This window comes from Salmo trutta, chromosome 11 (assembly GCF_901001165.1).
Source record: "Salmo trutta chromosome 11, fSalTru1.1, whole genome shotgun sequence".
Classification (NCBI taxonomy): Eukaryota; Metazoa; Chordata; class Actinopteri; order Salmoniformes; family Salmonidae; genus Salmo; species Salmo trutta.
Genome location: NC_042967.1, coordinates 1,766,367 through 1,910,545, shown reverse-complemented (window position 1 = coordinate 1,910,545; position 144,179 = coordinate 1,766,367). Strand labels below are relative to the sequence as shown.

The 144,179-nt window shown below is 42.5% G+C and overlaps 3 protein-coding genes and 1 long non-coding RNA gene across 5 annotated transcripts; 1 reads left to right on the top strand and 3 right to left on the bottom strand.

The window, feature by feature from the left end:
* Positions 1–54,762: 54,762 nt before the first annotated feature.
* LOC115202081 (succinate--CoA ligase [ADP/GDP-forming] subunit alpha, mitochondrial) lies at positions 54,763–79,481 on the bottom strand. Its single transcript, XM_029765965.1, has 9 exons — positions 79,275–79,481; positions 76,002–76,102; positions 73,951–74,067; positions 73,598–73,810; positions 73,377–73,434; positions 72,491–72,574; positions 68,387–68,538; positions 61,034–61,222; positions 54,763–55,201 (listed from the first exon to the last, which is right to left on the bottom strand). Exons 1-9 carry the CDS (start codon positions 79,306–79,308, stop codon positions 55,175–55,177), a joined length of 975 nt encoding a protein of 324 aa, XP_029621825.1. The 5' UTR covers positions 79,309–79,481; the 3' UTR covers positions 54,763–55,174.
* On the bottom strand, positions 62,361–68,380 carry LOC115202083 (uncharacterized). Its single transcript, XR_003879896.1, has 2 exons — positions 67,373–68,380; positions 62,361–63,432 (listed from the first exon to the last, which is right to left on the bottom strand). It is a non-coding gene; the product is annotated as an uncharacterized LOC115202083 (long non-coding RNA).
* Positions 79,482–81,968: 2,487 nt separating the features above from the next.
* On the top strand, positions 81,969–86,943 carry LOC115202080 (CDGSH iron-sulfur domain-containing protein 2B). The gene is made up of 3 exons (XM_029765964.1): positions 81,969–82,177; positions 85,573–85,787; positions 86,288–86,943. The coding sequence occupies exons 1-3, from the start codon at positions 82,075–82,077 to the stop codon at positions 86,375–86,377; spliced, it is 408 nt and encodes a 135-aa protein (XP_029621824.1). The 5' UTR covers positions 81,969–82,074; the 3' UTR covers positions 86,378–86,943.
* A 1,802-nt stretch (positions 86,944–88,745) lies between these two features.
* Positions 88,746–113,334, bottom strand: LOC115202079 (sodium/hydrogen exchanger 9B2). Of its 2 annotated transcripts, XM_029765963.1 has the most exons (14): positions 112,595–113,334; positions 112,295–112,496; positions 103,030–103,297; positions 101,053–101,251; positions 100,292–100,462; positions 98,337–98,479; positions 97,381–97,508; positions 95,094–95,269; positions 94,468–94,574; positions 92,859–93,008; positions 92,243–92,351; positions 91,931–92,067; positions 91,391–91,574; positions 88,746–89,432 (listed from the first exon to the last, which is right to left on the bottom strand). In XM_029765963.1, the coding sequence occupies exons 3-14, from the start codon at positions 103,129–103,131 to the stop codon at positions 89,374–89,376; spliced, it is 1,665 nt and encodes a 554-aa protein (XP_029621823.1). In that variant the 5' UTR covers positions 103,132–103,297; positions 112,295–112,496; positions 112,595–113,334; the 3' UTR covers positions 88,746–89,373. The 2 variants fall into 2 exon arrangements, with proteins under 2 accessions (XP_029621823.1, XP_029621822.1); XM_029765962.1 differs by having other exon boundaries at positions 112,295–113,334.
* Between the last annotated feature and the right edge of the window lie 30,845 nt (positions 113,335–144,179).

The following is a 144,179-nucleotide window of genomic DNA, read 5'->3' as shown; positions in this document are numbered from 1 at the left end:
AACAGTTAATGTAGCGTTCATTGAGTGGGGAGCGTCATCCGACAAAGGGGGCGCTTTAAATCACGGCCGGCGTCCACATGCAGATTCAATTAGCCAGATTTACATTAGTAATCCCACTTTGATGGGAGGCCGGCGCTGACGCTACCAGCAAGTTGAGCAACAAGGTGGTTGTCTTTCCTCTGATCTGATCCACCTCCAGTCAACCTTTTATGAGTGTGTACCAACAAAACACATAAAGTTAACTTCTAGCAGCGCCGTTAAAGATGAGCAGAGGACGTGTAATCACCCCACACACTGTCTCATTCACAGACAGCAAAGTCACCGCCTCATCAAGCATTTGCTCAAGCCTGCGTGCCTGAAGTGCCAGAATGGGGGGGGGGCATGCACAGTGACAGGTCACTAGCAGCCCCGGGGCTACAGGCTGTAAGTGGTGGATCAACCAGACAGACAGTCAGTGAGATAACACGTCTATCTGCCTGCCGCCTGCCGCCTGCTCCTGACAGACAAAGAATAGGGACACAAAAGAAAACTCTAATCTAAGTAACTCTTCCTGCTGCTGCTTGTCCCTCTCTCAACACTCCAGAACGTTGATTTGAAATATGATGGTGACTTCAGCAAAGCTCTGTCTGATATTATAAAAGACTCCATTCCCATGGACAATGATAAGTGTAGCGTATGTCGTTAATGGATCACACGTCAAGATGGATGGCGGGGTCAACGGTGATGGGCTCTCAAGGAACAGTCGGTAATCACGTTCAGAGAAAGAGAGAGCAAAGTCAACACAAAGGCAAAGGAGTTAAAACAACATGGCATGAAGAAACAAGTACTTTAAAACAATGGCTGGAATTCTGATATTGATATGAAGTCAAGACAAAGGTGTCGGACCCCCACAAAAAAATGTGGCCTCTTGGTTTCAATGGCACAGTCACAGACTCGCAGCAAAATGTACTGCTGTTCTGACAGCTGAGCACTCTTGAATGGCACAACTCATCTCCGACAAAGTGACACAAGAAACACATTAGCCACATCGGCCGTCTGTGAAGTGGAGCAACATCTCCCAATGTATCCCTCCTCACCACCACCCATCTGCATTTCCCCATCTCCCTCTCCGTGTACTTAGCCACTGCCGCACCTAGCCTGTTGATGCAGACACCCTCCTCATTTGGGCAAAAGTCCGTCCTCCCCCTCTCTCCTCTATGACCCGGAAACCAATAAGTAGCCGAGGAGAGTGTCAATTAGTTTGTAGGCAAAGGGAAACGGTCCTCCCCTCCTTGATAGCCTCCTTTTGGCGAAGAAGCCCAAGTGTATCCTACCTGAGTCCTTCAAGGAAATCAGTTTTGAAATCTGCCACACCCCCTTTGAATCACCTATTGTTTTCTCGAAGGAGAAAAGCATTCAAACATTGTATAGATAAAAGGATAAGTAACATATCGCTGTTCAATGTCTTGCACATCTTACTAAAATTAGTTTATCACTTTATACAATTATTTTGGTATACCACCCAATACCACCCAATTACCTTTGACCTTATATTGCCTGATGACGTGCGACTGGAGAAGTCTAATTTCATACAGTGCATTTTTGTCCACTTTTCCTCTCCTCGCCGCCTCTCCTCAATTACCTTTGACCTTTTTCAAAAGGAGAGGGGACGCAGGAATTGAGCAAATCCGACTGAGAAAAGGCCTATGATAAAAGACGAGAGAATGGAGAAAAAAACAATGATCCCATGATTTGCAAGCTGATTTCAAGTGTAATCAAGAAGCAGCTCTCTGGGTGTTGTGGAGCTCTGACACCCATCTCTAATCTTCCCACAGGCGCGCTTACGCCCGTCAATAGTAAAATCCCATTTTTTCCACCCTGGCCCCACACTGCCACCGATTGTGCGGTAAAGCACACCTGAGGGGTGTCAATCAACAATAACTGGGGCGCATTCACTTAGATCTAACCGCGCGTCAATCAACGGGCAGGCGCCGTGGCAACAGCAACTGTATTCTCTGTAGGATTAAGCTGGCTGTTAATTTGGCTTCTAGCAGCTGAACAGAATGAATTGTGGAGCGAGGAAATAAAGTGAAAAAGAGGGAGGAAGAGAAGGGTGGAGAAGTGGAGCGGGGAGGAGGGAGGAGGGAGAAAAAAATGAACGTGTGATTCCTGTGTTTAAGATTGGAAATTACATCCCCTTGGTTGTGTGGGGGGGAAATGGGTGGAGAAACTTAAAGGAATTATTCACTGAGACATAATTAAATGCACTGTGAAACTTTAAATCATCTAAATAAATAGCTTTTCAATTACGCTGCCTTTCCTCCTCTCCTCCCATTTCCTCGTCAAATAAATTTAATAAATTGCATCACCGTCTTTCAAACCATAGGTTTTACATGAATGAAAATGTTTAGGGCGGTCCATAAATAGATATTTATTGAAATTGTCATATGAAAAAAGTAATAATTACGATTTGCCTTCCTCATTACTTGGGTAGAGAGAGAAAAATGAAGTCAATTTGTTTGATAGAGAAATAAGAGAGTGCGAGAAGAACACCAGTCATCCACTTAACTGTAACGGCATATTATATTTCAGTTATAGCTAAATGGGCATTTCCCATTTTTAGAGTGCGAGTGTCCCTCCCAATATCATCATTGCAAGCGCTAACCAACCATACTTAATTTCATTGGCTTAGAGTTAAAAAGAACCACTAATATACTGTGGTGGGCGGCAGGTTGTCTCGGCTTGAGCTTTTGGAAATGCAAATGTTGTGTGGAGAGACACTGGCTTGACTACTGAAATCTAGTTTGACTAATACTTACTTAAACTGCTTGCTTTGTGTTTTGTTAAAAAAATATATGCAGTACACGCAAATATCAACATACTTGGCTCATCCACATTGCAAAGGCATCATCGAATGCGCAATTGTGTTGAATCTCGCCATTCGTTCATTTTGGTAGAGCGTGTTCCCTTATCTGATTATCAGCTGTTGTCAAAAACACGTGGGTCTCAAAAGACAATCCTCTTCCTCAATAGTGTGTAGCGATTTCTACTAGATGAAAAGCCAAAATGAGTATGACATCCTGGCATTTAAAGCATACGAAATTCATGACATTTTGCATACTATCATAATTTATATTTTTGCATACCCTAATGGCTACTAATTTAGAATGCCAGTATGTACTCGGACACATCCACAGTTTGACAAGAACACGTGGTAGCTAACTACAAACAAATTAGTGAGTGTGCTTGCAAGCTAAAAAGCTAGCTAGTTTGTTGACTGTTATGGGTAGCCAAAAATAACTTGTTTTGAAAAGTTGGATCATCTTATTATCCTTTGGGGCTTTTAAAAGTGTACTTACACTATGATTTCGAACTAACTGGAAAACATCCATGACAGGCATTGTTGTCACCTTATGGCGCTTTTTCACTGCAGGGCCGTGTTGTGCCGTGAATATCACAGATCCTATTTCATTTCCATTTGCCCATGGCCCGTTTGATTCCTGGAACCAAGTGGGATATTCAGCCTCGCTTGAAATCTGGCACTAACCTCGAACCAAGTAGACCGGCGAGTGGGGCTACAAATGGCCATACTCAATGATTGGTCTCACGCATGTTAATACTCATGAGTCACTAGCACCATTTTTATAAGAGAAGGTTAATCTGACCACGAACAGTAAAGCAACAAATAGACCTTGGGTCTTTACCGTTTAACTGTAAAGCCAAAAAACAAATAATGTCCAAGCGCTTTTGAATATCTGGGCAGACTCCAGCATCCAGAGGCAACTGGATTCTTTCACCAGGAATGAAAATTTGATACATTACCCGAAATTGGAATCCATTGGTCAGTAAAATGGTGCAGGGAAAGAACTAAGAAACTCAAAGAATATAAGAAGATAAGACCACAACAACAAAAGTGGTTCGGACAGCGATATTTGAAGCCATAATGACACCGAGCAGCGATGATTAGAACGGTAATACATTGTTTTTAGCCAAATTACTATCTAGCTAGCTACCAATGTCTTCAGCGCAGCTAGCTGTAGCGTGTGAGAGTGAGCACTGTGCGAGACATGAACTAGGTTCGACAACTTGTCATAAACATCCATGGAAGGTCAACACCATTTAAAAAAAATGTGTACCTTAATTTAACTAGGCAAGTCAGTTAAGAACAAATTCTTATTTACAATGACGGCCTACCAGAATTAAAAATATAGGACAAAACGCATATCACAACAAGAGACACCACAACACTACATAAAGAGAGACCTAAGACGACAACATAGCATGGTAGCAACACAACAACAACATGACAAAAGCAGAACATGGTAGCAGCACAAAACACGGTACAAACATTATTGGGTACAAACATTATTGGGCACAAACAACAGCACAAAGGGCAAGAGGGTAGAGACAAAAATACACCATGCGAAGCAGCCACAACTGTCAGTAAGCGTCCATGATTGAGTCTTTGAATGGAGACTTGACGTTATCCAGAGGTTCTGACTTCAGATCAGATTGTTTAATAGTCACATGTTTTTATTGCCAACACTGTACAATATAAATAGCACTATATACAGTACCAGTCAAAAGTACCACTCATTCCAGGCTTTCTTTATTTTTAATATTTTCTACATTCTAGAATAATAGTGAAGACATCAAAACTATGAAAGAACACATATGTAATCATGTAGTAACCAAAAAAAAGTGTTAAACAAATCAAAATATATTTTACATTTGAGAATCTTCAAATAGACACCCTTTGCCTTGATGACAGCTTTGCGCACACTTGGCATTCTCTCAACCAGTTTCATGAGGTAGTCATCTGGAATGTATTTCAATTAAAGAGGTAGGTAGATTGGGTGGGCTATTTACAGATGGGCTATGTACAGCTGCAGTGATCGGTTAGCTGCTCAGATAGCTGATGTTTAAAGTTAGTGAGGGAAATAAGTCTCCAGCTTCAGTGATTTTTGCAATTTGTTCCAGTCATTGGCAGCAGAGAACTGGAAGGAAAGGCGGCCAAAGGAGGTGTTGGCTTTGGGGATGACCAGTAAGATATACCTGCTGGAGCGCGTGCTACGGATGGGTGTTGTTATTGTGATCAGTGAGCTGAGATAAGGCGGAGCTTTACCTAGCATAGACTTATAGATGCCCTGGAGCCAGTGGGTCTGGAGACGAATATGTGGCGAGGGCCAGCCGACGAGAGCATACAGGTCGCAGTGGTGGGTAGTATATGGGGTAACAAAACAGATGGCACTGTGATAGACCGCATCCAGTTTGCTGAGGAGAGTGTTGGAGGCTATTTTGTAAATGACATCGCCGAAGTCGAGGATCGGTAGGATAATCAGTTTTACGAGAGTATGTTTGGCGGCGTGAGTGAAGGAGGCTTTGTTGCAAAATAGGGAGCTGATTCTAGATTTTATTTTGGATTGGAGATGTTTAATATGAGTCTGGAAGGAGAGTTTACAGTCTAGCCAGACACCTAGGTATTTGTAGTTGTCCATATATTCTAAGTCAGAACCATCCAGAGTAGTGATGCTAGTCGGGCGGGCGGGTGCGGGCAGCGAACGGTTGAAAAGCATGCATTTAGTTTTACTAGCGTTTAAGAGCAGTTGGAGGCCACGGAAGGAGTGTTGTATGGCATTGAAGCTCATTTGGAGCTCGTTTGTTAACCTGTTATGGATGGGGGCAGTATTTTCACGGCCGGATAAAAAACGTACCCGATTTAATCTGATTATTACTCCTGCCCAGAAACTAGAATATGCATATAATTATTAGCTTTGGATAGAAACCACTCCAAAGTTTCTAAAACTGTTTGAATGGTGTCTGTGAGTATAACAGAACTCATTTGGCAGGCCAAAACCTGAGAAGATTCCAAACAGGAAGCGCCCTCTCTGACCATTTTTTGCCCTCCTTGATTATCTCTATCCAATACAGGGGATCTCTGCTGTTACGTGACACTTCCTACGGCTCCCATGGGCTCTCAGAAGGCGGCAAAAAGCTGAATGACGTAATTCCAAGCCCTGGCTGAAAAGCTTTAGCGCATTTGCTAAGTGGTCTATCAGCGGACAATGGGACTCATGCTCGTGCACGAGACGACCCCATGTTTTTATTCTATCGTCTTTGAACGGATACAACGACTCCCGGTCGAGAAAATTGATTTTAAACAGTGGTTGACATGCTTCGAAGTACGGTAATGGAATATTTAGAAATGTTTTGTCACGAAATGCGTCGTGCTCGTAACCCTTCTTTACCTTTCGGATAGTGTCTTGAACGCACAAACAAAATGCCGCTGTTTGGATATAACAATGGATTATTTGGGACCAAACCAACATTTGTTATTGAAGTAGAAGTCCTGGGAGTGCATTCTGACGAAGAACACCAAAGGTAATCAAACTTTTCTAATAGTAAATCGGAGTTTGGTGAAGGCTAAACTTGCTGGGTGTCTAAATAGCTAGCCCTGTGATGCCAGGCTATCTACTAAGAATATTGCAAAATGTGCTTTCACCGAAAAGCTATTTTAAAATCGGACATATCGAGTGCATAGAGAAGTTCTGTATCTATAATTCTTAAAATAATTGTTATGTTTTTTGTGAACGTTTATCGTGAGTAATTTAGTAAATTCACCGTAAGTTTGCGGGGGGTATGCTAGTTCTGAACGTCACATGCTAATGTAAAAAAGCTGGTTTTTGATATAAATATGAACTTGATTGAACAAAACATGCATGCATTGTATAACATAATGTCCTAGGGTTGTCATCTGATGAAGATCATCAAAGGTTAGTGCTGCATTTAGCTGTGGTTTTGTTTTTTGTGACATTATATGCTAGCTTGAAAAATGGGTGTCTGATTATTTCTGGCTGGGTACTCTGCTGACATAATCTAATGTTTTGCTTTCGCTGTAAAGCCTTTTTGAAATCGGACAGTGTGGTTAGATAAAGGGTTTGTATTTCGCGCCACGCCCATCATTGGATATTGGAGCAGGTGTTCCGCTAGCGGAACGTCTAGATGTAAGAGGTTTTAACACAGTGTCCAAAGAAGGGCCAGAAGTATACAGAATGGTGTTGTCTGCGTAGAGGTGGATCAGGGAATCACCTGCAGCAAGAGCGACATCGTTGATATATAAAAGAGTCGGCCCGAGAATTGAACCCTGTGGTACCCCCATAGAGACTGCCAGAGGTCCGGACAACAGGCCCTCCGATTTGACACACTGAACTCTGTCTGAGAAGTAGTTGGTGAACCAGGCGAGGCAGTCATTTGAGAAACCAAGGCTGTTGAGTCTGCCGATAAGAATACAGTGATTGACATAGTCGAAAGCCTTGGCCAGGTCGATGAAGACGGCTGCACAGTACTGTCTTTTATCGATGGCGGTTATGATATTGTTTAGTACCTTAAGCATGGCTGAGGTGCACCAGTGACCAGCTCGGAACCCGGATTGCACAGCGGAGAAGACACGGTGGGATTCGAAATGGTCAGTGATCTGTTTATTAACTTAGCTTTCAAAGACTTTAGAAAGGCAGGGCAGGATGGATATAGGTCTATAACAGTTTGGGTCTAGAGTGTCACCCCCTTTGAAGAGGGGGATGACCGAGGCAGCTTTCCAATCTTTAGGGATCTCGGACGATACGAAAGAGAGGTTGAACAGACTGGTAATAGGGGTTTCAACAATGGCAGCGGATAATTTTAGAAAGAGAGGTTCCAGATTGTCTAGCCCAGCTGATTTGTACGGGTCCAGGTTTAGCAGATGTTCTGAAAGAGCTGCAATCTGGATTTGGGTGAAGGAGAAGCTGGGGAGGCTTGGGCAAGTAGCTGCGGGGGGTGCGGAACTGTTGGGGTAGCCAGGAGGAAAGCATGGCCAGTCATAGAGAAATGCTTCTTGAAATTCTCGATTATCGTGGATTTATCGGTGGTAACAGTGTTTCCTAGCTTCAGTGCAGTGGGCATCTGGGAGGAGGTGCTCTTATTCTCCATGGACTTTACAGTGTCCCAAAACTTTTTGGAGTTAGAGCTACAGGATGCAAATTTCTGTTTGAAAAAGCTAGCCTTTGCTTTCCTGACTGCGTGTATTGGTTCCTGACTTCCCTGAAAAGTTGCATATCACGGTGACTATTTGATGCTAGTGCAGTCCGCCACAGTATGTTTTTGTGCTGGTCAAGGGCAGTCGGGTCTGGAGTGAACCAAGGGCTACATCTGTTCTTAGTTCTATATATTTTGAAAGGGGCATGCTTATTTAAGATGGTGAGGAAATCACTTTTAAAGAACATCCAGGCATCCTCGACTGACGGGATGAGGTCAATATCCTTCCAGGATACCTGGGCCAGGTTGATTAAAAAGGCCTGCTCGCAAAAGTGTTTTAGGGAGCATTTGACAGTGATGAGGGGTGGTCGTTTGCAGGCAATGATGCAGGCAATGAGGCAGGCAATGAGGCACTGATTGCTGAGATCCTGATTGAAAACAGCAGAGGTGTATTTGGAGGGCAATATTTATTGGGCTGCCCATGTTTACAGATTTCGGGTTGTACCTGGTGTGTTCCTTGATAATTTGTGTGAGATTGAAGGCATCTAGCTTAGATTGTAGGACTGCCGGGGTGTTAAGCATATCCCAGTTTAGGTCACCTAACAGAACGAACTCTGAAGATAGATGGGGGGCAATCAATTCACATATGGTGTCCAGAGCACAGCTGGGAGCTGGGGGGGGGGGTCTCTAACTGGCGGCAACAGTGAGCGACTTATTTCTGGAGAGATTAATTTTTTTAATTAGAAGCTTGAACTGTTTGGGCATAGACCTGGAAAGTATGACAGAACTTTGCAGGCTATCCCTGCGGTAGATTGCAACTCCTCCCCGTTTGGCAGTTCTATCTTGACGGATAATATTGAGTTGGGGATGAAAATCTTAGAGTTTTTGGTGGCCTTCCTAAACCAGGATTCAGACACGGCAAGGACATCAGGGTTGGCGGAGTGTCCTAAAGCAGTGAGTAAAACAAACTTAGGGAGGAGGCTTCTGATGTTAACATGCATGAAACCAAGGCTTTTTCGGTTACAGAAGTCAACAAATGAGAATGCCTGGGGACACGCAGGGCCTGGGTTAACCTCCACGTCACCCGAGGAACAGAGGAGGAGTAGGATGAGGGTACGGCTAAAGGCTATCAAAACTGATCGTCTAGTGCGTTGGGGACAGAGAATAAAAAGAGCAGATTTCTGGGCGTGGTAGAATAGATTCAGGGCATAATGTATAGATGGGTATGGTGGGGTGCGGGTACAGTGGAGATAAACCCAGGCATTGAGTGATGATAAGAGAGGTTGTATCTCTGGACACGCTAGTTATGCTGGGTGAGGTCACCACCTGTGTGGGAGGTGGGACAAAAGAGGTATCTGATGCATGTTGAGTGGGACTAAGAGCTCTGCAGTAAACTAAAACAATGATAACTATCCTAAACAACAGTATACAAGGCATATTGACATTTGAGAGCGACAAAGCGAGGCATAAAGCAATCACAGGTGTTGATTGGGAGAGCTAGCTAAGACACAACGGGTAAGAAAACAACAGCTAATCAGCTAAGACAACAACAGGTAAAATGGTGATGAATGGGCAGAGAGGGTCGGTTAACTACACAGAGTTCGAGGCTGGAGATGACAGATAAACCCCCAAAAAATAACAAAATGGAGTACCGTGATTAAAGAACAGTTCAGCAGGCATGTAGCCAAGTGATCATAGGGTCCAGTGAACAGCAATAGATGAAAACAAGGAAGCTGCGGGGTAGTCGTTACTACGCTAGCAAGCGGGAGACACGGCGTTTAAAGTTAGCAGGCTGGGGCTAGTAGAAGCGTCTGCTCCGACGTCCGGGAAAGGCCAGTTGAGGGCACAGCGGATGGAGTTACGTCGGCAGACCCGTCGTGGTGGTACGGCGGGGTGCCGTGTCGACAAAGGGTCCAGGCCAGTTGGCGAAAGATGTATTGTAGTTGTAGTAATTTCGTTTGCTGGCCGGGAGATGCGCCTGGCTCGCGGCTAACTGGTGCTAGCTTCGGGACAGGGGCATTAGTCACTATAGCCACTTGGTAGCAGCGATGATCCGATGCAAAGGTCCAAAGCTTACAGCAGGAATCCGGCGTTGTAGTGAGAGAAAATGGCGTTGTAGTCAGGGAAAATGTATGGAGTAAGAAGTACATTATTTTCTTTAGGAATGTAGTGAAGTAAAAGTAGGCAAAAATATAAATAGTAAAGTACAGACACCCCAAAAAAATACTTAAGTAGTTCTTTAAAGTATTTTCACACCACTTGTTGCACACCTCATGTAGCCTAGCCCACAGGTTAATATGTTTTGATAAGATTTGTATCACATCTAAAGTGGCCAAATAACTTCTTCAAATTAAACACATTAATCCATTTTACAAGGGGTATGTAGAGCCTAACTGGCATACGTAAGCAGAGTATCAAGTTTGGCATAAAAATGCACCTTTATAATAAAAGCATTACATTCATAATCATATATGCAGTCACTTTTGATAATGGTGTTTTCCCGCTAATGGAACATTCGAGCTTATAGCCTAGTGCCATGTGCTCATTGCTGCGCTTATAATGTGAAGAAATAGCCTATCAACATTTTAAACTGAACTGTTCTGATCTGTTGCGTCAGACACATTGCATAAAAAAAGCTTTTGGGATGCTAGTGGTTGTATTAATTAGGGATCTATCGCATCCCACAACTGTGCCAGACTATGTTTGGAATATTTATATCGCGCACAGAATAGGTGAACTTTTGTTTCACTGAATCTCCGTCTGTATATTTGGTTAATTGATCTCTGGCTGGGCAAATAAGTGGAGGTGATCGATGTGCAAACGAAGATGAGCCATCGCTGATCAGAAAAACTTAGCAGGCTATAATGTTGCTTAAATCAAGAGTATTATTTTGCTAATGACTTGCACACTCCAAAAGCCTGCAGAGGTTGATTCATTTTCTATCAGTATGATCAAGATTAATTGGGACCAACGCCCTACACCTGTTCCCGACCAGGCGCAGAATCTACGCCTAGGCGTGGCTCGTTGAAGGCTTACACCCACGTTGTGCAAGAGGTATAATCCATAGGTCCGCCGTAGAGCGCATTTCACGTGGGATGTAGAGTTACGACCCACAGGTACAACCGGCCCCAGGACTTAAATGTTCTAAGGACTATATCCAGATATCTAACATTGGAAAAGGGAGCCATTTCCTCTGAATCTGTCTTGACTGAGCCCCCTCACAGTACAGCAGTAATGATCACTCAGTAACCAAACTTCACCCCAAGGTCCAAAAAGCCATTATGCCATAATGCGATACAGCTCACACAAGTCAGTGTAATGCAATATTGCCTCATAACAAATAAGGATTTCATAGAAGGAGAGGAAGATGTGTACAATATGCAATAAGCAGATAACAATAGTAAAGAACTTGTTAGTACATCGGTGTTTGGAGCTGCTGTTTATTCTAGAAACTCGGGGGGGAGGGGGCTCCTTTTATAATTGTATTCCCATTAGCAGTAATAGTATCCTGACGACTCACACCAAATTATTTGGATTCTTTGTCATTTGCTACATACTTTAGTCTGAGGCCACCACAAATGACTACAATGATGGCAATGTGGGGCACGAGAGGCTTTGTACAAAACAAAGTAATCGTCGATTGGATCATCTCTAACCAATCAAAGTATCAAAAGACAATGACACACCCACGTGTGTTCTGGCTCTGGCCCAACCCATTGGTTTCTGGACCAATTAGATGACCGCAGTCGGTGAAGAGTCGAGCTTTGTACTCCGATCCAGGCTCATTGAGGAGAAGAAACTAACGTCCGTGGGTGTGGCGTAGCGTTTGACTGGTGCAAGGAGTCTGGGTAGCCAGGCAACAGTAATGAACCAAAAACATAAATATTTTTGGTGATGAGTTAAACTCTACAAAATACCCAGTTTATAATGAGTAAGAAAGGTGGCACCTACGCTCCGATGCAATTCTAGACCCTTATGTAAATTGGGACTTAATCTGCACAGGAAAGAGAGGAAAAAGCTATTATTGTCATTTGTATATTGGGATAGCAACAAAACAGCTGTTGGATAAACAGAGCCAGAGCCTTGGGAGAGAAAAATAACAGGCTTGAAAAAGGATTGGATTGATAAAGAGCACAAGATAGATGGTCTCTGATCATTCTTCTTAGCAGATAATTGCAATTTCATACCGTTGATTATTTCAGACCTGGCTGCAACAACTGCTGCATGTACTGTACTCAATGGTCCCAATTCTTAGACACAATTACCTGTTTGGGGGTTTGTGGAAAGTGTTGTCTGGATGAAAAGGGAAATGCTGATTCTTTTCTATGGGGAGATTCAGAGTGATATTTGGTTTGATCCCAAATTACACACTATTCCCTACATTGTGCACTACTTTTGACTAGGGCCCATAGGGTTCCATTAGGTATGCAGACTTGGTTTTCAAAGGCGAGAGATCCTATACCTTGAAAAGGGATCCAATCAAATGCTAAAGCTTTATGGTCACCTCAAATGTAGTTACTTTGAGTGGCTATGAAACACTGGATCTCCACAAAAAACGTCAATATGTGACATACAACAGATGGCAGTGGCAAATGACCCCTTTGGGCCCTGGTCAAAAGTGGTGCACTATATAGGGAACAGGGTGGCATTTGGGACACACACAGTACGTAGAGATTGGGTTACATGGAGAAATATTACCATAAGACTCCCATATGTACATCTAATTGTGACATTGTGCTTTTCTGTTTTAAAAGATTGCCATTTTCTCTGACTATAGTTTTACTTTTGTCTCTCCGCTGTCAAACTATCGAGGGTATAGTTAGAAGTAAACCCCACCGCGCCGTCCCACTTCGTTCTCTTCTTTCAGATCGTGACGAACCTCAGATCTCCATTTTCTATGTCTCTGCTGTCCTTGTCTTTGAAAAAGAACACTGCTGTTGTGTCCCCTTGCTCGCTCTTCTCTTTTTTCCACTCTCTCTCTTTTCAGATTCCTAATTATTTCAAAGGGCGCGAGCGGCATCAAAGGACTCCTCGTCGGAAGGAGTTGTCTCTTCAAAGTGCCACGTCTCCCGTCTCTCTCCAGTCTCTCGCCACAACCCTCATTCCAAACAAATATAATTAAATGACTTGCCAGGGAGAGGTGGAACAGGCAGGACATCACAATCATTAATATTAATTCCTATTTCCCCCTCCTCTAGATTTTCTAATAGACATAAAATGTCAGGTTATTTAATGTAAAGGCGATGAGTGTGTGTTTGTGTGTGTGTGAGGGGGGGGGGGGACATTCTTCTAGGGGATTTGATGCTGTACAACACAGCATCTAATTTCCTGGTACTAGCCAATGAACAGATTTACCTTTAACCTCACCCATATGCTATCAATAAGGAAGGTCCTTATTTCACAAATACAGTATATCCATGTCCAAAAATAGAAACAACTTCTTGTTATCCTACTAGTGCTGAGCAATTAACCGGAATGTTTGTTATTTTTCTTTTTTTAAACAACTAATTGACCGAGGTAGGTTCAATTATTTGAATTCCATTTAGTTTGTTTTTTTCTTCCTGTGAGGTCGATGTTCAGTTTCTCTCTAGAGATAAATCAGATGAAACCTGACCGGTGTGATGTATTAGGGAGTTGTAGTTTCCAACAGGCCAATATTCTTGTTTAGCTCAGAAACTGTGGTAATTAACTACAATAACCTTAATCCATTGCGCGTCCGCTTAAACTTTGAGTCTGTGCTGAGCAGACATGGAGACAGAAGAGAACACATGATCAAGAGGGATAGAAAGCAGTTGCTTCGCGAGCCTGAAAATTCGCCAGCTACGGTATGTTAGGTTAGTGTGGGGGAGAGAAAGAAAAGAAGAACACATGATCGAGAGGGATAGAGAACAGTTGCTTTGCGAGATATCTAGCTGAAAATACATGATCTTAGTGATTGGTAGTTGGCATTCAGCAGTCATAAAAGTATGCCTTATTTACTTGAAGAACGAGTAAAAGCGATGTTGTTAGACAACATGGGAAGCAGCTCTATAGAGATGAGATGGTGATTTGGAATGAAATAAAGTCCTCAAATAAAACAAATATTTTATTAATGTGAATAAATGGTTAATAAATGGTTAATAAATGATAAGCAGGAAAGGGTAACTAAATATTAGGAAGGTGTTCTTAATGTTTTGTACACTCAGTGGACAGTTCATTCGGAAAGTATTCAGACCCTTTGACTTTTTTTACGTTACAGCCTTATTCTAAAGGGAATTAAATTGTCCCCCCCCCCCTCAATCTACACACAATACCCCATAATGACAAAGCAAATATCAGTTGAGACATTTTTGCAAATGTATTACAAATAAAAAAATGAAATATCAAATTTACATCAGTATTCAGACCCTTTACTCAGAACTTTGTTGAAGAACCTTTAGCAGCGATTACAACCTCAAGTCTTCTTGGGTGTGACGCTATAAGCTTGGCACACCTGTATTTGAAGAGTTTCTCCCATTCTCCTCTGCAGATCCTCTCAAGCTCTGTCAGTTTGGATGGGGAGCGTCACTGCACAGCTATCAGGTCTCTCCAGAGATGTACGATCTGGTTCAAGGTGAGCTCTGGCTTGGCCTTGTTCCAAAGCCACACTGCGTTGTACTGGCTGTGTGCTTAGGGTCGTTGTCCTGATGGAAGTTGAACCTTCACCCCAGTCAGGTCCCGAGTGCTCTGGAGCAGGTTTTTATCAAGGATCTCTGTACTTTGCTCCGTTCATCTTTCCCTCGATCCTGACTAGTCTCCCAGTCCATGCCACTGAAAAACAACCCCATAGCATGATGCTGCCACCACCATGCTTCACCGTAGGGATTGTGCCAGGTTTCCTCCAGACGTGACGCTTGGCATTCAGGCCAGAGTTGGGTCTTGTTTCTCATGGTCTGAGAGTCCTTTAGGTGCCTTTTTGGTTGGTGGTGTGCTGCAGAGATGGTTGTCCTTCTGGTAGGTTCTCCCATCTCTACAGAGGAACTCTGGAGCTCTGTCCGAGTGACCATCAGGTTCTTGGTCACCTCCCTGACCAAGGCCCTTCTCCCCTGATTGCTCAGTTTAGCCGGGTGGCCAGCTCTAGGAGTCGTCTTGGTGGTTCCAAACTTCTTCCATTTAAGAATGGAGGCCACCGTGTTCTTGGGGACCTTCAATGCAGCAGAAATATTTTGGTACCCTTCCCCAGATCTGTGCCTCGACACAATCCTGTCTCGGAGCTGAACAGACAAGTCCTTCGACCTCATGGCTTGGTTTTTGCTCTGACATGCACTGTCAACCTTGGAACCTTATTTAGACAGGTGTGTGCTTTTCCAAATCATGTTCAATCAATTGAATTTACCACAAGTGCACTCCAATCAAGTTGTAGAAACATCTCAAGGATGATCAATGGAAACAGGATTTACCTGAGCTCAATTTCGAGTCTCATAGCAAAAGGGTCTAAACACTTACAGTTGAAGTCAGAAGTTTACATACACCTTAGCCAAATACATTTAAACTCAGTTTCACAATTCCTGACATTTAATCCTAGTAAAAATTCCCTGTCTTCGGTCAGTTAGGATCACCACTTTATTTTAAGAATGTGAAATGTCAGAATAATAGTACAGAGAATGATTTATTTCAGCTTTTATTTCTTTCATCACATTCCCAGTGGGTAAGAAGTTTACATACACTCAATTAGTATTTGGTAGCATTGCCTTTAAATTGTTTAACTTGGGTCAAACGTTTCAGGTAGCGTTCCACAATAAGTTGGGTGAATGTTGGCCAATTCTTCCTGACAAAGCTGGTGTAACTGAGTCAGGTTTGTAGGCCTCCTTGCTCGCACATACTTTTTCAATTCTGCCCACAAATTTTCTATAGGATTGAGGTCAGGTCTTTGTGACGGTCACTCCAATACCTTGACATTGTTGTCCTTAAGCCATTTTGCCACAACTTCAGAAGTATGCTTGCCCAGAGGGGGTGGGACGAGGTGATAAATCTACACACACGGTGGGAAAGAGAAGAGGACAGGTGGTGACGAAGGGTCACACACATCCCTGGGACCCTGGGTCGCCTATGGGGCCAGGGATGACAGGGGAACTCAGAACTGAGTGGACAAAAGCAGTGTTCAAATAGTATTTGGTTTTCGAGGGCACAGAGAAGGTGAGAGCCGGGGCGCCCAAAAAAGAATCACCTTAGTGAGCCCTGCCATCCGTAGAGGCGGAAATGTGGCCCAGCTATAGATTTCAGATCGGGCTCAGAGAGGGGGAGGAAGAGAGAGAGAGAGAGAGAGAGAGAGCAGCCATCATTACTGTCAGGCAAAAGTTCAAGCTGATCAATCTCACAACTAAATAAAACTCACCCTAATCTTCTGCGGGGGTCCTTCCTAGGAGCTCTCCATCGCTCGCACCGCAAGGGTGCATCAAGGTTGCCTTAATGGGCTTATACTGTATGTCTTCCAGAAAGAACTGAAGGCTTAAACTATCCTCCATTATGCTGTGATATTAGAAATGTGCTTCTCATCGTATTAAAAGGTTCTGCTGTAAAAATGGGGTGGCCGGGAGTCTGAGGTTTTGCAAATAAAGTCTTTGAGGATGTTGTGAGCTTATCCCCATATGCACCAACCTGTAGGGCTAGGCTATAGGAGCCATGGACTGCATCCCAAATGGCACCCTATTCCCGATACAGTGCAATACTTTTGACCAGGACACAATTAGCCCGATTGGCCATTGTAGGCCAGGTGGTGTATTGTGTGTGTGTGATATAACAGGAGTATACTGCACCCTCAGGCTTGAACTAGTGTGTGTCTCATATATATATATATATATATATATATATATATATATATATATATATATATATATATATATATATATATATATATATATATATATATATATGGGCCCTGGTCAAAAGTAGTGCATTATATAGGGAATAGGATGCCATTTGGGACGTATCCTAGGTCTGGAAGAGAGCTTGTGAGATGTATTTAACATGAATGCTTTAATCTGCCAGTACTTAGAATAGCAGCGTGGCGTGCCGTGCCACAGTGCCTTCGAGCACCAGAGTTTAATACACAAACATCTGCTCCAGCATCTCAAATTAGTCCAGGGCCTGCTTAATCAATGCATGCAGCTAACCACACACAGACACCCCAAAACACACTCAATGCTCTCAACAACAAAAAAACACAAGCACAATTGCGCACTCACACGTTAAAGAGCCCAATTGGTCAGACCAGGGTTGAATAGTCCTTAGCACGGGTACATCCTATTTGAGTTTCTGCCAATAGGAAGGGAGGAGCAAAATGGAGTCTTGGTCAGATTTGCCCGAAAATAGGGCGGGGGAGGGCCTTGTTTGCATCGCGGAAGTTAGAGTAGCAGTGATCCAGAGTTTTGCCAGCACGCGTACTACAGTCAATATGCTGATATAATTTAGTTAGCCTTGTTCTCAAATTTGCTTTGTTACAATCCCCAGCTAAAATAATTGCAGCCTCAGGATATATGGTTTCCAGTATGCATAAAGTCCAGTGAAGTTCCCTGAGGGCCGTCGTGGTATCGGCTTGAGGGGGGATACCCAGCTAACACAGTGGATCTGGGCCGATTCCGGCTGAGAGTCGGGGCACTCAGCTGAGAGTCAGACTCGGCAGACATCATGTAGCCCGAGTCTGGGCCGCTTTCGGTAGTATTACGTATGGCTAGGATGCAGGGATTGAGCTCGTCCTGATTCCGGTGTGAGTTATCTGGCCCAAATGTATGATTGGCTCGGGCCAATTGTGGCTACTCTCTGGCAGATGATTACACGGGCTGCTTTATATAATTAACATTTTATTATTTATTTTTCCATATTTTCTCATTGCTTCTGTGATCAAAAATATAAAATGAACATTTAAATTAAACTCTTTAAGAGTTCTGTTTAAGTAGTATTTTGATACTTGGTGCAAGGCAATTGATAAGCATTAAAATAAATGAATGGGGCCTCCCGAGTGGCGCAGCGGTGTAAGACACTGCATCGAAGTGCAAACTGTGTTGGTTCGATACCAGTGCCGGCCGAGACCGGGAGACCCACGAGGCAATGCACATTTGGCCCAGCGTTGTCCAGGTTAGGGGAGGGTTTGGCCAGCCGGGATGTCCTTGTCCCATCGCGCTGTAGCAACTCCTGTGGCAGACCAGGCGCATGTATGGTGTTTTGGAGGACGCACAGCTCTTTGCCTCTCCTGAGGCCGTACCGGAGTAGCAGTTATGGGACAAGACAATTGGATATGACAAAAAGGGGGGAATTCTTTAAAATAATTGTATGTATAATAGTAATATTTAAAATAAAAAAATAATACGGGTAACTTTGTATACATTTATTTACATTGGGCCACTTCTGGGGGGAGATTCTGTTAAGATGTCGGCAAAGTCGGCTGTGTTCCGGTAGACGGAATCGGACGATTCTGGGCAGTCATTCATTTTGATTCCGGGCCGAGTCCAACACCCGATTCAATCAGTTCCGGCCCCCCGGAAGAGGGCCGCTTCTGGGCCGATTCCACATTGCAAGCTGGGTATACATGGCTGTGACAATAACCAAGGAGAATTCTCTTGGGAGATAATACGGTCGGCATTTTATTTTGATAAATTCTAGGTCAGGTGAACAGAAGGACATGAGTTCCTGTACGTTGTTACAATTACACCTCCTGGTACGGCAATTGCACCACCCACAACCACAAGGTTTTCCAGAGGGTGGTGCGGTCTGCACAACGCATCACCAGGGGTAAACTACCTGCCCTCCAGGACACCTACAGCACCCAATGACACTGGAAGGCCAAAAAGATCAACGACAACAACCACCTGAGCCACTGCCTGTTCACCCCACTACCATCCAGAAGGCGAGGTCAGTACAGGTGCATCAACGCTGGGACCGAGACTGAAAAACAGCTTCTCTCTCAAGGCCATCAGACTGTTAAACAGCCATCACTAACAGAGGCGATGCTGCCTACATACAGACTTGAAATCATTGGTCACTTTAATAATGCCACTTTAATAATGTTCACATATCTTGCATTACTCATCTCATATGTATATACTGTATTTTATACCATCAATTGCATCTTGCCTATGCCGCTCTGTCATTGCTCATACATCCATCTAAATATCTACAGTTGAAGTCGGAAGTTTACATACACACACACCTTAGCCAAATACATTTAAACTCAGTTTCACAATTCCTGACATTTAATCCTTGTAAAAAATTCCCTGTCTTAGGTCATTTAGGATCCCCACTTTATTTTAAGAATGTGAATTGTCAGAATAATAGTACAGAGAATTATTTATTTCAGCATTTATTACTTTCATCACATTCCCAGTGGGTCAGAAGTTTACATACACTCCATTAGTATTTGGTAGCATTGCCTTTAAATTATACAACTTGGGTCAAACATTTTGGGTAGCCTTCCACAAGCTTCCCACAATAAGTTGGGTGAATTTTGTCCCATTCCTCCTGACAGAGCTGGTGTAACCGAGTCAGGTTTGTAGGCCTCCTCACTCACACGCTTTTTCAGTTCTGCCCACACATTTTCTATAGGATTGAGGTCAGGGCTTTGTGATGGCCACTCCAATACCTTGACTGTGTTGTCCTTAAGCCATTTTGCCACAACTTTGGAAGTATGCTCGGGGTCATTGTCCATTTGGAAGACCCATTTGCGACCAAGCTTTAACTTCCTGACTGATGTCTTGAGATGTTGCTTCAATATATCCACATCATTTTCCTGCCTCATGATGCCATCTATTTTGTGAAGTGCACCAGTCCCTCCTGCAGCAAAACACCCCCACAGCATGATGCTGCCACCCCGTGCTTCACGATTGGGATGGTGTTCTTTGGCTTGCAAGCCTCCCCCTTTTTCCTCCAAAGATAACGATGGTCATTATGGCCAAACAATTCTATTTTTGTTTCATCAGACCAGAGGACGTTTCTCCAAAAAGTACGATCTTTGTCCCCATATGCAGATGCAAACCGTATGTAAGGGCTGTCTTTAGAGGAAGTGGACCAAAACGCAGCGGAGTTAGTGTTCGTCATGTTTAATCAAACGGAACACTATACAATTTAACAAACAAGAATAACTGACAGCCAACACAAGGAAAAACACACACTACTATATAGGACTCCCAATCAAAAGCAACTCAACACACCTGCCTTCAATTGGGAGTCCAACATCCAACTCACACGTAACATAAAAATCTCTGCCACGTCCTGACCAAAACTACTACAATTGCTCCCTCTGCTGGTCAGGACGTGACACCGTAGTCTTTTTTAATGGCGGTTTTGGAGCAGTGGCTTCTTCCTTGCTGAGCGGCCTTTCAGGTTATGTCGATATAGGACTCGTTTTACTGTGGACATAGATACTTTTCTACCCGTTTCCTCCAGTATCTTCACAATGTCCTTTGCTGTTGTTCTGGGATTGATTTGCACTTTACGCACCAAAATACGTTCATCTCTAGGAGACAGAACACGTCTCCTTCCTGAGGGTATGATGGCTGTGTGGTCCCATGGTGTTTATACTTGCGTACTGTTGTTTGTATAGATGAACATGGTACCTTCAGGCGTTTGGAAACTGCTCCCAAGGATGAACCAGACTTGGCTGATTTCTTTGGATTTTCCCATGATGTCAAGCAAAGAGGCACTGAGTGTGAAGGTAGGCCTTGAAATACATCCACAGGTATACCACCAATTGACTCAAATTATGTAAATTAGCATATCAGAAACTTCTAAAGCCAGGACATCATTTTCTGGAATTTTCCAAGCCGTTTAAAAGGCACAGTCAACTTCGTGTATATAAACTTCTGACCCACTGGAATTGTGATAGTTAATTATAAGTGAAATAATCTGTCTGTAAACAATTGTTGGAAAATTCTGTGTCATGCACCAAGTAGATGTCCTAACCGACTTGCCAAAACTATAGGTTGTTAACAATAAATTTGTGGAGTGGTTGAAAAACGAGTTTTAATGACTCCAACCTAAGTGTGTATATATATATATATATACACACACTGCTCAAAAAAATAAGGGATCACTTAAACAACACAATGTAACTCCAAGTCAAATCAAACTTCTGTGAAATCAAACTGTCCACTTAGGAAGCAACACTAATTGACAATAAATTTCACATGGTATTGTGCAAATGGAATAGACAACAGGTGGAAATTATAGGCAATAAGCAAGACACCCCCAATAAATGAGTGGTTCTGCAGGTGGAGACCACAGACCACTTCTCAGTTCCTATGCTTCCTGGCTGATGTTTTTGTCACTTTTGAATGCTGGCGGTGCTTTCACTCTAGTGGTAGCATGAGACGGAGTCTACAACCCACACAAGTGGCTCAGGTAGCGCAGCTCATCCAGGATGGCACATCAATGCGAGCTGTGGCAAGAAGGTTTGCTGTGTCTGTCAGCGTAATTTGTAAGTCGCTCTGGATAATAGCGTCTGCTAAATGACTTAAATGTAAATGTAAATGTAGTGTCCAGAGCATGGAGGCACTACCAGGAGACAGGCCAGTACATCAGGAGACGTGGAGGAGGCCGTAGGATGGCAACAACCCAGCAGCAGGACCGCTACCTCCGCCTTTGTGCAAGGAGGAGCAGCAGGAGCACTGCCAGAGCCCTGCAAAATGACCTCCAGCAGGCCACAAATGTGCATGTGTCTGCTCAAATGGTTAGAAACAGACTCCATGAGGGTGGTATGAGGGCCCGACGTCCACAGGTGGGGGTTGTGCTTACAGCCCAACACCGTGCAGGACGTTTGGCATTTGCCAGAGAACACCAAGATTGGCAAATTCGCCACTGGCGCCCTGTGCTCTTCACAGATGAAAGCAGGTTCACACTGAGCACATGTGACAGACGTGACAGTCTGGAGACGCCGTGGAGAACGTTCTGCTGCCTGCAACATCCTCCAGCATGACCGGTTTGGCGGTGGGTCAGTCATGGTGTGGGGTGGCATTTCTTTGGGGGGCCGCACAGCCCTCCATGTGCTCGCCAGAGGTAGCCTGACTGCCATTAGGTACCGAGATGAGATCCTCAGACCCCTTGTGAGACCATATGCTGGTGCGGTTGGCCCTGGGTTCCTCCTAATGCAAGACAATGCTAGACCTCATGTGGCTGGAGTGTGTCAGCAGTTCCTGCAAGAGGAAGGCATTGATGCTATGGACTGGCCCGCCCGTTCCCCAGACCTGAATCCAATTGAGCACATCTGGGACATCATGTCTCGCTCCATCCACCAACGCCACGTTGCACCACAGACTGTCCAGGAGTTGGCGGATGCTTTAGTCCAGGTCTGGGAGGAGATCCCTCAGGAGACCATCCGCCACCTCATCAGGAGCATGCCCAGGCATTGTAGGGAGGTCATACAGGCATGTGGAGGCCACACACACACACACACACACACACACACTACTGAGCCACATTTTGACTTGTTTTAAGGACATTACATCAAAGTTGGATCAGCCTGTAGTGTGGTTTTCCACTTTAATTTTGAGTGTGGCTCCAAATCCAGACCTCCATGGGTTGATAAATTGGATTTCCATTGATTATTTTTGTGTGATTTTGTTGTCAGCACATTCAACTATGTAAAGAAAAAAGTAGTTAATAAGATTATTTCTTTCATTCAGATCTAGGATGTGTTGTTTAAGTGTTCCCTTTATTTTTTTGAGCAGTGTATATTCTTATTCCATTCCTTTACTTAGATGTGTGTATTAGGTAGTTGTTGTGGAATTGTTAGATTATACTGATTGCTGCACTGTCGGAACTATAAGCACAAGCATTTCACTACACTCGCAATAACATTGGCTAACCATGTGTATGTGACCAATAACATTTGATTTGAAAGAGCAGCTATAGAACTGCCAATCACCTCACAGAAAATGTACAGAAGCCTGAGTGGAGGAGTAGGAGGTGGGTCTTTAAAGACAGTCTGAATAGGCAGGACCACACGCAACTTGTCACCTCAAGGACACTATCATTCATTGGCGTTGTCACAGTATAATTCAATGTCAGAGCGTTCGCTTTTACGGGAGAAATATGACTGGAATATGTTATTATGGCTTTGAATGGAGGGTGATTGAGGGAGAGATGAGAAACATTTTGAATACATGTAAAGCCACTTTTTAGATTGCCATTATATACAGTAATTCAAAACATCAAAGAAATGCAAAGTTTTTTTTGTGGTGTTTAATGGCGATGTAGAGAGGTGGCGTTACGGCGTGGATGACCCAATAATTACATAGTTTAGGGGGGCTGCAATACTGGAGGTACACATTTCAAGGGTGTGTGTGTGTGTGTGGGGGGGGGGGGGCTGACCGATGACCATTAGGATGACACGGACAAAATTAAGACTAAAACGACGTGGCGAACCCCTCAATTAATTACGTGGAAGGAGGGGAGGATGATTCATGACTCAATCATAACCCCGTCCCCATCCCAGCCATTGATTAAAACACGCTTTTTAATATTCCTCTTTTTAAAGCGCTGCCAATATCGTTTCAGGCAAACGACAGTGTAACTTCTATTTCTGGCAAGATTGAGGGCGGACGAGCCCGGACCCAGCGAGTGTGGTCATAAAACAAGCTGAGGATATGAATGTGATATTACTCATTTCACAGCAGTCTGTTTATATTTTGATAGAAATCCATTGATTAGTTGTCTGCCCGCGTGAAAGAGCGGGGGACTATGTGGAGGGATATAAGCTTAACTAGCCAAGAAAGGCCCTGTCGGCGAAGTGGCATAGGTCTCTAAATAAAAGGGATCAGGGTTTATGAGTTAGGGCTAATATAATCTATTTGGGATAAAGCTATTAGAGGCTACATAGACATGTAAATTACATTTTCTGCATCCGATAGTACTAATCAGAGTCGTGAGTACAGTAGGTCAATATAAAGTCTCTGGTCTCAACATCCACACAAAGAAAATGCCAGGCCTACATCATGACAATGCATGCAGTCAATAACTCCGACAATATTGTGCAAACAACCACACTGTGTAATTTATGAAGATGACTTGGAATGTTAACACTCAAGAGTCCCATTGTATAGTAAAATATGTATTTATAGGGTAGTTACATCAAGTCAGGTATGAATATTTTGTACTACAGCATAGGTACAAATTATTACACATGCATAGAGCTGTGATACCTACTGGCGGCTTATGCAATTTCAAATATTTCCACCAAAAAAAAATCTATGGAATGCTACTGTGTAACGCTAAGCAATCATTCTAGAGTGGAGGGGAGTGTCAATTAATTAATTTGAGTTTTGTTGCAAATTCTGGGGCGGCGTAATTACTCTTAATGAGGTCGATGGGGACAACAACAAAAAAAGCCCTCTTTAAATATTATCCTTATTATGACATGAAACGTCTTTACACCAATAGACTGACAGCCCTTGCCAATTTGCGATGAAGGCTCTCGAGCAGTCTGTAGGACTCTCCCTTTGCAGGATATGCCAATAGCCTCGCTTGGAACACCCACAGGATGTTATCTTGTAATGCTGGAGACAAAGCTCTGTGATTGAACAGAGAGCAGCATGAACGCAGATGTATTTACTGAGGTGGTTAGCCTGCCCTGGAAAGAAGCATCAATCCAATAGGCACCGAGCTCCATCCTTCCAAAGTTGGGAGTTATTGATCCGAAAAAACGCAGCAAAATTATTATTTCAGATCCAAGCAGTTCCTCAACGGCACTTAGTAGTCCTTGTAGATATACAGTACAGTGAGGCCCCGTCTTGAACTGCGTTTGCTTTTTGATTGCTCAGGAGCAGCAATTAACTGATATAAATTCAGCATTCTTCAGATTAATAGCTCCCAAAATGTTGCCAGGGTAGTTTAACCCACCATATTTATGTAGCCGCCAGTCTTCGCTCGGGAACAGACCAGAGATTTAATATAGTTCTCATTTGCAGTTCCCGAATCCAACTTTGTGTGATCTGCATATAAATAAGTAAGGCTCAACGCAGTCAAATAGACTGCACAATAAAAATGTAGCAAGATGCTCACGTCTACGTGTTTGAAAGCGATAACACCCGAAACTAAGGGTGCTGTGTATGGAAAACTGAAAGCTACAAAGCTAATATGGTGAGAGACGACTTGGCAGCATAATACGTACTGTAGGTTTGAAATTCAATTCACTACCTTCTCACCATCCCTCTCACACTCTAAGGTAATGTAATGGTTTATTTGACAGGCACAATGCACATTGATCAGCAATTTTGCATAAAATGTGCCAGATGCCTGAATTTCATGGGCAGTCCCAGTCACAGCACTATTCAACAAGTTATAGTATGTTGGTATAGCCTAAGTTTCAGAATAATTCCACTGAGGAACAGTCAGCCTTACAGTACATGCAAGTTTTGTTCTGGCAAGTTGTCTTCATAACATCCCTCGCTGCGTACTCCCCAACCTGACTATGGAGGAATATTGCGGTCAAAAAAAAGTTGCTACGCAAGACTTTTCTTCTCTGCCAAATCTCTCATTCACAATTCATGTCCTTGCCCCCCTTTTCTATCCTTTAGGTTACGAGCCAATGCCTCGCAGAGAGTCGGAAGTAAAAACATTTTTAAATAAACAACTGTCTTCATGCCGATTCGCACTGCTTTGCCCCAGCACTAAGGGTTATGCCTCCTGGCAAGTTTGAAGCGTCGCAGTAGCAGCCACTTCCAGGGAAGGCCTATTCTTTATTCATCAGAGGAAAGGCTGTACTGCCACTGTCTTACCCTCGTCTCCATACTGTGTGTGTGTAATGTAGCCAACTCTAGTCTTCTATCGCTGCCATGTCATACATAGAAGACTAGAATTCTCTGCAGCACATACAGTATGGATACAAGCTTAAGTAACTCATCCTTACCTAAGAGGCAAGCGACCGGTTCAAATACTCTCAAAATGCATCCTTCCTTGCACTCCCTTCCTTGAACTGACCATCTGACGTTTTAAGAGGTGAAAGCAAATACAATAGGAAGCTTTCTTACACCAATCCAGTCACAACAGATGATCAGTCAGTGATAAGGCTACTTCAAGAAGGGGAAAAGGATACACTAAGAGTATTCAAACAGGGCACTGTGGCTGTATCCACAAAGCACCTAAGAGTAGAAAATTGGTGCTGAGAAGATACATTTTACTCCTACTCTTATGGGTAAAAATAAAAGCTATGCATGAAGCCTCTTTAGTCCTAAGAGTCCCACCTAGTCGGCAGATTTAGGAGACCTCATGAGTTGTCCTAACCAGTTAAGAGTTAGCAGCAGGTATCTTGATAATAGAATAATGCAGCGAGTCAAAATTGGGTATGCCTATATGTTGGGCAATAGAAAGCATCTAGGGCTTACGTTAACTTTGATTGTGTTCGATAAAAATGATAGAGCTTTCAAACGCTGTACGCAACATTATCGGCATGTTACTTGATGCCTACTGTGCCAAAGTGATTTAGAGTTGTTAAACAACTGTGGGAAGTGCCGAGTGTGTTGATATAACGGTAATATTGTCAAAATTCCACTTTTAACCATCAGAATTGGTTGAAAACAAAAAAGTTTAAGCATGCCAAAATTTCAGGCAATAATTGAGAGTAGGAAAAGTGATTTTCAGAAACTATATAAAACATTTGACCATTGCAACATTTGATGTACAGTCACATTCACCATGGTTGTCTGAAGTGTCCTATAGAGTTCAAAACTGGCGATGCCTCATCGCGATTGTTGCACATGATGAGGAATAACCAATGTCAATGAGCGTCATCACCAGCTTTCCTTTGCAGTACCTCAAACTGTACCAGTTGAGATTTTATAAGTTGATTTTACTCCTGGCTCAGTTTTTCTGGGCAGTGTTTATCATCCATAAATCTACTCTGAGCTGGGAGTTTTTAAGTCTTAAAAACAAGTTAACAGGTTTCCTAGCACCATTTCTGAGATGCTTTGTGGATATTGAATGACAGCCGTTCCTAGTAGTAAACACTCCCTCTGGCAGACCAATGGCGAAGGTACATAAAGATGTTGGAATTCAGATATGACGTCATTGTTTTACCACTAGCCACTGCATTTTTAAACTGCGGTGTGCAACATATTGGTTCAACATGCCAATGAATCAGTACAACCTTCATTTTTGCTTTTTCAAATTGTTGGCGTCTTGGAGCTAGAATTGGGATCATGTATACTGTGCTAATGATGAAAGTAAAAAAAGAGTAAAAGGAGAGCAACATACAATACAGAGAACTTAGCAAACAAGTACATGGGGGCCACCATCTTTATGCAGCTCCGATAATGATAGTCGTCTTCCATTCTACACTGAAACCATGTCAGTCAATGAGTGGGCAGAAGGCAGTTAATTAGCTGACGACACGAAATGCTCGGCTGGCGTACTAATCCATTTCTAGCTGATTTTTACAGTACCAGTCAAAAGGTTTGGACACCTACTCATTCCAGGGTTTCTTTATTTTTACTATTTTCTACATTGTAGAATAATAGTGAAGACATCAAAACTATGAAATAACACATATGGAATCATGTAGTAACCAAAAAGAAAAAAAGTGTTAAGCAAAATCTAAATATATTTTATATTTGAGATTCTTCAAAAGTAGCCACCCTTTGCCTTGATGAAAGCTTTGCACACTCTTGGCATTCTCTCAACCAGCTTCATGAGATAGGCACCTGGAATGCATTTCAATTAACTGGTGTGCCTTGTTAAAAGTTAATTTGTGTCACGTCCTGGCCAGTATAAGGATTAATTGTTATTGTAGTTTGGTCAGGACGTGGCAGAGGGTACTTGGTTTATGTGGTTCGGGGTGGTGTTTTTTCAAAAAGGGCATTTGATTTAAGTATTCCGGGGTGTTTGGGCACTGTTCCTTGTTTACGTATTTCTATGTTGATCTAGTTAGTTGTATGTCTATGTTTGGTTAATTGGGGTGGACTTCCAATTGAAGGCAGCTGCGTGGTGTTGCCTTTGATTGGAAGTCCTATATTAGTTGGGTGTGTTTGTCTGTGTAATTGTGGGAGATTGTTTCTTGTTTAGCGTGTGTGAGCCTAACAGGACTGTCTAGTAATCGTGAGTTCGTTTTGTATGTTCATTTTTGAGTTTATTAAATGTTCAAAATGAACTCTCTCAACTCTGCTGCATTTTGGTCCTCTTTTTCCGACGATGATTTCGCTATATCGTCTGACGACGAAGAAATCCCTGACAGAATCTCCCACCAAACCAGGACCAAGCAGCAGAGGAAGGAGCAGAGGAATTTTGAATTGGACAAACGGGAAAGATGGACATGGGAGCAAGTTATGGCCGGAGAGGGCCCATGGAGAATGGCTGGTAAGGACCGGGAACGTTTCCGAGGATCACGACTGGCGTTGAAGCACGAGAGGCACCCCCAATAAATTTGTTGTTGGGGGGGGCACACGGGTAGTTTGGCTAGGCCTAGGAAGAGCCGGAAGCCAGCTACCCGTGGTTATATGGAGAAGCGTATGAGGTGGAGAGCGCCATAGTGCGCTCCTCACCGAAACATCTCACCCATACGCACGCACAGTCCGGTGCGTGTTATTCCAGCCCCTCGCAGGTGCCGTGCTAGAGCGGGCATCCAGCCTGGTAGGAGGATGCCTGCGCAGCGCATCTGGTCGCCGGTACGCCTCCGAGGACCAGGCTACCCAACTCCCGCTCTACGCACGGCTACCATCAGGCCCCTGCACAGCCCAGTCCGCCCTGTACAAGCACCCCGCTCGTACAGGGCTACTAGTTCCATCCAGCCAGGATGGGTTGTGCAGGAGGTAAGATCAAGACCGCCTGTGCGCCTCCATAGCCCTGGGCTTCCAGCTCCTGTCTCTCGTGCGGACCCGGTAGTGCGTCAGCCCAGTCCGACTCGTCCTGTTCCCGCTCCCCGCACTAGCCTGGAGGTGCGTGTTCCCAGTCTGGTACGTCCAGTACCAGCACCACGCACCAGGCTTCAAGTGCGTCATCCCAGTCTGACGTCGCCAGAGCTGTCCGTCAGTCAAGAGTCGCCAGAACTGCCCGTCAGTCAAGAGTCGCCAGAACTGCCCGTCAGTCAAGAGTCGCCAGAGTGGCCCGACTGTCTTCCGGGTCTGCCAGAGTGGCCCGACTGTCTTCCGGGTCTGCCAGAGTGGCCCGACTGTCTTCCGGGTCTGCCAGAGTGGCCCGACTGTCTTCCGGGTCTGCCAGAGTGGCCCGACTGTCTTCCGGGTCTGCCAGAGTGGCCCGACTGTCTTCCGGGTCTGCCAGAGTGGCCCGACTGTCTTCCGGGTCTGCCAGAGTGGCCCGACTGTCTTCCGGGTCTGCCAGAGTGGCCCGACTGTCTTCCGGGTCTGCCAGAGTGGCCCGTCTACCCGGAGCTGCCGGGGTGGGTCGTCTGCCCGGAACTGCCAGAACCAGAGCCACCTCCAGATATAGGTGGGTTGGGGAGGGGGGGTGTAGCACAGTGCCGTCGTTGACGGCAGCCACCCTCCCTTCCCTCCCTTTAGTTAGGGGGATTTTTTGTTGTTTTTGTTATTTTTGAGGTGCTTCCGGGGTTAACACCTTTAGGGGGGGGGGGGGGGTACTGTCACGTCCTGGCCAGTATAAGGATTAATTGTTATTGTAGTTTGGTCAGGACGTGGCAGAGGGTATTTGGTTTATGTGGTTCGGGGTGGTGTTTTTTCAAAAAGGGCATTTGATTTAAGTATTCCGGGGTTTTTGGGCACTGTTCCTTGTTTACGTATTTCTGTTGATCTAGTTAGTTGTATGTCTATGTTTGGTTAATTGGGGTGGACTTACAATTGAAGGCAGCTGCGTGGTGTTGCCTTTGATTGGAAGTCCTATATTAGTTGGGTGTGTTTGTCTGTGTAATTCTGGGAGATGTTTCTTGTTTAGCGTGTGTGAGCCTAACAGGACTGTCTAGTAATCGTGAATTCGTTTTGTATGTTCATTTTTGAGTTCATTTTGAACATTTAATAAACTCTCAACTCTGCTGCATTTTGGTCCTCTTTTTCCGACAATGATTTCGCTATATCGTCTGACGACGAAGAAATCCCTGACAATTTGTGGAATTTCTTTCCTTCTTATTGCATTTGAGCCAATCAGTTGTGTTGTGACAAGGTAGGGGTGGTATACAGAAGATAGCCCTATTTGGTAAAAGTCCATATTATGGCAAGAACAGCTCAAATAAGCAAAGAGAAACAGTCCATTACTTTAAGACAAGAACTTTGCAAGTTTCTTCAAGTGCAGTTGCAAAAGCCATCAATGAAACTGGCTCTCATGAGGACAGCCACAGGAAGGGAAGACCCAGAATTACCTCTGCTGTAGTTCATTAGTTACCAGCCTCAGAAATAGCAGCCCAAGTAAATGCTTCAGAGTTCGAGTAATAGACACATTATAAACATCAACTGTTCAGAGGAGACTGTGTGAATCAGGCCTTTGTGGTCGAATTGCTGCAAAGAAACCACTACTAAAGGACACCAATAAGAAGAGAATTGCTTGGGCCAAGAAACACAAGCAATGGACATTAGACTGGTGGAAATCTGTCCTTTAAACTGATGAGTCCAAATTTGAGATTTTTGGTTCCAACTGCCGTGTCTTTGTGAGACGCAGAGTAGGTGAACTGATGATCGCCGCATGTATGGTTCCCACCGTGAAGCATGGAGGAGGTGTGATGTGTGCGGGTGCTTTGCTGGCGACACTGTATGTGATTCATTTAGAATTCAAGGCACACTTAACCAGCATGGCTACCACAGCATTCTGCCACAGCATTCTGCAGCGATACGCCATCTCATCTGGTTTGCGCTTAGTGGGACTATCATTTGTTTTCAACAGGACAATGACCCAACACACCTGCTGGCTATGTAAGGGCTATTTGACAAAGGAGAGTGATGCAGTGCTGCATCAGATGACCTGGCCTCCACAATCACCTGACCTCAACCCAATTGAGATGGTTTGGGATGAGTTGGACCACAGAGTGAAAGAAAAGCCGCTAACAAGTGCTCAGCATATGTGGGAATCCTTCAAGACTGTTGGAAAAGCATTACAGGTGAAGCTGGTTGAGAGAATGCCAAAAGTGTGCAAAGCTGTAATAAAGGCAAAGGGTGGCTACTATGAAGAATCCAAACTTTTGACTGGTACTGTATATATAGCTAGATGATTGATACACGTTTGTCAGTAGTTTGGCTGTATAGCTTACAAGCACCTTACCACAAGCTGCATTTACACAGGCAGCCCAATTCTGATATTTTTTCCACTAATTGGTCTTATGACCAATCAGATATTGTCACACCAGATCTTCAGAGTTGCCAAATTGGACAATTGATTTTTTTTAATATATATATTTTTTTAAATACAGATTTGGGCTGCTTGTGTCAACGCCGCCAAAGAGACTCAAATCAGCAAATACTAAGATTCTGCGAGGAAGACAAGACTCAAAACAGCATGACGGCTAACAAACAGCAATCAAAAGGCACAAAGACGTTGGGCTTTCAGAATAATGATTTCTTTGCACAAGCAAGTACTTCTGTAACCTTGCCTCGAAATGATAACCATCTCTTCTGTTTTTAATTTCGACAAGCTCACAGGGGGATACCGGTGGAATTCTATTTAAACGATAGACTCATCATGCTGCTGGGTCAGCGCTGTTAAGCAGGACGAATATTAGACATCTCAGAGGAGAGACTAAAAACAAAACAGGTAAATAGTAGGTAAAGGCACCATCCATAACAGAAATGCAACGGGAATCCAAGTTGGTCTTTTGAAGTCAATGTTCAGAAATAAAGAAAACTAATCATCCATTGTGGGAGTCTAGATAGGAACCATTTAACAATGAGCTAAAACATTGAACTAAAGTACAAACTATACTGAACATAAATATAAATGCAAAGTGTTGGATCCATGTTTCATGAGCTGTAATAAAGTTTCATACGCACAAAAATATTTTTTGTCAAATGTTGTGCACAAATTAGTTTACATCCATGTTAGTGAGCATTTCTCCTTTGCCAAGATAATCCATCCCCCTGAAAGGTGTGGCATATCAAGAAGCTGATTAAACAGCATGATCATTACTCAGGTGCACCTTGTGCTGGGGACAATAAAAGGCCAGTTTAAAATGTGCGTTTTGACACACATCACAATGCCACAGATGTCTCAAGTTTTGAGGAATTAAGGAATTGGCATGCTGACTGCAGGAATGTCCATCCGGAGCTGTTTCCAGATAATTGAATGTTCATTTCTCATCCATAAGCCACCTCCAACGTCATTTTAGAGAAATTGGCAGTACGTCCAACTGGCCTCACAACCGCAGACAACGTGTAACTACACCAGCCCAGGAACTCCACATCCGGCTTCTTCACCTGCGGGACCAGCCACCCGGACAGCTGATGAAACTGTGGGTTTGCACAACTGCCCAAATTTTGGCACAAACTCTCAGAGAAGCTCATTTGCGTGCTCGTCATCCTCACCAGGGTCTTGACCTGACTGCAGTTCGGCGTCGTAGGCAAATTCCTCAGTAGGCAAATTCTCACCTTCGATGGCCACCGGCACGCAGGAGAAGTGTGCTCTCCGCAGATGAATCCAGTTTCAACTGTACCAGGCAGTGGGTGTGCAAAATGCCCAATGGTGGCAGTGGGGTTGTGGTATGGGCAGACATAAACAGAATAAAATTTTATCAATGGCAATTTGAATAAACAGAGATACCGTGACGAGATCCTGAGGCCCATTGTCGTGCCATTCATTCGCCGCCATCATCAGCATGATTGAGACATGGAGCCATGCATTAAGGATCTGCACACAATTCCTGGAAGCTGAAAATGTCCCAGTTCGTCTATGGCCTGCATACTCACTAGACATGTCAACACCTATTGAGCATGTTTGGGATGCTCTGGATCGACGTACGACAGCGCGTTCCAGTTCCCGCCAATATCCAGCAACTTCACACAGCCATTAAAGAGCAGTGGGACAACATTCCACAGGTCACAATCAACAGCCTGGTCAACTCTATGCGAAGGAGATGTGCCACGCTGCATGAGGTAAATGGTGGGCACACCAGATACTTACTGGTTTTCTGATCACTACCCCTACCTTTTTTTAAAGGTATCTGTGACCAATAGATCTGTATTCTCAGTCATGTGAAATCCATAGATTAGGGCTTACTGAATTTATTTCAATTGACTGATTTCCTTATGTGAACTGTTACTCAGTCTTTAAAATTGTTGCATGTTCTGTTAATATTTTTGTTCTGTGTAATATATATATATATATATATATATATATATATTCTTAATATATGTATATACATACACACATATATTAAGAATATCATATATATATATATATATATATATATATACATATATATACACACATACATACACACACACACACACACACACACACACATACATGGGATCCACATTGAGTATAACTAATAAAAACTAACTTGTATTTATTTTGGGGTAAAAAATATTTTACAGTTAAAAGCAATTTAAAAGTACAAAGAACCCCAGAGGATGACACACTTATTTTCAATATCGTCCTCGGTATTAGCACACAATTTGATATTCTTAAAACTGGGATGAATGCTAGCTTTCTTCCTTACCAACTCATCAACTAGTGAGACATAATGGCATATCAATATGGACCTTATTTTAGAGTGAACTTTGTTATTCTTGTAAACTCACCATGGCATTTGAAAAAAAATACAAAATGTAAGCCTGTAGATAGTAGAGGTTATTCTCACCTGACGCTCTGTCTTCTCTACCCTTATACTCTTGTCAATTTGAAAGCGGTGAAAATTCACAGTGGCAGCCTTCATATTTCGATTAATTCCAAAGTAACCCATCAGGGACAGACTCAAATAAAGTTTCAATTTCTCAGAGAATTGTGGGCAGAGTTGTCATGCTCCCGTGGCTAAGGAATTCCATGCATCAAGGTGGGCACTGGGCCCACACTGCAGAATGACTGATTAGAGGAGAGCGAGAGTTGGTAGAAAGAGAGTGCAGGTATAGACAAAATAAAGCCAAGTCTGACGAGAAAGATCACAAGAGATGAGAAAGATCGGACAATCGATGACTCTGATGAGAATCTAAAGAACAATAATACCAAAGTTGTTCGGTCATTCCATTTTTGCACAAGGGACAACCAAGAATTTTGTTGGGCCTTTAAAGATAGCCAGTTACCCAAATAAACCAAACTGCACTAAAAGTTCACTCTTTAACTGCCACACCCAAAGAGTATTTTAATGAATCCCACAATGACAATTTAGATGCCAAACCAACAAGCATCACAACTCTGTGTACTGTAGGAACAGATCAGTATCAAACACTGGAAGCAAACCAGAATGCCTTTCATATGCAAGCGGTGCCAATACATTCTGAGAAGCAACAAAAAAACAAAAAAGTTGAGGGATGTAAAAAGAAAACATTTGAAAGAAAGCCTTGAGGGTAAACAACCTCTGAGGAAGAAGTTTGAGGGAAAGAATTGGAAGACACCTCAATGAGCACCACTGGTGTATTAATAAATGGCTTTTCACCTGAGAGGACAAAATGCATTGAACGGATGCTTGGGTTATTCAAAGAAGAGCTGTGACTATACACCAATGCGACTACAGTGTACCAACGATCACTGCACAACTATAAAGTTGTGACTCAATCACTATACAGCAATACGACTACAGTGTACCAATTACCCTTACACAACCATACAATTATGACCCCTTCACTATATAAACCAATACAACTACCGTGTAACAACTACAGCCATAAAGATGAATACAGAGTTTATTATTTCTCCAGGGACCACAATCTTTATACTGGTAAGAACATAACCGAAGCACATCCAAAACATTCTTACGACTTTAGTATCCTTGGCAAACAAGTGTTTCGATTTAATTGTAATATGTGGTGTTTCTCCCTTTGTCCACACCAAAGAGAGACAGTGTTGGAATAAATACATTTTGACAGTGGGTATTTGATTATTATGAGCAGAAAAACGTGTCCATCTCTATTCCATTTCTGATGCGATCGGGAGATCACCGAGTGAGAATGAGTGATGGGCTCATAACATGGATGAATGACTGATAGAGAGTAAACAGTTTATAATAAAAAGGCTCAGAGACTCCCAGACTCTCTCCCCCCCCCCCCACTCCCCTCCCTTCGCTCTCCCCTCTTTTCCCTCCCTCTCCTGCTCTCAAAGCTCTCACGAGTTGCCACGGCACTGATAAATGAAGCTGCTTTAAATCAACAACTGTGCTGGCTCAAAACTCTGGTTAGAGCTGCCAGACAATGGGGAGGAGAGGAGACAGAGGTGGAGGAGTAAAGATGGACGCTCTCCTTGAGGGGAGTTGAGGTTTACTGGCTTGTCTCATGGTGTTTATGCTGTTGCTGGTCCGACATCACTCCACCTTGTAACACATTTAACAGTGCCTGAGCCACTTACTTTCTCTAATGGGAAAGTCAGACGTACTTACGAGGGGAGACGGAAATGTAATTTGCAGGCGATTGCGTCAGCCAGAGATTCGCCAGTGCTGAATTTCATCTGCTCCTTCGCTCTGCTGGTGAAAAAAGTCAAGACCATAAGCTGTTTTCACAAGGCATGGTAACATGAAATAAACCATTTGATCTCTGTGGATCTATGATCATTGCAAAACCATCACAAAAGTCCAGTTTAGAAAATGTTCTCAACCATCACAAACTGCAGTGAAAACTAAAACACAGAGGCACAGAAGTGGTTCTTACAGGCCTGTGAAAGCTACTCATTAGACTACATGCACTGGAAGGTGAATCCATGTTTAGAGGGATCCAACGGCTGAGATCATTGGTCTTCTGATGAGATATACCAAACTGCAGGGGAGCCAGGAAGGGCCTACGAGGGGAATCGCAGATGTTCCTCCCCCTTTCTCACCATCAAAGAGCAGGTGAGTCACATAACGTTCATCCAAAATGGACTTCCTATTCCCTATATAGTGCACTACTTTTGACCAGAGCCCTGATCATCATTAAACATCCTCATATTGGAATAGGTGCCATTTGGGACAGAGCCGATGTGAATCACCTAGTCTCCACAGGGGGGTATAGTATGAATCACAGGTTGGATCAAGCTACAGACAGCAGGTGCAGTTCCTTGTTCTATGAACCCTTTAACAAGTTGGGCAGATCAGGCATCTTCTCAGAAGATGATCCTCCATGAACTCTCAAAGGATCCTTATCTTTCCTTGGTCACTTTTGAGTAGAGTAGCAGACCCACTGAGTTTGAGTGGTGGGAACAAAGTGAGAGCTAGGCACCTGCTGCGAAGAGGAGCTTCATGGCAAATCTAAAGTCTTTGACAGCACTAGGCCTTAGTGAACAAAATATGGATTATGGCACTTCCTGTATGAGCCTCAGCTTTGCCAAAAAGACCATCTACTAGAACAATGAAGACCAATATGTCAACATACTCTAGGTTAAAGGCCTACTAATGAATTAGAAAAACAGATTGCCCTGCCACTTGGTTTGATATTAAGATGGAAATGTTATTTTTGGGAGAGGGGCTTAGTTCCGCCAGTAGTGAGACAGTACCACTTTGCTGAGGTGAAAAGGTATGTTTTTGTCTAACCTTAGGAAAATATATACATGTAAAAAGTTATTCAACCTTGAGCTGAATAAATATTTACAAATGATTGCATTAAATTGTACCCTTAGTTGCATTCTAATACCTATTTGTGCAGTATCAACTGCTAAAAATGAATTTCTATGGCAACCCATTCCTGAGAATGTCAGTGTCAGAATCCTCACAATTTCACACACACAACAGAATGATGCACACGCATATACACTCCACACTGGGAGACGTTCCAAGGAGTGCACTCATCACCAGGTGGTTGGGACATCATTGCACAGCGGGAGAGCCATTCCCCAGCCATCATTAAACATTCTACAATGGAGAAGTGTTGGAAAACATCTCCCTAGGTCCCCATGCACCGTTTAGAAAGAAGGGTCTAATGATTAGACGATAATGAGACATGGCACGTACATAACATTCATGTAACTTTCCTTTCCTTTTTGTAATGGCATGGGAATAGCATCTCGTGTACTTGTACATCAAGCTGCCTCATGCTACAGAAACACATTTATTGTAATGTTACATAATGTTAAAAAAGATATATATAAATAAAAAAAGTAGAATGTGGGGGACGAAGTCATCGATGCGCTTATTGATGAAGCCGATGACTGAGGTGGTGTAATAAACTAAACTAAATATTATCCCGTCCCCAAATAAGTGATTAAGAACACACTATTTTGCAAAGGTCCACAGTAGCCTCAGCAGCACTCTGTAGGGTAGCACCATGGTGTAGCTGGAGGACAGCTAGCTTTGGTCTTCCTCTGAGTACATTAACTTCAATACAAATCCTAGGAGGCTCATGATTCTCACAATAATTATGAGAACTTCCGGAGGATGTCCTCCAACCTACCAGAGCTCTTGCAGCATGAACTGACATGTTGTCCAACCAATCAAAGGATCAGAGAATGAATCTAGTACTGAAAGCGTAAGCTACAGCTAGCTAGCACTGCAGTGCATATGTGGTGAGTAGTTGACTCAAGGAGAAAGAAAATAGTTGAACAGTTTTGAACAAATTACATTTCTTCCTAAATGAAGGAGAAGAGAGAAAGTATTTTTTCCACTTTCCGTTTAATTTACTTAGCTAGTAAATGCAGCTAGCTAGTTTAGCCTACTGAAACACCCTGCTCAAACAAATCAAATCAAATGTATTTATATAGCCCTTCTTACATCAGCTGATTTCTCAAAGTGCTGTACAGAAACCCAGCCTAAAACCCCAAACAGCAAGCAATGCAGGTGTAGAAGTACGCTAGGAAAAACTCCCTAGAAAGGCCAAAACCTAGGAAGAAACCTAGAGAGGAACCAGGCTATGAGGGGTGGCCAGTCCTCTTCTGGCTGTGCCGGGTGGAGATTATAACAGCACATGGCCAAGATGTTCAAATGTTCATAAATGACCAGCATGGTCAAATAATAATATTCACAGTTGTCGAGGGTATAACAAGTCAGCACCTCAAGAGTAAATGTCAGTTGGCTTTTCATAGCCGATCATTGAGAGTATCTCTACCACTCCTGCTGTCTCTAGAGAGTTGAAAACAGCAGGTCTGGGACAGGTAGCACGTCCGGTGAACAGGTCAGGGTTCCATAGCCGCAGGCAGAACAGTTGAAACTGGAGCAGCAGCACGGCCAGGTGGACTGGGGACAGCAAGGAGTCATCATGTCAGGTAGTCCTGAGGCATGGTCCTAGGGCTCAGGTCCTCCGAGAGAGAGAGACACAGAGACACAGAGAGAGAGACACAGAGAGAGAGACACAGAGACACAGAGAGAGACACAGAGACACAGAGAGAGAGAGAGACACAGAGAGAGAGAGAGAGAGAGACACAGAGAGAGAGAGAGACAGAGAGAGACACAGAGACACAGAGAGAGAGAGAGAGAGAGAGAGAGAGAGACACAGAGACACAGAGAGAGAGAGAGAGAGACAGAGAGAGAGAGAGACACAGAGAGAGAGAGACAGAGAGAGAGAGAGAGAGAGAGAGAGAGAGAGAGACACAGAGAGAGAGAGAGAGAGAGAGAGAGAGAGACAGAGACAGAGACAGACACAGAGAGAGACACAGAGACAGAGACAGAGACAGAGACAGAGAGAATTAGAGAGAGAATTAGAGAGAGAATTAGAGAGAGAGAGCATACTTAAATTCACACAGGACACCGGATAAGACAGGAGAAATACTCCAGATATAACAGACTGACCCTAGCCCCCCGACACATAAACTACTGCAGCATAAATACTGGAGGCTGAGACAGGAGGGGTGGATGCCATGTTAGCTAACTGGCTATGACTATCTAACAGAACACTGAAACTCTTCCAAGTCAAGGTAAGCTTTTGATTTAACTAATTTATTGCCACCGTGGCCTGCCAGTGTAACTGCTTACTGACTGTACACTAACGTTACTGCATGATTGTAGCAGGTTGACTAACACATTAGTTCTATTAGCTATGTTGACTAGGACGTTACTTTAGCTAATGTGGAGACAATGATGTAGGCTGTGCATAGCGGTTTGGCTTGTTTTTTTTTCACCTGGTCACATACAGCTGATGTGTTGTGCATTGAAGTCCACAAGCAAATGGAAGAGGTGAAAGGAGGAGAGAGCATAACATAATTGTGAAAAGGAATACAATGTGGCTGCTACTGTTTACGCGGGAGCAGGGGTGTATTCATTACGCCGATGCTGTTAAAAAAAAAAAAGTTCTTAAATCAGAAGCAAACGGAAGAAAACATACCTGAATTTGTCCAACAGAAACTCTCATTTGCAACTGTTGGACTAATGATTACACCCACTATAAGCTAGATGCAGGCAAGAGTATGCAAGGTGGTATTTGCTGTAATAGAAATAAGGCCATGTTCATTAAAAAAAAGAAAAACATTGTCCACCCTCATCTGAAAAGGCACTGACCGCCACTGGACTGCACTTACGGTTGTCAGTGTCCAAATACACCATAGGCCTACAAGCTTTTACTAGTGTAGGAAAAGGAGACAAATGCGTTTCAAACCACCAATTATAGGTGCACAAGTGCTAGATTATTCTCTTTTAAACGGTGCTGAACATTTGTTCCAGCAAGGTGTCACAGACAAGAAAAACAATAGCTTGTTCTCTGAGGAAGTCTTGCTCTGTAGTCAACACCAACACCCGAGCAAGGGTGAAAATCTTTTCCCCATCGCAACAAGAAATAATCTTAAACTGACTTGAAAAATGATAGCCGAGCTTCCCTAGTTTTTTCCATAGCCCTCTTTTTCCCCATTCCCAGAGCCAGCGGTTCAATTAAAACAATACCAGCTCATGCAAATTGCATATTGTCAAGGCCTCTGTTTTATCTTGCATTCTTTTGGGGCGGCAGGGTAGCCTAGTGGTTAGAGCATTGGGTCAGTAACTGAAAGGTTGCAAGATCAAATCCCTGAGCTGACAAGGTAAAAATCTGTTGTTCTGCCCTGAACAAGTCAGTTAACCCACTGTTCCTAGGCTGTCATTGTAAATAAGAATTTGTTCCTAACTGACTTACCTAGTTCAATCAAAAAAATACACCTCCCTTGCATTACCCTTCTCAACCTCCCTTGGTCTCTCTCTACCTCTCTCATATGTATTCATGGAGTGTGTGACAATCATACCTTGTTGTAGAGTCAATAAAGCAATTTAGAGTAATCTCTGCCAATTTGGGTCATACATACAGAGGGAACATAGAGCAATCAGATAAACATAGTCTGGTAATTGCATGGATTATTTTACATCCAGGTAATTACCATCTAGGGCTCAGGGATGACGCTTAACTAAAACACCACCTGTATGTGTCCAGGAAGACCCAAATGAAGGTCTTGTATCACTGATTGGCATGGCACCTCTGTGCTATTGTTACTGTTATGTTTGAGTGGCAAACCGTCAGAGTTAACCACCCACCTTGTATCCCGTCAACATTCTCCTCATTTTACAAGATGCCCTGGAATACACTCCGGGAATTTAGCTAAATACCGCCAGCCTGCGGCTCTCGGAACAGTAGGAGAGAAAGCGAATCAGACCGGTTTTAATAGCTGAGGCATTTAATGAACGAGCTGGGACCTCATTGGAATGCAAGGCACTTTCTGGCACATTCCGACTGCGTATTCCTTGCATACATTACTCATTAGGTGTAGTATTGTGTGTGGAGAGCACTTGCGAGGGCAATCCACCGAGTTCATTAGGGGTCGTCTGCCTGAAGGATTTTTTTTTGGGGGGGGTATACATTTTCCTAAATACTGCCGCTCAGTGCGTGTCTCTCCGATGGAGTCGAAGACGTGCACTCGACAGGTAATGAGGTCCTTGCCTCGGGGTTGGTCCGTGGGTGGGTCTCAATCACGATGACTGTATTCATAAAGACGGACAGGCCCCTGTGGCTTAAAGAGGGGCCTTGGTCATTCGCCTGGCGAGTATACTGCTGCCCCTGTTGCCATAGAGATGGCACAACTTTCAGGAATTCACCTGGATGCATTGAATGGAACACATTCTGCTGCTCTGACTGGCTGCAGAACCTTCAAACAGTAGAACATCTGAAAAGTCTCAACAGTACCTAGGTAGTGCTCCCAACTCACTCTGAACATATATTATTTTGCTATCAGGTTTGTTTGAAAGAATAATTTCAGACTATAATTCATCACTAAAATGTTCAAAATACAATTGATGACTCCTTTTTGAAACAGCATCCATTTGAATAAAATAACTTCCATGCTGCACTTAATTCAACTGCACTTAACAACCTAAATGTAATTTAATTAATTTATGGTTCAAAATTCACGTTGGAAGTGATTTCTCGCCATACTCAAAGCGCCCTGCATGCAGACAGCAGCTGTAAGAAGACTGAAAAGACCACCTTCAAATTATTGAGCACGTTGAGATTACAACTGACAAAGTGGTTGCCTGAGTGCAGTCCATTTAAAATTGGAACAAAAGAGAAACATGTAATGGAAGAAAAATCCCCAGGTGTGAAACCTAGGCCTAACTGTTGGTGAACTGTATCTTGCAGCCTTCTTGCATCATAATATACAGCACATAAGTATTTTTGTTCATCCACATTGTGTTTAATACAAAAATACCCATGAAGCACCAAACAAATACTTTGCCTAGACTACAAATGACTGTTCTCCATATTCCTTCATCTTATCCATAACATCAGCAAGACATTAGCACTGATACTTTTAAGTAATAAAAACAGCAATTGCCATAGATAAATGGCTGAAGTAACTTAAGGCACATTTTTAGACTGCAATTTAAAATGTTCTTATTTGCCTAGGTTAGAACTATATGGTAAAAAAGATCAGTTGTTTAACTCTCCAATTGCATTCATATGACAGAGGAGGCAATCCTAATTAAAAGATGTTCAATGTTCACATCAGTTGCAACTTACCCCCCAAAAATATACAATTGCAATAAACTATGTTTATGTTATCCAAGAAAAGTAAAGTAGGCATAGTTGTTTTTACTTTCAGTTTGTTTTCAGAATTATTCAATGATATCATGGCAGTCCGCAAACAATTGTTTAAGTGCATGCACCTACTGTGCTGGAATATACGATCAATCATGATCTGGCCAATTCTGTACTGCCATGAAAATAAAATTCTTAACCAAATAAATCCCTAAACTTCTACCACACCCTCCCCTAAAACCTCCTCCCCAACCCCATTAAACTTGATCCTATATTATTCTGAAACACTTCACCCTTAGGATTGCTCAGCATGTCAACAACCATTTCAACAGTAACATCTGTTACCCCCAATATCTCTTTTGCCGTCTATACAATAACCTTCAACCTGGCATTTCTGCTTTCCACAACCCGAGTCTTATTGATAACCTTACCAATAAAAGTTATGAAGCCAACTTTATTCATTATCAAAGTGTACTTTGACACTGCACATTCATGAGCACAAGATTTCTGAACGGGCCTCGAAACCATACCAGGACCATCACAAGCACTAGACCAGACAGTAGGTCCTCTAACTAGAGGTACATCCATGTAAGCTCCATCAGTCTGACAGTAGGTCCACTAACTACAGGTACATCCATGTCAGATCCTTCAGTCTGACAGTAGGTCCACTTACTACAGGTACATCCATGTAAGATTCATCAGTCTGACAGTAGGTCCACTTACTACAGGTACATCCATGTCAGATCCTTCAGTCTGACAGTAGGTCCACTTACTACAGGTACATCCATGTAAGATCCATCAGTCTGACAGTAGGTCCACTAAGTACAGGTACATCCATGTAAACTCCATCAGTCTGACAGTAGGTCCACTTACTACAGGTACATCCATGTCAGATCCTTCACTCTGACAGTAGGTCCACTTACTACAGGTACATCCATGTAAGATCCATCAGTCTGACAGTAGGTCCACTAACTACAGGTACATTCATGTCAGATCCATCAGTCTGACAGCAGGTCCACTGACTACAGGTACATCCATGTCAGATCCATCAGTCTGACAGTAGGTCCACTTACTACAGGTACATCCATGTCAGATCCTTCAGTCTGACAGTAGGTCCACTTACTACAGGTACATCCATGTCAGATCCATCAGTCTGACAGCAGGTCCACTGACTACAGGTACATCCATGTCAGATCCATCAGTCTGACAGTAGGTCCACTTACTACAGGTACATCCATGTAAGATTCATCAGTCTGACAGTAGGTCCACTTACTACAGGTACATCCATGTCAGATCCTTCAGTCTGACAGTAGGTCCACTTACTACAGGTACATCCATGTAAGATCCATCAGTCTGACAGTAGGTCCACTAAGTACAGGTACATCCATGTAAACTCCATCAGTCTGACAGTAGGTCCACTTACTACAGGTACATCCATGTCAGATCCTTCACTCTGACAGTAGGTCCACTTACTACAGGTACATCCATGTAAGATCCATCAGTCTGACAGTAGGTCCACTAACTACAGGTACATCCATGTCAGATCCATCAGTCTGACAGTAGGTCCACTTACTACAGGTACATCCATGTCAGATCCATCAGTCTGACAGTAGGTCCACTTACTACAGGTACATCCATATCAGATCCATCAGTCACACAGTAGGTCCACTTACTACAGGTACATCCATGTCAGATCCATCAGTCTAACAGTAGGTCCACTAACTACAGGTACATCCATGTCAGATCCATCAGTCTGCACTGTAGTTCTACCAATCTGTTTTATGGCCTCTGCATACGATACATCATGACTGCTCCTATATCTCTGAGCCTCTCTCTGTACCTGGCATCCATCAAATGCTGCACTGTGTTCTCCCCCACAATTACAGCACTTAACCTTCACATTGCTTCCACATTCACCATAATCATGTGCCCCTCCACACTTGGCACATCTTTTCTTTCCTTTACACTGAGCAGCTACATGTACCATTCTTTGGCATTTAAAACACTGCAGTGCATATGGGACAAAATCTCCAACATTGAAACTAAGGAATCCAAGCTGTACTTTTTCCCAGCAAGACTTTCTCAAACCTCAGTATCACTGATAAGCTTTCACTTCTTTCACCCTTTCCTACTGATCAATATTTTGGCTTCAAATCACTGCCTCCCTTCACATTTTCTTTAATATTATATGGGGGCATAGATATTGGGACCCCAGTGATGAATCCCCTTAACCTAGCATAAGCACCAGGTACATGGCTTTTAATCTTCATCCCATTAAGTTTCTACACTTTCAAAATCTTCCCTTGCTGAGCCTGGAAAACACACAATATTAACAATTTACCATTTCCAATGAACCATGCTAACTTCACTTCACCTGCCTCTTTCTCTACCGCATTAGTTAGTCAGATAGGGTGTAAATGAGGCCCTGTGGTCTCATCAAACAACATCAGCACTTTCCACTCCAACACATCACTACTCTTGCTTCCTACCTTGGCCCTCTTTATGTGTTTTTTACTAGACGATCCACTGCTTTCTGTATCATGATCTCTTCTTCCTATGTCTTTCCACTACCGACCATTCCAGCCCTTGACCCTCATCCGATCGCTCCATTCTATCAAAACTGACACCCATATTGTTCTCATTCCAGCACAGCTGTTGCTTCACCAATTTTTTCTCCATTTCATCCTCACTACTCACCACCATTTCCCATTAACCTCTTACCACACTTCTACAACAGCAAAACAAGATTCAACGATATCAAACAACTCTCACTTGCGGTCAAACAATCGGTCTCATTAGTTTCTAGTCACCTCGTTAAACAGTTCAACCAAGAACGTGTCTCTCCTCCTCCAATCCACCATTTTCAAAATTCTAAGAATTTGTTTGCAGTTTAGCAGGTCCTTTCAAACAAACAGGTGTGTGCAATTAGCTTGAGTGCAGGATCCAGTGATGGCTGGGGCATGGTGAAATCAGGGAGGAAAGGCTCATAACGGCTGGAATTAAATAATCTAGTTTAGATGTTGTGTGCAGGGCCAGCGCCAGAATGAATCAGTTGGATGGGTATTTGATTTGGCATGTTTTTTTTCACGGGACCACCTATTTTTTAAATGCAAAGACCATAGGTGGCTCGTGAGTTTTTAGTTTGGGGAAGCTTACAATTTATCCTACCATTTCTACCGAACTGCGTGCCAGTTGTGATTATTTTTATCTGCGCATTTGAATAATAACGTTTTCGTTTCTCAAAACCATTGTCACGTGGTTAATCATAATCTAAATTAAAATGATAAAAATATAAATAAAATTCAACTAATGTGAGAGAACCAGCCTCTGCGATATGGACACATTGATACAGTGAACAATTGGCGGTTAAAGAAACGAGCGCCTATAGGCCAACCCAGCAGTAGGCCTTTAACTTCCATCCTCAACTAAATAGAATACATAGGCATAAAGCTGACAAAAAAAAAAAAAAGTAGAAAATATCCTGATGAAAATGCAGATTCTTTCAATCGCATTCATCTCTCTACCACTAGTGAGGTGTAACATTGTATCAAATCAGTCAACTGGGTCAGGCCTGAAGCTGTCGCTAGTGAACTTGCAACAACTACTTTATTCAGGCCCTCACGCTTCGATCACACCAACAGCATCATTGCATTTTTGGTACACCAGAATGACATTCATTTCCAATGAAACGCTGCATTTGCCTTGAAGCATTGCGTTGCAGATGCAGTTGCAGTGTGTTCGGTGTGGTTCATACGTTGGATTTATCGAACGTATGCTTCAGACTGTATGCGTCGGTGGCTTGACAAAAAATGGTAGCAGAAGGTGAAGGTTGAACTTTTGTTGCATACATACCCAGACTATTTTGCGCATTGACGCTGTTGGTGTGTTCGAAGTGTCAGACTGTCAGTGTGAGACCAGTGAGCTCGGGACAGACAGCTGTTTATTTCGGACGTTTCCACTGGATATATGGGATCATCAGGTCATGATATTTTGCTCTTTCACATCGAGGCTTGGTGATTAGCGAGGCCAGGAGAGTGTTGAACATATTTTTCTAACACTGTGAAGAACTTTTATCATTCACAACGTTGACTTACTGAGAAGCTCAGCTTATTAGTTGTGAGTTCAAATAATCAGAAATCAAATATCCCCAAATGAGCACTTTCCTTCATTTGCACACAGCAGGCCAGGTAGGCCTACTTCTATGCGAGCTCAGGTGGACAGGAGCATTCACGCTCCCACAACGTTATCAGGAGAGAGAAACCAGACACATGCTCATTGCTTACAAAGAGCACTCCAAATACAATTAATACATTCGCAAATGCTGGTTATGAAATGAACCAAAATGTATTTCTCACAAGTGAAGCAGGTTGTGAACTCTGCAAACAATGTTTCCACTCCGAGAATGAGAATGGCAAATGACTGTAGCCTAATTAATACATGCATTAACAGAATTTATGTAACCAAATGATGTAACATTTACTAGGCCTACTGGTGACATGTAATGGGGAATTCATACAAATAAAAGGGCAAACAATTCACACAATGAAAGCCAAGAATTGGCCGGAGACAGCTGAGTGCATTCTGGAGAGCTGAGTGCATGCATTCTGGAGCGCTGAGTGCATGCATTCTGGAGAGCTGAGTGCATGCATTCTGGAGAGCTGAGTGCATGCATTCTGGAGAGCTGAGTGCATGCATTCTGGAGAGCTGAGAGCATTCTGGAGAGCTGAGTGCATGCATTCTGGAGAGCTGAGTGCATTCATTCTGGAGAGCTGAGTGCATTCATTCTGGAGAGCTGAGTGCATTCATTCTGGAGAGCTGAGTGCATTCATTCTGGAGAGCTGAGTGCATGCATTCTGGAGAGCTGAGTGCATGCATTCTGGAGAGCTGAGTGCATGCATTCTGGAGAGCTGAGTGCATGCATTCTGGAGAGCTGAGTGCATGCATTCTGGAGAGCTGAGTGCATTCATTCTGGAGAGCTGAGTGCATTCATTCTGGAGAGCTGAGTGCATGCATTCTGGAGAGCTGAGTGCATGCATTCTGGAGAGCTGAGTGCATGCATTCTGAGCTGAGTGCATGCATTCTGGAGCGTTGATGCAACATATCTTTTCCACACACCCCTCCCCTTCTTGTCTCAACATTTTAAAGTATTTTGAATTATTTTATTAAGACAGGAGTAATGATATAATTTTGGCAAAACATACATTTACTTTAGGGGAAGGCAACATGCGAACACTGCACTGTGCACTTGACAACTTTCCTTTCCAAAGTGGCTGAAACCAGAGATCTGGTTCCCCCAACAACCACCTCCCCCCAACTGTTTTATTTTTAAAAGGAACTTCTCTTTTCCCACTAGCACTGATTTTGCTGATACATAGTTTGTTGGGGGAAAATATACTTGATACAATTGTAATGTGTTGTCTCACCTAGCTATCTTAAGATGAATGCAATAATTGTAAGTCGCTATGGATAAGAGCATCTGCTAAATGACTTAAATTTAATTACGAGATGCTCATGTCTCTGCCCTAACAATGGGAGTCGTTGTCCTAAAGGCGGGAAGAAACCTATTCAGTTTATTCTGTACTGAAAATATCTCACCGGAAAAACCATCGGAGCGACTAAAACAGACCAAAACAGAGCCCCTCTGTGTTACTACATGTAGGCCATGTATCCGATGCTGTCTGGACATAAATAGTATGACAAACCATGCTATTTTTATCCATACAGCATAATATACATGGTCTGCATATACTGAGACAGAGGGGCGCTGTTTCACTGGCTCAGATGCTTTATCTGAGCATGACGCCTCTTTCTGTCGACGTGCCTCTCAATCAAATAAATGATCAATATTTCAATCATTTGTTTTATTTGGACAGGCAAGGAGGTACAGCAGGGCAGGCCAGGACCCCTATAATGCCGTCCCTGGGTGTAAGTGTGCATGCATGCAGGGAATGTACAATTTATTTCTTTAAAGTTGGCAATTTCAAAAGAGAAGAGAGAATACTTCAAAATAGGAAAGGGTCAGTGAGGAAGAAACCTCGGCTTATTTTTGCCACATCGCCTGTCACTCCGTCATAAAGTTTGGGAAAGTTTCTTTTTCATCGCCTCCCACGCCACCTTCGCACAGCCCAAAGTTCCCCCGCCTTCTCTGCTTCCCATTCCATTGAAAATGAATGGGAAGCGGTGTTTCACCGCCCAGCACCATGTGCTAGTGAACATGGGGCGTTAGTCCTTTTGATCTCCGCGATCGAAGCTGTCGCTCGGAGGGTGACCGCCAGGACTCACGCAGCGAGTTCCTCTCGCCCGTCTCATTAGGTATGCGCAGCTAAGATAAGATAAAAAGCTTGCCGTTGGCTGTGTGCTCACTTGGCAACAGTTAGTTGAAGGAGAATAACAGGTAGAAACGCCTGAGCCCCAAAACAAATAAGATTCAAATTCCACTGGTAGTATGGTAATTTCGCTAATGCAGATTAAAAAGTAATTGCTAACAATGTGTACACATAATAATACATCTTGGCCACCGACCGGTTGAAGATAAAGACTACAGAGATGTCCGGTATAGGGGGGCATTTTAAAGCTTCATCACCGACTCCAATCCCCGCATATTTAGAGAATATATTCCAGAGGAGTTGTCCATCTGTAACGTTGTTCTTTAATTTCCAACGGCAGACTTACATTTTCTAGTCAATATTTGTAGGCCTAGGCTTAAGTGGCCTAATCTTCAAGTCTTTCTATACTGTATGTCTTTGTTACCTATTGTGCCACTTCTTTCCAAGGTTAATATGCCTAAATGCGAGAGGAATGAATCTCGGGCTGAAAGAATCAACCAGTGATCACACTATCTTCACTAAAATATACAGTGACTTCAGAAAGTATTCATACCCTTTGACTTACTCCACATTTTGTTGTGTTGCAGTCTGAATTCAAAATGGATTAAACTGCATTTTTTTCCTAAACCATCTACACACAATACCCTATAATAACAAATAAAGTGAACACATGTTTATACATTTTAGCACATTTCTTGAAAATTAAATACAGAAATATCAAATGTACATAGTAAGACACTTTACTCAGTACACTGTGAAGCGTCTTTGGCAGCGATTACAGCCTCGAGTCTTCTTGGGTGTGACGCTACAAACTTGGCATACCTGTATTTGGAGTTTCTCCCATTCTTCTCTGACCAAGGCCCAGAGAAGACCCGGAGGCCAGCTCTAGGAAGAGTCTTGGTGGTTCCAAACTTCTTCCATTTAAGAATGATGGAGGCCCACTGTATTCTTGGGGACCTTCAATGCTGCAGACATTTTTTGGTACCCTTCCCCAGATCTGTGTCTCGACAGAATCCTGTCTCGGCGCTCTAGGGACAATTCCTTCAACCTCATGGCTTGGTCTTTGCTCTGACATGCACTGTCAACTGTGGAACCTTATATAGACAGGTTTGTGCCTTTACAAATCATGTCCAATCAATAGAATTTTCCACAGGTGACCAATCAAGTTGTAGAAACGTCTCAAGGATGATCAGTGGAAACAAGATGCACCTGAGCTCAATTTCGAGTCTCATATCAAAGGGTCAGAATACTTATGTAAATAATGTATTTCTGTTTTAAAAATTTTTGAAAATGTGACAAAAATATCTAAAAACCTGTTTTTGCTTTGTCATTATGGGGTATTGTGTGTAGATTGATGGGGAAAACAATTCGCCCATTTTAGAATACGCCTTCCCTGTGGCTCAGTTGGTAGAGCATGGTGTGTGCAACACCAGGGTTGTGGGTTTGATTCCCATGGGGGGCCAGTACAAAAAAAATTAAAATGCATGAAATGAAAATGAAATGTATGTATTCACTACTGTAAGTTGCTCTGGATAAGAGTGTCTGCTAAATGACTAAAATGTAAATAAGGATGTAATGGTCCTGTGTGGCTCAGTTGGTAGAGCATGGTGTTTGCAATGCCAGGGTTGTGGATTTGATTCCCATGGGGGGCCAGTACGGAGAAGAAGAAAAAAAGTATGAAATGTATGCATTCACTACTGTAAGTTGCTCTGGATAAGAGTGTCTGCTAAATGACTGAGAAGTGGAGGGGTCTTAATACCTTCCAAATGCACTGTACTTCCATTATTGTTTTTAACCCGGTACTGGTTACCTTCAGATGAATCCTGTGGCATTTGTAGAGCAAACAATCGTGTTCATGAGAATCTCCCCTATTCACAATGGGGTCGCATACAATCAGAAGTTGGCATATAGACAGTACCGACTTCAGACGAGTCCCCTGACACGTGGTGGTCGTAAAGCAAAACGGACATCATCATCATCATGTTCCTGAGTCTCCCCTTTCCACAGAGAGGAGACCGTTCTGCCACTACAGATGTTTTCGTGAGAAGACCGATTTTCGGGATGTCTCATTGTCTGACAAACACCGCTCTGGCTCTGCCACCTTTCACCGCAGATGCGAAAGTGCAGCATCAGCTGATGCGGTGGATTAAGTATATCTTATTAAGTATTATGGATTTTGATGGGTATTTTTTTTATTATGTTACTTAGATTGATAACTCTAGGGGGTTTTAAACACTTATTGCACACAGAGTGAATCCATTAAACGTATTGTGACTTAAGCAGATCTTTACTCCTGAATTTATTTAGGCTTCCCACAACAAAGGGGTTGAATATCTATTGACTCAAAACATTTCAGCTTTTCATTTATAATTCATTTGTAAAAACAAATTTACATTATGCGGTAGTGTGTAGGCCAGTGACACAAAATGTGGAATAAGTCAAAGGGTGTTTATACTTTCTGAAGGCCTCATTACAAATCTATTTCGGAGTTCTACGGACATTTCCTTGGACTTCATGGAATAGTGTCTGCTCTGTCATGCATTTCTTCGGTGAGGTTTAATGGTGGTTGGCATCCAATATGTTGCATTACCGCCCCCAACTGAACTATAGTATAGATCCATTACACTTTATGATACATAATGGGAAAGGGGAACCAGGGAAAAAAATATATACTGTATATATAAACACACATCTATGTTTAATTACCCTACCAACTAACCCTATACTCATTAAAACGCATCATTAAAACCCATCACCTTATTCCACTACTTTAACCCTATCTGTTCCTACCTCAGGCCAACGGCCTGAGAGGACGGGACACTACCACTTAACACACGCTGTAACTCTGAAGTCAAATCTCGTACCCCCTAAGTACTTCTCTGCAGTTGCCACCACATCTATTTTCTGTGACTGTACATTCCATCCCTGCGGTACAGTTGATTGCTATGAATGCTAAGAGGCCAACCTTACTAAAACACACACACATATATACATATATATATATATATATATATTACTCATTGACCTGTCCCTCTGTTCTGGCACAGATCTACTATTCACAGGGATCCTCTCAGAATCCTTCACCCTTGATCCACCCTCCTCTACTTTCTTCAAAGCCTCAGGATACGAAACCTTCGTGACCTACTCTGACCCTGGCCGCCACAACATGCCTCTCTCGCACCGGACATGTTTGGTCCACAGCAACATGAGCAACCCTACAGTTGACACAGCTTTCTCCACTGAAACAAACACATTCCTCTGTCCCATATTCTCCGGCACACTTCCCACATCTTGGAATCTCCCTCCTATACACTGCTGTGATATGCCAATGAAGGTGATACCTATAACACCGCAGTGGATTCAGCACAAAAGCTCTAACAGCATAACTCATATCCTCACAACACCTTCTATCCCTTCCATTTCACCTCCAGAACTCAAACGGTTGTCCGGCTCACTCCGTTTGAACTTGACAGCAATCTTCCTCGACATACCCTCTCCCTTGTTATGGCTAGCTTCAACAGATTCAAACCCATCCTCTGCCTCCCTCAGTCTTTTCAACTTCTCTTTCCCTCCAATCCTCCTCCCTTAACCAATTACCCGACTGCTTCTGAAAATATTCAACTTTTCCAAGCCAAAATCTCTTTCTAGCCTCCGAGAAAGACATGCTAAGCCTTGTACTTCCTCCACTTCAATTTCGGTCAGCCAATCTACCCCGGTGCCCGGTCAAGACCAGTCTGACATGCATTTAACAGCAGTTGGCATCCAAATGTTACATTACCGCCCCCAACTATAGTATAAATCCAATACACTTTGTTATACAAAATGGGAAAAATAAAACAATTTTTTTTTTATTACCCTACCAACTAACCCTACACATTAAACACCCAATACACCATTTGACCCTATCTGTTCCTGCACCATGCAGTCGGCCTGGGAGGATGGGACACCACCACTCAACACACCCTGTAACTCTTCAAACCTCATATACCCAAAAACCTCTCCCAAACTTACTGAAGCATATATCATTTGTTGGCCTATCCCGCCGTGCTGGCACAGATCTACTACACACAGGTGTCCTCTCAGGATCCCTCACCCTTGACCCATCCTCCTCTACTTTCTTTACTGCCTCAGCATATGAAACCTGCACTACTCTGACTCTGGTCACTTCAACCTGTCTCTCTCACACCAGACACTTCCTATCCCCAGCAACATATGCACCCCTACAGTTGACACACACAACTTTATCCACAGAAACTATACAATCCTCTATCCCATGTCCTCCTGCACACTTTCCACTTCTTGGAATCTCTCTCCTACAATGCTGTGACATGACCATAAATGTTGCACATGAAACAGCACAGTGGATGTGGCACAAAAGCTCTAACCGGATAACCGATATATCCTGACATGACTTGTCGGGTAAAGACTGACTCAAAAAGGACTGGCAGTGACTGTTTCACCACCAGATCTGCGACGCACCAAACAGCAGGCATCACAAACACCAGGAATCTTCAACTTCAATTGCTCCAGCTCCACACACAACGCTACCCCAGAAAACACACCTTTCAATGGTGCCCTCTTCCTAAGAGCAAAGCAAGAAACAGAGGTCCCTGCTCCCTCTGGTCAGAAGAAACACAAACAAATATCACAAGTCCACTACAGGTTACCTTCACTGACTCAAGTGCACCCAACTCCTTTCTCACCCACCCTGAAACCATAAACGGATCCGCCAAAAAGGTAAGGATCCACTTTCTCCCAAAAGTGTCACTCTTACAGGACCAGATTCTTCTTTATGTCCATTGAAGCCAAGCTCGGACTCCGAGTTCTTCACCACACCTTCCTCCTCACTTAACTCACTCCTTCACTTCCATTTCACCTCCAGAACCTGGTCTGGCACACGGCTCACTCGGTTTGCACTCAACACCAATCTGCTTCAACACCCCAACTCCATGTTTCTCACCATCTTTCTCAAATTCAACCTCTGCTTTCCTCATGTCTTCTTCCCCCATTCCTCCTCAGAAATCCACCTTTCTGTGTCCCTGTCCCAATATTACTCTTCTCCGGACTTTACTCGCAGCCCGGTGGAACTCCATCTCATAATCATCCTGCCCACCTCCGAAACATGTATTCTCCAGGTGCCAACATTTTGAGAGCATCTTCCCAATATAGCACAGTCCTCTTCATTAGCCTTCCTTCTCATGCAATGGATTTGGGCTGAATTGGACACAGGTGGACGCCAATCAAGTTGTAGTGACATCTTAGGGATAATCAAAAGAAATTGGTTACACCTGAGCTCAATTTGAAGTGTCATAGCAAAGGGGTGGAAATACTTATGTAAATTAGATATTTCTGCATTTAACTTCCAATAAATTTGCTAAAGTTTCTAAACATGTGTTTTCACTATGTCATTATGGGATATTGTATGTAGATGGGTGAAAATAAAATGATTTAATCCATTTTAAACTCAGGCTGTAACACAAATTGGAGAAAATAAGTCAAGGGGTATGAATACTTTCTGAAGGCACTGTATGCTATCTACTAGCCTGGACAAGGTAAACAATGAATTAATTGAATGTAACCTACAAGTGGGCCAATTGACTGAGGCTGTGATGATCAAAATGTAATGCCTGATTCACACTATGCTACTATGGTGAATGCTTAACTAGGCCAGCTCAGTACCATACAACTGTTTGGGCCTATATTGTGAGTAAATGGTGACCGACTGTCTGATCTTCGAATAATAATTAGTAGTTATGATGCAAGGGGATTTGTAGGTCGGTTGCCACCTGCACTGCCGAACAAGCCAATAAACCCCTCCACTGATTAGTCTTTTAACCAATCATATCAGATCTTTTTTCAGAGATGATCTGATTAGTCAAAAGACCAGTTAGTGGGGGAAGAAAATATCACAATTGGGCTGCTTCCGTTAACACAACCTTAGTATTAATCCCTTAAACCACAGCTTCAAGAGCAGTTATGAAAAGAAGTGTGAATTGAGAAGGAATTAGCATTTTCATCTGGTATACAGTTTCATGTCATTATGTAAATGAAGCAATGCAATTATACTGTAGGACCAAGAAAAGGCCTCCTACACACCTTCTCTTCCAATGAGGCAAAGAGAAAATGTATGCACGTGCAAATGCAAATCCCTTAATGGGTGACATGTTAGCTCGATTATAGCAAATTAAATCCCTGGATTGTATATCCTGCCTCCTAATTGGCCTCGCCAGGGAGTGACACTGCATGACGGGGGAGTGTGATTGGATGAATTTAGTTCAGTGGAGACCTTTTCAAATTGGAACAAAAGAAAAACGCATCTTCCAAATAAAGTCTAGTATTACATACCATTTCCAAACAGATTGTTTTTAATGCTATTACACTGTAAAACTTAACAGAACCATACCTCATATGCACCCAATAATACCACCACGTGATAACGCTTTCACACCGTCATGCCAACCTGTGTGTGTGTGTGCAAAAGAGAGCGAGACAAACATAAAAATGAGCCCACAACCAAAAGTGTTTGAGATATTTTCTTATTCAGGTGTATAGCCAGTGAGAACAGACATTTTGATAGAATACCTGGTTACAGTAGGAGAGTGAAGTAGTAGAAAGACAACACAGGAACCAGATCACCTCGGTTACCTTGGCATCCCTCTGTAGTCAAACTAAACACATCAGAATATACCATAATGGATGCCAATAACTGTCTTCTAAAAGACACTTTTACTTAAGTCTATAACAAGCATGGTATCACATATTTAAAAGACGCCATCAAGATATACTGATATATTTACTCTCTCGTGTAAAGGTATGAATTCATAGCTGAAAAACATCTTAAAAACACTGCGTAGTGAGTGTGTGTATGGTAGTAGGGGCTTCGGTCGGGGAGATGGGGGGGGGGGGGGGGGGGGTGTTGCCTTTCCCCGTTTACAACATCTTCCTCTTCTCAAACTCCTGCGGAGAGGGGGACAGAACAAACAGGAGGGGGAAACGGGGAAGGAGAGGAAATAATTATTTATTCATGTGGACTCACAGTTTGTTTACATCTGGAAGCTACAGGGGGTGGGGGATGGAGGGGTGCTAGTAGACCCTGACAAGGCACTTTCTTCCTGGGGAGGTGGGGGAAGGAATTTCTTTGTCCCAAATGGCACCCCCAATCCCTACACAGGACTCTGGTCAAAAGTTGTGCACTATGGGTGCCATTTGGGATGTAGACAATATATTTATCTAATCAGGGATTAATGAAGGAGACAGACGAATAACATTCAAAATCGTTATTTTGGATGCAAAGATAAATACTTTACAAACCGAATAAGGCTATGCAAGGCTCATGTTCAGTGTCGAATAGTCCAAAACACAGAAAACATGTATATTTACACCAAAGCATCAAAATCCATAGTCATATTATACGACAGTGAAAATAATAAGATGTAAAAGCACACAAACAAAAGGACGGAGAACATTACGGATGGGATGTCGCCATTTACATACACCATTTATTAAATATCAGCAGAGGAAGGATGATAAAACAAATACTCTCCTTCCCTTCCTCCTACAATTTCCCCATGCCACAGAGGAAAAAGCTTCCTTTATGCATATGTCATTTATCAGGTCTGCAACACACATGCATGATGTCGCCCACTGGAAAATGCCTTACTTACAAAATACCTGAATGTCTACTGCCACCAAGTGGTTGAAAATGTCTACTTCGGCTCAACGCCTCAACTTTGACAAAGTGCTAGAGCAACTCGGCAGGGTGTGCTTGTGTAATCTAATGTAATACTCAGGAGTGTTAAGGGAAGACGCCCTTCAGTCTCAAGCGGGGTGGATTAAGTGTATCTGTACGCGCCGATCAAGGCCGGGCCCTTGACTTTCTGAGAAAGGGAAATATAGAGGAGAGGGAAGAGGGGGAAGGAGAAAGAGACCGGGGGATGAGCGGGGCTGTGTTAGGGCTTCAGGCACTCTGATGGATGAAAGGAGGGAGAAGGGTGGAAGGCGACACAAGGTCCACTCATAGTCCAGAGGGATGATCGAGACTATTCTCTCTGCTACCGCACGGCAATGTGTACCGATGCACCAGGTCTGGAACCAATAGGACCCTGACCAGCTTCTACCCCCAAGCCATAAGACCGCTAAATAGTTTACCAATAGCTACCCGGACTATCTGTATTGACCCTTTTTGCACTAAATGCTTTTGACTCATCACATACACTGCTGCCGTTTATTACCTATCCTGTTGCCGAGTCAATTCATCCGTACCTATATGTACATATCTACCTCATTCCTCAACTCGGTACCCCGTGTATATAGCCAAGTTATCATTACTCATTGTGTATTTATTCCTTGTGTTATTATTTTCCTATTATATATATTTTAATGCATTGTCGGGAAGGACGTGTAAGTAAGCGTTTGAATGTTCGTCTAAACCAGATGTTTACGAAGCATGTGACAATTTGATTTGAAGAGGGCAAGGACAGAGGGAGAAATAGTGCTTGCTTGAGATATGTATTTAGGCAGAGGGGAAACTACTTAAAAATGGTTTTATATTGAACCTTTATTTAACGAGGCAAGTCAGTTAAGAACAAATTCTTATTTACAAGATGACGCTGGGCCAATTATGTGCCGCCCTATGGGACTCCCAATTACAGCCGGTTGTGATACAGCCTGTAAACGAAAGGTGTTGTAGAGTAAGAGGAACAGGAGAGAGAAAGATGCGATCGTCCTTGTGTGTGACAAACAGTCAGGAGGGGAGTGTCAAAGGTGCTCAAGACCGAAAGAAGGGGAGAGGTGGAGCAAGATGAAGAGAGATGAGGTCAGGTGGAAGGAGAGAGGGAGGGATGAAGAGTGCTGGTGTGCGACAGGGACATTTTGTCAAAGGAGGCCATGAGAAAGAGTGGAAAAACAGAGAGAGCAGCACACATGGGTGACTAGAGGTTTATGTGGGCATGACACAGTCTGCCTGGAATGCTAGGTGGGTGGAGTTGGGACTATTCTATCGGTGACATGCAAGTTTAATCTAGCGCATTTACAGTATTTGAAAGAAAACAAATACTTGAATCTAGGTGTGGAGCTTGTAGAGCTTCACTGACAAGCACAAACAAAACACAAGAGAGTTGGGCAATGTACTGTACTGAGAGCTGAGCATGTTAAACCAAATCAAATTAATACCCCCATCGGGCACTACTTTGTTTGTTTGCTCTGTTGTGTCGTGTGTATCATCACGCCGATTACAGCAGCGCCAATGAGATTAACAGAGATGTATGAACACAAAATAGCTGGGAAATTAATAGGCCGGGAAATAGTTCATCATTACGCGCAATGATTATGAATTAAACAAAAACAGTGCCACCACCGCGCAAATCAATAACTGGGTGTTTGGGTTTGCCACCCTGCGCTCGTAATGAAAGAGTAAGATGAATGGGTGTAATACACGCTTGAACTTTATATACGTCTTGTTAAAACCGGCTTCCTCCGGTGATAAATTGAAATATAGGCAGCAGCAGCATAGCAAAGTTGCCCGCCCCGGCATCAACAGCCACGGTTATTAATTTCCCCTCACTGTTGCCTTTTGTTTATTACGTATTAAAAAAAAGTTCATTCCCAAGTCCCACAACCTTTTTAACAAACCCAAAACACTAAAAACTTCAACATACACTCAAGTAGAAAAAACTAAAATGTACTCAACTTAAGGTTTACTCTAAATTCATTGGGTTTTTTTCTACTTTTGTATGTCGAGATTAGGGTTGCACATTTTGGGGTATATTCAGAGGAAACTTTGTAGGAATTAAAAATATATGCAAGTTAATATTAATACCATTTAAATGCAGATTTCTTTTTGCATTTGAGAGATATATATACACACACATACACACCATATCACATGGAAACATAAACCTTTTACCTTATCATGAGTAGACATCATTGCAAATGATTAAATCCTTCCAATAGAAATAAAAACTAATTTAGTTATGAACTTAAACCCCAATGATCCATCGCATCTCCCAAAAATGTTTTCAACATACATCTGTAAAATGATAGTCTAGAAACTAAAGCTCTGGTTGTCTTCCTCTCAGGCTTCCATGTCTTCTCCCTGGACCTCCTCAATGTCCACCTCTGAACATCAGACTCTGAGGCCTCATCTTCACTGTCACTTTCCAACCTTGTTGAGAATGGCTCATTGTCAGGCTCAAAAAGCCTCAAATTTGCCCGGATGGCCACCAATATTTCAACCATTGTATTGGTCAGCCTGTTGTGTGCTTTGGTGTGTGTGTTCCCAAACAAGGACCAGCTGCGCTCTGAGGCAGCTGATGTTGGTGGGATTTGGAGGATGATGGAAGCAACAGGGGAAAGAGCCTCAGATCCACAAAGTCCCTTCCACCAGGTGGCTGATGAGATATGTTTGCACGACTGCCATATTGCATCTCCATCCCAAAGCCCTTGCTTGGAAGTGTACTTCGCCAGACTGCCAAGAACCTTGCCCTCATCCAGGCCAAGGTGGCGAGACACGGTAGTGATGACACCATAGGCCTTGTTGATCTCTGCACCAGACAGGATGCTCTTGCCAGCATACTTGGGGTCCAATATGTACGCTGCGAAGTGTATGGGCTTCAGGCAGAAGTCTTCACGCTTTTTGATGCATTTCAGAACTGCAGTTTCCTCTGTTTGGAGCAACAGTGAAGTGGGCAGTACGGATTTCTTCTCTTCCATCTGCAAGCAGAGTCTGAACATCAGACAGGATGGCATTGTCCCCCTCAATCCATGCAATGGCTACTGCTATAGGTTTCAGGAGTTTCAGCTGCTTACCAATCTCCCCAAAATACATCATCCAGGAGGATCCTCTTGATGGGGCTGTCCATATTGGCAGACTGTGATATGGCCATTTCTTGGAAAGACTCCTTCCCCTCCAGGAGACTGACAAACATGATGACAACACCACCCCAACGGATGTTGCTGGGCAGCTTCAATGTGGTGCTCTTATTCTTCTCACTTTGCTTGGTGAGGTAGATTGCTGCTATAACTTGATGACTCTTCACATACCTAACCATTTCCGTGGCTCTCTTGTAGAGTGTATCCATTGTTTTCAGTGACATGATGTCCTTGAGGAGCAGATTCAATGCATGAGCAGCACAGCCAATGTGTGTGATGTGAGGGTAGGACTCCTCCACTTTAGACCAAGCAGCCTTCATGTTCGCAGCATTGTCTGTCACCAGTGCAAATACCTTCTGTGGTCCAAGGTCATTGATGACTGCCTTCATCTCATCTGCAATGTAGAGACCGGTGTGTCTGTTGTCCCTCGTGTCTGTGCTCTTGTAGAATAGGGGGGGTGGAGATTATGTAGTTAATTATTCCTTGCCCACGAATATTCGACTACTCATCAGAGATGATTGCAATACAGCCTGCTTTCTCTATGGTTTGCTTGACCTTCACTTGAACTCTGTTGAACTCCAGCAAATGAGTAGATAAAGCATGTCTGGTTGGAGGGGTGTATGCTGGGCGAAGAACATTCAGAAATCTCTTCCAATACACATTGCCTGTGAGCATCATAGGTGAACCGGTTGCATACACAGCTCGAGTAAGACATTCATCAGCATTTCTCTGACTATGTTCCTGAATTGAGTCAAATAAAAACTTCTGATTCCAGCAGGACCATGAGTTGTTGCTATTGAGGTGTCTGATTCATCATTTTCACCTCGAATAGAAGTAGAGGGACTTTTGTCAGAGGTTGCTTGTTGTGAGAGCTGAGGGAACTTCATGCACTTGGCCAGTGAATCTTTGTTGCATTCTTCACATCTGATTTGGCACAGTATTTGCAAATGTACACAGCTTTTCCTTCTACATTAGCTGCAGTGAAATGTCTCCACACATCAGATAGTGCCTGTGGCATTTCCAAATAAAGATTAGAAAACAAATTGTAAAAATAAAAACAAATACAATTCCATGTACAGATAAGTCTTATCTAACTGCTTAACTATTTATCTTACAAAGGAGTTGTTTAAAAATGAAACATGTATGGAAACAGGTGAATTAACACTCCTCAGTTAGCAGGCTCAAGCAAGCTAAAACCTACATGGTAGCAAAAACGAACTAGCAGAAATTGTTAACAAGTTAGAAATTATTTAAACACTTGTCTAGGCTACTATTTACTAGTTAACAAAAAATGTGTCATAAAATATATTCACCCCACGCATTATTGTAATCAAAACTTACCAGAAAGCATGTAGTCCTTGGCTGAGACAGTGTCGTAGTGTGGGCTCAATAGCATCTCAGTGTGCAAGATCAGATCAAGAATCAGCTGTACATGTGATGGAAGAGTCCACTGTGCATGCAGAGGGTTGCAATTCCATTGAATTGGGGATAGTTTAACCAAAATATGCCACAAGACCTAGAATTGCCTTGTGTATCACACAATTACAAAGGTTCACTGTTATAAGCTAACTTTTTTGAAGAATTTAAGAAAAATCTCCCAAATTCCCAGGCTTAACTTCACATGGAAAATTTCATGAAGAATTCCAGAAATGTACAGGAAAGTTTCCGACCCTTTGCAACCCTAGTCGAGATTGTTTTTAGTATATTTGAGGGAAGAGGCAAAGTTGGGATGTGGGACTAAAGCGACTAAAGTAACCGTTATGCCATCCCCCCCCAGCTATGGGAGAATGGTAGTCCGTCGCGCCACTGAATGACATAGATAAATGTTCTATCGCTACGGGTCTCACCCATAGAGTTGGCTAGAGGGCTTGAACCATGGTAAATATAGATTAGCTCTTTAATACATCTCTCTAGTCTCACCTTGAACATGGTGCTGCCCAGTTGGGCCGGGGACATGCTGACCACAACGCCCGCCTGCTGTAGGGCAGCAATCTTCTCTTTGGCTCCACCCTTGCCCCCTGCGATGATGGCACCGGCGTGACCCATCCTTCGGCCCGGCGGGGCAGTGAGCCCAGCGATGAAAGACACCACGGGCTTGGCATTCGCTCCCTGGGGGCGAGGGGGAAAGGATGGAGGGGGAGATTGAGACAGCCTCAGTCATACTTGTATTTTCAGACAAATAACAGACGTTCCAAAACAAAGACAACGTCTTCCTATTAACAGCCCCTCTTAAATAGGTATTCTTAGAACCATCTTATTTAATTATTAAAACAAAGGATGGTAGTGTATAGAAAATGTTATTCATACATTTTACATTTACATTTTAGTCATTTAGCAGATGCTCTTATCCAGAGCAACTTACAGTAGTGAATACATACATTTCATTTATTTCATGCATTTTTCTTTGTACTGGCCCCCCTGTGGGAATCAAACCCACAACCCTGGCGTTGCACACACCATGCTCTACCAACTGAGCCACAGGAAAGGCTGTACTATATTACATGCTCTGTCCAGATGTCTGTGAAAGAGTCAATGAGACCATTTAATTGAATGGGCAGATACACACCCTCCACCACCCCTCCCTGCCATTTCATATGATCTCATTCTCGCAGAAGCAGGTAATTAGTCACGCGGACACTGATTAGCTCTGGCCCTGTCCGCTCAGCTCGTGCTGATGGATGGCTAAATTCAACAGTTGAGATAGTCTTCCAGCGCTGGCGAGAGGGGAGAGAGAGCTAATATTTCACACTCAGGAATAAAATTGTATTGGGGATGAAAGACGGGCTTGTTCATTAGGGCATGCTTAGGAAAACTTTTCGAATTGGGTAGCGAAAATGTGTGTTTCCTATTAGACCAGGTACTGTAGTAGCTACCCATTTCAGTCATTCTTTTGCCAAATGAACACAATCCAGGCCCCTCTTCAGACACTCCTTCTCAGGTACTTGCCTTGTGATAAGGCTCTCCCTCTATCTTTCTCTCCCTCATAGCCTCTCCTTCAGTTGAGAGTTAACACGGCGTGTAGAACAAACTGGCCGACAAGCCAGGAAAGGTGGTCCTCCTGCTTAAGTCTTTACTTCCCTTCTACCATTTCAGCACATGCTTTCTAAACGGAACCCTACTGAAACTGTCAGGTATGTACAGCAAGACGACTGCTATTCATTTCAACATGCTTGAAGACACTGGATAATTGTTTAAGCGGAGCAGCCAATCCGCTCGTCTCTCGGCCAAGAAAATGAATAAAAAAATGTTTTTAAAAACCTGACTAACAATGTACAGTATTAACAAGGGATGGCTCTGAAAACAAAATGTTCACTAAACGGGGGAATATGACTGCAATCAAGGAAAAAAGGTACCAGGAGGATACTAATTAGTCGAGGTGAATGTTCTCTTGTAAGGTGGCCCAACATTTTTACCTCTAAATGTGTCAGAACGAGGGTGGCCATGCCTTTTCCTAAAGACTGACCTTGCTGCAGGCTTTTGTTCCACACCTGATTCTACTACTTAGCTGCTTTTCAAGACCTTGACTAGCTGAAGTAAGGCTGGAGCAAAAGCCTGAACACCCAGTAGCTCTCCAGGAGGAGGGATGGCCACATGTGTTTTAGAATCTCTATTCACAAAGCATCCCTGTCCATACAATCTTATTCATTATGATCAAAAAGGCAGAACTGATCCTGGATCAGCACTCCTACTTACTCAGACACTTTATGAATGCAGGCCCAATGCCATTCTTCTAGCTAGGCCCTAAACACACCAGTTCCGGCTCTCGCTTGTCCCGTCCTAATGAATTCACAGCTCTGACAAACGAACCACCCCCGTGTGAATCAACTCTTAAAATCTACCTAAACACGTCAGGCTGTAATTAGTCAATTAATCTTCATCTTCCCTCAGAGAAATCAGAGCATAATAAGAGAAGTGGAAATAGCATTTTAAATTTCCCACCACCTTTGTCCTATATTGTTAACCGTAGAGATGTATTACTTTAATAATGGAACTAAAGAGAAGGAGAAGGTAGTTTCCCTACCTCTTCTTCAGTTTGTTCCCCCACGGGAGGAGGGGTGGAGGAGGCGGCAGGGGTTGTTTTCAAAAGGGGGAAGCCTTGCTGTACGCTTGGGGGGGTAGAGCCTCAATCTTGTCAGATTAAGACGACAAAACAGACAATTACAAATTGATGAGGCTCCCTATTCACACACTAGATGTGAATGGAGTGCGCTACACACGCCCCACCGCTTTCTAAAAATCACTCACCTGCCCTCCTAGACGACAATTGCTGTGTGTTAGTGAATGCACTGTGCTTGGGCTTTGCATTGTGCGTAAAGCACCTAGGAGAGAGCGAGAGAGAGAGAGAGAGAGAGAGAGAGAGAGAGAGAGCAGCGGCTAAGAGTCGAGGATAACAGGAAAAAGGATACATTTAGTGTTCACGTGGGTTAGCTGCCAAATACTCTGGGCCCATGCTTTCCAACAAGACAAAGGTGTTATGTCTTAGGAGCGCTTTAGTTTTACAAATGCATGGAGAGGCTGAAGAATACTAGGTGGGATTTAGAAGTAGATGTCTCAAAAAGAAAAGTTTAAGACCTGAAAAGGTGACATACAGTGACCAAAAATATAAACGCAACAATTCCAAAAGATTTTAGAGTTACAGTTCATATAAAGGAAATCAGTCAATTGAAATAAATCAATTAGGCCATAATCTATGGATTTCACATGACTGGGAAAACAGATCTGCATCTGTTGGTCACAGATGCCTCATGCAGTACGACACATTTCCTTTGCATTGATCAGGCTGTTAATTGTAGCCTATGGAATGTTGTCCCACTGCTCTTCAATGGCTGAGCGAAGTTGCTGGATATTGGCGGGAACTGGAACACGCCGTCGTACATGTCGATCCAGAGCATCCCAAACATGCTCAATGGGTAACATGTCTTGTGAGTATGCAGGCCATGGAAGAAATGGGTCATTTTCAGCTTCCAGAGCGACATGGGGCTGTGCATTATGCTGAAACATGAGGTGATGGCGGCAGATGAATGGCACAACAATGGGCCTCAGGATCTCATCACCGTATCTCTGTGCATTCAAATTACCATCAAAATGCAATTGTGTTTGTTACGTGTAGTTTATGCCTGCCCATACCATAACCCCACCATGGTGACATCAGCAAACCGCTTGCCCACGCAACACCATTTTCCCAGTACAGTTGAAAACGGGATTTATCTGTGAAGAGCACACTTCTCCAGCAGTTTGTGCAGAAATTCTTCGGTTGTTCAAACCCATCCAACTCATCAGCTGTCCGGGTGGCTGGTCTCAGACGATCCTGCAGGTGAAGAAGCCGGATGTGGAGGTCTGGCGTGGTTCCACGTGGTCTGCGGTTGTGTGGCCGGTTGGACGTACTGCCAAATTCTCTAAAACAACATTTGAGGCAGCTTATGGTCGAAAAATTAACATTAAATTCTCTGGCAACAGCTCTGGTGGACATTCGTGCAGTCAGCATGCCAACTGCACACTCCCTCAAAAATTGAGACATCTGCCTCCTGGGCTGTGTCGCAGCCGGCCGAGACCGGGAGACGGTGCACAATTGGCCCAGCGTCGTCCGGGTTAGGGGAGGGTTTGGCCGGCAGGGATGTCCTTGTCCCATCGTGTGACTCCTGTGGCGGGCAGTACATGCTGACACGGTCGCCAGGTGTTTCCTCCGACACATTGGTGTGGTTGGCTTCCGGGTTAAACGAGCAGTGTGGCAAGAAGCAGTGTGGCTTGGCAGGGTCATGTTTTGGAGGACACATGACTCTTGACCTTCGCCTCTCCCAAGTCCATACGGGAGTTGCAGCGATGGAACAAGACTAACGACCAATTGGATATCACGAAATTGGAGAGAAAAAGGGGTAAAAAAAAAAAAAAAACATCTTACAACATTGTGTTGTGTGACAAAACCACACATTTTAGAGTGGCCTTTTATTGTCCCTAGCACAAGGTGCACCGGTGTAATGATCATGTTATTTAATCAGAGTCTTGATATGCCACCCTTATCAGGTGGATGGATTATCCTGGAAAGGATAAGCACTCACCAACAGGGATGTAAACAAATGTGTGCAAAGTCATTTTATTTCAGCTCATGAAACCAAAACTTTACATGTTGACTTTATTTTCTTGTTCAGTAAATCTAAAACAGACCAGGTTGGCAAGCAGGCCACAGAGTTAGAGGAATAGTTTTACCATGTAAGCTATGCAATGACCTCTAAAGTGTGTACTAATTCTAGCCCGGCGAAATTAAAAACATCAGAGCACTTTTTGGTGCAAAGATCTACCTTTCAAGGCCCCTCTTTTCTAAATTAGTTGATTGTCTATTTTTATACATCCTTTTTTGTTGGGGATATTTTATGTCAAGTGTAACACTTTTAATAAAGACCGATTTGACTCAAACTCGACAATTTCATCTTCATCCCCTAATCTTAAATCGTGTACAAGTGGTCACCAACCGGTTGATCGCAATCTTCAAGGTATTTCTAGTCGATCACCAAACATTTCTGTAGAAAGGCCAATGATAAAGGCTTGCTTTTATTTCTTGCACTGTTGGTTGTAGTTGCACTTCATTGCACTTCAAAGAAGCCTTGTGCATCGGGTAGGCAAAGTGTTTCCATTTTTAACCATTTAACTTGTCTCAAATCATCATGCCTACAGCTTCCACAACCCAGGCCACAGCAAAGTTTGATACTAGCCTACGTGAGATTTCATAACTTTTAAAACAATGACCAGAGGGAGACTGTCAAAGAATACAGCAAAGAGCTTTCTGTTATTATGAGTGAATTTTTGTTAAGCTATTCAGCACTGTCAACACTATTCAAAACATAAAACGCACTTCTCCCCACTTCCACTCGCGCTGCAATGAATGAGTAGCCAAGTCTATCAATAGCCCAACATTTCTATTATTATTAGCAGCTCATCTTGTCTGTTTTAACAGAGGAATATTTCACTTTCCCTGGTCATAGGAACAACATGCAATGCATCTGCCTCATGCACAAATGTGACTTGAGTTTCATCATCAGGTGGAAGATGGTGTCCCCTCTGATTAGTCTCACCGGAGGAAAGGAAGGAGAGAGCAGGGACTGTGAGAGGAGGATCCTTTGCTGATTTCTCCCTCCCTCAGCTGAGACTAATACCGTGTTCAAAACAACTGGGAACTCGAAAATCTCAGACTTCCGCGCTTTCAAAATTGTTTTGAATGGTCATCCAACTCAGAGCTCTAGAAAGATGCCCGAATTCTGACTTTCCGATCTGAAGATCACGGACGTCATGATTTGACCGCCCCCCCAGTTGTCTTAAAAAGAACCATGACAGAGCAGTAAAATAGAAAAAGCTCATTATTTAAGTTTATGCTCAGCTGGGCCTCACAAGTGCTACACCAACTGATCAATAAGTCTGTGGAGAAAGAGATCATTTTGAAATATCTAGCTATACTGGTAAGGGCATACCAATGTGATATTGTATTCTACTTTTTGGCAAGAGTCCCAAATGGCACCCTATTCCCTACAGTGTCATTGTATTGTACTACTCATTTACGATTCCCTTAAGTGTCTGAAAATATGCCTAGCTGATCTTATGACGAATTAGTGTAAAATAAATGTATTTGTGTGCCTGTTGTAGATTCAGAAATTCAATACAGTTAGTATTTGTGTTAGGGTTGGGCGGTATCCAGATTTCCATACGGTATTATTGGAAGTGCACACAGGGGGTGCCATTTCTAAATAAATGTATGTATTTTTTTATGGGCAAAAACAAATGTAGGCAACATGGATCTTGATCCATAAGGGGATTGACTGTCTCTGTAACCAAGAATCTTCCTCTTGCCATCTAGCCACTTAGCTAGCAAACCAAATGCATAGATGGAGCCCTGAGCTAGATATAATGTATTAGGCAAATAGTTAACTTATAGTTAGTTATAACATAAAAACATTTTTAAAAAATTGTTATAACATTATAGTATTCTGAAAAACCTGGACATTTTGGGAAAGCTACTGACATTTTGCAACCTTAGAAAATAACATGTCTGAAGCATGGAATTGTTCTATGAGTCAAACTAAAGAGAGGAACATAATTTTGGGTCTGGCTTTGCATTCAGTGTTTCCGTTTCTCAACGTTGACAGAACAGCAGCTCAGATAAAACAATTTCAGGCTTTGGTTAAACTGCTGCCTCTGGTGTTCAATGCTCGACACACACACACACACACACACACACACACACACACACACACTTGACTTTCAGAGAACTACCTGCCGCTTTCAAATTGGCTTTTCATGCATGTTGGTGTCACGAGCCATTGGTCTCTGGTTGTCAACACTTTGGATGATTGGTTGAGCCGGTTTGCACATGAGGAAGGGAGAGAGAGAGGTTAAGTCCCAAATGGCACCCTAAGCCCCATGTAGTACACTACTTTTGACATGGGCCCAAAGGGCTCTGGTCAAAAGATGTACGCTATTAAGAAATATGGTGTCATTTTGGCCTCAGCCAAAGAGTTGTTCTCCCGAGACAGAGTGGTAAGAGAGATTTGCATGCATTAGGGCAGCTGAAAGCACATCAAATTAATTTTCAGCTGCTGAACACCTGACAGACACACACACCTCACAAAAATCTATTTTCTCAATCAAAATTCTGTGTCTTGACAAATTTAGAGGGCAAAACACACACTTGGCAATAACTGTTGCTCAAAGGCACTTAACCACTTTTCAAGCCTTGCATAATTCACCATCCATGCTCCAAAGATCAGTCTCTCCCACACCTGCCTAGAACGAGTGTGTCAGTAAAGGTGTGTGCTGTATTCTGCACCATGAACCCTAACTGGAAGTACATGCACTCTAGCTCACACCCTCAGCCTGTCCAGAATCCCAAGATCCATTAGCAGGTGAGAACACACACAGTATGTCTTACTATACTTGAGGACTTTTGGGGACCAACAAATGACTCCCATTCAAAATCCTATTTTCCCCAACCCCCTTTTTACAGGTAAAGGACCGGCAAAATGTCCTCACTTCTCTGTATTTTAGTTAGTTCTGGTACTCACAAGTATAGTGAAACGTGTCCACCCACCCACGCACACGTTTTGGACCTGGGGGCTTGGAGTGGGACATCCCGAGAGGGTCGTCGGAATCAAAGAGATGAAAGGGAGTACCTGACAGAACTACACTCATCTTTCAAAAAGGGTCTGGATGATTCCCAAAAGTACTGGTGGACCATTGACAAAGTGTTAACAGTCTGGTAGCATGTTTAACATGTGTGTCTCCTCTTACAGAGTTGTGCTGTTTGAGGTAATCGGCAGCGTTCTCCTCGGCATTGCCTCCGATCTCTCCGATCAAGATGATGCCCTCCGTCTTAGGGTCCTGCAGGAACACCTCCAGGCAGTCAATGAAGTCTGTCCCGTTGAAGGGGTCCCCGCCAATGCCTGAACAAAAACCATTAGAAAACACTGTTACGCTGCTTAACATGGATGTCAGATGTGACCGAAGGCATAGAGTACAATGTACTTATCATTTTCAGGTTTACCGTAAATTCCGGACTATAAGCAACTTTTTTCCAAAGCTTTGAACCTAGCGGCTTAAAACAATGATGGGGCTAATATATGGATTTTCCCCGCTTTCAATTTTTTTTTCTCCAAAAAAACACATTCTGTGACGTGCTCAGTTTTTTGGCGGCATGAAGCTTTCATTAGACCAATCAAATTGCCGAACGGGTTAAGGTCAAACAACTTTTTTGTTTACTGGTTAGATTAAATCGGGCGCTCTCAAACTTCCCATCATTCTGATTACGGTAGTCATTTTGTCACCCTCATAGCAAAGACACGGAGAAATGCATATGATGCAGCTTTCAAGTTGAAGGCGATTGATCTGGCTGTTGGAAAAGTTAAGTTAAATAATCTGTCTGTAAACAATTGTTGGAAAAATGACTTGTGTCATGCACAAAGTAGATGTCCTAAACGACTTGCCAAAACTATAGTTTGTTAAAACTTAATTAGGGTAGGGAGCACTATTTTCACCTCCGGATGAAAAGCGTGCCCAAAGTAAACTGCCTGCTCCTTAGGCCCAGAAAATAGGATATGCATATAATTTGTAGATTTGGATAGAAAACACCAAAGTTTCCAAAACTGTTAAAATAATGTCTGTGAGTATAACAAAACTGATATGGCAGGCGAAAACCTGAGAAAAATCCATCCAGGATGTGGGATTTCTTTATTTTTGTAGTTTTCTATTGAATGCCATTACAGTATCCATTGACTTAGGACTCAAATTGCACTTCCTATGGCTTCCACTAGATGTCAGTCTTTAGAAATTGTTTCAGGCTTGTATTCTGAAAAATGAGGGAGTAAGACCACTTTGAATGAGTGGACCATTCAGTGTCCCCGAGGGTTTTCATGAGCACGACCGAGAGCACGACTTTATTGTTTTCCTTTTATATTGACGAAGCTTTTGTCCGGTTGAAATGTTAATCATTATTATGACTAAAAACAACCTGAAGATTGATTATAAACATCATTTGACATGTTTTTACGAACTTTACTGATACTTTTCAGATTTTTTGTATGTCTGTTGTGACTGCCTTTGAGCCTGTGGATTACTGAACAAAACGGAGGTTTTTGGATATAAAGAGGGACTTTATCGAACAAAACAAACATTTATTGAGTAATGGGAGTCTTGTGAGTGCAACCATACGAAGATCATCAAAGGTAAGTGATACATTTTATCACTATTTCTGACTTGTGTAACTCTTCTACTTGGCTGGTAACTGTTTGTAATGCTTTTTCTGCTGGGCGCTGTTCTCAGATAATCGCATGGTATGCTTTTGCCGTAAAGCCTTTTTGAAATCTGACACAGTGGTTGGATTAACAAGAAGTTCATCTTTAAACCGATGTATAACACTTGTATGTTTTATGAATTTTTATAATGAGTATTTCTGTTTTTTAATTTGCCGCTCTGAAATTTCACTGGATGTTGGCCAGGTGGAACGCTATCGTCCCACACCCCCTAGAGAGGTTAACAAGAAATTTGTGGAGTGGTTGAAAAACGAGTTTTAATGACTCCAACCTAAGTGTATCTAAACTTCCGACTTCAACTATACATGTAGGTAGAGTTATTAAAGTTATTAAAAAATTTTTTTGCATCTGAGCTCTTAGAGTGTGCGGCTTTCCTTTATTTTCTAGAGTTATTAAAGTGACTATGCATAGATAACAACAGAGTAGCAGCAGCGTAAGGGGGGAGGGGCAATGTAAAGTCTCAGTTGTCTCAAAGCTTAAAAATCCTTTAACCTGTCTCCTCCCCTTAACGTATACTGATTTAAAGAGGATTTAACAAGTGACATCAGTAAGGGATCATAGCTTTCACCTGGTCAGTCTGTCATGGAAACAGCCTTAAAGCCTTATTTTAAATGGATTGAATGAAGGAAAAACAATCCTCAGCAATCTATACACAATACCCCATAATGACAAAGCGAAAACAATTTCAGAAATGTATTCAAGATAAAAACAAAAAGACCTTATTTACATCAGTATTCAGACCCTTTGCTATGAGACTCGAAATTGAGCTCAGGTGCATCCTGTTTCCATTTATCATCCTTGAGATGTTTCTACAACCTGATTGGAGTCTACCTGTGGTAAATTCAATTGATTGAACATGATTTGGAAAGGCACACACCTGTCTATATAAGGTCCCACAGTTGACAGTGTATGTCAGAGCAAAAACCAAGCCATGAGGTCGAAGGAATTGTCCGTAGAGCTCCGAGAAAGGATTGTGTCGAGGCACAGATCTGGGGAAGGGTACCAAATTATTTCTGCAGCATTGAAGGTCCCCAAGAACAGTGGCCTCTATCATTCTTAAAATGGAAGAAGTATGAAACCTGCAAGCCTCTTCCTAGAGCTGGCCGCCCAGTAAAACTGAGCAATCGGGGGAGAAAGGCATTGGTCAGGGAGGTGACCAAGAACCCAATGGTCACTCTGACAGAGCTCTTGAGTTCCTTTGTGGAGATGGGAGAACCTTCCAAAAGGACAACCATCTCTGTAGCACTCCACCAATTAGGCCTTTATGGTAGAGTGACAAGACGGAAGCCACTCGTCAAAGGCACGAGATACTGCTTGGAGTTTGCCAAAAGGCACAAAGACTCTCAGACTATGAGAAACAAGATTCTCTGGTCTGATGAAACCAAGATTGAACTCTTTGGCCTGAATGCCAAGCGTCACGTCTAGAGGAAACGTGGCACCATCCCTACAGCGAAGCATTTGCACACACTGTATATATACTTTTTCCTACTGTATGTTTGTTTATTCCATGTGTAACTCTGTGTCGAACTGCTCTGCTTTATCTTAGCCAAGTCGCAGTTGTAAATGAGAACTTGTTCTCAACTAGCCTACCTGGTTAAATAAAGGTGAAATAAAATGTAAAAACTGGTGGTGGCAGAATCATGCTGTGGGGATTATTTTCAGCAGCAGAAACTGAGAGACAAGTCAGGATCGAGGGAAAGACTAACGGAGCAAAGTACAGAGAGAGATCCTTCATGAAAACCTGTTCCAGAGCGCTCAGGACCTCAGACTGTGGCGAAGGTTGACCTTCCAAAAGGACAACGACCCTAAGCACACAGCCAAGACAACGCATGTGTGGCTTCGGGACAAGTCTCTGAATGTCCTTGAGTGACAGCCAGAGCTCTGACTTGAACCCGATCGAACATCTCTGGAGAGATCTGAAAACAGCTGCGCAGCAACGCTCCCCATCCAACCTGACAGAGCTTGAGAGGATCTGCAGAGAAGAACGGGAGAAACTCCCCAAATACAGGTGTGCCAAGCTTGTAGCGTCACACCCAAGAAGACTTGATGCTGTAATCGCTGCCAATGTACTGAGTAAAGGGTCTGAATTCTTTGTAAATGTGTCATTATGGTGTATTGTGTGTAGATTGATAAAGGGAACAAAACTATTTAATCAATTTTAGAACTAGGCTGTAATGTAACAAATGTGGAAAAATTCAAGGGGTCTGAATTCTATCCGAAGGCACTGTATTTTGTCTATACCAGGGATGGGCAACTGGCGGCTCTTTTTGTAGGCCCGCAGAAAAATCTCTCTGCCCCATGGCAAAGTGTAGAATTGCATGAAATTACCCTAAAACGTCAGATTTTCTCTCTGCCGTCAAGAGGGGAGAAAACAATTTCAGTTAGTGAAATTGTGTTGTTAAAAATTTTCCTTAGGGCTCTCAAAAAGGCTAGGGCTGGCTTTGACTGCATGGGTGGGTACACAAAGCCACTGAGGCCCCTCATGATCAGTTCAGAGGTTTTAGTGGCCCCCACCCCCATCAAAGTTGCTCATCTTTGGTCTATACATTTGCAGTATGTGTATATCATAACGTTCATTCCCACATACCGATGCAGAGAGACTGTCCCAGGCCAACTTGTGAAGTCTGGTGAACAGCTTCATATGTGAGAGTTCCCGACCTAGAGACAATGCCTGAAAAAAAAAAAAATGTTATATATAACAATCTTAAGCAACACAGTTCCCTTTCCTGTCAGTAGATAAGGAGAGACTGATTCTCTTAACATGCATCCTTCCTTCTTCTTGAGAGGTAAGGAGGAAGGACACATTTTTAAGTATTGGAAAGGACCTGTATTTATACTGTATGGGTGCAGCCCAAATTGCACCATATTTCCTACTTTTGACTGGAGCCCCAGGGACTATAGTGAATAGGGTACCATTGGGGATGCAGACACTGTATGCCTTCGCAATGAGCAGCAAGAGGTTTAGGATGTCTGTGCAGCGATGGAGCTCCCCAGCAGTCACTACACCAGTGGAGGTTGGTGGGAGGAGCTATAGGAGGACAGGTTCATTGTAATGACTGGAATGTTGACACCGTTCCATTTATTCCATTCCAGACAGACATTACAATGAGCCCGTCCTCCTATAGCTCCTCCCATCAGCCTCCAATGCACCTGGAGAAACATTTGCTATGGCCGTTTCTGCTGCCTACAGGGCTGTAGCACTGACGTCTTATCAAACTGCCGCGAGACAGTGAAGAAAATAAACTGCTTGGTCGCTCGCTGAGCGACTAGGTTTGATAGCCACATAGGCAGTGGTCCTTTCTCCCTCACGATTCAACTGCACGCATGTCATTTTGGAGACTGAAGCAAGTATTGTAGGATCTCTAACCTACTGTTAACTTTCCATCACACAGAACAAGATGTCGGTCTGTCAGCATTATGACACTGCTGCCAAGTAAAAGCAGATTTTATTCAATGATTCAAAAATATCTCACCAATCCTCCCTTTCTTGTGAATGTGGCCCGGCATGATCCCGATCTTGCATTCTCCCGGCTGCAAAATAGGAAAACAAAGTTAACACCAAGAGAGTCTGTGTGTGTTCTAGCCTCTTACGTTGACCACTCTAAAGCAGTTGCGGCCAATGAGGCAGGTAGCGCCCTGGCGCAGCAGCTTGTGTGTGTGTGTACTACATACCAGTGTGTATATGTATTCTTACATTAATAACGCCGGGGCAGTTGGGGCCGATGAGGCGCGTGGTGCTCTGGCGCAACAGCTTGTGTTTGACCTTGACCATGTCCTGCTGGGGGATGCCCTCTGTGATGCACACCACCAGGGGCATGCCAGCGTCAATGGCTTCGATGATGGCGGCACCCGCGAACGGAGGGGGCACGTAGATCACTGTGGCCTCGGCCCCGGTGCCCTCTCTCGCCTGGAGGTGTGGGACATGGTGAATTTAGGGCTTGCTATTCATCAATGTATTTAACCATTTCTTAACCAGGCAAGTTAGTTCAGAACCAGTTCACGTTTAGGGCTGACCAGAGACACAAGAAATAGTGGAACACATTTAACCTCCTTGACAGAGTTGAAGACGGGCACGCCGAGGTGTGTCCTCCCCCCCTTGCCGGGGGACACGCCACCAACTAGCCGGGAGCCATAGTCGATTGCCTGCTGACTGTGAAACGTCCCCTAGAGGGGGAGAGAAGGAGGAAGAGTCAGAGAGAATCAGCTAGTCCCAATACCAATTCACCCAGTCGTTTCTCTTGACTTTAGCCTGCTTCAATGTTTGATTGCAGATCTGTAAGATGGAAGCAACATTGTGAAGTTCCTTCAGTTCAAAGGGTTAGGACCAAGGGGAAAGGGTAGGGAGGGAGCAGCTGACAGTGTGTGATGGATGGAGAGGGGAATTGTCCCAGTCACTGGCGGCGCCAACCGCCAACGTTGAGTTATCATTAAAGCCAGGTAGTGTGGAATGAGGAGAACAGGCCCGCCATCCACCATTAATCAACTGTGCAGAATGGTGTCCGGTGTCCGCAGAGGGAGGGAGGGGGCATGGGAATCAAGCTGACATGGAAAGACAAACAGACACCACCAGCATATTAAGACTAGGTACATCAGCAGGTAAATCAATGACTATGTGAATGGGGGTCTCAGAGAGGAGATTTGGTACATGATATTCAGGTATTTTACGGTGTCTAACTGTCACTTAGTATCCCATTGACCTAAATGCATGACTAAGTGAAAATTCAACGTAAGTGTAAGTTAGGATTCACCTGTAAGTGAAAGGGGCTTAGGTTGGCATCACATTCAATCAGTTTAAATCCAACCTAGGCACACTAAATGACCATAATCAAATGGTATCATGTCTCTGTATTTCTTGAGGTCATCAATAAAAAATTAATCTCTCACAGTCTCACCTTTACTTTCAGGGGGCATTGAGTCCAATAATGTGTTGTAATATTATGAATATTCAACCTGCCAAGTTCCATCAGCCTTCTCAGTTAATAATTACAGAGGCTGTTAAAAAAACGTAATAGATAAGTGGCTACGAGGGCCAACTACGACACATCCAAATCAATGACCCTAATGTTAAAACTATAATTACCAGCAGTAAAGAGAAAGGAAAGACTGAGCCAGCAATTTTTTTCCCACGCAATGCAGATATCTTTTAATTTCAATATTTCTTCCATTCACCAGACTCATCTTTTTTCTTCCTCTGTTCATTTATAACGCAACGTGCACCGTCTGCTCACTTTGCTCTTCCCCCCGGTGGTGGCGGTCCTAACTTTCATCCACTAATGAGAGGACAATGAATTTGAAGTATGGTTTGCTTATCAAGCCATAGAGGAAAGTCGGTGTGCAGCGGCAGCAGCGACACTTGAGTCATTGCTCAGCACTTTCTAATTAGCATGAGTGTTCATTAGAAGAACTATATTTAATAACACTATATTAAGTCGAAGAGTTGTTGAACAGGAGGGGGGACGGGTATTAACCTACAAGGTGAAAGAGGAGAGAGGTGTTCGCTTGTTGGACAATGACGCCGATACTCTTTTTTCGACTTTGACAGACAATTACAGAGACCTTCCATCCTCATCCAAGACAATATTGGGGAACGAGATTATGCGGTCATTTAACGACCACTCGCTGTCTGTCGATAAGGTGATCAGTTGCAGATAGCTAGCTACTGTTTTCTGCTTAATTATTTTTTTTATTTAACTTTAATATTTGTTTAACTCAATGTAACACATTGCAAATTCAAATCCTTAGCCAGTGGATACAGTTGGTTATTTTTAAATCTCTAGGCCTACATGCTCCTCTGGCAACTTTGTCAATGAATGTTTTGGGAAGATTACTGAGCTGTTTTGACTCTGCACAGGCAGACCGTCAACAATGTCTGTTGACAGTGAAACACAATAACCCAATCAGGGTTGTTCATTCGGCACCAAACAGATGAAAGCGGACTGAGACAGGGAGGGACTACCTGGACTTGTCCAATAGGAAATGCACATTTTCGATCATTTCAGTTGCAAAAGTTGAGATTTCCTTTGAGTGCTGTAATGAATACAACCCAGTTGAATGCAGAAAGCGGCCAGTGTCGGCCGGGTGTTGTGTAGCATACATACCTGCTTCCCTGTGAAGCCTTGGCAAATGACCTTGGTGTCTTTGTCAATGTAGAGGTGCTTCCTTGAAGCAGTATAACAGTTCCTTACCCCATTTTGCTGCACTGCAAATGGAGACAGAAGGAGAGGAAAGTGAGACCACACACAGGTGACATTTCCAAAAAACACTATTGTCAATGTCACCTCATGATGGAAAGGGGAGAAGGATTGCCATCTAGGAGACATAGTCCAGCGTTGTTGCCTGAGCTGTTGTCCCATGATGTTCCTCTGATTAGTTTAAATCCAATTCAAACAGACCTGAAGGTAGGCCCAGAGGCTATGTTCCAAAACCTACAGCACACAGTAGCAACTGTCAGAAGTAAAACACACATACACTATGTAGGCCACTACGCTTGGATAACGAGTTTTCGTGCCTTTTCCCTCATGATTGATATTGAAACGAAGGGAAAGGGGGACACCTAGTCAGTTGTACAATGCAATGCATTCAGCTGAAACGTGTCCTCTGCATTTAACCCAACCCCTCTGAATCAGAGAGGTGCGGGGGTCTGCCTTAATCGACATCCACGTCATCGGCACCTGGGTTAACTGCCTTGCTCTGGGGCAGAAAGACAGGTTTTTATCTTGTCAGCTCGGGTACTCGATCCAGCAACCTTTCGGTTACTGGCCCAACGCTCCAACCCGCCAAGATAAACCTATGAATGGCATTAGTATGTGCAGTTCTTTATGGCAGTCATGGTGAGATTATTATTTCACAAAAGGCCGGTTATAAATAAGGGGAAAGAAACAAATGACCATGAATGTGTAATCTACAGATTCTGAAATTGCACACATTTGGAAATTCTGCTATTTGGCCATGAAGGCTTGCTAGAACAGAGGGCAACAAAGTGTCAATACAGGACTAAGATTGAATCCTACTACACCGGCTCTGACACTCATCGGATGTGGCAGGGCTTGAAAACTGTTACGGACTACAAAGGGAAACCCAACTGCGAGTGGCCCAGTGACGCGAGCCTACATGCCTTTTATGCTCACTTCGAGGCAAACAACACTGAAGTATGCATGAGAGCACCAGCTGTGATGGACAACTTTGTTGAAACACTCTCGGTAGGCGATGTGATCAAGACCTTTAAACAGGTCAACATTCACAAAGACACAGGGCCAGACAGATTACCAGGACGTGTACTCAAAGCATGCATGGACCAACTGTCAAGTGTCTTCACTGACATTTTCAACCTCTCCCTGACCGAGTCTGTAATACATACAAGTTTCAAGCAGACTACCATAGTCCCTGTGCCCAAGGATGCAAAGGTAACCTGCCTAAATGATTACCACCCTGTAGCACTCACGCCTGTAGCCATGAAGTGCTTTGGAAGGCTGGTCATGGCTCACATCAAAAGCATCCTCCCAGTTACCCTAGACCCACTTCAATTTGCATACCGCCCCAATAGATCCACAGATGACGCAATCTCTATTGCACTCAACACTTCCCTTTCCCACCTGGACAAAAGGAACACCTATGTGAGAATGCTGTTCATTGACTACAGCTCAGCGTTCAACACCATAGTGATGAGCTTTGTGGGCACTAAACTAAGGACCCTGGGACTAAACCCCTCGCTCTGCAACTGGATCCTGGACTTCATGATGGGCGCCCCCAGGTGGTAAGGGTAGGCAACAACACATCTGTTACGCTGATCCTCAACACTGGCGCCACTCAGGGGTGCGTGCTTAGTCCCCTCCTGTACTCCCTGTTCACCCAAGACTGCATGGCCAAACACGACTCCAACACCATCATTACGTTTGCTGATGACAGAACAGTGGTAAGCCTGATCACTGACAATGATGAGACAGCCTATAGGGAGGAGGTCAGAGACCTGGCTGTGTTGTGCCAGGACAACAACCTCTCCCTCAATGTGAGCAAGACAAAGGAGCTGATCGTGGACTACAGGAAAAGGCGGGCCAAACAGGCCCCCATTAACATCGACGGGGCTATAGTGGAGCGGGTTGAGAGCTTCAAGTTCCTTGGCGTCCACATCACCAACTAACTAACATGGTCCAAGCACACCAACACAGTCGTGAAGGGGCACGACAACACCTGTTCCCACTCAGGAGACTGAACAAATTTGGCATGGGTCCTCAGATCCTCAAAAGGTTCTACAGCTGCACCATTGAGACCATCCTGACGGGTTGCATCACTGCCTGGTATGGCAACTGCTCGGCCTCCAACCGCAAGACAGTACGGAGGGTAGTGCGTACGGCTCAGTACATCACTGGGGCCAAGCTTCCTGCAATCCAGGACCTCTATCCCAAGTAACTTTAGTTAAGTAAACAATTTCTTAAAATTAAGGTACACTAAAGATATGCTTCTTTCAGTGAAGTAACTGGTAGCTTGGTTAACTCTTTTCAGAGTACAAGGTCCAAAAGGCTTCTAAACAGCTTCTAGCCCCAAGCCATAAGACTCCTGAACATCTAATTAAATGGGTTAGGTAGGCAATCATTTCCTTTCTTTTTCGGCATCACTGCATCAGACCTGCCTAATTCTCACTTTAAAACATTGTTTGTGTTGAATAGGTTAAAACACACATTCTGATAAGATATCATCCCAAAGTGATCTGTTCTTGCAATTTGTCGTCTGACATTTGAGATTTCATATGATAATTTTTTCACGAAGCAGTTTGGATGTAGTTAACTACTTTTTCAAAGTAACTTTAGTTAAGTAAACCATTTCTTAAATGAAGGTACACTAAAGCTATGATTCTTTCAGTGAAGTAATTGGTAGCTTGGTTAACTCTTTCCAGAGTACTAGTACTATAGTTTCCCCCAACACTGCAACCAACAGCCTGTAGCTACTTCCATATAAAGAGATAACGTTATAAATCACAAATTGAAAGCGTTACTAACGTTAGCTGTTTGCAACGTACGACACAATGGGTGAGTAACGTTAGGTAGCATTAGCTTACCCAAGTGCCAGCTACGTTATAGTATAGCTAACTACATGTCCTATTCTCATTTATAGAATTGACACGCTAAATATAAAGCCTAAAGGACAAACACGGTCAAAGTTCAGTAGTTCGAACTGTGGCCTGGAAATTGATGCGCTATCTATCAGCATGCTAAAACCGTTAGCCAGTATAGAGGTCCTTTCGCTGCTTGCCATGGCTACCCTGTGAGCAAGAAACCCCAAATTCCGTGCAAAACGGGCTCCGTGAAGCACTTAATTTAGCAGAAACTAAACAGTTTAGAGACTTTTGAGGAGAACACATATTTTGCTATACTTACAGAGCAGCCGGGCAAACAACCTACTGTGCGACATCTTCGGTCATTCACCAATGACAACGGGAGGTAACGGACCTACACGTAAAAGGCAACGGTCTGACTACAAATATGCCCAACTAATAAAACGTACTGCAAACGTTTTTGAACTTGTTCAACCGAGATACCAATTCAATATGTTGTTATTATACCTATTATTTAAGTCGCTGACAAAAATAGTACAACCAATGAGATGGAAATTTCTCAAGGCAAATATTCAAGGTTGGCTTTAAACAGCAAAGAATTCTGGAAAGTGTAGTTCAAACTTTCATCAACAACTCGGATGTGGCTTGCATGCCTCAAACACTAAAGTGGGTGTTATGCCCATCATAGAAAACCCGAAGGGTAAAACCTGCTATGGAAATTTGATTGTTACACTGAACAAAAATATTAAAGAAACATGAAACAATTTCTAAATTTTTACTGAGTTACAGTTCATATAAGTCAATTGAAATGAATTCAGTAGGCCCTAATCTATGGATTTCACATAATATAAGCCATTTAGCAGACACTTTTATCCAATGCGACTTACAGCCATGCATGCATACATTTTAAGTATGGTTGGGAATCAAACCCACACTCCTGGCATAGCAAGCACCATGCTCTACCAACTGAGCTACAGAGGACAACATGACTGGGAATACAGAGATGCATCTGTTGGTCACAGATACCTTAAAAAAGGTAGGGGCGTGGATCAGAAAACCAGTCAGTATCGGGTGTGACCACCATTTGCCTCATGCAGCGCAAAACATCTCCTTCGCATAAGAGTTGATCAGGCTGTTAATTGTGGTCTGTGGAATGTTGTCCCACTCATCTTCAATGGAAGAAATGTGAATTTTTTTCAGCTTCCAGTAACTGTGTACAGATCCTTGAGACATGGGGCTGTGCATTATCATGCTGAAACATGAGATGATGGCGGTGGATGAATGGCACAACAATGGGCCTTAGAATCTCGTCAAGGAATCTCCGTGCATTCAAATTACCATCAATAAATGCAAATGTATTCATTGTCTGTAGGTTAAGCCTGCCCATACCATAACCCCACTGCCACCATGGGGCACTCTGTTCACAAAGTTGACATCAGCAAACCGCTTGGCCACACGACGCCATACACGCTGTCTGCCATCTGCCCGGTACAGTTGAAACTGTGTTAAGAGCACACTTCTCCAGCATGCCAGTGGCCATCAAAGGTGAGCATTTGCCCACTGAATTCAGTTACGACGCCAAACTGCAGTCAGATCACAATGCTGGTGAGGGCGACAAGCACGCAGATGAACTTCCCTGAGACAGTTTCTGACCGTTTGTGCAGAAATTATTCTGTTGTGCAAACCCACAGTTTCATCAGCTGTCCGGGTGGTTGGTGGACATTCCTGCAGTCAACATGCCAATTGCACGCTCCCTTAAAACTTGAGACATCTGTGACATTGTGTTGTGTGACAAAACTGCACATTTTAGAGAGGCCTTTTATTATCCCTGTGCACCTGTGCAATGAGCATGCTCTTCAATCAGCTTGGCAAAGGAGAAATGCTCACTAACAGGGATGTAACATTTGGGAGAAATTAGCTTTTTGTAGTTTTGGAAAGTTTCTGAGATATTTTATTTCACCTCTTGAAACATGGGACCAAGTCTTTACATGTTGTGTTTATATTTTTGTTCACCATATTTGGATTCATAAGGAAGAAAATATAAACTGGAAATGGAAAGTACAACGTGATGCATGCTTTTCCTATGTGTATTTCAATAGCCCTTCCATTCATCAGGAGTGAGCAGAAATAATTTGACAGGCGTAAGCAAATCATCATCCACATTGACTTCACCTCTCCTTGTGTTTTCAGATCAGCTCAGATTGCAGAACAGAGGACACAAGGACAAGCCATTATGTACTATGGAGAGAGAAAAAAATATTTTAAACTGAAATAGTTTCAGATTATGAACTATATCTGAGACATAGATATGATTTATGTAGCCCCTAACACACACACACACACACACACACACACATGACTGCAAATAGACACTGCATCTCTAAGACACTGCATCTCAGTGCAAGAGGTGTCACTGCAGTACCTGGTTCGAATCCAGGCTGCATCACATCCGGCCGTGATTGGGAGTCCCATAGGATGCCACACAATTGCCCCAGCGTCGTCCGGGTTTGGCCGTCATTGAAAATAAGAATTTGTTCTTAACACACACACACACACACACACACACACACACACATATATATATATATCCCAGCCTATTTAATTTCCTCTTGAAGTTCTAATCAAACTTTAAAGTATTATTATATGGGTGAAATTATGGGTCAACAAACATTTACACGTTTGCTTAGGAAGGATGAATGTATCAATGAATCAATGAATGATTGACGCCAATGCACAAATAAATAAATATAATAGAATACAATAGAGTGGAATACAATGTATTTTTTCCCTGAAAACACCGGTAAGATACTTTGTCATACAAACATCACATAGGCCTATGTATCAAACAAAGTAAAGAAGTTGGCTACTTTCTCTTTATCTGCGCCATTAGAAACGGTCCAATCAGATGACACCAACTCTGGCAACGTTCATTGCTACATGTTTTAGCGTCATCTTCCGCAATTGCTTCTATTCACCAACATATCTACGCGTCTTCTCTATTTATTTCTATTGCACGGACAATTTGTACGCAACGGTCAAGACTTGAGCTTCTAAAATAGCGTAATGACGCAAACGGACCTCAGGAAATATCCAACTCAAACCTGTCGGTAGTTTCATTCAAGATGGTTTTAGAAACTATTTCAAAGATCATAAAAACCCAGCTTCCAGCCTACCTCAAGAAGTTCCCCCTTCCCGAGACGATCGGAGGATTTGCGAGGTTAACAGGTAAATGGTTGCGATGTTGAAAACAGGAAACACCGAATAGCTTGTCCCCATGCATGCACGCCAACAAGATTAGCCACAGTAGTTCGCCAGTTTTAGTGCGGTTTTTCCAAGTTTCTTATAGATTGTCGGGGTTCTGTGTGGCTGTAAAAGTGCTAATCCACTTCATATTGAATAAAGTTCCTTACTTGGCTCAGGTCAAGTTCATTGAACATTGAAGGGTAGCTTAACAGTACACTACTTTGAATTACATTTACAATGTATCAGACTCAGAGTGGAAATGTATTAAGTGTACAGCCAAACAAGTGTTTCGTTTGTATGTAGCACATTTCCTCTCTTGGCTATGGAAGGGAACTAAACCATGTTATTCCAAGCATATGAAACATTAGGCTACAACAAAATAGATGTACAAATTAAAATCCAAGTTGAGGCTGCTTATACTTTGATATACAGGCTACAGTGATGCGCGTTTTACATACTCCTGTGTGTATAAACAATCTCCAAGCTTCAATTGATGGAGTTCATTACTTGACATGAACAAAGTATATGCTATTAGCAGTGATGATTCTTGCTCTCATGGCAGGCATGCACATTGAGACCAATCAGTCAATGAAGCAAAAGTATGGAGCTTCTGAAATTCACCTAAAAACAGAGAACCAACTATTGGCCTATAATAACACTCTAAGCTGCTTCAAGTAAATTGTTACCAACCAGTCACATGTAGGCTAATAAGACTCACCGGACAGGACTTTATAAAAGTTCCTTTTGAAACAGCTGCTGATATAATTTGATGTCATTAAACATTGCATCTACAAACCTCTCTTTTGCCTTAGCTGCAAAACATGAAATACACTCTCATAGTATTCCCATAGAGCAGTGTAAATCTAGGACCGCATGCTTACTCAATGGAGAACAGATTCCTCTCACCCTACACCTGAACGAGGCTCACACACTAGCCTTTATGAGTAGTTGTGAGAGGAAAAAGGTCTGACGACAGTAACTGTCAGTGTACAACATTGGAAAAGTTATGCCTTGAATTTAAGTACTATGACAATCCCACTGTAAATATTGGCTGTAAATGAGCTATGAGACCTCAGGCGACCACTTAGTTGTTTCAAGCTTTGACAACTTGAAGAAACGCTGAATGCACCCCTATGGAAAGTGTCAGATTTGGGACTTAAAATAGCCCTAAACTAGTGGCTGGCAGATATCCTTGAGTGTGCAGATGACATTGGTCGGCCGTCATTGTAAATAAGAATTTGTTCTTTAACTGACTTGCCTAGTTAAATAAAAGCATGCCGTTTTTCTAAGGAAAGCAGCAGACATGGGTACTATTTCAAAATCTTTCAAATACTTTTGAGTGTTTTCCCCTATTCTGTCTGAATTGCCAGATGGGAGGGGTTTGCAGTTTTGGGGCGATTCTATTTGTCCATTCAGCCAGGCAAGCTCAATCAAGCACAGATAGAGTAAAATATTTTAAATTCATTCAAATAGGATTTGAATCCGGGTCTGGAAAGTAGTGGTGGTAAATTATGGTTTCTCCCATTGCCCTGAGATGCTCCATACTGAGGATCATTGACATTGTAAACATTGATTTAATAAGACTTCAGTAGCAAATCTATAGGAGATGCATTAACATGAAGTGACTGGAATAATTGACATGGCACTGGAAGCTCAATTATTAATTTCATTGCCGTTCGGTGTAGTTTTGAAGTTATAGCTTGCCTGCAGTCAGTAGCATAACTACTGAGGGTTTTCCACCCCTATATTACATTTGTCATGTTAATGTTTTCACTCTCAGGAGAAGATGGGAGTCAAGTGAAAAGTCCCTGTAGGAATCTAGAGACTGTTTAGACAGTCAAAAGACCAATTAGTGGAAAAAAAAATATAAGGTTGTGTTTACACAGGCAGACAAATTCTGGTATTTCTTTCACTAATTGTTCACCAATCAGATCAGCTCTGAAAAAAATCTGATGTTAAAAGATTTGATGTGATTGGTCAAAATACCAATTAGTGGAAAAAAGATCAGAATTGGATGCCTGCGTAAACGATGCCTCCGCAGCCAAATTCAGTCTAGCAGCTTCAAGGATGAGCACCTCATTAAATTATTTTGTCCGGATTTGATGGTGTTTTTACATTTGCCTTTTTGAAGTCGAGAAATCGTATAATGAGATTAACATTCTCCCTTTAGGCACCCTTCTTTTTAATCAAAAGCCATTTAATGTAATTGCCATGAGATTCAAATACACAGCCCTCAAAGTTGTCATAGTCAATGGAATACTCCATGGGACATTATCCACTGTTATATTGGCCTCTTGAACTGTGGCCTCTTGAACTATCAATGGGTAGGCCAGCCTATCAGATACTAAGATGGTCTGAGAGTATGAGAGCTGATATAGAATCAGTTTTGCCTTAAGATCTTAATGAATAAGATAATTGACAGGATGGACCTGATCCTCAATCAGCCCTTTTTAATATGGGCCCTGATCATGGGGTCATTGGGGTGCACAGTGATCAGCATTCCAGCCAGTTGTATTTTGCTAAATGGAGACAGCCTAAAGAGCCCCACAGTGGAGGTGTCTTACATTTACATTACATTTTAGTCATTTAGCAGACGCTCTTATCCAGAGCGACTTACAGTAGTCTTAATACCCATAAACCCTAGCGGTCAAATAATTTTTTTAGAACACTTAAAATAAGTGCTGTGTTTTGTGTAGGCTTACCCTGGCGTGACATTTTGATAACCATGTAAATCTCTTTCGGACAAGGCGACTTTGATCAATATATTTGGCTGTATTTACTGATTCGAAAATGCCAATTAGCATCAAAGTAGACATCACGCAAGACTACAAATCCCTGCAAGCTCCTGCACATAATTTCAAGCCTACACCTTTGCTAACAGGTATTGTGTAAAATAAAAAATTGACAGAATTGAAAGAAATGTAGGCAATTTATTAATTACTAAATTTAGCTAACATTAGACAGTTAATCCAGAGATTCTTACCTTTGCCTGAATTCGGCAGTCTCGTCCAGATCATCATGGCATTTGTAGTTCTTTATGATAGCCACATTAGCAGCAAATTAGCGGTTCATTTTTGTGGGGTAAATACAGGTGAAAATATTGATAAGTCACCTTGTCTTAGAGATTTACATGGTTACCAAAACTTCATGCTATGGTCAGCCCTTTATTTTAAAAATGGTGGAAAAACGATTGGAACCATTTCCTTGTTTGACCGCTATGTTTTTATGATTCATACTGTGGTACTCTATACATGTTGTGTAATTGTATGACTCCGCTATAACCCCATGTTATGGGAACCGCAGGGGTGGAAGAATTGAGGAGATCCAATATCACTGTGGGTGTTTTACCTGTGCCTGATTGTGTGTTTTCTTCCCAGTCCTTGATTGGCTCCGGTTGCTGCCTCTCCTGGGAATCTTGGCCCTGCTGGGCTACCTCACCATCCGGCCCTTCCTGCCCAAGAAGAAGAAGCAGAAGGACAGCCTGATCAACCTGAAGATCCAGAAGGAGAACCCCAAAGTGGTCAACGAGATAGATATTGAGGACTTGAAGAGCACAAATGTCTGCTACTGCCGCTGCTGGCGCTCCAAAACGGTAAATTAGACTAGAGGGAGAGTTGGATGGTTATTGCTAACACAACACCTTCTTAGTAATTTCAGGGCCCATATTCAAAGTCTCTCAGGAGTGCTGAGGATCAATGCTGTCTTATAATCTTATTCATTATGATCTATCTGGACAGGGGGAACCTAATCTTAGATCACAGTACTACTCTGGGACGCTTTTTGAATAAAGGCCCTGATCAGCCTTCATGCGTCAGTGCCAAGGGAATGGGATGGGGGGGAGTTGGCTTGAGATTGGTTTGTTAGATGCAAAGACTTATAGCAATAGCTAGTGGTCTTCTAACCATAGCAATTTATGCAGATATCAGCAATTTAGTTTTCCATTCTCACTGTCTTGAGGCCAAAGGGAAGCATATGACTGTTAATAAATGGTCAACTATGGAGGGGGGAGGGGGGGGGGCTCAACTTAGCCTATCTATAAGCAATGCCTCGTACTGTACGTATCAGCTAATATTAAGTTGTTTCCTGTTGCAGTTTCCTGTTTGTGACAAATCACACATAAAGCACAATGAGTTGACTGGAGACAACGTGGGGCCTCTCATACTCAAGAAGAAGATATTATAATCCATCTTTAACACTGAGGGAGCCACCATCTTCACTCTCTCCTGTCTTTAGTTCTTTAAAAAAGTCTGTCTGTATTTTAGGGCATGGCCTTTTGCACTCTTCCAATTTGTCTTTTGTTTTGGTAAAAAAAAAAAAAAGATGGCGCATACTTTGCTTTTGATAGTGATATGCTGTACGAATGTTGGTGGCACAATAACTCAAAGATTTTACCATCAACACTTTTGTAAATCTTATTTATTTCAACTTCACAATAATGGGCATTAAGAGGTTAAGACATCTCAATTTCACAAAACTCCTCCACTCAACAATGAACCCTTGTTTTTCTATAAATATTTAAGCAATTCAATTGTTTTGCCTTTAGAGTATCAAACATGTCAGTTGTCTGATTGACTTTGCATTAAGACTGAATGTATTGCAAATATTTCTTAATTCATTCAACAACATGAGACTTGAAGGTATCTGGTCCTTTGTTTACTGATCCTTATGTTAAATACCAATCCAGTTTCTGGGATTTAGGCAAACTGTGCCCGCCTGTGGACTTCTAAAATAAAAGTTGACCTGAGTTACTTTGTTTTAGGAAAAGAGTTTTGGCAAATGGCAAGAAAGAAAGAAACAGGCCTTGAAGTTTTGGGAACTGATTTACAATCATTTGACACACATTTTCCATGAGTTTGTTTGCACAGAAATGTTGCCAACTATTGGGTGGTGTTCATATTCCAGCAGCACCAGTTAATGTTTGCATCTGCTTTCCATTCCAAAACCTTGACGCTAGGACCCGACCTGTGCTTTTTGATGGTGATAGAAACATCTGACCCTTTATAATATCACCACATTAAAGATAAGAACTTTTTTCGCCTCTAACACAAAACAAAAACATCATTACAATACAAGTAGCATCTACGCTGAGTGTTAAACATTAAGGACACCTGCCCCTTCCATAAGACTGACCAGGTGAAAGCTATGATCCCTTATTGATGTCACTTGTTAAATCCACTTCAATTAGTGTACTGTAGATAAAGGGAAGACAAGTTAAAGGATTTTTAAGCCTTGACATGGATTGTGTATACAGTGCATTCGGAAGGTATTCAGATCCCTTGACATTGTTACGTTACAGCCTTAAATTTATGGAGGCCACTGTGTTCTTGGGGACCCTCAATGCTGCAGACATTTTTTGGTACCGATCCCCAGATCTGTGCCTCGACACAATCCTGTCTTGGCGCTTCGACCTCATGGCTTGGTTTTTGCTCTGACATGCACTGTGGGACCTTATAGAGACAGGTGAGTGCCTTTACAAATCATGTCCAATCAATTGAGTTTACCACAGGTGGACTCTAATCTTGTTGTAGAACATCTCAAGGATGATCAATGGAAACAGGATGCACCTTAGCTCAATTTCAAGCCTCATAGCAAAGGGTCTGAATACTGATGTAAAAAAAGGGTCTGAATACTTTGCAAATGCACTGTATGTGCACCGGTTTGTGTCAAAAACTGCAACGCTGATGGGTTTTTCATGCTGAACAGTTTCTCCGTGTGTATCAAGAATGGTCCATCACCCAAAGGACATCCAGCCAACTTGACAACTGTAGGAAGTATTGGAGTCAACATGGGCGAGCATCCCTGTAGAACACTTCGACACCTTGTAGAGTCCATGCCCAGACAAATTGAGGCTGTTCTGAGGGCAAAAGGAAGGGATGCAACTCAATATTAGGAAGGTGTCCTTAATGTTTTCTTAGTGTCAAAAGACTACCACTTTTGTTAAAGGGCCAGTGCTGACGTTTCTATCAATATCAAATCATTTCTGGGTATGAATATAATATTCCAGTTGAGCTAGACCTACAGTATATACGCAATCTGGAGCAAATTATAATGGAATTTGTTTAACAGAAAATACATTTTTTACAATTTAACAGTTCAAGTTTCAAAAGTTAAAACAGGACTCATAAATGGTATGATAAATTACTACTGAAAAACCTAAAGGGACCCTTTCAAGAGTCCATACAAATGTAACAAAAGTATCTCTAAATCAACTGCACAATTAACTCTTTATGGAATCAAAATCATAAATACTGAATAAAAACAAAATGAATAGAACAAAACTGACTGTTTGGCAGTCTTTTCTTAAACAGATTTTACAGTATATTGCTCTGAATGTGATGCTATTATCTGAGCCACACTGATTTTGCATGAAAGACCCCTGTCATAAATATCTTAGCTAGGGGCCCATATTATTAATGTTTTTTGTGACATTCGGTCACATTTAGTGCACAACACTATAAATGGAAACGTACAATAAATAAAATTGTCTTGCCTTCGTCCTGAGTCTAGCTAGCAACAACCGTCCAACGCTAAATATCATATTTTCTTTGAATCAAACTGCACAACAACCTTCTCATAAATACATTACATTCACACAGAATACAACATCAGCAACTGGTAAATAATTGATGCGTAAGGCCTAAGGACAAAAAAATAAATGCTGTGAAGGCGTACATACACTGTATGATAATGAACACACAATATGCCCGATAGTCAATGTCAAAAACATTCAATTCCAGTGGCTCAGCTCATCGAACCACTTAATGATAGGGTATCATTTTAATAGTAGCATTACTGAATTTTCAGTATAGTGAAATTAACGTTACAGTATAGTGCATAATGCTTGGATATAGTGGATTGTTGGTTGAGTGGCAGCTGTAGTTCGAGGTCTGGAAACTACCCTCGGGGGAGATATAAATAAAAGCTGCAGGATGTCAAACACACCAAGGACAGATACACAGATGAGAGACCCCACTGTCCGAAAGGCAATATCCTGGGTGTCACCAGAGTCTGAAATAGGAACCATATTCTCTAAACAGTACAGCACTAAAGAGAATAGGGTGCCATTTTTACACTAGAATAGGATGCCATTTTAGATGCACGCTTGAAGTGCCCCCATTTCCCTACAATCCATCCATGTTATTTCCTCCTTGGTGAAGTGTACTTCCTGGTTCCCGCCATCAGAGGGTACTCTCGTAGGTGATTGGGGTCTCGGTTATAGTTCCGCTTTGCTCCCGCTCTGCATATCCAAGGAAAAAGGGTAGAAAATAATGATTAAAAAAATTGCCTTTGCAGTGTGTGTGTGTGTGTGTGCGCGAGAGAAACTGAAGTGCCTCCATGTGAGTATAAACTAAATAAGACTATAGGCCAAATGGTCAATATGGAAAATGTCTCAGCGAGTGTAGTCAGACACAGTGATGGGCAGGTAACACGTTTTACGAGGACACACAGTGTTGTCAACTAAAAAGATCTCCCTCCAAACCTGAAGAGCAAAAAAAAAAGCTACCATTGTGTGGTGACAGGGCTGAGACGAAACATGAGGCATGAAACAAAGACTACCAGAAGCCATGATGCAAATCATTCTCCAATCCACAGCTTCTCTTTATTAGCCTGAGATCCTGACTGACACGCTCTGTTTCACCACTGTCAACAATGTTGAAACAAAGCATATCAATTTGGATTCCAGGCTTTTTTGAATAAAGATCATCTCAGTCATAAAGGTCCCTATGCTGTGTGGACAAAGCTATGACAAGCTGGTTTTAAAAAAGCACAATTGAGTATAATAGGAGTGGAGGTTAAAACCATAATGGGGTGTATAAGGTCACCGTTTACAGTGCCTTGCAAAAGTATTTATACCCCCCTTTGCGTTTTTCCTATTTTGTTGCATTACAACCTGTAATTTAAATGGATTTTTATTTGGACGCCATATAATGGAAATACACAAAATAGTCAAAATTGGTGAAGTGAAAAAATAAAAAAATATTCAAAAAATTCTTTAAAAAATTAAAAAACAGAAAAGTGCCACGTGGATATGTATTCAACCCCTTTGCTATGAAGCTCCTAAATAAGATCTGGTGCAACCAATTACCTTCAGATGTCACAATTAGTTAGATTGCACACATGGACTTTATTTAAGTATCACATGATCTTAGTGTGTGTGTGTGTGTGTGTGTGTGTGTGTGTGTGTGTGTGTGTGTGTGTGTATACATACATATACACATACATACACCTGTTCTGAAAGGCCCCAGAGTCTGCAACACCACTAAGCAAGCAGCACCATGAAGACCAAGGAGCTCTCCGAACAGGTCAGGGACAAAGTTGTGGAGAAGTACAGATCAGGGTTGGGTTATAAAAAAATATCCGAAACTTTGGGGATGTTTTTCATAGGCAGGGACTGGGAAACTGGTCAGAATTGAAGGAATGATGGATGGCGCTAAATACAGGGACATTTTTGAGGGAAACCTGTTTCAGACGTCCAGAGATTTGAGACTGGGACGGAGGTTCACCTTCCAGCAGGACAATGACCCTAAGCATACTGCTAAAGCAACACTCGAGTGGTTTAGGGGAAACAATTAAATGTCTTGGAATGGCCTAGGTCAAAGCCCAGACCTCAATCCAATTGAGAATCTGTGATATGACTTAAAGATTGCTATACATCAGCAGAACCTTTCCAACTTGAAGGAGCTGGAGCAGTTTTGCCTCGAAGAATGGGAAAAAAAATCCCAGTAGCTAGATGTGCCAAGCTTATAGAGACGTACCCCAAGAGACTTGCAGCTGTAATTGCTGCAAAAGGTGGCTCTACAAAGTATTGACTTTGGGGGGGTGAATAGTTATGCACGCTCAAGTTCAGTTTTTGTCATATTTCTTGTTTGTTTGTTTCACAAGAAAAAATATTTTGCAACTTCAAAGTGGTAGGCATGTTGTGTAAATCAAATGATACAAACCCCCTAAAAATCCATTTTAATTCCAGGTTGTAAGGCAACAAAATAGGACATATGTGGGGTGAATACTTTCGCAAGTCTCTGTACATCATGTGGGGATAACAGCTGTCACTCAAGCTAGGTTAGTAGTAGGTGTGAGTTTTTGTGTGTTTCTATTTTAAAAGTGATGGTGAGGCAGTCCTTTCTGTTGCTGTGTGCTTCTTTCTGTGCATTTATGCAGAAAGTGTGTTTGCACATTCTGTGTGTGCGTCCTCACCCCAGGCAGCGTTCTTTGGTTTCTGCAGCAGGCGAGGTCCTGTGAGTCCTATGACCAGGGCCCCTATGGGGGCGGTGAGCAGGATGGAGAGCACAGCCACTGTCAGCACGTCCATGCCGTACTTCTCCAGCTCCTTATCCTCCTTGGTGCGGGCCATGTCCAGCGCTGTGGAGCCGATGGCCGCCTGGGGAGAGAAGAGGGGAGGAGATCGACACATTGGCCACGTCACCCTCACTGTGAGAGCTGGAACTCTGTCAAAGTTAAAATAACGCAGACATAGGTAATAATACGTGTTTGCATGTCACGCAATCACTAGTTAGAATATTCAAATGTTATGGTCGTTTTGCTTGTTTAGCCTTTTTTGTGTGAAGCAAATTTCACCCGTGGATCCTGTTTTGTATGCTTATTGGATACAGCGAAATGGAGAGGAGAATGTTGAAAGAGCAGTAATTTGAGCCCATGCTGGCCGAGGTACATGTGCTCCAGAGGCAGGGGTTTAGACCACTCCAGCCACCTTAGTTTCTATTTAACGTTAAGTACCTGTACAGTGGCTTTGGGTAGCCAGGCCAGAGCGATGAAGAGCTTCTCTTTGAAGTTGAAGCCGGCACACAGCACACATACGAAGGTGAAGAGAACACGCACCAGCAGACCAATGGCCAGAGAGCCTATGCCCAGGCCTGGTGGGACAGAGAAGTTAAGGGGGGGTTGAATGATAAACACTTTATTCAAGTTAAAGTAGGAAAACATTTGGAAAACACCCCTGATAGATTATCTCCAAAGAGCGGGGTATAAATGTATACGCAGTGTGTGTTCTTACTGACTGTGTGTTTATGCGGGTGTTTGTGTTCTCACCGACAGTGTTTTTGTCCAGCTCTGAGATTTGGATCTCGGCCCCGATCAAGCCGAAGAGCAGTGGCTGGAACACCTCCCAGGCAATACCCACTATGTCCTCCACAGGGACCTGCACATACACCGAGTCAGACAGACACACGTGTTATGGTTTCTCAAAGTACTGACGTTTTCAAATACAATTTGTGAAAGTAGAGCAAATGGAGGGGTGAGAGGCGCTATCAAGACAAGTGATAAAAACATTAAAAACCACCTACGACACAAACCAGACTACAGAGAGAGTTCAGCAAACACCAAGACTTCACAACTGTTACTCTACTGGAGAATCTGCCTCCCATAGAGACAATACGAGATGTGACCGACTGTATATTTGGGATTGGGCCTCTATCCTGATTGGAAGGGTCCCACTGTGTGTTAAGAAAGCAGTTTGTGCTGCACTGGAACGTTCAAGCTGTCCAGCTGCTATTCAATGCTTTAGTCGAGTCCACTGTGTTGGAGGTAAGGGCTCAGGGGGCATTTGGGTGAGAGAGTAAGTGCTTAGCTAGAAGATGCAGGGTACGGCGGGTTGAGTGAGTGGTCGGCACGGGATGGGGTCGTTGTGTGTGTGAGATTGACTGACCTTTGACCTTCTCCAGCCCAGGCTGGCCAGGAAGGCGAGGACCAGGGTGCAGAGGCCCCCCGAGCCGGGGAAGCCGGCCACGTTGCTGCCGAACACGGCAAACACCGACAGGCCCAGTAGCAGGAATGAGCGCTTCATCACTACCTTGTCCTACAGGAGAAAGCGTGAGAGAGAGAAGGAAGCAAGGATGTATTACTAAAAGTTTTCCAAACAAGGACTATGTCCCTGGAGTAACATTACTGAGAAAAGGAAACGCGACTGAGAAAACTGAGCTCCGTTATAGGTCAACACCACAGTCTAGTTCTCTCTCTCTCTCTATTGCACTCCACACTGCCCTTTCACACCTGGACAAAAGGAACAGCTATGTGAGAATGCTATTCATTGACTACAGCTCAGCGTTCAACACCATAGTGCCCTCAATGCTCATCAGTAAGCTAAGGACTCTGGGACTAAACACCTCCCTCTGCAACTGGATCCTGGACTTCCTGACGGGCCGCCCCCAGGTGGTAAGGGTAGGTAACAATACATCTGCCACGCAGATCCTCAACACGGGTGCCCCTCAGGGGTGCGTGCTCAGGCCCCTCCTGTACTCCCTGTTCACTCATGACTGCACGGCCAGGCACGACTCTAACACCACCATTACGTTTGCCGATGACACAACAGTGGTAGGCCTGATCACCGACGAGACAGCCTATAGGGAGGTTAGAGACCTGGCAGTGTGGTGCCAGGACAACAACCTCTCCCTCAACGTGATCAAGACAAAGGAGATGATTGTGGACTACAGGAAAAGGAGAACCGAGCACGCCCCCATTCTCATCGGCGGGACTGAAGTGGAGCAGGTTGAGAGTTCCTTGGCATCCACATCAACAAACTAACATGGTCCAAGCACACCAACACAGTCGTAAAGAGGGCACGACAAAGCCTATTCCCACTCAGGAGACTGAAAAGATTTGGCATGGGTCCTCAGATCCGCAAAAGGTTATTCAGCTGCACCATCAAGAGCATCCTGACGTGTTGCATCACTGCCTGGTATGGCAACCTGCTCGGCCTCCGACCGCAAGACAGTACGGAGGGTAGTGCGTACGGCCCAGTACATCACTGGGTCCAAGCTTCCTGCCATCCAGGACTTCTATACCATGCGGTGTCACCCTAGTCATAGACTATTCTCTCTGCTACCACGCGGCAAGCAGTACCGGAGCACCATGTCTAGGTCAAAGAGGCTTCTAAACAGCTTCTACCCCCAAACCATAAGACTCCTGAACATCTAGTGAAATGGCTACCCAGACTATTTGCATTGCCCCCCCCCCCTTACACTGCTGCTACTCTTTTATTATCTATGCATAATCACTTTAATAACTCTACCTACATATTATCCCCGCACATTGAATCTGTACCGGTACCCCCTGTATATAGCCTCGTTATTGTTATTTTACTGCTGCTCTTTAATTATTTGTTACTTTTATTTTTGGGGGTATTTTCTTAAAACTGCATTGTTGGTTAAAGGCTTGTAAGTAAGCATTTCACTGTAAGGTCTACACCTGTTGTATTTGGCGCATGTGACTAATAACATTTGATTTGAAAGCTAAGTTCTTTCAATTATGATTCGTACCTGGTCTTTGCTGGGAAAGTAGCGCAAAAGAAATCCCAGCAGTACCCCAGCTACCATTCCCCCTCCCACCTCCAGTATACCTCTCAGCAGGTTGTACCACATGGAGCCTGCAGAGGGAGACACAGCACAACGAAACATATGAAATTAATATCAAAACAGATGGGATCGTCCCAAATGGCACCCTGTTACTTTTGACCAGAGTCCTATGTGGGCCCTGGTCAAAAGTAGCTCACTATATAGGGAATGCGATGCCATTTAGGACACAGAATCCAGCAGGAAGTCAATAATAAAAAGCATGCAATACAGAGGAAGACACAGTAATAGCAGAACACATGCAGTTTGCTCATACTAATGGTCCCGTGGCTCAGTTGGTAGAGCATGGCGCTTGCAACAACAGGGTTCATAGGTTCGATTCCCGAAGTGTGAGGGTGTCATCTATTGGATCCAGGACAGATTGCAGGAAGATTTCTATTAATGCTGCAACAAAAACAGATAAGTTCTATTCTTTTTCTAGTGGTCTCCTCTCATCATTGGCTCAGAGCAGAGGCACAGATCAACAACCTCTCTCTTGATTGGCTTAGAGCATAAGAACAGATCAACATGCTCCCGACTGATTGGATCCCTACCGGTGGCGAAGGCCATGCCCATGCAGGTGGTGAAGCCAGTGATGGCCAGGATGTCGTCAAAGCTGCCGGCAGCCATGAGGAGGGTAGGGATGCCCTGCTCCAAGCCGTAGCCATCCTTCTGCAGCAGCAGCATGGAGGGAACCACCACGGCCGGGGACACGGCTCCCAGCACAAATCTACAAGAGAGCCAAAGTGAGGGTTAATCATCATAATATCATATTCATCAGGTTTGGGCTGCCCGGCTGAAGAGCGACCTCCGAAGAAACAACCTGTAATATGAATACTGATAATAATAATTGTCATATGACCATTTAGCAGATAGCCAGTACAAACCTACAGGAGAGGAGACACACTATGAGAGTTCATCATATAATATGGCCCTGTAGAAGATGCTTTCAAAGGCCTGTAAAAGCACTTTGTGAGCAACTGCTGATGTTAAATAAAAAGAATGCATTTGATTGATTAATATGAAGACACCACAAACCACGAAGAGACAGGGGAGGGGTTATGGGGATAATACAATGAGTATAGACAAAGTGTTTAATGATGCAGCTTTACTAATAGGAATTCGTTTGAGATATACACTATACATACGAAAGTATGTTGACATCCTTTCAAATTAGTGGATTTGTCTATTTCAGCCACAATCAATGCTGTATAAAATTTAACAACCAGCCATGCAATCTCCATAGAGATCACAATGGCAGCAGGATGGCCTTACTGAAGAGCTCAGTGAACCTTTCAATGTGGCAGTTTGTCAAGTTTCTGCACTGCTAGAGCTGCCCCGGGTAACTGTAAGTGCTGTTATTGTGAAGTGGAAATGTCTAGGAGCAACAACGGCTCACCCATGAAGTGGAAGACCACACAAGCTCACAGAACAGGACCGCTGAAGCGTGTAGTGCGGAAAAATCATCTGTCCTCGGTTGCAACACTCACTACCGAGTTCCAAACTGCCTCTGGAAGCAACGTCAGCACAAGAACTGTTCGTCGGGAGCATCATGAAAAGGGTTTCCATGGCCGAGCAGCTGTACACAAGCCTAAGATCACCATGAGCAATACCAAGCGTCAGCTGGAGTGGTGTAAAGCTCGCCGCCATTGGATTCTGTAGCAGTGGAAACTTGTTCTCTGGAGTGATGAATCACGCTTCACCATCTGGCAGTCCAAAGGACAAATCTGGGTTTGGCGAAAACCAGGAGAACGCTACCTGCCCCAATGAATAGTGCCAACTGTAAAGTTTGGTGGAGGAGGAATAATGTCTGGGGTTGTTTTTCATGGTTTGGGCTAGGCCCTTTGGTTTCAGTAGGGAAATCTTAACACTATAGCATACAATGACATTCTAGATGATTCTGTGCTTTTTTGTTTCAGCATGACAATGCCCCGTGCACAAAGCGAGGTCCATACAGAAATAGTTTGTCGAGATCGGTGTGGAAGAACTTGACTGACCTGCAGAGCCCTGACCTCAACACATTCGAACACCTTTGGGACGAATTGGAACGCTGACTGCGTGCCAGGCCTAATCGTTCAACATCAGTGCCCAACCTCACTAATGCTCGTGCCTGAATGGAAGCATGTCCCCGCAGCAATGTTCCAACATCTAGTGGAAAGCCTCCCCAGAAGAGTAGAGGCTGTTATAACAGCAAAGGGGGGACCAACTCCATATTGATGCCCATGATTTTGGAATGCGATGTTCGACAAGCAGGTGTCCACATACTTTTGGTAATGTAGGAGGGTAGGGTAGTGTATTTAGAGGGATGGATGAATAGAACGATGGATAGATCAGAGTGAGAGACAGTAAGAGTGGAGAGGAAAAGAGAGAGAGTAAGAGGAGAGAGGATGAGAGAAATAGAGAAGACAGAGAAAGCAAAAGAGAGGGAGAGCGCGAAAAAGAGACAGCAAGGGGCTAAGAGTCAGAGGATGAAATGAAAATGTATAAAGGCTGGGTATCCAATCTTACTCCTGGAGAGCTACCCTCCTGTAGGTTTTTGCTCCAACCCCGGTTGGAACTAACCTGGTTCACATCAACCAGCTCATTATTAGAATCAGGTGCGCTAGATTAAGGTTGGAGTGAAAACCTACAGGACGGTAGCTCTCCAGGAACAGGGTTGGAGAGCCCTGGTATAAAGTATACTTCAAGTGTTCACGGTGAGTTACAGTAGCTGCCAAATACTCTACACCTGTCTTAACGGAATGCAAGTGGTGTTAGGTAGCCCTTTAGTTTTACAAATGCGTCGGGAGGCTGCGGAATACTAAGTGGAATTTAGACGACCGACCGAGACAGAGAGTTTACCCTAGGATGAATCCCCAGATCCAGGGCAGGCCCATGAGAAAGTGGGAGGCGATGGCGATGGTGCAGGCCTCGATGATGCAGGGTCCCATTCCCACGCGTATACACACCATACTCAGCTTCTTCAGAGCCTGGGAAAACACACATGTATACAAACACACCCATTAATAGAAAAATCTAAATTTCATTAGTCCACTGTTGATACAATCCCAAGTTAAAGGAACAATCCACATTTCATTAGCCCCAAATGTTTTGCAGGTCAGCAGTAAAGTTGACATAATGTGGCAAGTGACACTTTGCTTCTTGAAGGTCCTGAAAACTTGACTGCTGAAATGCAAAACATTTTGGGACTGTATCAACAGTGGACTAATGAAAAAAATATACACATTGTTTTTTAGTGGATTTCTCCTTTAACACAGGAACATCAATAATAAAGGAAGTACTAAACACTAAAAGCATTGGCCTATGGAGAGTGTGATAGAAAAATTACACATTTACCTGGTTTGTTTGATATTAACAGTTAGCAATTAATACTTTACAAATAGGAAGACATTTCTGTTCTGTCAAGAGATGGTTTCGACTCTAGCTTCCTGCAGTTAGTCTGGGCGTAGGGTCAAGCTTTCTATAGACAAAATGTGGTGTGTGTGACCCAAGATAGAGAGAGCCTGAAAGACCTTAGAACAATGCCTCATGTTCTCAGCTTCCTGGCATCTGGGAAACTAAGGGGGGGCAAAACACCATCCTATGTAGATAACCAAGGTGGCTTATGGGAGTAGGAACCAGTCTGACTAAGCATTTTTAAGTCCTATATAAGGTCTCCGTTTTACCTTGGCCCGTCGACGGTTTCATTATTGCAATAATTAAAACGATATTGAATAAAGATGATTGTTTGAAGAAATGACAAAGTCTCTCTCACTTTGAATAGAAAATTCCACCGAAAGAGTGTTTTATTGACATACCGAGCCATCCAATCCCAGGCCTGCTCGGGCCAGGATGACAGCAAGGGCAATGTTCCTCAGGGAGGAGGACCATCGGTAGTCGATGTACACGGCGTCCGTTACCACGGGGATATTACGCAGCAGGAAGCCCGTCAAGAGCATACCTGTAGAGAATGGCAGAGAACAATGATACTTTATCATACTGTTAAAGTTAATACTTTTATAAACAACCATGGTGTTATTCTTTGGACTTTCTCTCACAGCAAGAGGGACAAAAAACGATGTCTTGCTGTGTTGTTCTGAAGACAAACTTGTTTTTATATTAAAAAGAAGAACTAAACAGAGGCTAAGATATCATTCCCATCTTCACATTGGTTCAAATGCCAAGAAATACATATTTTACAACAAATTCTTTGTTCTGATAGTCTGGGAACTGCATATTAAAAGGTTGAAGATCAATTGGTTTAAGAAATCAAAAGGCTTCTAGGCATAGGAGTCTTTTGAGAGTAAAGGTAAAACCTTTCCAAGTAGGAATAGCTCAAACTGAAGACATGCGTACAGTGGAGTCTTTAATTTACTGTATGAAACTGAATTGCCTTTGAAGGTCAGAACGATCAATATGGTCCTGTGTGGTTCAGTTGGTAAGAGAGTGGCATTAGCCAACGTCAGGGTTGTGGATTTGATTCCCACTGGTGGCATACAAAACCGTATAAACTCACATCACTGTAAACCGCTTTGGATAAAATGTCTGCTTAATAGCGTATTATCAATAAAGTACACAACAATTCCATCCCATTTGGGACGCAAGCAATGACTACTGTCTGAGCAGGGAGGAACCAGTTGACAGGCATAAGAATGTGGCACCGACTGTCGGTTAGCCTAAGTTAAGTAAAAAATAAATACCTTTAAGGCTGTAACAAAGCTTAAACGAAACGGAATTCATGCTTTGTTCCATTTTAATGCTGCGTCCCCAGGCAACGCAGGCCAAAAAAAAAAGTATTTAGTTCAAACAATAAAACGGGGACATTGAACTGGGGACGCAGCATCTCTGGGTTCACAAAAAGAAAAACAGGGGTTGGAGAGACATTAAATATCAAAGATCTATATCCAACAAACAGGACTTAACTTCTGAACTATGGGAGTGGGCTCTGTCGGATAGACACTACGCTAACGATCAACGTTTAGAAATGAAAGACCCACCACAAACACTTCTTTATTATCTACAATCTCTTTTCTGGACTGTTGAAAGTGAGGAGTAGGCTGTGAACCCGAACGTCCGACTTCTACCTTCTTGCGGGCTGAATGAGTGTCCACTGTCTTATTAAAGGGGTCTGTGCAAACTACAGAACTTCTCATGTGGTTACCGGCATCAAGAGAGACTTTGGTCAAAGCTCAACCAAGTATTGTTTGTTGAGAAATGAAAATACATTTTTCATTCACTTCCTATCAGTCTAAGTCAACAAGGGTGTTAATTTGGTTAGAAATGGGATGAGGTGTGATATGAACTCACTTCACTGTCTAGGTATGGTAGTAACACATGTATGATGTACTACACATGAAGTAGCAGTGTTGGCAAAGCCAGACAGAATAATAAGGGGTCTGTTTGACCATCCGTGTATAGTAAAGAGTAGTAGTGAGGGGGCAAGCAAGTGCATGCAGGCTAAATATAGTGAGTGGGTGTGTTTAATCTGAAATGTGTGCTTATTATAGTAAGTAGGTGTATTCTATCTACTATATCAGCAGATATATATTACCAGCAGCCAGGCCGATGGCGTCTCTGACTGTTACTAAGGAGCATGTAGGGCACTCAACACCCTGAAGAAGGCATTTTTTTTCTCATTCTCAACAAGTCAAATGAAGTAAAGGTTACAGAAAATAACTTGTTGTATGCTGCACATACACAGACAAGACAGACCCCATCACCTACAACACACACACGCAAACACACACTCACTCTCTCCATTCGCATTACCTACCCAGGAGCGGGGGAAAGGGAGGCAGTTTGGGAAGCCGTATGAGGCCCACCAGTTTGCCCCCAGTGACGGAGCAGATGAAGAGCACGGTGATGCCGAACAGGTTCCCCCCCGGCAGACACTCCTTCTCTGTGATGGACCACACCACGCCAAACAGCACTAATGCAATGAGGACTGGGAAGGAGGAGAGGTCAGAAGTCAGTACGTAGCCAGTTGTTTTTGCCTTTTACCTGCCAAATAAAATAACAGATTGCATGTGCTGTACTTGATTTGGTTTGCAAGGTACAATGGTCTCAAAGGTCTACTACTAAGCCTAAATGTTAACTTGTAAATGTCAGTATATCAGGGACAGTGGGTAGTGCTTTAGTCCATCTGTAAATCTACTCCATTTGTGCTATATAAACGCCTCTGGGTACTGTGGCACTGTTCAACAACGTGCGCTGGATAAAGAGAGAGATACACACACTGGTTCTACAAACCCCCCATTTTCCACTCGCCCAAGCACAGAATGCTACAAGATGCCAACTCCTGATTCCATAGCAATGTCACCAAGGTAACATCTCTACGGTAGCATTAGCCCCCTGGTGCCCAGAATTAAATAAAAAACAGACCACAATGGCTTTATCAGCACATTGAAGCGTTATGAAGTTTCATGACATTAGGCCACTCTAGTGTTAGGCCTATATTGTATCTCTATTCTGGTGTCCATAGGGCACCAGCATAGAGACAATACTAGAGTGGCCTATATCTATGTTGGTGCCCACCCTTGGTGATGAGGGAGGCCAGGAGGCCTCGGGGCGGGCAGGGGCATGCCCGGCGGAGCCTGCCACAGCAGATGACTGGGGGGTCAGTGTTGGTGCCCGCATCCACCACCGGGTTACGGGGGATAAAGTAGGTCTCCTCCGTGACCTGGGGGGTTGGGCTCCGGCTCACCACCACCTGAATCTGGTTCACACCCAGGAACTACCGGGGGGGGGGGGGAGACGTAGAGGAAAGGGGTCTTAGTTCAATACGAAAATGTGTCAGCAGCCATACTTTTTAAATTAAACTTTCTTACTACAAAAATGCCATTTCAATACAAGCATCTGAAAAAGTAACACTACTGGATATTTTTATATTATTTCAAAAAGATTACCATCGTACTCTAACCATAGTTATAAGGTGCAATATGCAGAAATCGCTCCGCCATTTTCTGGTTGCTTAAATTCGAATAGTTTATGTAACAAAACAAGCAATGTATAGTGTAGAGAATCAATGTACCATTCAAACAAACCGCTGTTAAATATATTTTCAATAACCAAAAAGATTATATTTTCAGCTGGTGTACAAAACCAAAAGTAAACGACGCAAAAACTAAACTTAACGGAAGCATAGAAATTGTGCACAGAGAACAGATCTTGCTTTCAATGAGAATAACTGATCTATAATTCACATTTCTATGTGAATTTGGACAGGTCGCCCAAAAAGTTGCATATTGTAGCTTTAACTTCTTGAGTTGAAATCATTGCAATCTTTCAAGAGAGAGTGATTGTGGTCAGGAAGTTGTTTTGGGTAGCCTAGCCTAACTCTTGAAAGTTGATAAGAATGGTACTGGAGCCAATGCTACTGGCTTTTTGCCTCCATTTCTTTGTCACACCTACAGTATGTTAAGTGGTTCTCATTGTTGACAGAGAGGTTAGTCACACTAACAAGACACTACTGTGTTCCCAGTGTTAGGTTCTAAATAAACGGAGTAAAAACTCACGGACAACTAGCAAAGCTCAAACCAGGTTTATTCACCCACTGCGTTACACAGCAACCTATGACAAAAACACATTTACACAAATACTGGTATTTAAACCTTCCTCCTATGCGGAGTCTCCTCCGTACACATCTGGACAGCCAATACATCTCTGTTGCTAGGCAGGAAGTTAAGTGATGTGGGTAATAAACTGTTCCTTCTCCCTTAATGTGACCTGGCCTCTGCCCCCATTCCTCACTAATCCACCCTATCAGTGACCACAATCATATGATTGCCTTTCTCTTACTTAGTAACATTCCAAGTCCCTGGCTCATATCCAACCTTAATTGACCCCACCATATACATTCCTCCTACAGATAACCATTAACTTCTGGTGTAGCAAGTATTTCAAATTAAAACCCAACAACTGAAACCAGACTGTGGCCCTTCTCCTTTCCATAGGATACCTGATGTCTAACAATAACATGCTCTGCACTCCCCTCTCTCCCTCAGTACCATGAACAAGGACATTTCATACTTCAAGTTTAGAAGTCAGAACCCATCACCAGTAAATAATAGTTCTCATGCTTATCATAAAGAGTAGATGCCGACTGTGGCACAATGTGAACAGTCAGTGTCATGAACAAGGCTTTTGATCCAACTTACAGAAATACCACACTCTGTGGAAAAAGAAGCTGGCAAAAATCATTAGCAAATCTCCTGGTAGGGTACATCAAGGTGTTTCAAATGCCCTAACAAAAAGTCAGCAATGATGATTTTACTTTTGTTTTCAAGTAAATATTTGACCCCATAAATGCATAGTGCCAAATAAGAGTGCACAGTACACTGCCAATAACACATTTAATCTAATGCCCTCAAAACTGATTCTAGATCAATATGTGTGGAATTGTCTACTATTATGCCGAAGCTTTCGGTCAGCCATTTCTCATAGCCTTTACATAATTTAATGATGCTGAAGCTATCTATTAACATTTTGGCTAAAGCACTAGATATACTATACCTCTGCATGGTTCGTTACTGACGAGGCTCCAGGACTGTGTTCTAGGTCCAGCAATGGAGAAGGTGTAGGCGGCTTCGACTTGGGCTGGTCGTCCTCCATCATGGCATCTAATACAGTTCACTTTCTCCTCCTCACTTCTTCTCGAACCTTACAGCAAACCTGTTGAGGGGTTGGGTGGGCCATCGGTGCACTGCTGCTCTGCTCTTCTCCTGTTGTATCCTAAGGTCTGACTCTGTCCAGCACTAGCTCCCATTCAGTGAGTCGTCACCTGTTTATCAGTCAAAGGCAGTGACAGTGAGTGTTTGCTTGGTGGAACTGGCCAGAGGCATCTGAGGCAAACATGACTGTAGAGATATGAGGTGGAAACCAGCCAAGTGCAAGAGCAATCAAAGCTGAAGGTAAACAGTACTGTAAAACAGTTTTCAATGTTCAGCATTTTGCTACCAGTATGGAATGAGACTGGGAGTAAGGGTATCAATGCATGAATGCAGAATTTCCTCTACTTTAACTTCATATAGAAATCATGCTAAATTTATGTTATTAGCGACATTGCCACCACTCTCCTTATATAATGGCATTTCACATACAGCAATGTCCATTTTATCTGAGACAAGCTCAAGTTGGATTGCTTTATTTAAGCACGTTCCAGCCAGTTATGCTAGTAAAGTCCTAGTGTATAAAAATCAATTGTGACAGCTGTGATGGTAAGTCAGTTTTGGTACAATTTTATAAATGCCAACAGAACGTTGGTTTGTTCAACATGGTGGGATCTTTTTGTGTCTGTAAAATGTGTTATGCGCGAAATGGTGGTGGTTACACCTTTATGCACAAATATTGGTATGATAACCATCATATCGGCGTTAGCTTGGGAGTCGTGATGATATGGTGTGTGGTCCTCCCACTACAACTTGGGAAACCATTGTTTATTAGGCTACAGATTAAATAAATGATGGTGAACTTCACAGGGTGGTGACAGTGCACCGTGATGAGCTTGATACCGCTTTCCAGTAAATAGGGTATTATTTTGGTGACATGATAATCGGTGCTTGACTGCCGTTTGACAAAGCAGTAACGACCAACTTCAATGACAGTTCTTAAAATTAAAAATATCTAATATTCCAGCACCACAATAATACTGTCGCCGAGGAGGGCTTGTTAGCTAGCTACAGGGTTTGAGTCACCTCAGCCGTTTTATTATAAAACAGCTCAGCTAGCAACGCTAGCTAGACTGTGTCTAGACTCAGGAGCTCATGGGCACATACTAGACATGTCACATAGGCGTCAGGAGCCAGCTGGTTAGATATGATTCCACCATGGGCAACAACAACTGGCTACTAGTTCGTTTTCAACAAAATATGTTCAACTCATAGCTACTTAGTTCATCCAATGACAACCGCATTTAGAAGGATAGCTACTGTCTCACACTGGCCAGGCAGAAGCCATCTCGATAGTTAACAGCTAGCTAATCGTGGACGCCAAACGAAGACGCTAGCTAGACTCGGAAACTCACAGCCTACAATAGCCAACTGGTTAGACATGATAACAACATGGGCAACAATAACTGCCGACTAGTTTGTTTTCAGACAAATATGTTCAACTCATAGTTGGTTTAGCCACTGACCACTGCATTTAGGAGTCTAACTAAATTCACTCGCTCACTCACTGGCCAGGAAGTAGCCACTAATAGCCAACTAATCGTGGATTTCCTATAGATGGGTTAAGCCAGGTGGACACTACACGATTTTCAAAATCCTAACATCGCTGAGTCTTTCACATTAAACTACCACCTTTCCTGTAGTTCATTTTATTTTTGTGTTGCAAACGTAGCGGTGAGCACACTGAACGATGTGCCACAGATGGTCACACACTTCAAGATTCTTCACTTGGTCGCGAGGATTCTCAATACCACTCGGTCTCGTGAAAACAATGTGATTAGATTTAACGTAGATACGAGCTTAGGCTCAGAGCAGCATCATAAACATTCAGTCAGACACTCACCATACAGAGTTGAACTATCTAGCTAACATTTTGAATTGAATAACATTGCTTGTGAACTTCAGAACTGTAGCAATTTGACACTTTGGCTTTGGTAAAGGCAAGTACAAATGCATAATAGTAGTAGTAATCACTCCTGCACGAGATGAGTCATCTTCTCAGTCGAGCTCTCATTGGCCATTGCTGATCACTTTTCTCAACTTGTCGTTGCACATCTCACACTACAAGAGCATTGCAGATTGTGTTGATAAAAATATCAGGACGTCTGGACTACTCAAAGACCAGATCGGTAGCCCTCAGCTTGCGTCTCTGACCCGCTCACATTAAAACGAGCGTCTGTGACGGCCGTGCGCCCCGAGTGGGCAACGACATGGGGATTTTGTCTCCGATCTCAAAAACTTGTCTGGGACAGCTAAACCGTGTGGTTTACACCCGGCGTTAGCAGACAACGTCAGCTGCCATGGGGCAGAAGTCAACCTGTTGTTGTGATTCTGGATGGCCAGATTGCTAGCAAGAATGACCAGAACCTGCCATGTGGGGAATCGTAAGTGGCTCGTTTCATCTCGTTATTGATACCATGTCTTGTTTTTAGGTGTTTTGACTGATTTCATTTTGCTACCCGCACTGTATCTGCAAACTGTTGTGTAGAGCGCACGTGTCATGACCAGAGTGGGCATATTTGCTATTTAATGCAACAGTTTGTGACAAAATTATTGTTAGAGTTTATAATGTGATGGAAGCACATTGAACTTAAGATTTTGAATTGGTACATGAGAACTTATTAAGTGAAAAAGTATACTGAACAAAAAAATAAAACAAAACTATTTCAATGATTTTACTGAGATAGTTCATATTGGTGAAAACGGCATTTTTCGGCAGGACAGAGCAGCTACATCTGGTAAGATGAGGGGCAGGGGTGTGTGTCTATTTGTCAATAACTGCTGGTGCGCGATGTCTAATATTAAAGAAGTCTCAAGCTATTGGTCGCCTGAGGTAGATTACCTCGTGATAAGCTGTAGACAACCATCTTCCAAGAGAGTTCTCATCTATATTAGTCGTAGCTGTCCATTTACCACCATAAACCAATGCTTGCACTAAGACCGCACTCAACCAGCTGTATAAGGCCATAAGCAAACAGGAAAATGCTCATCCAGAAGTGGCTGGGAACTTTAATGCTGGCAATCTTAAATCCATTTTACCTCATTTCTACCAGCATGTTAAATGTGCAACCAGAGTGAAAAAAAAAACTCTAGACCACCTTTACTCCACACACAGAGACGCATACAAAGCTCTCCCTTGCCCTCCATTTGGGAAATCTGACCATAATTCTATCCTCCTGATTCCTGCTTACAAGCAAAAACTAAAGCAGGTAGTACCAGTGACTCTCTCAATACAGAAGTGTTCGGATGAAGCTGTTTTGCTAGCAGACTGAAATATGTTCCAGGATTCATCCAACGGCATTGAGGAATATACCACCTCAGTCACCGGTTTCATCAATAAGTGCATCGACGACGTCGTCCCCACAGTGGTTGTACGTACATATCCCAACCAGAAGCCGTGGATTACAGGCAACAACCGCACCGAGCTAATGGCTACAGCTTCCGCTTTCAACGAGCTGGACACTAATCCGGACGCTTATAAGAAATCCTGCTATGCCCACAGACAAACCATCAAACAGGCAAAGCATCAATACAGGACTAAGATTGAATCCTACTACACTGGCTCTGACGCTTGTCGGATGTGGCAGGGCTTGAAAACTATTACGGACAACAAAAGGGAAACCCAGCCATGAGCGGCCCAGTGACGCGAGCCTTCCAGAAGAGCTAAATGCCTTTTATGCTCTCTTTAAGACAAGAAACACTGAAGCATGCATGAGAGCACCAGCTGTTCCGGACGACTGTATGATCACACTCTCCATAGCCAATGTGAGAAAGAAATAAACAGGTCAACATTCACAAATGCGTGGGACCAGACAGATTACCAGGACGTGTACTCAAAGCAAGCGCGGACCAACTGGCAAGTGCTTTCACTGACATTGTCAACCTCTCCCTGTCCGAGTTTGTAATACCAACATGTTTCAAACAGACCACCATACTCCCTGTGCACAAGATAGTGAAGGTAACCTGCCTAAATGATTACCGCCCTGTAGCACTCACGTCTGTAGCCATGAAGTGCTTTGAAAGGCTGGTCATGGCTCACATCAACACCATCAAGCCAGAAACCCTAGACCCACTCCAATCCGCATACTGCCCCAACAGATCCACAGACTACGCAATCTCAATCGCACTCCACACTGCCCTCTCTCACCTGGACAAAAGGAACACCTATGTAAGAATGCTGTTCATTGAACGCTGAGCTGTAGTCAACACCATAGTGCCCACAAAGCTCATCACTAAGCTAAGGACCATGGGACTAAACACCTCCCTCTGCAACTGGATCTTGGACTTCCTGATGGCCGTCCCCAGGTGGTAAGGGTAGGCAACAACACATCCTCAATACTGGGGCCTCTCAGGGGTGCGTGCTTAGTCCCCTCCTGTACTCCCTGTTCACTTACGATTGCGTGGCAAAGCACGACTCCAACATCATTAAGTTTGCTGACAACAACAGTGGTAGGCAATGACGAGACAGCCTATAGGGAGGATGTCAGATAATAACCTCTCCCTCAATGTGAGAAAGACAATGGAGATGATTGTGACTACAGGAAAAGGCTGGCCAAACAGGCCCCCATTAACATCGACGGGGCTATAGTGGAGCGGGTTGAGAGCTTCAAGTTCCTTGGCGTCCACATCACCAACTAACTAACTAACATGGTCCAAGCACACCAACACAGTCGTGAAGAGGGCACGACAAAACCTATTCCCACTCAGGAGACTGAACAGATTTGGCATGGATCCCCAGATATTCAGCTGCACCATCGAGAGCATCCTGACCAGTTGCATTACCGCCTGGTATGGCAACTGCTCAGCATCTGACTGGAAGGCACTACAGAGGGTAGTGCGTACGGCCCAATACATCACTGGGGCCAAGCTTCCTCCCATCCAGGACCTCTATACCAGGCAGTGTCAGAGGAAGGCCCAAAAAATTGTCAAAGACTCCAGCCACCCTAAGTCAGACTGTTCTCTCTGCTACCGCACGGCAACTGGTACCGGAGCGCCAATTCTAGGACCAAAAGGCTCCTTAACCAGTTTCTACCTCGCAGCCAGAAGACTGCTGAACAACTACACAAATCAAATGGCCACCCGGACTATTTACATTGAACCCCCCTTTTTGTTTTTACACTGCTGCTACTCGGTGTTTATGAAAAGTTTTACCATGGTACCGGTACCCCCTGTATATAGCCTCGTTATTGTTATGTTCATTTATTTATTGTGTGTTACCTTTTGATAGATTTTTGATCATTTAACATTTTTTACTTTAGTTTATTTAGTAAATATTTTCTTAACTTTATTTCTTGAACTTTGTTGGTTAAGGGCTGGTAAGGAAGCATTTCACAGTAAGGATAACATACACCTGTCGTATTCGGCGTATGTGACTAACATTTAATTTGATCAGTCAATTGAAATAAATAAATTAGGCCCTAATCTTTGGATTTCACATGACTGGGAATACAGATTGCATCTGTCGGTCACAGATGCATAAAAAAAAAATGTTTAAAAAGAGAATAGATCAGAAAACCAGTCAGTATCTGGTGTAAACACTATTTGCCTCATGTAGCGTGACATCTCCTTCACATAAAGCTGATCAGGCTGTTGACTGTGGCCTGTGGAATGTTCGCACAGCCATTGAAGAGAAGTGGGACAAGTTACTGGATATTGGCGGGAATTGGAACACTGTCGTACACGTCGATCCAGAACATCCCAAACATGCTCAATGGGTGACATGTCTGGTGGGTGTGCAGGCCATGGAAGAACTGGGACATTTTCAGCTTCCAGGAATTGTGTACAAATCCTTGCGACATGGGGCCGTGCATTTTGTAAAAATTTGCAAAAAAAACTAAAAATCTGTTTTCGCTTTGTCATTATGGGGTATTTTGTGTAGATAGATGAGGAAAATGTATTTAATCCATTTTAGAATAAGGCTGTAACGTAACAAAATGTGGAAAAATGGAAGGGGTCTGAACACTTTCCGAATGCACTGTAGGCTTTGTGCGCATGGAACATTTCTGGGATCTTTTATTTCAGTTCATGAAACGTGTTGCATTTACAATTTTGTTTAGTGTAAATTGTGTGCACTATGGTCATCATGCACTGTTTTCAGTTTGGTGGAAACACGCCACTGGTGGGAAAATGTGCATATTTTGGAATTTTTGCATGAAAATCTGTTGCTATTTGGATGGAAACTTATCACACACGTATTATTACCGACATGTAAACCTAATAACAACGTAGACTAATCCACGACCTAGCTGCATCGGGGCACAAGTCACATGCTAATGGACTGTTCCAAAATGCTCACACTCATTTGCCAGGTACAGCTGTATTTCAAATATGAAGAGCTGGGTAGCCCTTTTGCTAGCTGTCCTGATGTATATGAATAAATGGCAGGAGTTAAGATATGAATATGTATAGCTAGCTTGCTATATTGAACGAAAATATAAAATATGCAACAATTTCAAAGATTTGACTGAGTTACAGTTCATTGATTTAAAGTGACTAATTTCATTCTAAGCCCTAATATCTATGGATTTCACATGACTGGGCATGGGCGCAGCCATGGGTGGGACTGGGAGGGAATAGGCCCACCCACTGGGGAGACAGACCCAGCCAATACAAATGAGTTTTTCCCCATAAAAGGGCTTAATTACAGACAGAAATAATCCTCAGCCCCCACAGGCGAAGAAGCCAGATGTGGAGTTCCTGGGCTGGCGTGGTTACATGTGGTTTGTGGTTGTGAAGCCGGTTGGATGTACTGCCAAATTATTTAAAGCGACATTGGAGGCAGCTTATGGTAGAGAAACAAATATTAAATTATCTGGCAAAAGCTCTGGTGGACATTCCTGCAGTCAGCATGCCAATTGAACACCTTCAAAACTTGACATCTGTGGCATTGTGTTGTGTGACAAAACTGCATATTTTAGAGTGGCCTTTTACTGTCCCCAGCACAAGGTGTACCTGTGTAATGATGAATGTTTAATGAGCTTCTTGATATGCCACAAATTTGTACACACCATTGAGAAATAAGCTGTGTGTGTATGGGATATTTCTGGGATCTTTTATTTCAGCTCATGAAACATGGGACCAAAACTTTACAAGTTGTGTTTATTTTTGTTCAGTATAAACTTCAATAAATGTTTCACTAGTCACTTTAAACATTGCTACTTTTAAAGTTTACATATCTTACATTACTCATATCACATGTATATACTGTATTTTATACCATCTACTGCAACTTGCCTATGCCCATCCATATACTTACATGTACATATTCTCATTCACCCCTTTAGATTTGTGTGTATTAGGTAGTTGTTGGGGAATTGTTAGATTACTCGTTAGATATTACTGCACTGTTGGAATTAGAAGCACAAGCATTTCGCTACACTCGCATTAACATCTGCTAACCATGTTTATGTGACCAATACAATTTGATTTTGATTTGATTCTATAACATTAGCTTATACGAGTTACCTTGTCTGACCTCATTGAGTATGGTTACATTTACACAATTATTGTGGATTGTCAAATTAATATAATAGTACGTTTACATGCTTTTCAAAAATCAGGCTACCTGATGGGACTTAAATAAATGCAGAACATCGGCAAACAAAATAAAAGTCCTACCAAAGCGACCAGTTATTTTTACATAGCCTATTTGATTCAGAGTTCGGACATATAAAAAGTTTTATGTGACAAATACTTTATAAATGCATTCTTTCTGATTTTTCTGCGCTCGTACATGTAATGTTATATTAACACTAATAATTCGATTTTCAACAGATTATGGCATTAGTCATGTAAACACCTTACTTTACTCATCTTAAATCGGCGTAACATCCAAATCGAAGTAAGCACACACCGATTAAAACACTGGGTTTTCTGAACAAACTTTGGAATTATTAGGACATAACTCTCATTTCGGACGGTAGGTAGCCTAGTTCTTAGAGCGTCGGGCTAGTAACCTTAAGGATGATAGATCGAATCCCTGAGCTGACAATGTACAAATATTTCGTTCTGCCCGTGAACAAGGTAGTAAACCTACTGTTCCTAGGCCGTCATTGTAAATAAGAATTTGTTCTTAACTAAAAATTATTCGGCGTTCCAGCACTGTATTTGACCTGCGCATGTACCAGCACCGGTAGCCCAAGCAAACTAAAAGCATGCACATTAGAACTCGTTTTCACATAAACTGTATATGTCTTAACTCAGAATCAAAAAGGTTTCGCAAAATTAACATGGTCACTGTGATAAGCGATTTCTACATTTATTTGGTCTAAGGCACTGCATCTCAGTGTTAGAGGCGTCACTACATATCCTGGTTCGATTGCAGGCTGTATCACGACCGGTTGTGTTTGGGAGTATCATAGGGCGGCGCACAATTGGTCCAGCGTCGCTGGACCGCTGCGCCTCTCGGGAGCCCCTAAACTGTTCTTAACTGACTTGCCTAGTTAAATAAAGGTTAAATAAATAAAGTCCCCCGTGATTTCAGGTGTCGATGTAAACTGAATAACAAGGGAAGTCATTGTTCTTGCAACGCATGTCAACCTTTTAAAATAACTATTATCTGTCTATCCACAATAATCCTATGGTTGTGTGCATGTAACCGTGCTCAAGTCTCGCACTTCAAAGCTGCAAAGTTACTTAAAAACACACATTACTGCAAACGAGCCATTAGGCTACTGAAAATGATAACCAACATGACCAGCAACGTTGTTTATGCCAGTAAACTACGTTGACCGACGTTAGTTAATCCAATTTTGAAGAGGCAGACACTAATCAATGCTAGGTTTAGCTCGACACCATATGGCACATTTTGGAACCTAGCTACTTTAGCAAGCTAACATTAATCGCAAGCCTGTGGCATATGGTTCGTGCATTAGCAACAAGCTAGCTTCATTATCGTATCTTTACATTAACATTATTCATATCGACGGTCTTTAAAAAAAAATGTTTTATTCCTGTAGAATGTGAAACATAACACTATGCCGAGCTATTATTCCGCCACAGCTGAACGGATTTACCGCGCGCAAACTTTTACAAAATAGCTACAACTGACTTACTAGACATGTTTTATAAAATCACACCATAAAGTAGTCTCGACAACGACTGTTACTCACCTCAAAAACGCAATAACTGCCATGCCCACTGACGAAGTGTCCGTGTGCCTGCTAGCTAGAAGGATGAGTGTTGTCCACTCCTGCACGGAGCTGCGACAGTACGTGATTATGATGGGCAGGAGGGATGACAAGACCCCGGCCAATTGGCCCAGTGTCATCCGGGTTTGGCCGTCATTGTAAATAACAATGTTCTTAAAACTGCCTAGTTAAAAAAAAAAAAAAATGTTCCCTTTTGAATTTCAAAAGTATTTATATAAAACCTAACACGGAAGCTAGTAAAACTGTTGCAATTATACTTACGTCGCTGTTTACTCCTAGCTTTTTCGCCGGTTGTATGACGTTCGTTGGCTGGCTAGGGAGATAAATTCATCTCGGATCTAATTCGCTAGTTTTAGATTTGGTGCGTAACTACTTCCAGTCTTTGTCGATCCTGTGCAGACAACCCTTCCAAATGGCCCTATGGCTACATCTACTTGTTGAATCTCCAGGTTTACACAGGTACTACACAAGTGTTAGCTAGCGATTTACAGTGAATTAAATGCTTCGAGTAACGTTAATAACCAGTCCACAGCTTTCCAACTTTACGGTGTATAGTATGAAAACATGAGGTTCATCTAACCTGGTCCTTGGCCAGTTGATGAAACTTAATGTGATGGTTTTCTCCTGCTATAGTTCAAACAAAACGCTACGCAACAGCTTTTCAGCATCTTTTAGCTATAAAAACTGTGTTCGTTAGCTAGCTGAAGAAATGCCACGTTCACGTGCTGTTCGGGACTAAGCAACTCGGACATGTTTTTCTTCTGTGGATTTTATGGTGGACTACAACCCAAAAATGTGTATTGCCGCCACCAACTGAACGTTTTTAAAAAATAAATCCATAAGTAATAGTGAAACTAACTTAATCCACCCTAATAAAAATAGTACATTGCCAAAACAAAACAAAACTCCCACTTCTTCCTTCTTTTAATTCTCCATATCGCCCTTCTCAGGCTCTAGGTCTTAGATATTGAACAAAAACATAAACGCAACATGTAAAGGGTTGGTCCCATGTTTCATGAGCTGAAATAAAAGATCCCAGACATTTTCCATACACACAAAAAGCTTATTTCTCTCGAATGTTGTGCACAAATTAGTCTACATCCCTGTTAGTGAGCATTTCTCCGTTGCCAAGGTAATCCATTCACCCAGTGGTGGATTTAGGCATAGGCGACATGGGAAGCCGCCTAGTGCGGTATCTTGCTGGGGGCGGCACGGGGCGCCCACACATGTTATTTTTTTTAAGTAACAAATAAAAAATCAGAATGGTGACATTTGCACGATCGGTTTTCTATCGCTCATTTGCACGTCACGTCAATGATATCATGTCACCGTGTGGGACTGTGGGTCAATTAACCTTGTCGGAGTGGGCGCCCTGATTCTAGTTTGTGAGCTAGGGGGGTGGGCTGAAGGAGGGGTTCGCCCAGGGAGCCATACAAGCTACAACCGCCACTGCATCACCCTAACGTATGGCATATCAACAACCTGTTGCCAATGAATTTAATGTTCATTTCTCTACAATAAACCGCTTCCAACGTCGTTTTAAAAAATACGTCCAACCGGCCTCACAGCCGTAGACCACGTGTAATCACACAGCCCAGGACCTCCACATCTGGCTGCTCTTTTACTCCAGGACTTGGGGAGGTTGAGGCAAAACAGATGGTAACTGTTGTCCACTAGTTTTCCAATTGCAAAAAAACAAACAATTGTATTATTTATTTCTATCCTATATCGAATTGATATGCCTGGTTTCTATCAGTTATTATTAATAGAAATACACCTGTGTCATGTAGGTAATTAGTCCAGACAACTTAAAGAGAATGGTTATTGTAAGTAAACATGTTATATGTATTTCTAAAGGAAAGGATTGATCTGCAAATAAGCATAACCCTATGGTCAATAAAGACAATGTCATATCTCAAATCAAATCACATGTTATTGATTGCATGCACATATTTAGCAGATGTTATTGCGAGTGTAGCGAAATGCTTGTGTTCCTAGTTCCAACCCTGCAGTAATATCTAACAATTCACAACAATACACACAAATCCAAAAGTACAAGAATGGAATGAAGAAATATATAATATTAGGATGAGCAACTTTGGAGTCTGGAATATAAATACAGTACACATGTGTGATGGGATGTATGGACATTATGGACAGTATGTGGATAGAATATTTAGTATATCTGTAGAATACTGATGAGTTCTGACTCTAAACTTTAAATATTGTTAATTATCAGGTATCCTATTGAAACATTGAGTTCCATAGTCTGGTTTCTGCACCAGAAGTTAATGGTTATCTGTAGGAGGAATGTATATGTTGGAGGCAATTAAGCTTGGAATGTATTGAGTAAAGGAAAGGCAATCACATGTTTACAGGCACTGATAAGGGTGGAGAGATGTGGTTTAGTGAGGAAGCGGGCCGAGGTCAGGTCAGGTCACATTAAGGGAGAAGGAACAGTTTATTGCCCGCATCACTTAACTTCCTGCCTAGCAATGAAGACGTAATGGTTAGAGAGAAGGAGGAGACTCCACCGAAATTGGGGTATATATATACTACCACTGGTGGAAATATGTATTTGTCTTATGCTGCTGTATGACCCAGTGGATGAATTAACTTGGTTTGAGCTTTATTAAGCGTCTGTGAGTTTTACTCTGTTTATTTAGAATCTAACAATACGTAGGATAGAATAGTATACATACTGCAATAGTTTAATAGAATGGCCTTGACTAGAAAACAGTACATACATATGAAATGAGTAAAACAGCATGTAAACATTATTAAAGTGACCAGTGTTCAATGCCTATGTACATAGGGCAGCAGACTCTAAGGTGCATGGTAGAGTAACCGGTGGTAGTCGGCTAGTGACAGTGACTAAGTTCAGGGCAGGGTACTGGGTGGAGGCTGGCTAGTGATGGCTTTTTAACAGTCTGATGGTCTTGAGATAGAAGCTGTTTTTCAGTCTCTCGGTCCCAGCTTTGATGCACCTGTACTGACCTAACCTTCTGGATGATAGCCGGGTGAACAGGCCGTGCCTCGGGTGGTTGATGTCCTTGATGATCTTTTAAGCCTCCCTGTGACATCGGGTGCTGGACCGTTTCAGATTGTCAATGATGTGTACACCGAAGAACTTGAAGCTTTTCACCTTCTCTACTGTGGCTCCGTCAATGTGGATGGGGGAGTGCTCCCTCTGCTGTCTCCTGAAGTCTGTTGACGTTGAGGGAGAGGTTATTTTTCTTGCACCACTCCGCCAGGGCCCTCATCTCCTCCTTGTAGGCTGTCTCGTCATTGTTGGTGATCAGGCCTACCACTGTTGTGTCGTCTGCAAAATTGATAGTTGAGTTGGAGGCGTGCATGTCCACGCAGTCATGGGTGAACAGGGAGTACAGCAGGGGGCTGAGCATGCACCGTTGTGGGGCACCTGTATTGAGGATCAGCGTAGTGGAGGTGTTGTTTCCTACCTTCACTACCATTCTATCTGGGGGCTCCATGCCCGGCTTTGCCACCCCGTAGAGCCGGCCCTGTACACGGATCAACTCAGCCACAGTATTTTATTGTTCAGGCTGCGTATTGGGTATTCATGATATAAAACAAAGGCACAATTAAAGACATTTTATTATTTTTTAAGAGACAATTTAACATAATCCGCATAATCATAAAACATGAACAATCTTTGGACACATCTACTGATTCCGGGGTTTTTCTTTATTTTTACTATTTTCTACATTGTAGAATAATAGTGAAGACATCAAACTATGAAATAACACATATGGAATCATGTAGTAACCAAAAAAAAAACATTAAAACCTCTACTGAATCGGTGTCCCGAAACCAACGGACACCTGGCAGACTTGATACAAAATATTGTGTAGTGATGTAATTCTTCAATGGATCCATCTGACACGTTGCAGACACACTGCTGCCGTCTTGTGGACAACATTTAAATTACACCTAGAATCCTACATCACTGTAGGATGTAGGAGAACATAACACATTAGATCTGGTAAGAGATAATATAAACAAAAAAATACAAGCAAAAAATATCTTTGAAATGCAAGAGAAAGGCCAAAATAAAATAGAAAACGCATGTTTTTTTGTATGTATTATCTCTTACCTACCAGATCTAATGTGTTTTATTCTCCTACATTAATTTCACATTTCCACAAACTTCAAAGTGTTTGCTTTCAAATGGTGTCAAGAATATGCATATACTTGCTTCAGGTCGTGAGCTAGTTAGATTTGGGTATTTCATTTTAGGTGGAAATTGGAGAAAAAAAGGGTCCAATCCTTAAGTTAAACAAATCAAAATATATTTTGTATTTGAGATTCTTCAAAGTAGCCACCCTTTGCCTTGATGACAGCTTTGCACACTCTTGGAATTCTCTCAACCAGCTTCACCTGGAATGATTTTCCAACATACTTGAAGGAGTTCCCACATAAGCTGAGCACTTGTTGGCTGCTTTTCCTTCACTCTGCGATCCAACTCATCCCAAACCATCTCAATTGGTTTGAGGTTGGGTGATTGTAGAGGCCAGGTCATCTGATGCAGCACTCCATCTCTCTCCTTCTTGATAAAATAGCGCTTACACAGCCTGGAGGTATGTTGGGTAATTTTCCTGTTGAAAAACAAATGATAGTCCCACTAAGCGCAAACGAGATCGGATGGTGTATCGCTGCAGAATCCTGTGGTAGCCATGCTGGTCAAGTGTGCCTTGAATTCTAAATAAATCACTGACAGTGTCACCAGCAAAGCACCCCCGACACCATCACACCTCCTCCTCCATGCTTCATGGTGGGAACCACACATGCGAAGATCATCCATTCACCTACTCTGCGTCTCACAAAGACACAGCGGTTGGAACCAAAAATCTCAAATTTGGACTTATCAGACCAAAGGACAGATTTCCACCGGTCTAATGTCCATTGCTTGTGTTTCTTGGCCCAAGCAAGTCTCTTCTTATAATTGGTGTCACGGCTGTTTGAATGATCGGACCAACGCGCAGCATGGTTGTGGTTCCACATATTTATTAAACATGAAACTAAATGCAATACACTTAAATACTTGAAAATACAAAAACAACAAACCGTGACGCAGAGAGGAAAACACACTACTCAAAAGATAATCACCCACAAAAACAGGTAGGACAAACATCAACTTAAATAGGACCTCCAATTAGAGACAACGACAACCGGCTGTCTCTAATTGGAGGTCATGCCAAACAAAAACCAACATAGAAATACAAAACTAGAAACTGAACATAGAAATAGAAAAGCAGACAAACACCCCCCTGTCACGCCCTGACCTACTCTACCATAGAAAATAACAACTTACTATGGTCAGGACGTGACAATTGGTGTCCTTTAGTAGTGGTTTCTTTGCAGAAATTCGGCCATGGAGGCCTGATTCATGCAGTCTCCTCTGAACAGTTGATGTTGAGATGTGTCTGTTACTTGAACTCTGTGAAGCATTTATTTGGGTTGCAATTTCTGAGGCTGGTAACTCTAATGAACTTATCCTGTGCAGCAGAGGTAACTCTGGGTCTTCTTTTCCTGTGGCGGTCCTCATGAGAGCCAGTTTCATCATAGCGCTTGATGGTTTTTGCGACTGCACTTGAAAAAACTTTCAAAGATCTTGACTGACCTTTGTGTCTCAAAGTAATGATGGACAGTTGTTTCTCTTTGATTATTTGAGCTGTTCTTTCCATAATATGGACTTGGTCTTTTACCAAATAGGGCTATCTTCTCTATACCACCCCTACCTTGTCACAACACAACTGATTGGCTCAAACACATTATGAAGGAAATAAATTCCACAAATGAACTTTTAACAAGGCACACCTTGCATTCCAGGTGACTACCTCATGAAGCTGGTTGAGAGAATGCCAAGAGTGTGCAAAGCTGTCATCAAGGCAAAGGGTGGCTACTTTGAAGAAATATATTTAGATTTGTTTAACACTTTTTTAGTTACTACATGATTCCATGTGTGTTCTTTCATAGTTTTGATGTCTTCACTATCATTCTACAATGTAGAAAATAGTAAAAATAAAGAAAAACCCTTGAATGAGTCAGTGTGTCCAAACTTTTGACTGGTTTTGTATATAATTCGAAAAGGCATGTTATTGATATCCCGGTAAGGCAGTCACATTTATATTGCAATAACTAATGACAGTTTTCTAAGTTCATCCTTGTTCTCTGTTCTGTAGGTTCTTCAGAGACCTCCATCCTCCATCGATTTTATACTCTGGTCCAGTTACATAGGCAGACTAAAGGGAGGTGGAAAAAACAGTTACACTTCATTTAAACTCTCCGTCAGCCATAATAATGTGTTACCTGAAAAAACATTTGACAACTAACCTCTGACTGTATTAGCAGCTACAAACTACAGCTCTGTCATTTAGCGTGACCCAGTGACTTACTAATGCATGTTAAAACAGATCAAACATTAACCAATATTCAGACTTTTTCTCTGCGGACCCAAACAACGACAAAAAGGGCAACCTGTATGATGCATAAAAACCCTTCGCAGGCAAAGGTAGGAAGATACCGTTTTGTCTGGTTATACAGCTTTGCAAGTCTTTAAATCGCTCCAGACCATAAATACACACGAGGTGGGTTCAAATTTGAAATCATATGCATGTCAATTACTTTACCTGTGCTTGATTGAGCAAACCCCGCCCATCTGGCACTACAGGCAGGCTAAAGTTTACACTCCTCACCTCGTCTGAAGTCAGGTAGACACACAGGTGAACCACCTCCTCGGAAGTGCACATCCTGCCTGTATTGCGACTCATCAGGATGTCAGCCGAGCCTGCATCCTCGGTCATGGCTTGTCTTAGAGAACTTTAGCATTTTAGCTAACCTTATCCCTTTTCCTAACCTTAACCTAATTCTACTAACCTGCTATGTTAATTCTCGCTGCGTAGGTTCTCCTAACATGCTCCGAAAAATATTTTATGACCGTAGCTGCATACCATCTAGTCAAAATCTGCATCGTCCCTCTCATAGAATGAGTGTCAACAGTCCCTATAGAGCAGAGAACACGTATTGTACAGGCCAATTCCATAGTAACAGAATTGCGCTGAGAGTCACATTTTTTACTTAAAAATGTATGCCAAATAAAAAAACATTGATTTCAAAGTTTAACAAGCCATACACCTCTGTTCACAAGGACTACCTTTAACAATTTACACTGAAAAAAAAACACATTCCTGAAAGAACTGTGAAGATGCAAAGTTTGGTAACAGAATTTCAGTAAAATCTCCCACAGTTTTTTATGTGACCACGTTTTCCAAAAACTCTCAAATATCTGCTCCAAATTAAGATTCAAAGTTGTCTGGGAGAGAATGGTGTCAGGCATGACACCTTGGGTACGGATACATTTTGTCTAGTCATCGCCTTTCAAAGTGTGTTGCATTATGGGGATAGAAATTATCCGACTTGCGCCTACACGTCAACTGCATGAACTTTACAAAATCCATGTGATGAAAGGTCATGTAGTTTTTTATGAAGTCACCTTCAAGTCGCTGCAGTTGCTTCTCACCAACTGCATCATGCAGCCATCGCCTGCCTAGTAGGAGGCACTATTTGTCAACCAATCACGATCCAAAGACGTGACTGAAAAAGGAATCAACTTTGCAATGATTCTGAAGCTACAGGGGATACTAATTCAGGGGATACTAATTCAAGTGATATTTGAGACATCTCTCTAACCAATTTAATTGTATACACGTTATGTTTTCAGTTGGTGAGTGTGTGATATGGGGGTACTGAAAAGTTGATTTAAACATGAATAAAGATAAACTTTTCTAAACAATAGCAGCTATTTTGATACTGCCATGTTGATCTGAGAATTTCTGTTGGAAAACCACTACAGTGTCTGACTTTTGGCTCACAGATGCACCTCCCCCGACTTCACTCGCTGACTTTTGTCTAAAGTCGGCTTCGTTAGCCTTACTTTGAAAAAAATCGCTTTTGGTTATTGAAGTGAAGTTGATTTACACCCGGTAACAGAATTGCAGTAACAGAATTTCATCATGTACTACACAGAAATGCATAGTTATGGATATGAATGTCATTCTCTTCATGGTGATGTATCCTAAATATGTACACACAGGTATCAATATGCAGTATGCTCCGTTGCATATTTATGTATATTCTACACACTGGCTATTATTTTAACGAGCGCCGCCCCAAAACAAGACCAAATTTGGTTGGTCCGGACCGGGAAAAATCTGAACCAATTATAGACATCTATGTTTCACAAGTTTTGACATTACAGCAAAGTAAAGCTCAGTAGAGTACAGCACAGCACCAAACAGTACAGTAGACTTCAGTATAGTACAGTAGAGTACAGTACAATAGAGTACAGTAAAGTAGAGTAGAGTTCAGTACAGTAGAGTACAGTGGAGTATAGTTCAGTACAGTACAGTACAATACAGTACATTAGTGTACTCAACTCTCGTGTACTCTACTGTGTACTGTACTGTACTGAACTCTGCTCTATTCTACTCTACTGTACATGACTGTTACTGTACTGAAATATACTCTGCTCAAACTTTTTTACATTACTGTACTGTACTGCTCTACTGTACTGTGCTCTCCACACTTGTGAAACATAGATGGTTATGATTGGTTCGGATTTGGTCCTGCCCGAACTGGACCAAATCTGAACCAATCATGGACGTTTATGTTTGGGCCAAATCAAGGCCAATCCAGACCGGACCAAAAATCAACATCTGTGTACGTTCAATTTAAACCGTACCAAAAAAACAAAAATTACGCCTGTGGACCAAGGCGGACCAAATTTCAGCTACTTTTCAACATCCATGGGCGTCCGGTGTCGGTTGGTCGGTGCTCAGTAGGTAAGGATGTTGGTTGCAGTAGATGGAAAGAGAGGGGGCTCATGGGTAGGTGTCAGTAAGAGCCGGGAGAGCTGACTAACTGGAGAGAGAGAGGGAAAGAGAAAGAGGGGTTGTCCAGACTGTTTTCACACTTGCTTTGACCACCAGATGACAGAAAGAGAAATAAAACAGTTATGAGCTGAACATAACAGTATGCCAGTGGAAGGGAGGACAGTAGCAGGTGACCCAACTGTGGTTTGTGACTACTATAATTTCCCATTGTAGCCAATAGCAATGATTCCGTTACTGATATTTCAGATAGTCCGTTAGTTTGAATCACTTAATAATTCATAAATCCAATAGATATGAGTAAAACACTATAACTAATTGTTAGGTCTAGCTTTACTTGTTACTTCTGTGAACTTTCATTATCCCCTCTCATGAGGGAGAGAAATTACAAAATATCTGTGGGTTTTTTGTAACAGAATTTCAAGGCACAGGTCAATGTTTCTTAAACTTACACAAGGCAAACAATTTCCCCAAAACGAAATATAAGTGTTGATATTAGTTCTTTATTTCGAATACATATTAAGACTTTTTCTGGTAGATACAGCTGAAGTTGGAAGTTTACATACATCTGAGCCAAATACATTTAAACTCAGTTTTTCACAATTCCTGACATTTAATCCTAGTAAATATTCCCTGTCTTAGGTCAGTTAGGATCACCACTTTATTTTAAGAATGTGAAATGACAGAATAAAAGTAGAGAGAATGATTTATTTCAGCTTTTATTTCTTTCATCACATTCCCAGTGGGTCAGAAGTTTACGTACACTTAATTAGTATTTGGTAGCATTGCCTTCAAATTGTTTAACTTGGGTCAAACGTTTCAGGGAGCATTACAAAAGCTTCCCACAATAATTTGGGTGAATTTTGGCCAATTCCTCCTGACAGAGCTGGTGTAACTGAGTCAGGTTTGTAGGCCTCTTTGCTCGCACACGCTTTTTCAGTTCTGCCCACAAATTTTCTATAGGATTGAGGTCAGGGCTTTGTGATGGCCACTCCAATACCTTGACTTTGTTGTCCTTAAGCCATTTTGCCACAACTTTGGAAGTAAGCTTGGGGTCATTGTTCATTTGGAAGACCCATTTGCAACCAAGCTTTAACTTCCTGACTGATGTCTTGAGCTGTTGCTTCAATATATCCACATAATGTTCCTTCCTCATGAAGCCATCTATTTTGTGAAGTGCACCAGTCCCTCCTGCAACAAAACACCCCCACAACATGATGCTGCCATCTCCGTGCTTCATGATTGGGATGGGGTTCTTCGGCTTGCAAGCCTCCCCCTTTTTCCTCCAAACATAACGATGGTCATTATGGCCAAACAGTTTTATTTTTGTTTCATCAGACCAGAGGACATTTCTCCAAAAAGTACGATCTTTGTCCCCATGCGCAGTTGCAAACCGTAGTCTGGCTTTTTTATAGTGGTTTTGGAGCAGTGGCTTCTTCATTGCTGAGCGGCCTTTCAGGTTATGTCGATATAGGACTCATTTTACTGTGGATATAGATACTTTTGTACCTGTTTCTCCCAGCATCTTTACAAGGTCCTTTGATGTTGTTTTGGGATTGATTTGCACTTTTCGCACCAAAGTACGTTCATCTCTAGGAGACAGAACGTGTCTCCTTCCTGAGCGGTATGACGGCTGCGTAGTCCCATGGTGTTTATACTTGCGTACTATTGTTTGTACAGATGAACGTGGTACCTTCAGGAGTTTGGAAATTGCTCCCAAGGATGAACCTTGGGAGGGCTTGGCTGATTTATTTAGATTTTCCCATGATGTCAAGCAAAGAGGCACTGTGTTTGAAGATAGGCCTTAAAATACATCCACAGGTACACTTCCAATTGACTCAAATTATGTCAATTAGCCTATCAAAAGCTTCTAAAGCCATGACATCATTTTCTGGAATTTTCCAAGCTGTTCAAAGGCACAGTTAACTTAGTGTATGTTAACTTCTGACCCACTGGAATTGTGATACAGTGAATTATAAGTGAAATAATCTGTCTGTAAACAATTGTTGGAAAAATGACTTGTGTCATGCACGAAGTAGATGTCCTAACCAACTTTCCAAAACTATAGTTTGTTAACAAGAAATTTGTGGAGTGGTTGAAAAACGAGTTTTAATGACTCCAACCTAGTGTATGTAAAGTTCCGACTTCAACTGTATTTTCTAATTCCCCTTTTCCATCTGTTTGACCAGAAATCAAAGCCTTCGCTTATTCCTAATATTTAGGATAGAAAATTGTTGAAAAATGTATATATGTCTTAATTTCTCAAAAATATAGACGCAGCATTTGACACCAGATTTGACATGCTCCTATGAACTTCACATGTCGGTGCTCATGGGTCCTTTTACATGTGCCAGTTGGTTTCTGCTCACTCGCCAACACCTTATTTGGCAAGAGAGCAGCAACAGACTGGCACACAGGCTAATGGTACACCACAATGATAAAACAACTACAATACACCTTTTCACAAGGGGAAGCTACCACCTCTACCATAAGCCATTATATGGCTGCCTGCCTGACCATCTCTGTACTGCATGGTCATCTCTAAAACTTTAGGTTTAAAGTTACATGCATACTGGGTTCTTACTGAGGCATGCTGGCACCATTTAGATATTCCACTCTGCTATTCTGTCATAAGTCCTCAAGTGTGTCTGTGTCATAATATAACACAGTATGTGCTGTCCTTGAGTAATAGTAGAGTATATGATTAAAATGGAGAAGCACTTTAATCAGACTTTATTCAAGGAATGCGTCCCAAATGACACCATATTCCCTTTATAATTCACTACATTTGACCAGGGCCCATAGGGAATAGGTTGCCAGGGCCCTGGTCAAATGTAGTCCACTATATAGGGAAAAAGGGTGCCATTTGGAACGGGGGACGTCAGTGCAGTGCTTACCAGGGCATACGCAGCGAATGCCTTGCTCAATGAAATTGCCTGCTGAGTGTACAAAACATTAGGAACACCTTCGTAATATTGAGTTGCACCCCCTTTTGCCCTCAGAACAGCCTCAATTCATCGGGGCATGGACTCTACAAGGTGTCAAAAGCGTTCCACAGGGATGCTGGCCCATGTTGACTCCAATGCTTCCCACAGTTGTGTCAAGTTGGCTGGTTATCCTTTGGGTGCTGGGCCATTCTTGATGCACACAGGAAACTGTTGAGCGTGAAAAACCCAGCAGTGTTGGAGTTCTTGACACACTTAAACTGGTGCGCCTGGCACCTACTACCATACTGTGTTCAAAGGCACCTAAATATTTTGTCTTGCCCATTCACCCTCTGAATGGCCCCCACACACGATCTACGTCTCAATTGTCTCAAGGCTTAAAAATCATTTTTTAATCTGTCTCTTCCCCTTCAGCTACAGATTGAAGTGAATTTCACAAGTGACATCAATTAGGGATCATAGCTTTAACCTGGATTCACCTGGTCAGTCTATGTCATGGAAAGAACAGGTATTCCTAATGTTTTGTACACTTGGTGAGCCCAATGACTGCAGCGTTGGAGGTGCTGTACACACAACGATTCGTCACGCCAACGTTTTGCTTGACTAATTACATTGTCAGAGATAAGAGGATCAGATAGAGTGGATATGGACTCTGTGGCCACATCTCATTGGCTGTTCAGGAATTATACTGTCTATTCATATCATATCAGAAATATAGTAAGTGAACACAAAATTAATGATACTTTACATTTTGGGCCATTGATGCATTGTTAAGGATAGTCCCAGACTTCTTGGCCAACATCTGAGTTGAAAAAACAAAGTTGATCAAGAACGGGAGTGGGAAACCAATTAGGGGATGAACTTTATTGAACTTTATTTTAAGTGTTTCACCAAATTAGTCAGATATTAGTAATAACTATTAACTACTCACTATTAAATTGAAGGCGCTGGTGCACTCCCTATCTACATAAAATGATATATATATATATATATAATATATATATATATAATTATAATAAAAGCCAACTCAAGTTCGACTGAAAGAGTTCAGAGTGGAGGGATGCATTGTATGCTAAGGAGCACTAATTAAGGCTACACTTTGTAGTAATTTGGTCAGTTTATGGGTAACCCAGGAGAAGTGGGTAGAGGGTAGCGTCCTATGTCCCATGGCTCAATGCAATGCAGTTAATCCAGGTGGGAGGGCAGAGGAAGGAAAAACAACATGTCAGTCAATTGACCGCAGCACCTCTCTCTGTCTCTCTCTCTCTCTGTCTCACCCCCCCCCTCCCTCCCCCCACCGCCTCTCTCTCTAGAATACAATAGGATAATAGGATCATCACGGAACAGGGGCAGAATGGACGTATGTCTTCCTGTAATCCTTAGGTCAGAGGTCATGTGGAGTGTACTCAGTGGAGGGATGGGGGTGATGGTGTGGGTCAGCCTGCTCATGAGGTACATGCTACGGGTGTTGACGTCCATGGTGAAATTCCAGTCGGTCTCCTTGGAGTTCAGTTTGGAACCGAAATGGACGAACCTGGGAGAGGATGATGATGGGTGGTGGCCAATTTGATGATCCAAAATGGTGGTGTTCCAGGTTGTCATTTTTGCAGTTGCTCTGTGAATCTTAGATTGCTATCATATTAATATGGTTTTTTAGGTGTGAGATATAACTGCATAAAGGGATGACTTGGAGCACCACCAATGGCTTCTCGTTGACCTTTGCCAATCTACCTGATGACACCTCAGTCAAGCTAGTCTGGTTGTACCAAACATTGCACCACCAAATTGGCATTCAAGTCAACCCTCGTCCACTTCCAGACCAGTGTCAAAGTTGAGGGAGACAAGAGTGCTTATTCACAGGGCATGAGCAAAGTGCTGTGCAGATGAGCCTTATACCTGTGAACAAACTGTCTATACTGTGGGTCTTCTGAGGGTGACACCAACCTACATATCAGGGCAGGATCTTAGTGACCTCCATTAAGGGGATTGCTTGGTGACAGAGTGGAGGTAAGCCCATGGAATTCTGGGATTTTGGAATTTACAGTGACTGCTGGAGATTTACAGTGAGTTAAGAGAGAAGTGCTAAATAATTTATCTGGTTTAAACAAAATAAAAAATTTAAGTAGTTGTTGTTACTGTAGGTTTACAATGATTAACAACAGTGCCGTAGCTATTTATGGACAGTGGGTGCAAATCAAATGCTGGAAATAAGCCCAAACTAAAGTGTGGTGGCTCAATGCGTCTTGTTAATTCAATGTGTAAATGTTTTAATTGCATTAGTCCCTACACAAATAAACGATTTGATGAGAGTGAAACAAGACCAGGAAAAAGCTCCACTTGCCACAACGTCGACTGAAGGTGGCGCCTCTCCTCGTTCGGGCGGTGCTCGGCGGTCATCGTCGCCGGCCTACTAGCTGCCACCGATCCTCTTTTCATTTTCTTTTGGTTAGGTCTGGTTTTGTGTGCACCTGTATTGTGTTAGATCGTTAGTGGGGGGGGGGTATTTAGTCTCTCTGTTTAGGTTTGGGTATTGTGCGTGATTGTTTTTTGTCTGGTTTGGTTAGGTTGGGGTTAAGGCATTTTCCTCTGCCTTTTGTGTATGTAAGGCTGCGTGTTTTGGGCTGCACCCCTACGCTGTTTTCGGGCTCTTTCTGTATTTGTATTTTTGCCCTGCCTACATGTTGTTGGCAGTTTTTGGACTATTGCCTATTAAACGAGTGTTCACGGACCTTGATCTCCTGCGCCTGACTTCACCCCTCCTGCTGCTTTGAGTCCCCTGGCAGAACTTGAAACAACATTGAAGAATATCTGTACATGGTCAAACTCCTAGGCCAGACCTTCCACCTGGTTCATCTTGGTCACATCCTCTTTGATCTCAATTGCTATTAAGATACACGTTAGCCTGGTTAAATCAAACTGAATACTGGTGAGCACAGCGTTTAGTCTGGCTACATAAACATATGATTAGCTTCTATAAGCCCTACCTAGTACAAGGATATGTGTCATAGGGGGATGTATTGCACGCTAGATCATGTGAGGCGATTTGTGCCTAGATTAACAGGATTAGTAGGTGTGGGTAGAGGAGAGTGCAAGGAAAAGAGCAGTAGGACCATACGCGCTCCCTTTGAACTCACTATCTGAGAGGAACATCTAGTCTATATATACACTAGGCATGGTTAGTGAACGACCATTGACGTATATGCTGGATTATCAGTATGGTTGTGGACTATAAACTACTGTGATCATAGACCATGTCATAGAAATACATTGAGTACAGAAATGTATGGCGAGAGGTTAGAAAGGGATTAGCAAGAGATAAAGCCTTGAATGTGTTTTTTTGCAGCCTTTGAAAACTCTAGTATTCTACGACCCTGAGAGGTACGCATTAATGAGTTTAACACTGTCAGAGTTGGAATGTTAATGTGAGTCAATAGCTCTCAAATCATAAAAATTGGTCAAGGTTAGGATTAGATTTAGGGTTAAGGTTAGTGTTAAGGGGGAAGCTCAGGCATAGAGTTAGTGGACCATCATTGGGAAGTTCTGGGAACCATTCAGATCTGTATAATAAACGTCCTTTTTATATGAAGAAGGAGCACTCTTTCATTCTCAAGATGCCCAGTAGATGTCAGTAGTAAACCATAAGAAACTGCCAGTGTGGCCATTGAGTTCTTTCACTACATGGATATCTGTTGCTGTAACTTGGGCTCCATACTTGGCAAAGGCCTACAATATATAGAATATCATGGTTTTTCACTCAAAATATCAGTGCAATTGTCAAATGAGTACGTATTATACTACACATCATGAATACGTGATGACATAGATTGTACAACTTCTAGAGTGTTTCTGAGTGCCTAAGTGATCCCTTTATCAAGACAAGACAGAACAGTAAATACATCAGCATTCAACACTTTCTCATCCAAATCCATTCCCTTTTCAAATCCATTCTTCTCCTCGGCCTCCAGTCAAAGTGACATCAGCTGCATCATTAGCCATAAAACAGATGATTTGAGAACAAGTCTACACCATGAGAGCAGTGGGTCCTGAAAAAAAGACTTTACTTTAGTATGATCTCTTCACTTTGTCTGTCGTAAGTGGCAGATGGAGACTGTACGTAGGTTTTTTCCTCCCCTCACTCCTCTCAGTGTGTTCAGCGTAATGATGGCTTTTTTCCACACACACACACACACACACACACACACACACACACACACACACACACACACACACACACACACACACACACACACACACACACACACACACACACACACACACACACACACACCACACACCTCCCTCAAGAAGCATTGCTTCAAGGAACTCAATCAAGACATGGGCAATATGATCCAATCCCAGCAGTGATTACTAATTAGCAAAGCCCTATAAGCTAGGCCCTTCTTTTCTGGCAAGACATCGCACCAGAGGAAACCAGAGGAACTCTTGGATTTGTGTAATTAATCATTAATGTGCAAGCAGAGCGTGGAGTCTAGAGAGAAGTGTTACATGATATTATTTGGTAGGCGGATAATGTTTGTTCTGAAAATCTACAGCTGTAGTTTGAGATCCCTGAAAAGGTAGCATGTCATGATAAGATTGCTGCAAGGCCTTGGTATCAATTCCCTTTATAATATGTCCAGAGAGGCTACAGCACATGTGTTCAAAAGCTGGAAGTTAAGTAAGCCAATTTTGACTTTATTAGTCTATGGGAACTTCACTCTTTCCATCACTTTAGAAATGAGGACTTTTTTTAAATAGACACTTCACTTTGCAGCACTATCGTATACTCTAGTGCTTTGCTGATGTTTCTGGGTGATAAGAACCCTCGGAAACAAACCTGTTGGTACCGGACACACACACACACACACACACACACACACACTTCGGGGCTTGGCAAGGGAGAGAGTGCACGTCAATGGAAAGAGTGCACGTCAATGGAAAAAGAGTGCACGTCAGGATAGTGGAGCCCTTGGACAGAAATAACAGTTCAGTCACCAAAGCGACATATGCCTAACATTTATTTGAGTTAAGGCTGGTTTATACCTGTTCTAACAACATGTCTGCAGACGTCTACAATGTGTCTACAGACAGTCGTTACATCAAGTATACACCAGCCTTTACAATAGAAAACTATGTTGGTTCTACCATCCTGAACAAACCAGTTTTCTCTCTCCATATTTTCCACACAGAGAGGGTAGCTACAGTAATAGCAGGAATCAGTCGAAAGGGTCCTAAATGTTCATAACAAAGAAGATACATTAACATTATAAGCCAGAAAATGGGCTGTATCTATAAATAATTGTGTGTGAAATGTGGTTGTGTAGCAGTGTGGGTGTGATGTGTAAATTGAGTAAATATTACTATGCAGCTCTTCCAATGCCCTGGGCGGCTGCTGACAACACAATGACTTTCCCTTCCAGTCGGCAAATGATGATGCAGGCTTTAAACCCACTGGAAATGGTAATGCTGTGGATGAATAAAAACAATATTATTATTATTATTATTATTACTATTATTACTGTTAAAAATCACAGTCAGTATAGTGAAACTAATGTTGTTGTTGTAAAATATACAAAATACTCAGCAGTGGAGGCTTGTCCAAAATAAACATGCAGCTTATATTAAAACTTCTTCGGGCTAGGGGGCAGTATATACTGAATTTCTGCCTGACTCATGTGCCCAAAGTAAACTACCTGTTACTCAGGCCCAGAGGCTAGGATATGCATATAATTGGTAGAATTGATATTAGATAGAAAACACCTTGAAGTTTCTAAAACTGTTCAAATAATGTCTCTGAGTATAACAGAACTGATATGGCAGGCAAAAACCTGAGGAAAATCCATCCGGAAATGGTTTTATTTTGGAGGTCACAGGCCGTTCCAATGGAAGTCTATGGGTCTATATATCAAAATGGTAGTTCCTATGGCTTCCACTAGATGTCAACAGGCTTTATACAGGGTTTCAGGCTTGTTTCTTGAAAAACGAACGAGTAATGTTAGTTGTAGTTTATCCAAGGTGTTGTCTTTAGGAAAGGTAGGCTTTTGGCGTGCGTAAATGAGGGCACGCTCTTAATTATTTTCCTTTCCTATTGAACACCGTTCTTTCGTCTGAAATATTATCATTTATTTACATATTAGGGTACCTGTGCATTCGATGGAAACATTGTTTCACTTGTTTGGATGAAGTTAACCGGTAGCTTTTTGGATTCCTTTGTGTGCATGTTGAAGGAGTGGATTACTGAAATCAGTGGCACCAACTAAACAGACTTTTTTGGATATAAAGAAGGACTTTATCGAACAAAACGAACATTCATTTTATAGCTGGGACCCTTGGGATTGCAAACAGAGGAAGATCTTCAAAGGTAAGTGATTTATTTTATCTCTATTTGTGATTTTTGTGAAGCTGGTGCTGGTATTTTGATGTGGGGTGCCGTCCTCAGATAATCGCATGGTATGCTTTCGCCTTAATAAAGCCTTTTTGAAATCAGACAACTAAATTGGATTAACAAGAAGTTAAGCTTTTAAATGATGTATGTTCATGAATGTTTAATATCACAATTTTGTCATTTGAATTTGGAGCTCTCCAATTTCACCGGACGGAATTATCCTTCTAGCGGGACACCTAGCCCAAAGAGGTTCATATAATCAAGGTCTAGACTGAAGACTATCCATCAGGTGTGTTCGTGCTGGGCTGGAACAAAAGCCTGCAAAGTAGCTCTCCAGGACCCTCCCTGTCATATGAGGAGATACTGGTAAGTCTGCAAGCGATATATACAATGACCTTATCCTCTCCCTGTCGTAGTGTTATGTTTTATATGAAGAATACGGAGGCAAATATCACTTTGGTTGACTTTAATGAAACAATAAGTAGCATAACACAGGAGACTCTGTTCACTGGACTTGTTACGATGGATGCACGCAGACCGACTTGCCCAATCATCTTTTACCGTGCCTTTGGAAAGTATTCAGACCCCTTGACTTTTTCCACATTTTGTTAGGTTACAGCCAGCCTTATTCTAAAATGTATGAAATTGTTTTCACTCATCTACACATAATGCCCCATAATGATAAAGCAAAAACTGTTTTTTAGAAATTTTTGCTAATTTATCAAATTAAAAAAACTGATATCACATTAACATAATTATTCAGACCCTTTACTCAGTACTTTGTTGAAGCACCTTTGGCAGCGATTACAGCCTCCAGTCTTCTTGGGTATGACACTACAATCTTGGCACACCTGTTTTTGGGGAGTTTCTCACATTCTTCTCTGCAGATCCTCTCAAGCTCTGTCAGGTTGGATGTGGAGCGATGCTGCACAGCTATTTTCAGGTCTCTTCAGAGATGTTTGATCAGGTTCAAGTCCGGGCTCTGGCTGGGTCTGTGTGCTTAGGGTTGTTGTCTTGTTGGAAGGTGAACCTTCACCCCAGTCTGACGTCCTGAGCACATCGGGAGCAGGTTTTCATCAAGGATCTCTCTGTACTTGATGCTGACTGGTCTCCCTGCTGCTGAAAAACATCCCCACAACATGATGCTGCCACCACCATGCTTCACCGTAGGGATGGTTTCAAGTTTCCTCCAGACGTAACACTTGGCGTTCAGGCCATAGAGTTCAATCTTGGTTTCATCAGACCAGAGAATCTTGTTTCTCATGGTCTTAGAGTCTTTGTGCCTTTTGGCAAATTCCAAGCGGGCTGTGATGTGCTTTTCACTGAGGAGTGGCTTCTGTCTGGCCACTCTACCATAAAGGCCTGATTGATGGAGTGCTGCAGAGATCGTTGTCCTTCTGGAAGGTTCTCCCATCTCCACAGAGGAATTCTAGAGCACTGTCAGAGTGACCATCGGGTTCTTGGTCACCTCCCTGACCAAGGCCCTTCTCCCCTGATTACTCAGTTACTCAGCCAGCTCTAGGAAAAGTCTTGGTGGTTCCAAACTTCTTCCATTTAAGAATGATGGAGGCAACTGTGTTCTTGGGGACCTTCAATGCTGCAGAAATGTTTTGGTAACCTTCCCCAGATCTGTGCCTCGACACAATCCTGCCTCGGAGCTCTACGGACAAGTCCTTCAACCTCATGGCTTGGTTTTTGCTCTGACATGCTCTGTCAACTGTGGGACCTTATATAGACAGGTGTGTGCCTTTCCAAATCATGTTCAATCATTTGAATTTACCACAGGTGGACTCCAATCAGGTTGTAGAAACATCTCAAGGATGATCAATGGAAACAGGATGCACCTGAGCTAAATGTTGAATCTCATAGCAAAGGGTCTTTATACTTATGTAAATAAGGTATTTCTGTTTTTTATTTTTTACAAATTTGCAGAAATGTCTTAAAACCTGTTTTTACTTTGCTGAGATGGATTTTGTTTTATCCATTTAAGAATAAGGCTGTAACGCAACAAAATGTGGGAAAGGCCAAGGGGTCTGAATACTTCCGAAGGCACTGTATATGATATCATGAATATATTTGCGCCATGCGCTATAATAAAATAGTTCCAATACCACAGACCTGTTAGGGTATGTCAAAAAAAAATGTATAGCCAAAGCAATACGCGCCTGTCATATGAGATGACTTTTTGCAGCAGGTGTGCTAAAACTATCACTAGTGCAAAAGGTCGAAGGCCACTGAAGTACCCTCATTCATGACAAAGTCACGAAAAAAGTTGAAGACATACCACATCAAAATACCATTTAATCTGTGAAGGGCTGGCTCACTGATTAAATACTTTGACAACCCTTGAAGCCATTTCAGAAGCTCTCACCACTTTTTACTCACTAGCCTACCATGACATTTCCACAGTTCTATTTCAAAACACTTTCAATTCTATTCATTTAAAAGTAAATAAGATCAAATGTTTTATTTCACTTATTCAGTTTGCCAAATTGTGACTGCAAGCAAAGGCATTCTTTTGATCTATAGTAAAGTGTGTGTAGGGAAGATAAATTGGTGTTTCCAATGAAATTCATTTGCATGAGTCATAAGTCTAGACAGGCCAAAATAACTTTGTAGGACTTGAAACAACTTACCTTGGATCTACAAAGACACCTGACTAGACAAGTTTAATGTCAATGTCAGGATGTTGTAGGGTGACATTACGTCTAGATACTGATCTGGGGTTAGTTTTTCATTTCCCCCACTAATGGTTAAGGTTAGGATTGGGGGAGAGGAAGCTCATCCTAGATCTGTACCTAGGGTAAACTTAAACTATTAGCTTCAGACCCTCGCTATCTGACTGACAGCTAGCAAGATGAAAACACATTAGAGCGAGAGAGGTGATGTGGTGGACATATCTGCACATTTGGGATGTAGTACACCATTTTCGGGGGCCACTTTTTGGTTTGTGGGGCTACTTTCAGAACTACTGGTTAAAAGTATACAAAACTACCGGAGAATATGTTTAAATAATTTTTTTTAAATGGTGTTAATACAGATTGAGATTTTCAACCTTCTCTGGTTTCAACATATACATTTTAAATGTCATATTATTCTTAAAGAAACTCTTAATCACGTTAACAGATTAAATATAATAAACTGTTTAAACACATTGTTTTGTGATGAGGATATTTGGTGTATAGTTTGCTAGGACCAGACGTCATATCCACTTGTGTTATCTGGGTCAAAATAGAGGAAGTACCCAAATACATGCATAAGCAAACATGAAAACGCTCATCCAGAGAGGGCGCTCCTAGTGGCCGGGGACTTTAAGGCAGGGAAACTTAAATCCATTTTACCTCATTTTTACCAGCATGTTAAATGTGCAACCAGAGGGAAAAAAACTCTAGACCACCTTTACTCCACACACAAAGACGCATACAAAGCTCTCCCTTGCCCTCCATTTGGCAAATCTGACCATAATTCTATCCTCCTGATTCCTGCTTACAAGCAAAAACGAAAGCAGGAAGCATCAGTGACATGGTCAATAAAAAAGTGGTCAGATGAAGCAGATGCTAAGCTACCAGACTATTTTGCTAGCACAGACTGGAATATGTTCCGGGATTCTTCCGATGGCATTGAGGAGTACACCACATCAGTCACTGGCTTCATCAAAGTGCATCGATAACATCGTCCCCACAGTGACTGTACGTACATACCCCAACCAGAAGCCATGGATTACAGGCAACATCCGCTCTGAGCTAAAGGGTAGAGCTACCGCTTTCAAGGAGCGGGACTCTAACCCGTAAGCTAATAAGAAATCCCTCTATGCCCTCCGACGAACCATCAAACAGGCAAAGCGGCAATACAGAACTAAGATTGAATCATCCTACACGGGCTCCGACGCTTGTTGGATGTGGCAGGGCTTGTAAACTATTACAGACTACAAAGGGAAGCACAGCCGCGAGCTGCCCAGTGACATGAGCCTACCAGATGAGCTAAATTACTTTTATGCTCGCTTTGAGGCATAAGACAGGCCTGCCATACCTACGATGTCATAGGCGCACATGCATAGTCTTGAGTTCTGCTGCCCAATCAATTCTAGTGCCTCCCTAGTGGGGGACCTAATGAAACAGTGGGAATAAATAAATCAAAAGGAAAAGGACCGAGGCACCACTTGACATGAACCTTCATTGGCCGAGACACAGATGAACGACAGTGGTGAAAAGTTATATACCCTTCCGTTATCAAACCAATGAGTAGGTGGCTTGACGCCATAGGCTACTGCCCTGGTCAAAAGTAGTGCACTATAAAGGGAACAGGTAGCCATTTGGGATGCATACCTTTTTCATTCAAAGAAAGCTGACTGTCAAGGCTGCTCCTTGGTCCTATCCTTACGACGCCCTTGACACTCGGAGTATGAATTAATGTGTAATGTTTGTTAACGCTTCATTGAGAAAGAATCTCTGTGTTATTACTTGAGGGGGCGGACCAAAAATCTATTACATTTCCCCTAGAAGATGAATGTGTATTGCAATTGGTTTATAACATTTTTAACAAACACACACGCTTAAAAGCATGAACTTGCGCTGTCAGATGCACACACGTACGTGCGCACGCATGCACGCACGCACGCACGCACGCACGCACACACACACACACACACACACACACACACACACACACACACACACACACAGAACTGTTATTTCCGTTACGGTATGTTTATCTTCCAGAATATCCTCACCTTAACCAGACACTGCAGTTGAGCCATCCTTCCACAGTGATTGTCTGTTATCGGGGACATGAGTAAAAATAAACACTTACTGTAATTACTTTGTTCTCCTTGCATTAATTTCTAAAAGTCTATTGACGCACCCATGCGTCAGTCTAAGTAACATAGTAAAAAAAATCCCCATTAAAAACCCTTCGGTTTAAGCTAGAGATATCAGGTGCATGGGCTGTGTCTCAATCCACCACATCCGCCTATGTCAGCCTTCCGCATCTGCGGTGGAAGGTGGCCGAGTTACAGTGGTCATCCCGAAAATCGTCTTCTCACAAAAACATCTGTATCGTCCAAACGATTGATGTGTCCACTTCTGTCTGTAGAAACAGTCAAATCATCGGAACATTATCTCATAAAATCTAACCCATCACCACAGTACAAAAAGAGGACTCGCAATTTCAACCATTCACTGCACATTTCCCATAAAATATGGTTTAATCAAGCAACACGTCAACATACTTAACAAATTTGACAAAATCATTGCATATTGCCATGCAAAATGTAAAAATGTCCATAGCAAAAGCAAACATTTCTGCCCGAAAATGTTGAAAAAAATCCCTGTAAAATCCTGGAGGGACTGAGTAGGTATTTCCTTCATTACAAATTTAAAAGGGAAAATAATTAATGAAATTAGCAGACGGTAGGTATAAAAGCTTTAAAGAATTGTCAACTGATGGAGAGAGTGCTTACAAAGAAATTAGGCAAGTAGACCTTGTTATGTTAAGTTATACAATGAGTGGGTCCATTCCAGCCGTTGGCTATTCAACAAGTTACCACCGGTGGCTATTCAACAAGTTCCGTCTGACTGCGCAATCCACTGTCTCATAAGTTCAGCCAGGCAATTCATATACCAGATCCACACAGTAAAAAGCATCTAGACATTATCTCCCATTTCTTTTAGACTAGCATTTGGTTTTCAACAGCAGAGATTTGTAATAACCTTGCTGTCTGTCTCTCCGACATTTGCAACATTGTTTCCAGCCCTCATGGCAAAGGAACATTTAGATCGAACGACTGGGTCCATAGATTTTTATGGATATATACAAAGACATTTCAATTGAAAAAAGGTAAAATGAAACAAAGTGATTGTGTTTGCTGTCAGTGTCCTGACGAGTGAGCACCTTTTCTATACAAGGCAGAATTTTGCCTCATTAGCTCATTGTTATGGATGTATCCAAATAAATGTCACTAGAAAGCAGCTTAAACAAACGCAAATGCAGCTACTTTGCTGTTATTCTGGCTGCACTTTTTGACGTGACTGTAAGTTAGCCATAGTTGGATAGCTAGCAAGCAAGGGATAAGAACATTGCCAGCCAGTATGGCAATGGAACATTTAGAACGAACGACTGGGTTGCGTCCATAGATACAGAACAAAAAGACGTAAAAAAAAATGTTTTATTTTTTTAAATGTATATATTTGCTACTGTAAGTCGCTCTGGATAAGAGCGTCTGCTAAATGACTAAAATGTAAAATGTAAATGTAACGATTGGGTCGCGTCTCTGGCAACCGAACCAGTAGAACCAACGACCAGCCGGCTTGGGTAGCAACCTTAGCTTTGTGTCGGGACTATATCTTGTGGAAGGATGAAATAGTATGAATATATTCATCAGAATAACGTTTGTAATGAAAATATGTCAATCATTATTTGAATATGTTGATATATATTGAATATATTGGCACCCGTATGAAAGTGCTAATGCCCTCAAAGCTGGTGTTTGGAGGATATTTTGGCACCTCTCAGGCCTAACAATACCAGTGCCAATGTATCCAGTGCCAATGTATCCAGTGCCAATGTATCCAGTGCCAATTTATCCAGTGCCAATGTATCCAGTGCCAATTTATCCAGTGCCAATGTATCCAGTGCCAATATGTATGACAAGATTAAGAATAGTATACCAAGCACATTGGTTGATTTAATAAATAGTGAAGTTGTAAGAGAAGATGTATTTATATTTCCTAATTTGTTTATTGGTAGCATCAAGAAGAAAGTAAATTGATCTAATATCCCGGTTAAAATGCTGTATAGAATAATGATAGAAAAACATGTTAGAAGGCCAGCTGCAGAGAAAGTTTGGAAAGTAGTTTTTCTGGAATTGGATGGAGAAAAAAAAGATATGGAAAACAGATAAGATACTGTATGACAGAGACCACTGATGTTGGGGTGTGGATGTTAAAGGGGGGTGTGTGTGTGCGCTCGCGTGTTTGTGATGGTGTGGGTGTTATGATAGGATAGAAAGATGCATCGTCCCGTCCCCCCTCCAATTAACCAGATGCCCTGCGTTTGATTTAATTACACCTTGATTGGATCCCTGTGAGACATCTCTTACTCAAATTTCACAGGGACATAATTAGCATGGATCTCCCTCAAATCCTACTATAGTTCTGAAGATGGCCCCTATTCATTGCGTTCTAAACATGACACATTTTACTGAACAATAGGCTCAACTGAGTCAATTGTTAGTGTAAAAGTTAACTGAGAACTTTGTTGCTGTGAACGACAATAATTCTTATCACTGTATATTATTCCTTCTCACAATTTGACCAGGTAAGACCAGGTAAGAAGACACATTTTATTGTGTCAATTATTAGAGTTTTTCCTCGACGCAAACGTCAGTGTAGCTATAGACCTATCTTTTTAATGTTCTATTATGTTCTAAAACCACATTGCAAAGGAGTTATTATGTACCTTGAGGGAGAGAAGCTCTAGTCCAGCCGGCCTCAGCTGAGCCTCTTAGTGTCGGCCCCTGACAGCTTAGTTGAACCACAGCCATGGAAATATGATAAAGAGGGCTAGGTTTAATTCTAAATTATGCTGTGATCTTTCCTTGCTGTGAGATAATGAAATGGCTGTTGGGTGTTTCTAGTTTTTTTTTTTAAAGGGAACACTAAAATACAAAAAAGAAATCCCCCATTTTTTCAATGGCGACAAGACTGAATAATGCTTTGAATTTCACCTAGAAAAAGCATCAATGCCTACGGACATGACTCTCGACACAGCAGTACATTACCTTTACATTTTATGACAAAGTAAGTAAAGTAAGATCATTACTAAATAATTGTATAGTTAAAAAAGGTTGAATAAAAATAAATAAATAAATAATTAAGATATATTAAGATATTATGATGTTCCACCCAAAATGCAACCTAACTTACCTTGTCTGTAGTCAAATGATAGAATCCTACATGTGCCATCCATCAACTCCTATGTCCCTGCTATCTATGTGTATTATGTAGCATGTCCAGTATGCTTTCACTGATACTGACAATATGTGGGGGAATAGCATGACCAAAATGCTGTTATAAACTGACTAGTTCGAGCCCTGAATGCTGATTGGCTGAAAGCTGTGGTATATCAGACCGTATACAATGGATATGATTTTTTTTTTTACTGTTCTAGTTACATTGGTAACCAGCTTAAAATAGCAATAAGGCTCCTCTGGGTTTGTTGTATATGGCCAATATACCACACCTCCTCGGGCCGTAAGAGCTTAATTGTAGCCTGTTCAACACATTCCCTTAATAGCCTACCTCAGTTGGATGGTTGAATTCCAACACCAAGGGCACATATTCACTAAGGTAGGTGGAGAGGCAAGCAGTTTCTATCCATCTAGTGTGTGTGTGTGTGTGTGTGTGTGTGTGTGTGTGTGTGTGTGTGTGTGTGTGTGTGTGTGTGTGTGTGTGTGTGTGTGTGTGTGTGTGTGTGTGTGTGTGTGTGTGTGTGTGTGTGTGTGTGTGTGTGTGTGTGTGTGTGAGTGCCCTGAGGGCATAGTTTTGCTGAGGAGACTGCCAATTCCAGGGAGCACCATCAGAGTATAACAAAGGTCCTAATATGAAAACGAAAAAAGACATTGTTACATGTTGAGGATGCAATCCAACAGTCTTATGTGAAAGCCTTTATACTACATTCTAGCCACAGCAATCCAAATATGGGAAAGCAAAGACTTTAGTGAGGTCTGGTTGGTTTCACATTGCCAAATGTCAAACAAACTAAAATTCCAAAACAAAACCATGTGTCCATGCAAGTCAATTGTTTATTGGACAAATATGCTCACGTTATATCCATATCATGAAGCATCACTGTGTCCCAACCTTCCTATTACTTTCGCTTTGGTCTTCCAATAACATGCAGGAGGAAACAGCTCAATAGCCGCTCTAACTGCGACGTGAGTAGGTTATGTTCAGTAGCCTATATCCCCGGTATTGTCCCTGTCTCCCCTAATCTGCATTGGATGGGCTCATAAATGCCCTGCTACTCACAGTATGTTTCAGAGATGTCAAAATGTGATGCTGCGTGCAATTTCATCAAACGCTCGCAGTCAAACAAACAATAACGATGCGCGACTCTGGTTATTTTCCTGTGTTTGGTCCGAACTGCGAACCACAGTGCGTTGTTTAGTGTGCTCCCGAGTGCGGATAGAGTGTTCACACCAGTCTAAACGAACCAAACTAAGGAGGTAACACACCAGAGTTTGGAAAAACAACTTTGGTGTGAAAGCCCCCTTAGCCTGGCTTTAATTCCAGTTTGTCTACAAATTAATAATTGATCTGTTGCATTCACATCTCTATTTCAATCAAAAATCTCAGTTAGAGAATATGACTAAATCAACTTTAAATAAAGTTTCATTTGATATAGCCCTATTCTTTAACCTTGATTTTTGATTGAGATGGAGACGTGACTCCAACACGTCAATTATTCATTTGCAGACAAACTGGAATTAAAGCCAGACTAAAGTCAGTGGTACAGATGGAATTATCCAAGCAGAAGACACATCTCCTTCAAATGTTGATAATGTTGATAGTTGCGTTGACATCCAAACAATTCAATATCACAAAATATCATTACATTTGAAATCAGGGGTTTGAATTGGGGGGGGGGGGGGTGTTGAATTGAAACAATAGTTTTGCATGACTTTGCAAATGATGTATAGACCTACATAGCATCCTTGATGTTACATTTTATTTGCTCTGTTAAACCTACCCTTTGGAATGACTTCGTTCGCAACAGAGAAGCTATTTCGTTTTTAACTGGAGAATTCATTCTCAAAAATATTGTTTCATTATTCAATCTTTTGATGTCCAAGGGTCTCTCTGTGTTCCACAGTTTACATTCCAATCTCGAACACTACAGAGCGTAGGGGCAGCGTATTTTATGACCGGCCATAAAACAATCAACTTCCCGCTCTCCCCCTCTGAGAGAGAGCATGCTGTAGAGCGGACCCCCTGTAAACCTGAACCTTCAGATCGTCACAGGAAAGTTATGACAGCAGGAAGTTAAGTGGATTCATAACTTGTGTGTGTAAAAAAATAAAATAATTCTGCTCAGTTGTAATGGACCCAGCATAGTGTGTGAGTGAGTTAGTGAGAAACAAAAATGGATATTAGACTGTTGGCTAAAGATGAGATGTATTCAATCAACAGTTCCATGACATTGCAGGCTTAATTCTCTAAATTCAGAAAATAATTAAGCACTATCATATAACATATCTGACAGAATGTGATTAGTATTTCCTGATGGAAAACAAGCATCAGTCCACTAAAATCTCCCCGTTTTTGCTATCTCTCACTTAGAAAAACACATACAGATATAGGATCTTTATTTGTGCCAGTTCGCTACAGCAGGAAAATAATCCTGCAGCAATAGGAAATGTTTATTATTGTGGGTTATAATTAATGGATATTTTTGTAGGGGATCATACATTTTACTTTAGGGCAAATCAAGTCTGCATTTTAAAGTGTAAATTACAAACCTTAGAAGCCTCCTTGAATACACTACTGCTGTGCAGGAAAATTCTCATCAACAAAAGAGTGGTCAAATGAAGATCCTACATCTGTAGCATGTAGACTACAGCAATGAAGAAGTGATTCCACCTGGACTGGAATGAAAAACTCACTGTAGGCTACTTCCACTGAAGCAGAATAGGGCACAGTAGTAGGCATGAAACAATGACTACCCACCCTAGAAGTTGACATGTTATGCCATTATTCCATATCCATTTGACAACCTCAATCAAATACAGTTGATCAATGTTTGTCCAGAGATACTTTCCTGGAAAACACATAAAAAAGAAAGATAATGATGGAAATAAGCTATGCAAGCTAGAGAATTCGATCAGGGAGGTCCAATCTCCCAATGTTGGATGGTATCTGTCGAATAGCCCATCTGTTTCCAGAAGATTTATTGTTTGCTTTCCCCTTGTTGCATCAGGCTGGTGGCTACTTGTGGTCTACGGTCACATAGCAATTGATGATGGCACAAGACCAGTGGCACGTCACCCCGAGAGACATTTGGTGGCAGATTCCCTGCCACCCTGCCAAAAACATCATAATCAATGTTGATTCTTACCAAATGGATGTCAACTGGGCTGGAATGAAAAGCGCACCTATAACGTAATCATTTTTCCGTTTGTTAACTTCCAAAATGCTTCCAATATAACTTCCTGGAATACATTTATTGAACCTCCTTTAATCCTCTATGTGCCATCCCTTAAAGAGATGTTCCACTCAAGATACAACATAAGTTACCTTGGCTGTAGTCGAATGCTATAAATAGAATAATGCTATATGTGCCAGTAGCATACCAACCTGCATCCCACTGCTAGTTTGCTTCTGAAGCCAAGCAGGGTTGGTCCTGGTTGGTCTGTAGATGGGAGACCAGATGCTGCTGGAAGTGGTGCTGGAGGGCCAGTAGGAGGCACTCTTTCCTCTGGTCTAAATAAAATATCCCAATTCCCAAGGGCAGTGATGGGAGATATTTCCCTGTGTATGGCGCTGTCTTTCGGATAGGTTGTTAAATGGGTGTCCTGACTCTCTGTGGTCACTAAAGATCCCATGGCACTTATTGTAAGAGTAGGGGTGTTAACCCTGGTGTGCTGGATAAATTCCCAATCTGGCCCTCATACGGTCACCTTATCATCCCCAGCCTACAATTGGCTCATTCATCTCTCCTGTAACTATTCCCCAGGTTGTTGCTGAGAATGTGTTCTCAGTCAACTTACCGGCTAAAATAAAATGTGTCAATCCTCAACTCCCATGTTCTTGCTATCTATATACTGTAGTAGCATGTTCAGTATTCTGATACTGACAGTATGTGGGGAAATAGCATGACCAAAAATGCAGTTGTAGCCTGAGTTCTTCAACACATTCCCTTAATAACCTACCTCAGTTGGGTGGTTGAATTCCAATTGTTAGTGATGTGATACCCGCTAAGGTCAACACACTAAGATCATTCTTGTTAGAGAGAATATAGTAGAAGGTATGTGTCAAAAAGGGATTGATGAGCTATTTCTGTGTCCTGTGTTTATGTCCTTTAAGGACGTCCTGTCCGGATGTCCTCATGCTATTTATGTTGTGCTTATGTAACATGATAGTGCAGCTGTTTCTTCGAAGTAAAACAAATGTTTGCAATAAAAAGTGATGCCCTGATGATTGATGTGTAGTGACCTTGTTGAACTGAAATAAAATGTGTTTGAATTTTTTTTGTAGAGAACTTATAGAGCTGCTGTGTATCTTGTGACCCTTTGTATATGAAAAAGTAATTCCCGGGGTAGGTCTGCCTGAGTATAAGTAATTGTTATACTTGTCCTGTGCCAAGTCTAACACAGATAAACTACAGAAAACATGCCTCCTAGACCAATTCTAAGTGTATTGTGTCCTTCATGTCTGGGACACAATGACAAAACCATCTTAAGCCATTTTCTCCTGCGTTTCGCTTGAGAGAATGGATTAAGGTAAGACTTGCTTTATGTCAGATCGAACAGGCCCTGGGTGGAACATCCCTGCCTGGGTACTCATTTGAAGAGGAAGTCTGCGAGCGAGATGATTTGAAAGCCATAAGGATCTCTTCAGTCGCATATAGTCCAGACTAAAAAGTGACAATTTTAGGTTGTTATGAATTCAATAGCTCAAATGCCACCAAATCAGTTAGTTAGTATGTATCTTCCAAAGCATGCACAGAGGTCAACTATTTTGTGCCTGTCTTTAGCTTCAGGTGGGTAGATCATTTTAAAGTGCTTGATATGATGAAACAAGTACAGCAGTTTTTCCACCATCGTGAACATTTACGAAGATGGGCCCTTCTGTCCTCAAGACATAACTTGGGCTTGACGGCAAGAAGGTTGATCTATCATGGAAAAGAAAACATTCAAAACATGGAAGGCCCTGGAGATCTAGCGTGGAATTGACTGAGACGCTCACAGCTTGAAGATGGGGATTTGGAGACTGATGGGGGTTTTGCGTTACAATAGGCCCTTCCCAAGACCTTTTTCTCTAAGAAAGGAATTAAAAAATAATTATGCATGTAAACGTGTATTGTGTAGTAAAGTGTAGTACTGTTTAATAATTGTAACATGTATGCAATTATGTACTAAAGTTTTAGAATACAAATAAAGGGTTTTATAAAGAATTAACCTTTAATGAATGACAGTTCTCTTCCTCTGACCCTCTGTATAGAAACCTTTGGGGTGTGTGTGAGGCCAGGCAAGGATGCATGGTTGGGGTCAGGTTACAAGCAGACGAGGGCCATAAAAAGGATCAAAAACATTCAAAAAATATATTTACACATATAAACATTTAATGGGTATTAATGTGTAGTATTGTTTAATAATAATAATAATAATAACCAAGGGTGTGTGTGTGTGTGTGTGTGTGTGTGTGTGTGTGTGTGTGTGTGTGTGTGTGTGTGTGTGTGTGTGTGTGTGTGTGTGTGTGTGTGTGTGTGTGTGTGTGTGTGTGTGAGAGAGAGAGAGAGAGAGGCAGGCTGCATGATTGGGGTCAGGTTACATGAGGAGAGGTACAGAGAGAGATCCCCTGATAATGAGCAACATACTTATTCTTCTCTAA

What these genes read in the sequence shown, in the direction of transcription:
- LOC115202079 (XM_029765962.1), bottom strand. Translation starts at nt 103,131, where the DNA reads ATGATGGAGGACGACCAGCCCAAGTCGAAGCCGCCTACACCTTCTCCA. An exon ending in TCCCTTTCCCCCGCTCCTGG is followed by an intron (nt 98,480 to 100,291) that starts GTAGGTAATGCG and finishes CATTCTCTACAG; the next exon opens with GTATGCTCTTGACGGGCTTC. An exon ending in GCCTGGGATTGGATGGCTCG is followed by an intron (nt 97,509 to 98,336) that starts GTATGTCAATAA and finishes GTGTTTTCCCAG; the next exon opens with GCTCTGAAGAAGCTGAGTAT.
- LOC115202080 (XM_029765964.1), top strand. Translation starts at nt 82,075, where the DNA reads ATGGTTTTAGAAACTATTTCAAAGATCATAAAAACCCAGCTTCCAGCC. An exon ending in AGGATTTGCGAGGTTAACAG is followed by an intron (nt 82,178 to 85,572) that starts GTAAATGGTTGC and finishes TTTTCTTCCCAG; the next exon opens with TCCTTGATTGGCTCCGGTTG. An exon ending in GCTGCTGGCGCTCCAAAACG is followed by an intron (nt 85,788 to 86,287) that starts GTAAATTAGACT and finishes TTCCTGTTGCAG; the next exon opens with TTTCCTGTTTGTGACAAATC.
- LOC115202081 (XM_029765965.1), bottom strand. Translation starts at nt 79,308, where the DNA reads ATGTCGCACAGTAGGTTGTTTGCCCGGCTGCTCT. An exon ending in AAGGCTTCACAGGGAAGCAG is followed by an intron (nt 74,068 to 76,001) that starts GTATGTATGCTA and finishes CTCCCCCTCTAG; the next exon opens with GGGACGTTTCACAGTCAGCA. An exon ending in TGGGCAGCACCATGTTCAAG is followed by an intron (nt 55,202 to 61,033) that starts GTGAGACTAGAG and finishes CCCTCTCCGCAG; the next exon opens with GAGTTTGAGAAGAGGAAGAT.